Raw genomic sequence first — 144179 nt, forward strand, 5'->3', positions numbered from 1 at the left:
ATGAATTAATTTTTAATTTTTGTTATTTTTTACATTCTATAACTAGTTTCAATATTTCTATCTGGTTTTAGGCTACTTTTGTTGTTTTCAACATTTACATTTTTTTGAAATCATTGTAATACAAGTTTGAGAGATGCTTCATATTACCTGTGTTGAAAGAGGGAGTCTTGGCCCGGCATGGCCAAGCGTGTTAAGTCGTTTGACTCCTAATTCGCGGGTTCGAATCTCCGTTGCACCAAACATGCTCGCTCTCCCAGTCGTGGGGGCGTTATAATGTTACGGTCAATCCCACTATTCGTTGGTAAAAGAGTAGCCCAAGAGTTGGCGGTGGGTGGTGATGACTAGCTGCCTTCCCTCTAGTCTTACACTGCTAAATTAGAGACGGATAACGCACATAGCCCTCGTGTAGCTTTGCGCGAAATAAAAAAAAAAAAAAAGGAGTTATAAAAGTTAAAGTAACGAATCAATGTTTAACATTTCTTATTTTTAACTGTGTGTAACGATTTATGTTTTGATTATTGTGTGTAATTGTTGGTGATTTTTAGCTAGTTTTGATCATTATTAATCATTTTTACATTTTTGAGCTCATTTACCTCCAAGAGAAGTGGAACCCCATTATACTACTCTAGAAAGCAGCTCTTTCACCTCCAAGAGAAGTGGAACCCCATTATACTACTCTAGAAAGCAGCTCTTTCACCTCCAAGAAAAGTGGAACCCCATTATACTTCTCTAGAAAGCAGCTCTTTCACCTCTAAGAGAAGTGGAACCCCATTATACTACTCTAGAAAGCAGCTCTTTCACCTCCAAGAAAAGTGGAACCCCATTATACTACTCTAGAAAGCAGCTCTTTCACCTCCAAGAAAAGTGGAACCCCATTATACTACTCTAGAAAGCAGCTCTTTCACCTCCAAGAGAAGTGGAACCCCATTATACTACTCTAGAAAGCAGCTCTTTCACCTTCAAGAAAAGTGGAACCCCATTATACTACTCTAGAAAGCAGCTCTTTCACCTCCAAGAGAAGTGGAACCCCATTATACTACTCTAGAAAGCAGCTCTTTCACCTTCAAGAAAAGTGGAACCCCATTATACTACTCTAGAAAGCAGCTCTTTTACCTCCAAGAAAAGTGGAACCCCATTATACTTCTCTAGAAAGCAGCTCTTTCACCTCCAAGAAAAGTGGAACCCCATTATACTTCTCTAGAAAGCAGCTCTTTCACCTCTAAGAGAAGTGGAACCCTATTATACTACTCTAGAAAGCAGCTCTTTCACCTCCAAGAAAAGTGGAACCCCATTATACTACTCTAGAAAGCAGCTCTTTCACCTCCAAGAAAAGTGGAACCCCATTATACTACTCTAGAAAGCAGCTCTTTCACCTCCAAGAAAAGTGGAACCCCATTATACTACTCTAGAAAGCAGCTCTTTCACCTCCAAGAGAAGTGGAACCCCATTATACTACTCTAGAAAACAGCTCTTTCACCTCCAAGAAAAGTGGAACCCCATTATACTTCTCTAGAAAGCAGCTCTTTCACCTCTAAGAGAAGTGGAACCCCATTATACTACTCTAGAAAGCAGCTCTTTCACCTCCAAGAAAAGTGGAACCCCATTATACTACTCTAGAAAGCAGCTCTTTCACCTCTAAGAGAAGTGGAACCCCATTATACTACTCTAGAAAGCAGCTCTTTCACCTCCAAGAAAGTGGAACCCCATTATACTTCTCTAGAAAGCAGCTCTTTCACCTCTAAGAGAAGTGGAACCCCATTATACTACTCTAGAAAGCAGCTCTTTCACCTCCAAGAAAAGTGGAACCCCATTATACTTCTCTAGAAAGCAGCTCTTTCACCTCTAAGAGAAGTGGAACCCCATTATACTACTCTAGAAAGCAGCTCTTTCACCTCCAAGAGAAGTGGAACCCCATTATACTACTCTAGAAAGCGTTATCAGTAATAAAATTACATTAAATTATTCTAAGTAATACTTACTTGATCATGAAGAAATACATAAAACTATAGATTTAATAATAATTAAAAACAGGAAATATATTTTTCAAGTTAACAAGAAAACATTAATTTCAAAAGATGCATTTTCCATATAAATTGTCTGTCTTTGAATTAAAAATAATTAAAACTCGCTGACTAGTCGCACTGGGCTGTATAAACTGGAATTAAAGATCTCGATAATAGTTCTTCATACATGGAAAGTAAGTGGTCTTCAAGTTGCCTAACATTATGCAATCTTTTAAGAAAAAGTCAACATCGTTTCCTAGTAAAAACCACTAATAAAAATGCAATATACTTGCAACTTCTCACATGACGAAGTATGAGTTTACTCATACATTTGCTACAGAAAATTCATTGCCCCAGACAGCTTTGAATGTTTAATGTTATAGCCTGTATGGAACAACTGAGCACACCTACATTAAATATATTATCTATTCTTTTAGATTTCTAACAATTCCCTTAACAACCATCGAGAACAGTTATATTATATACTCCAAATTTATTTCATCGTTACTAAAAATCGTAAAAGGGTGGGTTAAGAACAAGAAACTGGTTTCCTGAATTCTTTACTGAAACAGTGACCAGTGCTTCTAACATTGAAAGTTTGTTCACAACATCAACTTGCATTAAACAACTTTAAAATACTCCATATATTTAAATAATTAAAATAATATCCGACATAAAGATAAACATAAAGCTGTGTTAATGTAGCTAAAACAGAATTATATTAAAATTATTCACCCTTGAATATTTGTTTACATTTTATTACCATTTGAGCTTGCAATCATGAAAGTTTGAAACGAGACTTTGTATTTAGAGCCTAACCAGTTTACTCCAAACTGAGAAAGATAAAAAAGATTATATTATATAAGTTATATCTGAAAAAAAGGAATATTGTCAATTGCATAAGAATTCAACCCCTTTACTATGGCAATCCTGACTCAACTCTAGAACAAAAGGTTAGTTTGAAAGGTCACAAAATTAGTGTAAATGTCTATCTTTGTGTGTAAACAAAGTGATTTAACTTGACTTTAAAATAAACGCATATGTTTAAATTACAAAACATATAGTAAGTGATACGACAAACAAGCCATGAAGACCAAGGTGTAGGTTATAAGAAAAGTTCAAACTAGTTACTGCTCTAAGTCTTTTTAGGATAGATCGCTTTCAGCCTTGTACAATTGTAATTGTAAGGTGTAATTGTTGTCCATTTTTCCTGGCAGAATTGCTCCATTTCTGATAAGTTTGTTTAGGTCTTGCTATAAATTTTCCTTTGGATTCAAGTCAGAAATTTGAATAGACCACTCCAGGACATTTACTTTTTTCTTTTGACACCACTCCTATGTGCCTTTGGCCTTGCGCTTCGGATCATTATTGTGATAAAATGTGAATTTTGGACTCAATTTTAGGTTCTTGGCTGACTCAAGTAGGTTTTTCTCTAGTATTTGCTTGTACTTTGGACTATTCATCTTTTCTCACTTCTGACAAGCTTTCCAGTTCCTGCTTACGAGAAGTATCATCATAACACAACGCTACCACCACCATCCTTGACAGCCTGGATGGTGTTGACTCGGTAGTGTGCTGTATCCATCTTGCACAGACACAACACTTTAAATAAAGACAAAAAGCTAAAATTTTGTTAAGTCTGAACTAAAAACAACCACCTGTCACACGTCTGCAGTATTATTTACATGTTTTGTCATACATTCTATACGAGATTTAATATGATTATTTTTCAGTAATTGCTTCTTTTTTGTAACTAGTGCATCCAGGCGAGCTTTGTATATGAAGTAGAATATTCTTGATGTATGAACAGTGACTTCCATCTCAGATATGAAACTTTGCTGCACATCTTTTAAAGACATAGGTGGTCTTACAGTGTCATCTCTACCCAGCTTCCTTCCTGTCGGTTGCTTACTTTAGAAAAACTAGAGAAAATTAACCTGAGATCTTGGTCGTGGTAAAATATATCAAACGAAATGTTTTTATATCCAAAACTTTAATTAGATCTCAAATCAATCAAGAGATGACGGACCTATGAGCTGAACGTTTGTACTTAAAAAACTCGTAGTCACTATTTGAGCTGCTATGCTGTAGATAAAAATACATCTAAATGTTTTCACTTATCCGAAGCAAACAGAAAAGATAAAAGTACTATGACCTGTTGTGTTAAAGCATTAGTATAATACATATGTGTATAAGTGTAGTTTAAACATAGAATGAATGTAAAGGCACACTAAATTAGTAAAAATATGTCAGTTATTAGTCACACTTTGTGGTCGCTAAAATTCGATTTTTTATTGTTATGATTGTGTTTATTGTTCATTTATTATTTCCTTCTATCGTTTAGTTTATCAATGAGTTTTAGTTATATTAAAACACTAACTTACTTTTCAGCTAATCATATGTATTTTGAATAAATATGTGACTGCTAAAGTTGGCATCGGCTTTCCTAGCACTGACGTACAGATACTATTAATGTTGTAAAATATTATGTAAATTTATTATCACATTCGGGGTACTCTGGTGATCTATACAGTAAATAAATACCCTTCCAGAAGTTTCACTAAGAAAGTGAGTTACGAAATAGTCAGCGAATATTTATCTTTATTGAAAGGCATTTTATATTACTGTACTTTTTGGAATTAAGTTATACTTCATAGTTCTTCCATTACTTTCATAATGGATTCTGGATTCTACTTCCATTACTTGAAATAACTTTGATATTTATGAAATATTGCTCATTTACATTGGTGTGAAGCCTTGGCCAAGAACGTGTTTCTTAATTGTGTTCTGGAAAGTGTTTAACTTATTTCTAAATGTTCTAATAGTTGAATAAATTGCTTTTTTGTTATTGAAGACTGATTGTGGGAGAATCACGTTACTCAATAGAGAGCATGTTGTTGAGAATAATAGATACAAAATGTGTACCATATGGTGCAGCTATCTTAAGGAGATGAGTGATATTATAGTTCAATACCAGAAGGTATGCTATAGGCAGACGGTGTTAATAAGGCTCTAGAGGTGGATGGCGTTACTAATTGAGTGGTCTTAAAAAAGATACTATGGGCAGACATTGTAACTAAGGCTCTATAAATTGTTAGTCTTACTAGACATATGTGTGTGTTTTACAATAGCAACCAATGTTTCTATAAGCAATACGTAGAAGCTGCTACTATAGTTATATAGGCAGATGTTGAAAGTAATTTTCTATGGGTGAATTACACGTGTTTTACAAAGGCGGACAGTGTTACTATACTTCCATACTCATTTCTAAGCTGAAGCCTGAAAATAATGTTATTACTTCTGCTAGTGCTACGTTATGATCTATTTATTGTATAAATCATTGCTTCATTCAGAGCTTGCCTTATATGGTTTGCATGTGTTTGTTTTTACTTTTCATAATTTTGTAATACTGTATGTAATACTTATGCATGTATTTAAATATCAAGTGCAAATACTAGTCTCTTTAAAAGGATTACTTTTTATCATTTTATATTTTAAAAAAGTTTCTTTGTTTCTTTGTCTTGTTATATGTTGTTGTCCATTCTTGGCAGAATTGCTCCGTTTCTGATAAGTTCGTTTACGTCTTGCCATAGACATCTAAACCCGATTCTCAGATGTATAAATTCATAGGCATACAGCTGTGGTACGTTTTGTACAAATTACTGTATCTATCTTGTACACGATGTACAAGGTCCTCAAATTTTTAGTTGTTATGAAGATCAGGTAATTGTGTGCTTAGTTTGTAAAACTACCACATACTTACTTTACTGCTTAAACTAAGTTCGAAAGAAGCATTGTTACAACATGTCTTCTACTAAGCTGTGAAGACAATGAATGGCACGCAGTAATAAAGAAGAATTTAAGCTATTCATGAAGTCTCATACTAGCTGTAAGACGTTTACGAAATTTTATTATCTCTCTTGCAGAATATATCATCATCATAGAATTAACAGTAAAATGGTTGCATTCGAAGAGAAAGCAGTCATCACCAAAATGCCAAGATTCCAATGTTTGGATTTCTTATGGATCAGCATGACTCGCTCTACTAGATCAACCAGCGAGTAATTACGAGATAGAGATCTGGACTTGATTGAAGCTATTCTAAAACTACAAATAAAAAACAAAAATTCCCTATGTAAGTATATGATTTTTGTAAAAGCATTGGACGACCCCTAAAGGCTCTCAGAAATTTATAAGAACAATTACTTTGCCCACGAAAACGTTTATGTGAAAGCTATTATGAGGTTATTCTTAATCCGAAAAAAAAAACCCTTCAAACTCAATTTATTTAAGGGTGTGTGTTTTCTTGTACCAAAGCCACATTGGGTTATCTGCTGAGCCCACCGAGTAAGAAAAGTAAATGTTCCCTATAAAGATAGGCCCCTCTCTCTCTTCATCTTACTAATTGTTTAATTGACGTGAAACTTTTTATTTTTATTACTGAATATTTTATTATTAATATTCTCACTTTTTTTTCCTTAACACAAAGATGTCGTTATGGTGATTCAAATACAACAAAAATATTACATATTATTAGTGATATTACATACAAACTAAATTCGGTTTTTGTTTGTTTGTAATGAACACAAATTTATCAAGTAGTTTTGTGAAAAGTTAAAATTTTAGTTAACTAATACAATATTAGTAGTATCTTGGAAGAATAGATAAACATCATATATGATTTAAATTCATACTGTCGCTATATTCAATGAATAAGAGCACTTCAACCATTTACAAGAAATTCCTACATTCAATAAATCAAAACACTTCAACTATTTATTGACGAGGCATGGACTGATGGTTAAGGTGTTCGTCTCTCGCAAATTTAAGAATCGTCAGTTTGAATCCCTGTCATACCTAACACGTTCGCCCTTTCAACCGTAAGGGCGTTAACGGTCAATTACTACTACTGGTGGGTAAAAGAATAGCCCAAGAGTTAGCCATGGATAGTGTTTACTAACTGCTATCTCTCTAACCCATCACTACTAAATTAGGGACAGTTATCTCAGACAGCTCTCTTGTAGGTTTGCGCGAATTCCAAAATAAAACAACGAAGTTGCTAAATCCAATGGATTGGAGCACTTAAACTGTTTATTTAAATATGTCTTGGATAAATATCTATTTATAAATGTTATTTTCTATCAGATAATGGCATCAGGTCTAAGATCAACTATTTCTTTAACAGAGGAAGGACAAAAAATTTAATACGTAAACAAAATGTTATAAGACAATCATAAAATGATTCGTTCTTGTTTGTATAATAAAATCGTTTTTATGAGTTTGAAATCGAATGCTTACTATCTTCCGAAAGTAAAATATATATGATGTTTATTGTACTTTTAACAAACAGATATTTTAAAAGATAGAAACATCTGGGACTGAGTGCACCCATATTATTGTTAATTTGTTCTGACATTTCAGAATTCATCTATTTCTCTTGAAATACCGTGGCAACAAGTTTCAGATTTCTAACTTTTTTTAAATTCTGCAATGGAAGTTACCAACTTATATAATTTATTAGTTTTTAATTCACCAAAAATTAAACACAAAATCATTGTTATTAGTTGTCTATGCATTAAAGTTACAGTTTAATGTCTTTGCTGCTGAAAAGTTCAACACTTCTTAGGTTCTATAAAAACCACTTAACACTCTGACATAAAAGACCAGAAAAATGCAAATACTTTCAAATTTAGATTATTCAAAATTAAGTGGCACCCATACATTCCTCTGTCTGGCAAATGGATAGTTCCACAGCATCAAATTGAATACCTTAATTATAACAGATTGTATTCCCAGCCAGGGAAACATACGTCTGAACTGATAAAATATTTGTTTTAGATACTGAAGTATCTAAAATGAAGTATGTATTCAGTATTAGTAGATAGCGCAGATAGCTCTCGTGTAGCTTTGCGCGAAATTTAAACAAACAAACACGTTTTCCCAGCATATATAAATCCTTTCCACCAACGCAACAATTGATGTTTACAGGGTACTAGTAATTAAACTCTCCTTTTCCTTGTCGTTTATTTGTTGTTAATCAGTTTCTGTTCCTCTTGAAATAACTTTGTGATTACAGTCGGTTCTTGAGACTACCCCCAAAATCATGTTAAAACAGAACACCAATATGAAATTGTTTAGAACTTTCTTTGTTTTAAATATTTCCATTTTTCGTTTATATTTTTCTTTCTTATGATAAGTTTGTCCATTTTCTCTGTTCAGCAAACGATTACGTGATCTATGCACTTAATATATTGGAGATTCAACAGTTGCTCTTATTTCATTAGATTATATTTTATGAAGGGAAGAATCAAAATGAATAATTCTACAAGAAAACTGATTATTACTGCAAGTTATTTTAATTGTCTTTTTTTTTTTTACACGATAATGGCAAATTTCCAATAGAATTAGTTCAATTACAAATAAAACGTTAGGCTTAAACTGAATTTTCTCAAACAAATTATAAATTTCGTCTTAATAACTCATTGTTCAAAACAAATTTCTCCTAGAAATTGATTTGCGAAAGTAACTTATGGAACTTTGAATTCACTTAAATCTTTACTTATAGCTAACAAATGTTAGATACTGAATCCTTTTTATGAAGATACTACGTAATTTAGACAAACTTTACAGTTTTCACCAAAGTGAGAATGTTTTTGATAACTTTGTTTTGTTATTATTAGTAACTATTTAACAGTATTAAATTATTACTTTGAATATATATAAGGGTAATATGGCTGACTGTTACACTTATTCTAAATATGGTCACTTTTACATGGGAAGCGTCCCTTACATATATTTTTGTTATCACCATCTTATAACAATAACACTTTTAGTGTTATATGAAGCATATACAAAATGTTGCACTTAAAACTTGCTTAAACAGTAACCATGTCAAACAGCTGACAATCCAAACATTTGGATTACAAATTTCATATTCTATCCCCCACCTCACATCCAAAAATATATATAATATACATGCACACAACATGTTAAATATTAACACATTTCAACAGTAACTTCGTCAGATGGTAGATCATCCGGGTATTTGAGTTACCAATTTCATACTCCCACTCCCACGTTGAAAAATGTATATAGTGTAAACACACAACATGTTAAATATTTAAAACATTTCAATAGTAACCATGTCAATTTGTAGACCATCCAGGTACTTGAGGCATCTTGGACGATTCTTAATGTTCCTGCAATGAATTACGAACATTTTACTCATTGTACCATTTTATTAAAAAATAATAATAATAAATTAAAAATACGATGCTGTGTGTAACTCTTTTCCAGTTGTAGTCAATCTTGATAAATGGGCTTAATTAATGTGCTAATAAACTGGAAAAGGGAAGTTGAAATGCCATATAATTCCTCAGTAACTTTAGTATGCTTGTGCAAGTCGTAAGTAACAGAGATCACAGCTATGATTCAAGAACTATTCATACTTAAATTCTTTGATTAAAACTCTTAATAAGTAAACACATTCTCACGATTATACATTATTTAATTAAAGTGACACAAATCAGTTTAAACAATGCATAACAAATTAACATTGCACAATGAAAGAAAATTTTTCGTAGACCGCGAGACGTATACATAATAGCTGAAAAGAATGTTGATTTTTGAAACCAAGTGGATACATTTATGCAAGCTTATTCTGTTAACAATAAACCTGGGTGAAAACTACCAGGAGCAGTTTAACTTGCAATGAACATAGGCCCGGCATGGCCAGGTGGGTTAAGGCGTTCGAGTCGTAATCTGAAGGTCGAGGGTTCGAATCCCGGTCCAACTAAACATGCTCGCTCTTTTAGTCGTGGGGGCGTTATAATGTGACGATTAATACTAATATTCATTTGTAAAGGGGTAGCTCAAGAGTTGGCGGTGGGTGGTGATGACTAGCTGCCTTCCCTCTAGTCCTACACTGCTAAATTAGGAACGGGTATCGCAGATAGCTCTCATGTATCTTTGCGCGAAATTCAGTAAACAATCGACCTGAAGAATGGAACTTATGGCGTCCATCACTTCTTAGTCCCAATTGAAATTCACAAAAATCATGCCGATTTTTTTAGTTTAAAATCTGGTAGTAAAGAAACCATTATTAGAAAGTCAGTGAAATGTCTTACTTGAAGTTCTTTTCCTTTAGTATCGAAAGGTAGATAGAATATGAAGACTGTCAACAGAAAGGCTGCAAGTGCATATATACATCCTGCCAACCTGGGTTGGATTTCTGCTAGCATCTATAGTGTAATAACAGAAAACATTACAAGTATATATCATTCATATACATATACATATATTCTGCTACTGCCTTCCCACATTTTATTCTCTTCATCCTGTTAAAATTAGTCACATGGTGTAACTCTTACACATGTATTAACAGTTTCGTAGAATACGACAGTTTCGTTGGTCAGATTTAAGTTTTTTGTATTTAGTCAGTAATATGCTACAAACCCATGTTCAGCAGCACACAAATTCATAAAATTCGTGAATATGTGTACTTCAATAAGCAATGAGTCTTACGTGGGATAATATAATGTTTCTACTATATATACATATAGTAATAATTAATGGCCTTTGTTTCGGCAAGTTTTACGTTTCTGATCGGATACCAGTTAGCAAACAATGAGTCTGACTTGAATTGACATCACCTTCTTCACGTGGATACGCCGTGAAACAACAATCATTGTAGAGCGATTATCACGTTTCTTAAAGTGTATTCATTTATAATAACAGTCTTTTTTTAAGCGAAACTCACATCTACTACTATGTATACATCACATTGTTTTACACTGGTACATTATGAACAATGATCTTCAGTTGGTTTACTGTCACGCTTCTTAGTATGTATGTGTCGTAAAAATTATCCTAAATTCGGTTAGTGGCACTTTTTTATATAAAGTATATGTCTGTGAGCTTGTGTAACGTTTGCTACAAGTTATACATCTGTAAAAATTATCCTTAGCTGAATTATTGTTACGTTTGTTATGATGAATAAGCCTGTGGGTTGTGTCACGTTCGCTATAATGTTACTTCTGAAAACAATGATCCTTACTTGGACTAGTGTTGCGTTTGTTATAATGTGTGGGTCTGTGGGCTTGTGTCACATTTGCTGTAATGTATACATTTGAAAATAATTATCCTCACTTGAGCTAGTGATGTATGTGCTACAATGTATATATTTGTGGGTTTGTGTCGTATTTATTATAATGTGTACGTCTATAAACAATGACACTTACTCGGGCTGTTTCACGCTTCTCATAATACGTAAGTCTGTAAACAACTATCTTCACTTAGGCTAGTGTTCCTTACCTGGGCTACAAATGGTGTGAGAATGGCTCCAAAACGACCAAAACTTGAGTAGAAACCAAATGCTAATGCTCGATGGGTTGTCGGATAGGCCTACAAGTATAAAATACAGAAAGTTGTTTATTACTTAAGTCCATTCCAATGTACTGTAAATGTGTTTAGTGCAATATTCTGTAAAAGCAGACTACAACCGACCTTTTAACAGATGAAGTTACCTGAAAAGACATCAAGTTCAGAACTGAAACAAATTAGAAAAAATCAAAAGCCTGAAGAGTTTAAAGAGAAAAATATTTCATGCAAAGTGAATGATTCACACACTGTATTCCTACACCAACAATGACACACGTCAACATACATTTATATATAAAAAGAGAAATATTATCAGAACCAGTGAAATGTAATAATGCAGCATGAGACATCATACCTCTATTGTGTACAGTACAAGAATCTGGAAGCATCCTGCAATGGCTCCTCTGTCTACAAACAACACGAGAAGCAGAACAGCTGTACTGTAGTGGGGAAAATATTTTGTTGGAAACATTAAACAAAATTCTGTACTTTAGTTAATGTCCCTCATTTATATGAACAATTATTTTCGCTGTTATAAATATAATATATGATAATAAAAAATTTGTTACTGCTTACCATCCGTCACTTGTATCGGAGCTTTGATTATTCTATAACAATAATAACTGACTTGACAAATTAATGTGTATATTACAGAGGGAACTACAGTATGAAATATTTTTGAGATAAATCTGTTTTAGCAATATAAGACACATTAGCACACTTAAATATCATAATTTTGGGATATATTTAACAAAATTTACAAAACGTTGTATAAAATGTTGTAATATGCGAAGTTATAAATTCCATAATCATAAAACAATAGCTTTTAATAGTTTGATAAATATAGCTATAGAAGAAAAATGTTCACAGTGTTGCAGTTCAAATTTCTAGACAATTCTAGTTAGCAATGGAAAATACATAAGGCAATGACTTTAGCTCAGTGACATATAAATCATTAGAGACACTGAAAGTTAACATATCGACACAAAACAATAAGATAGTGATAATTAACCTACTGAACGTGACGCCATAAAGTAATAATGCTTAATTTCTGACTAATAACGCTGGCCCAGCATGGCCAGGTGGTTAAGGGTCGCGGGATCGAATTCTCGTGACACCAAACATGCTCATTGTAATGTGACGGTCAATCCCACTATTCGTTGGTAAATTAGTAGCCCAAGAGTTGGCGGTAGGTGGTGATGAGTACCTGCATTCCCTCTAGTCTTATACTGCTAAATCAGGGACCGTTATCGCTGATAGCCCTCGTGTATTTTTGCTCGAAATTCAAAACAAACCAAACTGTAAGATAACAACGTTTAATTTCATGATGCATTTAACACTTTAAGTCGTGTAAGTGTTAGAAAAATGATACATATGAATTTGTTACCAGGGTCTGGGTGATGCAATCCCCATTCTGACCACCAACAGTGACTTACAGAACTTCAACACTTACAACATCGTTTTCCACAGTTCTGCTTCTATGCGCAAAGCAGGGTGCGGGTATGATCAGTGGTTAGCGTGCTTGAACTATGAAACATAAGGTTTATGATTTCCGTCTCACTACCGCAAAAATCCATTCCACGATAAAGGTGACAGTTACATCTTTCTATCAGATAAGAGAACCTCAGAGTTAGCGATGGGAGATATTGGACAGCTGCATTCGTTGTAGTTTGTGAGCTTATAATTATACATACAGTTATGAATCAATGGCCCTTATGTAGTTTCTAAAACAAACAATTTAGCCTAAGCAGATCTTGAACTACGTAACTTTACATAGAAACATCTAGAATACTATAATACTTAGTATTCAGGCTCTCTTATATCCACTAGAAAAGTCAAAAGTTCCGCAAAATCGCAGGATACGAGCATAACAGAAAATAATTAACATAAGGATACTTTGAAACACAAAATAATTTACTGAGAAGGCAGTTCTATGTTATTAAAACTGGCTTGGTTTATTCTATAAGGCTATCATTTGGCTGTTAGGGTTAAAGTCTATAGAGTCAAAAACAGTATTAGAAGAAGATAGGAAGATCGAGAGCAATGTGCAACAAGAAACAAAATAATATAATTTATACATCTTGACAAAACAAAATATCAGAGAAATATTCCATAAACCCCAACCTTCAACCAATACTCTACAAGCAATATTAAAAAAAAAACAACTAGTTTTATAGATTTGTTTTTTCGTGTGTTTTTTTCATAAATTATCCTTCAAGAAGTCGTTGCTGTTGTTTGTTATTAAGTACAGACCTACACAAAGGGCTATCTGTGCTCTGTCTACCACGGGTATCGAAACCAGGTTTCTAGCGATATAAGTCAGGAGATAAGGCGCTGTGCCACTGGAGGGTAGGGACTTCAAGAAGTCAATCCAGGAAGATATATATGCTAGCACGACACTTTTGAACAAGGGTTGCAGTAAAAAAAATATATAAAAAATATTATCATGTGAAAAGTTAGGTCAATGAGAATGTCATAAATACAGGAACTGCATATAAATTTTAAAATATTAGTTAAATATACCTGAACTAGTTGTGGAAGAGTGAAATTAACAGCTGTTGAAGCTGTCACAGTAGTTACTGCCAGTCGAGTACATTTGTTTAAATATTAAGATTCTACACATTTCTAGGGCTATATAAAAAACACTGCAGATAGGTTAAGAGATTCCAAATGATAATAGGCTAGAAAATCGTTAGTATTATAAAATACTGCAGACGACACAAAAGAAAAAAAACTGCTGTTAAAAGAACTGATATTTTGTAGAAGGAATCGTCGAAATTAAAATGAACAAGATGTTCTTGCCAGTGATCCAGGCTCATGTACCGAAATTCTTAAAATAATAATACGTGAATTACCAAACAGAAGAAAATGCAAAGTTCGTATTTTAAATTTTCATAAGATAGAAAATATATCTTTTAATTGGCTTTTAGCGTAATTATTTTGTAAAATTAAAAAGTTGTTAACAGGCGATGATTAATTTATCTAGTAAAAAATTAAAAACGCAATGGACTGCTTTTACTGCACACTGATAACAAAATCCAGAATATTCCTTTCTTAAAGAATGATTTTTATCACTGGAAGAAGTTAATCTTCCAATTAAAAGAGTATGAATTTTTAGGGTTTTGTGCTAAATCAGGCAAAAATGAAATAACTTCAAAATTATTTAAAAAGATGCAGTACGAATGATAAAAAAACAGAGTAGTAATACAAACAGAAAATAGTCCTGAAGAAATTATTTTGAATGCGTTTCCCAACAATCCAATACCTGGATGAACACAACTTTGCTTATCGGGAGATCAGTGAATCATTATATTGTCAAATAATATGTCTTTAGAGAAGTTAAACTATAAGCTAGATCCGATCTATACTGCTTTCAAATGACATATACTTCACATAAGACACATTGTGTCCTGAAGATTGTTTTGACCGCACGACACAGTATCGTGTGTCTTGATAGAGTTTAAACCACTACCGATCCTGTCGTATAGTGACTGCTCTGATGAGACCAGGTATTGGAACTGGATACATCAGATACGTTCACTCACAAATTATAAGAATTTGGTCCTTGGCGAAAGGACCAGTTTAAGAAGTACAGTTTACAAGTAGTAATGAAATATCTGAAGGTTTATTTTATAATAAGTGCTGCTGCCACAACTTCAACCAATGCGTGTATGTATGTACATCGTTTCTTCTTACAATACGGTATTGTTGAATTGATGTTGCAATAAACAGCCTGGTATGAAGATTGAGAAGTGCAAAATGCAATGAACAAAATATTTGAAACAGCTGGTGACCTAAAGACGAAGAACTAGACAGTTTCACTGGTAAGTTATGTATTGAATTATGTTTAATTATTTTATCAAAATACTTTAATAAGACTCCTAAATACAAATAAATTCCGTCATAAAATAATACTGTCAGAGTGAATGTACATTGTCCATAATATCAGCTAAAGAACTACAGGAGATATATTTCGAAACTTTCTTTCAAACCAACCATTTGCATAAAATGACCAAGACATTTTTTATAGTAGGAACAGTTAACTAAATAACGAATCCGTAGGAATCTCGTAGAATTGGAAATTTCTTACTTGTCACTAAGAATACTAACATATCAAGATGAAGCTAACCAGTCTCACAGAAGATAGTTTATAATATTAAACATGATGGAAAATTATCTACTTTAATAAATTATATTAATGAAAAACTTATTAAAGTTCAGAATAAACCAAAAGCGATTTGCTTGGTTTTGGGATATTTTTATATACAAAATTAAGTATGAAGAGTATTCAGAAATAAGTGAACGCTTTGCGTCTTATAAAGTCGTGTTTGATTTTGTTTTTTCGAATTAAGTACAAATGTACACAATGGCCTATCTGTACTCTGCCTACCATGGGTAGCGAAACCCGGTTTTTAGCGTTGTAAGTCCGTAGACATACCGCTGAGCCACTGTAGTCCGTGTATTTTAATAAGCATAAACAACACAGTGGGTTATCTGTATTGTTCCTACCATGAGCAACAAAACCCGACCTTTTGCGGAATAAGCCCTCAACCTGACTACTCAACCACAGGGAAGGGTATCATAAAAAACATGAAAATCAGATATTTGATTTAAGTTTTATTTGTAAAAGTATAAGTTTATTTTACATTATTATTGAGTTAATATTGCACAATGGCATGGATTAATAATTTTTTTATTATTTCCAACTAGTGCAATACAGTTTCTTGATTGAAAGTACTTCATTTTACTTGGGAGCGGACCTCAGATTTCAAGATTGCACAAACTTAGCAAAGTTAGCTCTGGTTCTAACTGTTGTTCCGTCAAATCTAATGTAATAATACGCATAAAGTAATAATATAATACACTCCGTTTTATACTCTTTATTAAAATATTAATATAATAATTATAATATTATAATAATATAATACACTCCGTTTTATACTCTTTATTAAAATATTAATATAATAATTATAATATTATAATAATATAATACACTCCGTTTTATACTCTTTATTAAAATATTAATATAATAATTATAATATTATAATAATATAATACACTCCTTTTTGTACACTTTGTTAAAATAATAATATAATAATTATAATATTATAATAATATAACACACTTCGTTTTATACACATTGTTAAAATAATAATATAATATATATAATATTACAATACACTCCGTTTTATATACTTTGTTAAAATTAAACATGAAAATATTTAATGTTAAGCTTTAATGTTTAAAATGATGATTGCTTACGGTAAGTTATCTATTAACAGGAACAAAGTACATGCAACGTAGACCAAGAGCAACATGCACATTAGCCTCCTTCGTGAAAACCTCTCGACTAGAAAATAACTTGCAAATATACCTAAAAGAAAGATAATTTAATGCTGAATTATCATTAGTATGAGCTATCGTTTTAAAATTTATGTTCGTTTATTTTCGTAAAGTAGGTATAAAAATCATATTTTTACTTATATTTAGAAATCTTGAACCCAGTTTATTTTTGTTTTACTGTAATATCTTACATTAAGGTGTGAGATTTATAGCATATTGTAAATCTGTACATCCAAGTTTGTTTGTTTTTAAATACCTGTTGCTTATTACACGAGATTTGTATCAAGAATGTTACCCGGCAATTCTGCTGCAGTAGTCCAGAGTATTTCAAGGTACTCAGAGATCGAATATGGTCTACACTCTATGTATTTGTTTGAAATGACATCGTCGCCAGAGCGATTTTGTCTTTCTTCTCCTGTAAATAATCAATGAACAACGTATTATATGCGAGGATAATCTTCTAAACCAGAAAAGTTAAAAGTGATCATCTTCAATAGCACAATAGAGATGCAACCTTAATGTATAAAAATGGAAGAAAATAACAGCGCAATTCTAATGTTGTACAACTACAAGGAAAGAATACATCGCCAGTCACACAGAATAAAAAAAATACAACAACACACTAAAGATGTAACGTAACAGTACTGAAGGACTTTAATCTAATAATCAGAAAGTGATTGCAAACAAGAAAACATTTTGTATGCGATAAGACAGATACATTAAGTACTAACTGCTTTTACATTGCTACAATTTGTTAAGCACACCAATAGTAGGTATAATGATTATCGAAGGTGCTTAGTTTTGCCTTACTATTTGTTATAGGGACGTAGGTTTATTTGCCTCCACAGACTTTGAGTACAATCGCAACCACAAAGAAGTACAGTTTGCAAAGATGTTTTTCTTATGAAACCCCGAAATTACAGTTGGATCCTATGTGATGTAATAGTTCACTTTCTGAGTCTTGACGCGCAGACAAGTATTCATTGAAAATTTAAAGTGACTGTTACGGTCGCATCATACAGTGATATAGACACTACACCAACACATTGCATTCACTGATATTACACTCCGATACCACAACTCAAAAGAAAGTTTGGATATCAGAGAACAGCATGAGGGGGACATAAGAATATGCCAGCAAGAAGAGGTTCCTTTGAGAGAAAACACATACATATTGCCTCAGAGTATTAGAAAGATAATAACTGTCAGATTTTTTCTCATGTTATTTGAGATACAGAGTGTTCTATATGCTAACAAAACCTCTCCCAGATTTGTTATTTTATCTTAATGAGGCCGTAAAGGCTTATCTGCTTTGTTTGTTATTCTGTGTGTTAGCACAAAACTTTATTGTAGACTATCTATGCTTTCCTTTCCAACCCAACCTCCCAAATGGAATCCTGAATTGTAAGTCGTAAAACGAACCTCTGTATCATCTGTGTTACCGAAATATAAACTTTTATTCATTATAGTTTTTCTTACTTTCGTAACCCCACTCCTCCCGGTTATCTATTCATTTGTGAATACGCTGTCTTTTAAACGTTTCTTACCATTGAATGATAATCCATCGTGCGTGATTATTTCTGGAGTTAGAATTGTTATACCGTAGTACGTGAACATCAAAGAGATCCTGCGACAAAAAAAATAATTAGGTGTTAGTAAACTCGCAAAAGCCAGGGATGATAATAAACTTTATGGAGGATTTGTAAGATAAAATAGTACTATAAGAATGTTCTAGAAATTTTGCAAGAAGTGAAAATGTCATGAAGTCCTCAAAGAAACTTTACAAGAAGTAAAATCAGTAGATGAAAACCATAAAGACTTTAAAATGAGCAAAAACTGTTTAGTTTAAAGAACTTGGAAAATAATTACAGTTACAACAGAAAGTGTTCGTACCCCTGCGTCCCGAGTAATTATTTGCTCATAACTTAAAAAGTATCACGATTAAGCTAATAGACGTATGGTGTAGTACTAATATTATTCTAACATATATATACTTAAATTCTGATGTAATAGGAGGAGCAGAAAGTGTTTGTACAGTTCAGAACGTGTGAAAAAACTGATATTCCCCTAAAAATGTTCTTTAGTTTGGCAAATAAACAACATTATACCATTCCAAAACTAGACAATGGGTTCATAATTTTTGGAATTTAGCCAGCAAAAAATGTACTTCCGGCAATTTAGCGCCGTCTCCGTCATTATCTGCTTGGTCATCATGGCGAACAGGAAACAACTGTCCAGTGATTTAAAAAACCGAATTATTGTAAAATACAAGTCTCGTGTGTCTCTTTCCGGTATTGCTACACAACTTAATGTGCCGAAATCTACTGTTAAAAGCATAATTGCCAGGTTTAAGCTTACAGGATCAACTGCTAACTTTCCTCGTTCCGGGCGCCCCACCAAAATTCCAGAGAGAACCAAGAGGAAGGTTCTCAGGGGAAGTTAGTAGGAACCCTCGTTTAACACGTAATGACATACAGAAACTGGCGTTAAAGTAAGCACCTCTACAGTTACAAACATGTTGAGCTCTTCTGGGTTCAAAGCTTGCCGTCCTCGTAGAACTCTATATTTAGAACCACGAGTGAGGTATGCAAGAAAGCATGTAAATAAACCCTTTCCCTATTGGAAGAGTATTCTTTGGTCAGATGAGACTAATATTGAACTTTTCGCCACAAAGATGTTCGCTATATTTTCCGTAAGAAGGGAGAACGAAATCTTCCATATAACACCGTCCCTACAGTTAAACACGGAGGTGGCTCGATCATGCTATGGGGTTCCTTCAGCTCTTTGGTGCAGGTAGCCTTCACCGCGTCAACGGAATCATGAAAAAAAACAAGAGTACGTTGATATATTAGGCACTTATATCAAGAATGATGCTCCGAACTTGCGGCTTGGGCGTCGTTGGATCTTCCAGCACAACAATGACCCTAAGCACACATGGAAGTATGTGCAATCCTGGTTGTAGAGGAACCTTATAAGCGTTCTGGAGTGGCCATCGCAGTCATCCGATCTCAACCCAATTGAAAACGTTTGGCGTGAGTTGAAGACCAGGGTGCATCAGCGTCATCCGAAAATCTTGCAAGAGTTGGAGGCCTTCTGTAAAGAAGAATGGAAAAAAATACCAGTCGAGTACTGTCAAACGATCATGGGGGGCTATGAGGAGAGATTGCGCCAAGTAATTCACCTGAAAGGCAACACAACTGACCATTAAAGTAGACGCAGGAACACTTTCTGCCCCTCCTATGTTTGGTTATTTGTTTATAAACAGTTTATTTGTCGTTCAATTTACATCAAAATTTATGTAGATATGTGTTAGTATAATATTTATAATATACTCTACTATCATTATCCTAATCATGATACTTTTTAGGTTATGAGGAAAAACTACTCGGGACGCAGGGGTACGAACACTTTCTGTCGTAACTGTGTATGTTAGAAATAGAGTAAAATATTAAGAGAATATCGTAGAGAACCCTCAGAAGAAATAGCATCAAGTGAGCACTATACAGATTCCAGAAAAGATAAAGTGTCAAGTGAGCATTATACAGATTTCAGAAAAGATAAAAGTGTCAAGTGAGTATTATACAGTTTCCAGAAAAGATAAAAGTATCAAGTGAGCATTATATAGGTACCAGAAAAGATAAAGTGTCAAGTGAGCATTATATAGATTTCAGAAAAGATAAAAGTGTCAAGTGAGTATTATACAGTTTCCAGAAAAGATAAAAGTATCAAGTGAGCATTATATAGGTTCCAGAAAAGATAAAGTGTCAAGTGAGCATTATATAGATTTCAGAAAAGATAAAAGTGTCAAGTGAGTATTATACAGTTTCCAGAAAAGATAAAAGTATCAAGTGAGCATTATACAGTTTCCAGAAAAGATAAAGTGTCAAGTGAGCATTATATAGATTTCACAAGAAGTATAAATGATTTATATAAAATGAAAGCACTATGTTAACATGATAAGTTCCTTCAAATGGAGAAAGTATTAGGTGAACGACACAGAAATCCTACAACAGAGAAATCTTTGTTAGAAGAATATCATGACAATTATAAGAAAAAGAGAAAGGCGTAGGGCGTAACACTTTTCATTAAAAAGCTTCAAAGTCGTGTTCAGTGGTGAATAAATGACTTATGTGCAGAGTTGTGATCTGGCAAATTACAATGAATACATACATTAGATGTATAACATGATTTGTGTGTCGTATTGTGATGTGATATTTCATATCAATATTTAATTACAACGAGTAAAAATTAAAAGTAGCAACCATGACACTGAAAATTGAAGTAGATAATTTGTTAAATCCCAGTGTCCTTTAATATAACATAAAGTGTAGATTTTTAAAGTGTTAATGTCATCATGATTCAATTTAAAATTATAATTATTGTAGTCTAACTTATAACTGGAAGTTAATTTTTTCAAAGAAATAAAAATTCAACTGTGATAAAAGTGAGGTAGATCGCTTTCTTTTTTACATTCCTACTAATTTACTGATTTATATGATTTTAACTAAACACTAGACTGTAAGTTGCATTAAAATTTGTAATTTTTAATTTATTGTACTACATATATAATTAACTTTTCAGATAAATTTTGGTTTCATTGTTTAGTCCAGCAGACGAGTTCTGATAATAAACAAATGGTTTCCAGAGCAGTAATTTTAACAAAAATTTCAGGATCAAAAGAATATATCTAAATGGTATTTTTACACACATGCGCTTTGAAATACGAATTGAATAAACTAGCCAGTATGTATAAAAGAAGCAATTTCAGTTTACGTGATATTTAATTACAAATGTTGGGGTAAGTGACAGTCAGTTCTTTAGATGAAATTCAGGATCCGGCATGGCCAGGTGGGTTAAAGAGTTCGACTAGTAATCTGAGGGTCGCGGATCGAATCCCGGTTGCACTAAACATGCTCGCCTTAGCCGTGGGAGTGTTATAATGTGACAGTAAAAGAGTAGCCTAAGAGTTAGCGGTGGGTGGTGATGACTAGCTACCTTCCCTCTAGTCTTACACTGCTAAATTAGAGACGGCTAGTGCAGTTAGCCCTCGAGTAGCTTTGTGCGAAATTAAAAAAAAAAAAGATGAAATTTTTCTTTATTTATTCATTTATTTATTTTTGGTTCCCAGGACTAGATCTACGAAATCTGGATAAGATGACTTGTAACTTAATTAAAGGATACAATAAGTACTATGATTTGCTTTATGAACCAACCTAGGCAACCATAAAACAATGCCATTTATTTTCAGTATCATTTGAATTTTTGAGGATTTCTCATTGAAAAAAAAAGCTGATTTCAATATAAAATATGCTGAAGACATAATTTGAGGATCGTTATATCCCTAAGTTACAGCATGATTATTGTTAGCATTTTTAATAGATTTTAATAATAAAATGATGTGAAATGTGTATCTATTTCAACGTACCATGCGTAACATAAAATTACAAAAAGTGATTTATTTTGATTCACTAGATTTGTTATGGAACCATGCTGTATGCCAGAAGGGGGTAATACTAGATTTCCATCAGGCAAAGGTTTGCCGTTTTCTTCTGCCATTTTGGTTAAGCTGATTTCTGCTTCTTTCTTCTTTCCAGAGACGAGAAGATAACGAGCACTTTTCGGGTACCACTAGATGAAAATAAATAATTAGAAATTATAAACTAAATTTTAAGATTTTAGATAGGGGAAGATGCTTAACACATTATGTCGCTTATTGAAATAGTTATTCAGATTTTAATTGTATATACTTAACGTAGTACAATAATAAAGAGCCAGTGATTATGGATTCATAATATAATTTTCAGCTTTTGCATGTTAGAATTTATACCTATTTCATATATATTCTTATTCAAAGCACTAATTATTACACTATTTTGATTTTAATTGGCCATGGAGTTTATTTTGGCTAACGATGGACATTTTCGAATATACAGTGGTACCTCGGTTCTCGAACTTAATCCGTTCCAGAAGGCTGTTCGAAAACCGAATCAATTTTTCCCATAAGAAATACTGTAAATTAAATTAATCCGTTACAGACCTCCAACAATTACGCATTATGAGGAATATTAAGTAAAAATATTGCTTATTTATACCTGTATAATAACACTTACGTGCATAAAGTCAACCACAAAAACTATAAACACAATAAAAAACAATAAACGAACATTTAACTGCACTTTACCTGTGCTGAGGAGAGCTGATGGCGTAAGTGAAAGGTGGTGAGGAACGTGGAGAGTAGGATGGTTATTATTGTTTAGAAGGGGAGTCACCTTCCATAAAAACGTCAGGTAACTCTCTTTCTAAGGTTCTTTCTCTTTTCTGTCTCCTTGCACCGCTACAACCTGCTTGAGACTCACTGGACCTATTCCTCACTAAAAAAATGTGTAATGAGGTTTGTTTCTGCCTGCATTTTAAAATGTTTATGACATAAGACATGACATTGTCATTGAAAAGGTTTATGCTGCGGTTTGCAACAGCTTTGTCAGGGTGAAATTTTTTCCACTAAACTTTGTAATTCTCCCCATTTTCCACACATTTCCTTGATTAGTGAACTTAGAACATCCTCCCTTCCCTCCTCCTCATCTGAAGACACTTCCTCAGCTCCTTCTGTTGCTGCTTCTTCTGATGGATTTGGAGTTCTTCCGTGGTGAGCTCAGTGTTATGGTCTTCCACCAACTCCTCCACATCATCACCACTCACAATCAAGCCCATACACTTGCTTAGTGAGATAATATCCTCGACAACAGGCTCAGCCTCAAAGTCTTCAAAGTCTCTATCTGCTGCTAAGTCTGGCCACAATTTTTTCCAGGCTGAATTCATGGTCTTCAAAGACACTTCCCTCCAGGCTTTGTCTATGATCCTCAAGTAGTGGAGGATATTAAAGTCATTTTTCCAGAACTCTCTGAGTGTTAACTCTGTGCCAGAGGTCACTTGAAAGCAACTTTGAAACAGTGATTTGGTGTAGAGTTTCTTAAAGTTCGATATGACCTGCTGGTCCATAGGCTGAATGAGAGGAGTCGTGTTAGGGGGCAAGAGCTTCACTGTAATGACACTGTACTCCTCCACCAATCCGTCCTCCAAGCCTTTTTGTCCATCACAAAAAGGGCCTTGAGTGGCAACTGTTTTTACATGAGGCAATTCTTTACACTTGGGACAAACACTTCATGGACCCACTCCATAAAAAATTGCCTGGTTGCAAATGCTTTACTATTAGCCCTCCACATGACATTTATTTTACTTTTTAGGACACTATTTTTCTTAAAAACCCTCGGGTTCTCAGAATGGTACACAAGCAAAGGCTTAAGTTTTAAGTCCCCACTTGCATTACTACATAACAATAGAGTTAGCCTGTCCTTCATTGGCTTCTGTCCTAGCAGTGACTTCTCCTCCTTGGTTATGTAGCTCCTTTTTGGCATTTTCTTCCAAAACAGGCCTGTCTCATCACAGTTGAACACTTGTTGGAGAATACAACCCTCAGCTTCTACATAGTCCTTAAATTCCCTAACAAATTTATCAGCAGCGTCTTTGTTAGAACTGGCACCCTCCCCATGTTTCACCACACTATGTATGCCACTTCTCTTCCTAAATTTTTCAAACCACCCCCTACTAGCCTTAAAGGCATCACTTGTATCAGCACTCGTTCCAGGGGTGTTTTTCAGAAGGTCAACATGGGACTGCTTTCCTTTCTCACAAATGATGGTCTCAGAAATGCTATCACCAGCTAACTGTTTTTCGTTTGCCCAAATCAACAACAGTTTTTCTACCTCTTCCATTGTTTGTGATCTTTGTTTCATAAGCACTGTCACTCCTTTTGCAACATCAATTCCTTCAATGACCTCTTTATTTTTCAGTATGGTGCCAGACTGTAGACTTCACCATACCAAACTGTGTAACAAGGTCAGACACGCGAACACCACTCTCATACTTCGCTATGAGATCTTTTTTCACCTCTATTGTGGCTCTAACAACTTTTCTTTTTGGTTTGCTGCTTTCATTATCATTCTTTGACCCCATGGTGGCTTATTTAATCAGAATATTTAGAAAAAAAAGAAAAACGAGAACGTTTACAGCAGATTTTAACGGGGGTCTGGACTGTGCGATAGGTGTGGGTAAAATGTTTTGGGCAAGCTTGACGTGGGCTATAGAAATGGTCGAAGGATTGTACGGGTCATCAGTCGGGCTATTTCGGGGGTTCGGGCCACGACAGCTTAGTTCGGGAACCGAGTTTATGTTCGACAACCGAGACGTTTTTGTTTCAAACAATATGTTCGAAAACCGAATTGTTCGAGAAGGGAGTCGTTCGAGAACCAAGGTACCACTGTATAATATAACGAGTTTTTGAGGTTTTTCTTGTATCCAAGATCTCTGTGGCTGTGGCTTTTGAAATTTCAAGTTTTGTACCAATTCTTTGTTAGAGGCCAATTCCGAGTTTCGTTATATGTTTCTTAGCAGTTTAATGTAAATAATACATGAAGTCTTTGTTAACGTATATAAAACGTAATATCCGTAAGTTATCAATCAAACTTGAGAAAAAACACGCTTTTGTTTGGAAACAGTAAATATCGTTAGTTCAAAATCATGACTGTGTAGGTGGAATTCAGCTAAAGTTCAACACATCAGTTTGACGTAAGAAAATATTTGTCCATAAGTTGTAAGTGCAGTACTACAAATATATGGACCTCAATGGCATAGCGGAATGTCTTCGGACGTACAATGCTAGAATTTGAGTTTTGATGCCCGTAGTAAGCAGAGCACGGATAGCTTATTGTGTAGCGTTGTGCTTCACTTCAAACAAACACACAAGTAGATGTTTCATATAACACTACAAGATAATGCTACATGCATTATCTGCTATAAGGAGTTGAGGATAAGTTGAGCGAAAAGGTCTCTACAGGCTTAGTTCATCAGTATTTACGTTCAGTTGACTGTAACTCATAAAGGCTGTTAAATCCCTGGGTTTACAAACCTTTTCACAAAAGGATTACTTTGTCCTTTCATAATCCATTTGTGAACTCAGGGTTCGGTAATCTTTACATAAGCAGCCTAAGCCATATATATATATATATATATCCAGTAATAAAAAACTACCCTACATTTCAATCGTTTTAGCATTTATTTCAAGTTTGTTAACTTTTGATTCTAAGCTTTGTTTTACAGAGTGAAAAAATAGTTTACGGTCTCTGTCAAGTTATACACTATTACAAATAAAAACGTTATACAAAATAAAACAAAGAATAGGTTTGACAGTTAAAGTTGGTCTTCCAGAAATGAACACAATACTGAAAAAAAATATACACTGTATTTTTTAAGAATTTCTCGGTAAGTTACACAAACATATATATATATATAATTTATTTAATTTTCAACTAACAGACCAGAGAAAAGACTGTTATTAACCAGAATCCATCGCAAGCTTCCTGACTATTATAATGTGATCGAATAGCGAAACTTCGCCTTCTCTCTGTATAATGTATACACAATCCCAAAAAGATTGGTTTTACAGCAGTAGATCACAAACCATGAATCTAACGCTTCACTCTCTGAGTACATCAAATTAGACTATTATCGGTCAATTATATCACACATTTATTTGTTTCTAGTGCCTTTGATAAACTGTTAAAGAAAGGACATTTTATCTTTATCACTTTCCTACCATTAAACAATAATGCGTAAATTGTATAGAGATAAGACCGGTACTTGTTAATCCCGTATTTATCTCATTGAAAAATTGTGAATATGATGAAAGTATGTTCTCGTTATCAAGGCCTTTATAAAATATTTAGTCTTAATGCGTGTCTGCGGATCAAGTCCCTTGTACAATTTCTTATTTTATTTGTTGCCAGTAAAAATTCAGAGATTCTATTATAAGTAACTAGAAGTATATAATTTTCGACATTTGACCTTTCAACTTTGGACTTTCAAAATAATCCTTACTTAAAAACTAAGTTGACTCACTCTTTATATCACACCTTTCTATCTATTTCAATGTCGTAAAAAATGGAAATGTCCTTTTATTTTGAAATCGTTATTTACCTATCTAATTCAAGATGGAGGACAATGACAATGATAACGTCATTGTAACACATCCACAGCAACTTTTGATTGGAAGTTGTCTTCAGCAAACGATAGCACATATTATTTATTTTTAAATAGAGGTAGAATCTTAAACTTTATTTTCTGCTGTTTTTAACGTGTCTCCTGAAACCATTTGGCATTTTGCATTTGTCTATAACTTTCGAACCAATAAAGTTAAAATTTGCAAATATTCAAAAATGATTTGAAACTAATTAATGAATATTGTAGCAAAATAATGAATTTGGATCTATCTTATATTAAAACCATAACAACACACAAAGTGGTGAAGCCTTGTAAAATATAGATAACGTCTGCACCATTAAGTTATACAGGATATAATAATATATTTACCTTATAGAAAAACAGAAACAGTGCAATAGGAACGACAATGATCAGAAGAACACTTCTCCAGGAGTTTATTGTTGTCATAATGGCCATTGTTATCACTATTACAAGAAGCGAACCAATACCCCAGAAAACCTAGAAGACGTAAGTTTGGTAAAACAACTCATTTTCTACATATATATATATATATATATATATATACAGGCAACTTAAAATATTTTCTTGTCTTAACTACCTAAACGTTTAGATTCAAGTTATTAAAATCACATTCAGGGTATACAAACTAATCCATGTAGTTATTTTCTTGTTCCAATCATACATGTTGTGTAGCTAAAATTAGTTAAATAAGCTACAAACAAATTGAAGTGATTACAGAACTAAATGAATTATCTTCTTAAGAAGAGACATCTATTTTTCATTTTTTGAACTATTTGTATGCTTTACTTCAGTTGCAAACATCATTATCCACTGCGATAATGGAGAAAAGTTAATTGTTGCGTACAACCGTGGACCGGCATAGCCAGGTGGGTTAAGACGTTCGAATCGTAATCTGAGAGTCGCGGGTTTGAATCCCCGTCGCATCAAACTTGCTCGCCTTTTCAGCCGTGGGGGCGTTATAATGTCACAATCAATCCCACTATTCGTTGGTAAAAGAGTAGCCCAAGAGTTGGCGGTTGGTGATGATGACTAGTTGCCTTCCCTCTAGTCTTACACTGTTAAATTAGGGGCGGCTAGCGCAGATAGCCTTCGTGTAGCTTTGCGTGAAATTTCAAAAAAACAAACAAACATATAACCGTAATGACTTATTAAAAGCACCTTCATCTTTAAACATCCTAATAAGTAACTCCTAATAGAGAAATAAAGAATAACACTGAGCGGAGGACGTAAAATTTTAAAATAGTAATTTATATGATGTTTTGATGTCTTTTACATACTTCACGTTAATACAGGAATTTGCAGGATATTCAGCATTTGTGCTACATATCTATTGTTGTGAATTATAAAGAAGATACGCTATTTGAAACACTATACTTAGAGTTGGGAACTCATTTATAATAAATAACTTTTTCTAATTGTTGTTGTTGCCGTTGTACTTTTATCCGTCATTAAACTTCGCTTCCAGTATAAGGAGTCCATTGTGAGTGTTTTATTGATTTGTTCCTTTAATTTTTGAAAAACGGCTTCAAATTTATCAAGCAGGATCTTGAATTCCATTGTGTATAAAAAGAAAAGTCGAAAAACTTGTGAGGGGCGCCAAAAGTAGGGAGAAAAGTGTCTGGCACTCTCGATCTAGTTAAAAACTGGTGTGAATATACAACAACAACTTAAGTATTTGTGGAATTCAAATACTAAGAACATACATATTTAAAGGTTTTCAACAAATACATTTTATTTTTTAATGTATATACCCTACAATATGGAGAAAGCAGTAGATCGAAAATGTTACAAAAAAATCACGTGATCACTAGTGAACCATAATACCAAAAAGGAAAGACAGGCTGAAGGCCATCGCAGGAATTAGCCCGGGACAAATTCGTGTCTTGACTTAGAGGCAAAAAAATATACAGCTACGGACGTGGTGGACTGAAATACAATTCCAACTGATTCGATAAAGTTCCTGACAAAATCAAAGTCATCAAAAAACGCTTAACAAAATAGCAAGGAAAATAACGGAGTAAATTAACCTTAGTAATGAGACACGGATTACGTGGTTTGTTGCTATACACTCTAAGTTAATTGTTTGAGATGATTTCACCAAAGATATTAAATAACGGATAGAAACAAGTTATTTAAGGATCAATAACAATGTGAATTTTGTTTCCAATCTGATGGATAGTTTACTTGTTGATGGAAGATCCCATTTGTACAAGTCGAGTTGGTTTGGTTTTCTTTAATTTAGCGCAAAGCTACACGAGGGCTGTCTGCGCTAGCCGTCCCTAATTTAGCTATGTAAGACTAGAGGGAAGGCAACTAGTCATCAACATCCACCTTAAACTCTTGGGAAACTCTTTTACCAATAAATAGTGGAATTGACCGTCGCATTATAACGCTCCCTTGGCTGAAAGGGCGAGCATGTATCATTTAACGGGGATTCGAACCCGTGACCCTCAGATGACGAGTCAAGCGCCCTAACCATCTGGTCATGCCGGTCCCTAATCGAGTTAAAAGAATTGCTTTTAATAGAGATCGGCTGAAAGTCTTGGATAATCGGTCAAACACTAAAACCAGCTTATATAATTCACTGTTTCCTCCTTTATACCTACACAAATTAATAACCTAACATTCAACTGCAACGCCCCCTACAATACCGTACCCGTTTATACTCTCGTCCCTAAGACATGTGTCCATCAACTGTCACATTCAAACTCTCTCTTTCTTAACCTAAAGATGACCTAGGAAGGACGAAACGTTGTTTTCTCCTTATCAATAAAAGTATTAATACCCATACCAGCCGCTCTGAGATACATTTTTATTTCAAGCGGGTTTTCGTCATCAAGAAGGAAAACAAAGTATGTTTCAATGCAAAAGATATAAGGAAATTGACATGACCTGATTTAAGAGAAGTACGGTACTACTACTGTATGAAATGTGTGTGGAAAAGATATTTTTTGTCGCGTTTAAAAACAGGTTCCACAGAAAAGTTTGTTTCTCGAAGCTGAAAAGGTACAAACATTTGGAGAAATAGCGAGATTTGATAGGTTCTTTGTAAAATAAGGTTATTGCAGTTATACATTGTTTCATCTAAAGCATGACAATAATCTAACATAGATAAAACTCAAGTCACAATATATTGCATCAAAGGTTTATTTTCTGTGAATCTCCTATCACATAGCGAGCCAAAAGTGGCATAGATATGAAATATACTTGGGTATACGATGGATCAACTATGATCAATGGGCGAATGTTCAGGTAGGTAGCTTCAAACTACACTATTGGTAATTTATTATATTATTAACATCGTCGTATTGCACAGTGGCAATATTCCTCAATTGTTTAATAGCAGTCGTAACTAAAAACACTTAATTAATCTAGAGTATGCATATTATAGAATCAACGTATATCCAATACCTACGCTACTGCATGCCTGCCTTTTGTTTGCAGATGGTACGCTCAGGAGTACTATGCTGATGTTGTATTCGTTTGTATACAAAATGCTTCCATCATACCAGGAATCATCATTGTCTCTTCTATGTCAAATCATAAACATTAGCTTTAATAAAGAAACGGTAACTTTGATAATGCTTATAGTGGAATCCTTAACATGGGTGTTAACATGTTTTGTTCATACCTGGTATGGGTCATTTCAAGCTCATGTCATAACAAACAAATAAAGGAACAGTTTTATTGCTGTAGATTCATTCAGTTGCTAAGCAGATCGCATAACATGAGGTTTGTTTTAAATGAATGTCATATGCTAAGTAATGCTTTGTCTCCATAACGAAATATAATGACGCAAGTAGCGCTTTATATCACAATATCCTATGATATTGTATGGAAATAATTATGTACACGCACAAGTGACACACAAATAGAAGGTACGAACAAAGATAGTAAAAACTACATGGTGAATTTATTAAATTTTAAAAACGAAAGAAAAGTTAGTAAAATGCATAGTTTTCTACATGGGATCCCATTTTATCAGTGCAGGATTGTAAACTATTGTTTCAAATATCCTGCGTTACCAGCCACGATTAAGCCAAGTTGTGTGACCTCCTTTCCACCTTCTCTGTTTTATATAAACTTATATAGCCTCGTGAATGTTCATATCGAGACTTTGTGCAGGTTGTGAGAGTTTGTTCCGTTGAGCTCTTTAATATCAATACATTATTTCACACATTTAATATTGAGATGATTTCCTGACTGATCACTCATGTTTTTAATGTAATTGAGTCTCTACGTTCTTGTCAGCACTCAAAGGTACACCAATTTAGTTTAACTATTCAACATCATAGATTGAGCTACAACTCCAAACATTTACTGATCTCCTACATTCTTTACTCCAGATGTTGTGTATTGATAACAACACTGTTCTCCTCTGCTTATTATACTGTTTGTCGTTCGATAACTAGTTTTCTCGGTTACTTCTCAGCAGTAGTTTTGAGCAGCTACTCGTTGAACGACTTCACTTATTTTAAATTAGTATTACTGTTCTTGAGGTAACACTCCTGTTATCAAGACCTCTACACGAGCATAATAAAGTACACATTCTGAGAGACTTATTACTTTTTAAGTGGTTTAGGTTTTCCATCTCAACCACTTATATTGTTAAGGATGCCAGTTTCAGCTACCGTTTAGAGTCTTGCATACAGCATCTAACAAAATATGGAGCTTTACTGTACTATTTTATATGGGAAATCCTTAACCAGCTAAATCTTGGATTTCTACATGTTTGTCCTGGAGCGTTTCCGTCTTTGAAATCACAGCTGTACTTATATTACAATACCACTACTAATTCATATAATATGCTGCAGAAGGTTACATTGAATAATTGAATGATATTACCCACAATTTGATCGATCAGTCATCGAATGTATTGACAGCTTATTGCTTTACATTAACACTTGTGATAGCAGTTGCCTTCTGCTTTCGTTCTCTGTTCGTAGAAATGCTTCAAAACTGGAAATATTAAGAGTCATGTGGTATATAAAATAATGATGGTCATTAAATCTTTAAGAATTGAACAAGTACATGAGTAATTAATTATGCATTTGTTTAATGAAAGCCAGAGAACATATTCTGTTCAAACCTGTTATATTTTTAAACATGTGAAAACTATATAAAAAGCAAAAACAAGTGTTATCCGTATTGTTGATATTAAAACAATACAATAGATATATTATACTGTATATCACAAAGACCAAAAATGACAATTAATTATTGACTTACAGCAAGTGACATCGCAGCTTGTCCTCGCTTAGTAGTAGGAAGATATTCCATGTAGAGAACCATTCTAAAAAAAAAACAAAATTTACTATAGCGTGAAACACTCGAGCTCGAATGTTACTTTTCAAAACTATATAAGTACGTGCACGTTTTCAAAAGTTGTACTTGTTTTATAGCAAATTCACTTATCCCAATGCAAGAAAAACTCGGTAGTACTTTTTCTCCAATAAATACTAACAAGAAACAAATAAATTAACCCAAAATTTCATCATACTAGCTGGGTTATATGTTTCCTGTTTATTGAAGCTACAATGTTATGTTCGTTGATATTTAAGAGTGTGTGTATTTTTTCTTATAGTAAGCCACATCGGACTCTCTGCTGACCCCACCGAGGGAAATCGAGCCCCTGATGTTATTGTTGTAAGTCCATAGACTTACCGTTGTACTACCGGAGAGCTGATGATCTAACTGATTTTTAGCGTTATAAGTCCTAAAACTTTCCGCTAAACCAACGAAGGAGGGGTTTCAAATAAGGCCCGGCATGGCCAGGTGGGTTAAGGCGTTCGATTCGTAATCTGAGGGTCGCGGGTTCAAATTCCCGTCGCACCAAACATGCTCGCCCTTTCAGCCGTGGGGGCGTTATAAAGTTACGGTCAATCCCACTATTCGTTGGTAAAAGAGTAGCCCAAGAGTTGGTGGTGGGTGTTGATGAAATCTGCCTTCTCTCTAGTCTTACACTGCTATATTAAGCACGGCTAGCCCAGACAACCCTTGGGTAGCTTTGCGTAAAATTAAAAAAAAAAAAGATTTACAAGGAAACGAAAATCAGCTCAAAACGGTCTGTTTACGTTTGTTTCTTGTGTAATCGGTGTTGTCATTACCCCCTTGAAATTAGTTTTTATAAATATCTGATGTTCTTTTAATCAAAAAGCTTAAGTACATGGTGAAACAGGAATTTCCCTCCAATAATAGGTGAACGTTAGATGACTGTAAGATCTAGAACACTCAGTGCTTTGTATGTTATATAATGATGTCTTAAGGGAGTCAACCCCTAAATTATCTATTAATTGAAGCAAAATACATATAATATTAAATTATATCACTAACATTCGTAAAATATTACTTCAAAAGTAATTTAGGGAGATGTTGTGGACACATGTTTTCTTTAGAAAGGCTGCTTTTCCACTGGTAACATTTTATGCGCGCTTGGTAGTGGTTGTGTCTTGGTCTATGCATCTCTTTGCTCATTGCTATGCATTATATAAAGAATTTAGGCATACAGAAACTATAAACGTTCGCTATATTCTCATACAAATCTCCATGACAATCTCCAGCTGCAGTTTATTATTGCACATCTGGAATTAATGCAAACAAGCAGTCAATAGCTACAGTAAATAATTATGAACCATATTAGTTAACTATTACTATGTTTATTATCATTACAATTTATAAAATTATCTATCATATGAAGTGGTCCTATAGTTGAGTATAAAAACAGGCAATAAGCAAAATAAATAAAAAAACTGGAAATTTAAAACCTGCAAATAAGGATCATAGAAAAGTAAGTAAACAAGAATTCAAATGCAGTGTAATTCTTGGTATACAGTATCTCCAGTCTTGTTTCCTTTCGGTTTTTACGATCCCTATTTGTAGATTTTTCTTAAGTTACTAAATTTTTATTCAACTTATTATCCTTACAGAATGAAGTACAACTTGCCCTCTAATACCATTTCTCCGTTGTGATATTAAAAAAAAAAAAGTTAAAATATTTGTATATTTTATAAGATACCTTGATATTTATATTATTCATGTAAGTATGAGTTTATTTATAATCTCTGAAAGTTGATTAGTTTGTATAAAATAACTGTTTGCTAGTTTGTGTATCGTCAGTAGTAAATCATCCATGTTAACCTGTTTCATTATTTGTGTTAACTTGGTGGAATGCCACAATTCAAACATCTAATTTCTTCTTAATAAATAAGGAGTAATGGGCCCGGCATGGCCAAGCGTGTTAAGGCGTTCGACTCGTAATCCGAGGGTCGCGGGTTCGAATCCCGGTCGCACAAAACATGCTCGGCCTTTCAGCCGTGGGTGCGTTATAATGTGACAGTCAATCCTACTATTCGTTGGTAAAAGAGTTGGCGGTGGGTGGTGATGACTAGCTGCCTTCCCTCTACTCTTACACTGCTAAATTAGGATCGGCTAGCGCAGATAGCCCTCGTGTATCTTTGCGCGAAAATTCAAAACAAACTATGATATAGTTTCAGTTATCTGCGTGTAATAATATGTTTTCACATAATTTCAATGAACTAATCACTGATTTATACATGTTACTAAGTGCTTGCATCTTCTTATAAATATACAAGATTACATCTTATGTTCTTGCATTTCATAAATTTTAAATGAAATAACTGAAATGTCACTAGTTTGCATTTACATTAATTAGGAATATAACCACATGTGAATAAAGGTTAACCTCGTAAAGTTTTTAACCATGTTTTCTCATTTTCTTATCATGTTATCCAAAATATTTCCTTTTCCTGTTGCCTGGAGACAGTCCGAGCACAATCTTTATGATATATTGCCTTTTGGGCCAGTTTCTATTTATAATACTAAAACAAATTATGAAAATTAAATTAATAAAGCTTAACCATGAATAAAATATTAATGCATATTTTTACATTTTGTAGGATAATAAGCTGAACTCGATTAAACATGCTCGCCCTCCCAGCCGTGGGGGCGTATAATGTGACAGTCAATCCTACTATTCGTTGGTAAAAGAGAAGCCCAAGAGTTGGCGGTGGGTGGTGATGACTAGCTGCCTTCCCTCTAGTCTTACACTGCTAAATTAGGGACGGCTAGCATAGATAGCCCTCGAGTAGCTTTGTGCGAAATTCCAAAAAACAAAAAACATTTAATTAGGTTCTTTACCATTAGCATTACGTCAGGACTAGATATATAGAAGGGTAAAAGAAATAATATCCGATTTTTCAGTGTATAATTATATAAACAGTAATAATTAGATCTGCTTATATTTCTGAATTTTGGAATATACTAAAAAAAAAAAGATCATCCTTCTTATAATATAGGCGTTTGGATATGATGGTGTCGCATACAAATTTCTTACTCTTGCAAACTGCCATTACGAATGGTTGTAAGAAAGTTTCTACAATATCATCCAACAGAGAGCAGCACATTTAGTTCTGTTTTACAAACGCAAAAGAGTGACACATCCTATCAAAGCTGTTTGGTGTAAAGTGAATGTTTGAAAGTATGAAGTTGCCGGTGAATATAATCTTAACTTAATATACAATCTGAAGATTTCGAATAAATTTTTACACACATAATACAATTGTTTCACATTAACATTTTAAGATAGTAAAGAAAAATACTGTTGATAATATGTATATTAGTATATTATATACATATAAAATACAGTTTTTATATGTATAAATTTCGGAGTGAAGCCTTTACAATAAGAGGTCATGCAGGATAAGTCGCCCAAAAATTCATTCAAGAAAAACTATTTAATAAAATAATTTGTAGTGTTCTTTACATGTTCATATGAAAGTAAAATAATTCGATATTACAATGTGTAAAAAAAAAAGATAAGAATAGTTGATCCAAATCTTATACTCACGCGCTCTGTAACCCGTGCACGAAGAGCCCAAGAAATCCACGGAAGACGAACATCCACTTGATAGATGGTGAAACTGAGCTCAAAGTTCCAAAGACAATGAGCATACAAGAGCAACTTATAATGATCTAGAAAACAAGTTATGCCATATTAAACAACTCATAATAAAGCGTGACATCGCTAATCATTGGCTTCACTCCGTAACTTATAACGAGCTAGAATATTATACCTCACTTAATGTTTTAGAATACAGTATATCATCGCTAATAAATATATTATCTCCATCTAGTAGGCTGTTATTTATTGTCTCAGTGAAAATATTTTAAAATATGAAATATGTAAATGAAGCAAAGTAGAAACTTACTACAAAGTAAATACATTTTATGAATAAGATTAAGTCCAATTGTTTGTTTTGTTTCTTTTTGACACTTTGAATAAATTAAAACAAGGATTCGATTTACGAAAAACAAAACTGAGTATAATTTTGAAGTTTATTGTACTTAAGATGGTAAAACAAATGTGGTTCATATATTTCATAATGGTTATTAATGTATGATATTATAATAATGATTAAATTATAAGGTTCTAAAATCATGAAGGCGTTTTAATTACCGAAACATATGTATGAAAACAATAATTAAGATTAATACGATTGTCTAATCACAATGTTAATCACGCTTCGCCAGCAAATGGTTTTTACTCCATAACAATACTGATAGCAGAGTTTCATGAATATTATAAATTTCCACACAATTTATAACGAAACATTTATTTTAATATGCCGTATTATCAAACAAAATCCCATAATAGCTTTTACACCTACTCGTTATACATAGGCACTGTGTGGCTCAACTAAGACTTCTAATTTAAACTGTTATTATTAAATGGTGATACGTACCTTCTTACGTCCATAGACATCTTCAAGTTTTCCAATTATCAAGGATCCAATAGCTATTGCAATAAATACAACCTATGAAAAATCAATAACAATAGTGTTAACATTTGAAAATTGTACTCCTGAAAAAATACATTTTTAATAATATTTCTAAAATGTACTTTCTTCACTCATAATTCAACTTCTGTATATAGCTTACAATGAATCCGCTATTACGGTAATGTATCGTATTCACTTACTACAATTTATGACAAGTTGCATATAATATCTAACATCTTTTCTCTTTCTATAACATTTGTACGACTGGATGGTGCAGATATTGCTCGTGCATTTATGACACCCTCTTTATATAATTTCTCTATGGCCATGTGGGTGCTGTTAGAACACTTTTCTGATATTTTCTTTTTAAAGCTTATCTCGTAACAGGTGCTGATGTTATAAGATATCTATAGAATTAGTATTAATATTTTCCTATAAGTTATTATTGAACTAGCGCTAATACTAAAAGACTTTTCTGATATTATTTATATTATATTCCTATAGCTCTTTTAATACAAAGTGAGACCGCTAAAACATATTTCTAGGTTTTAGTTAGATTTCTCATAAAAACCTGCTGTTGTTTCTTAGATCTTCTCATTCCAATAAGCTTCTTCTCATACTTTCTGCAGTGAACTAGAACTGTTAGGAACCTGTTTGTGGATTTATTGTTAGAATAACATTAGAAGATTTTTCTGGTACTATTACTACTTTTCTTACAGTATTTGTAAGATCAGCTGGTGTTCTTAAAACGCTTATGTCACTTTATTGTTAACTATACTTTCTGTAAAAACAGGTGCTGATGTTATTAGAAGATATTTGTAGTATTATTTTTTATTCTCTTCGTGCAGTTTGTGTAACACAGAAGTTTTACTTCAAGAACCGTTTCGCATTATTCTTATACGCTACTTAAAGTTATTGGTGGTGATGTAATTGGCTATATCTAGCATTTTTCTTCTAGTATTATTTTTTCTGTTATTAGTTTCTATAGTAACAGGTGTTGTTATCACACAATGTTTCCAGCATTATTCTTTTACTCTTCATAAAGTTGTTGGAGGTGCAAATGATTATTTCGAGGATGCTTCTAGTATTATTATTTTGTCTCTTCCTATAGTTTCTGCAGGTTTGGTTTGTTTCGAATTTAACTTAAAAGCTACGCGAGGGCTATCTGCGATACCGTCCCTAATTTAGTAGTGAAAGTCTAGAAAAATGGTGGCTAATCATCACCAACTCTTGGGCCGCTCTTTTATCAGGAAGTATTGAGATTGATTGTCACTTATAACGCCCCCATGGAAGGGTGAGCATGTCTGATGAGATGGGGATTGGAACTCGCGGGACTTATATGGCAAGTTGAGGGCCTTAACCACCTGGCCATGCCTGGCCGCTTCTTGAGGAGTGTATTGTTCTGTTGGAACATATTTCTTGCATTATTTTGATCAATTTCCTTTAGTTTCTATATGACCTTGTGGGGGTGTTAGAGGATTTTCTTCCTTATTCTGTTCTTTTTTTATAGCTTCTGGAGGACCAGATGCTGCTGTTATACGATAATTTTGAAAATATTTTATTTCATTTTTATATTTTTATTACACATTATTGTTATTTATATTTATATTTTCCGTAACAACGGGTTCTGACGCAAGTGGATTTCTCCTGGTATTATATAGGTGTTTTTTTCTTTTTCTCTCTGTACAACAAAATGTATAAATATACTATATACATGGCACTATTGTAACACTTCACTTGTTATACATGGCACTATTTTAACACTTCACTTGTTGTTATTTTATCACCAGATGGTCTTGCCAGAGAGTTTTTCTGGCATCATTGTTACTTTCTTAATATAGTGCTTTAACAATACTGTTATTCTCTTTCTATAGCTACTTTAGAAATGTTTGATGTTGTTATAAGTTATCCCTAATGTTGTTTTATTTCTATAATGTAGTAGTTTTTAAGTTTTTTTTTGTCCTTGGACCACTTTGAATGTGCAAAAGACTCCTTTGAATCACCTACTGATCTAACCCACCGGTTCTGGTTTCTCCCTTATGGCTACAATTGTGGTGATACGCGTCAGTTACATTTTAGTCCAATCCACGGACCACACTTTGAGAACCACAGCTACAGATGGTGATGTTAGAAGAAATTTCTAGAAACATTATGGTATTTTCCCTGTAGTTTCTGTAGCAACAGGCGTTGATTTTAGACAATTTCTTTGGCGTTATTGCTATTATTTTCATATAGGTTATACAGAACAAATGGTGTTCTTACAGATTATATACGATATACTTGCCAGCATCTTTGTAAAGTTTCTGTGATACTAGATAATGTTCTTAAAAAAATTATAGCATCACTGTGTATTCTTTGATAGTTTATTAGGATTATGTGACAATTTTGTAAGGTTTTTGGTATTATTTTTTCTCTTTAATCATGATGATAGAAAAACACGTAGGTTCGAGCAGTTTTGATAGAAATGAATATAAACCCTATAACCCGAGCGCTTTCGAAAGGTGAAGCTTTCTTCTTCGGGGACAAACTGTTTCTTTAGAAATAGATGGTAAATTTGTAAGATTATGTAGTGACGCTAGAATAAATTTCTAATTATATAGAAATACTTTCCTGATAGTTCTATATAACTGTTTGGTGTTGTTATATGATTTACTTCTGTCCTTATTGTTCTTGTTTTCCTATAGTTAGTCTTAGAAAATTTCTCTGGTATTGACTTATTTTCTTCCTATAGTTTCTGCAGCATCAGGCGTCATGGTATTTTCTTTTTCTAATTACTGTATTACAGTGCAGAAATTTAAAAGAAAAAATGTCTGATATTATTCTTTTCTCATTTTACACTTTCTAGAAGATGACATAATAATATTATAATATATTTGTAACCGTAGTGATATTATTTTCCTATAATTGTTAAATATTAATCAGTTCGTACATTATCGGTATGCACAGGTAGTCATGTTAGAGTATTTCCCAGTCATTATTGTAATTCTCTTCCTGTAATTTTTGTAAAACCACGCTGTGAAGTTATAGGAAATTTTTGAAGTTGATATAAAACACTTCCTGTAGTTTCTGTGTATCGGGTGGTCATTTCAAATCAATTTTCTGGCATTTTTGCTGTTCTCTTTCTATAGCTTCCGTATGACCAGGCATGATGTTAAAGGATTTTTCTGTTATTGATATTATAATCATCATCTTCCTAATATTCCTATAGAACTAAGATTTGAATCAGTGATGGTCAAGGATTTCTTTTGAAACGATTGTTATTTTCTGGCTGCAGTTAATTTGGATAGCTGATAACAGTACATGATATTTAAGGCATTGATCTCATTCTTTGCTTGCATTTTCTCTAGAATATGATGGTAGTATTCAACTTTTGCAGACATAACTATTATTTGTCTTCCTATAATTGATGCATTACCGAGTGCTAATGAATGGCTTATTTATATTTTCTGCTTATAGTTTCTTCAGGGCGATTTGGTAATTTTGAGGAGTTTTCTTGCATATTGTAACTCTTTTCCTATAATTTTTATGTGACCAAATGTTATTTTATAGAATTTGCCTAGCATTATTGATTTTCTCTTATAGTTTCTGTTTGCACAAGTTGTGCTCTTAGGAAATACATCGGAATTGGCCTAGTATGGCTAGGTGGGTTAAGGCGTTCGACTCGTAATCAGAGTGTCGCAGGTTCAAATCGCGGTCGCACCTTTCAGGCATGGAATTGTTATAATGTGACGGTCAATCCCACTATTCGTTGGAAAAAATAGTAGCCCAAGAGTTGGCGGTGAGTGTTGATGACTAGCTGCCATCCCTCTAGTCAAACATGTCTAAATTTTATTGTTTCTGTGAGTTTTGTTTTTTTGTTTTGGAATTTCGCACAAAGCTACTCGAGGGCTATCTGTGCTAGCCGTCCCTAATTTAGCAGTGCAAGACTAGAGGGAAGGCAGCTAGTCATCACCACCCACCGCCAACTCTTGAGCTACTCTTTTACCAACGAATAGTGGGATTGACCGTCACATTATACACCCCCACGGCTGGGAGGGCGAGCATGTTTAGCGCGACGCAGGCGCGAACCCGCGACCCTCGGATTACGAGTCGCACGCCTTACGCGCTTGGCCATGCCGGGCCACATTTCTGTGAGACAAGGTGGTTTTCTTAGATATTTTTCTAGCATGATGATATTAGAGGGTTCCAAATTATTGTTATTTTGTTCCTATAATTTCCCAAGAGCCGGGTGGCAGTGTTAGAGGATGTTTACTGACATTATTGTTATTTTGTTCCTATAATTTCCGAAGAGCCAGGTGGTAGTGTTAGAGGATGTTTACTGACATTATTGTTATTTTGTTATAATTTCCTAGGTGGTAGTGTTAGAGGATGTTTACTGACATTATTTTTATTTTGTTCCTATAATTTCCGAAGAGTCAGGTGGTAGTGTTATAGGATGTTTACTGACATTATTGTTATTTTGTTTCTATAATTTCCGAAGAGCCAGGTGGTATTGTTATAGGATGTTTACTCACATTATTGTTATTTTGTTTCTATAATTTCCGAAGAGCCAGGTGGCAGTGTTAGAGGATGTTTACTGACATTATTGTTATTTTGTTCCTATAATTTCCAAAGAGTCAGGTGGTAGTGTTATAGGATGTTTACTGACATTATTGTTATTTTCTTTCCATAACTTATTTCGGCCTGATGGTATCTTTAGAGGACTTCTTTTTAATTGTTTTCATTTTTTCCTATAATTCCTTTACAATGGAGTAGTGCTGATAGAACATATTTCTGGCTTTATTATGTTCTCTTATAATTTATGTATTGCTAGAGAGTGATTTAAGTGCATATTTCTAATATTTTTGTTTTCACTTCTTACAATTTCTAGAAAGCCAGTTGTCGCTGTTAAAAGATATCTCTATTAATATTTTTATTTTCTTCCTATAGTTTGTGTAACACCAGGTGTCACGTAGGAGGATTTTTCTGACATGACTTATATTATATTTCTATTCTTTTTGTACTATCAAGCGGTTCTGTTAGAGGATATGTTTGATTAAAGTCTCTTTCCGTAGTTTCTGAAAAAGTTGGTGATAATAGAAAATTTTCTTGGTATTAGTGTTAATCTATTTCTTTAGTATCTGTAGGTCGAGGTGGTGGTATTAGAGAATTCTTCACTCATTATCATCTTCCAGTAATTTCTATAAGACTAGGTGTGGTATTAAAGGATTCTTCACTCATTATTTTATCATCTTCCAATAATTTCTCTAAGACCAGGTGGTGGTATTAAAAGATATTTTCGCAGTTTTTTTCGTAGTTCACATGAGATGATAAATTCGTTATCTTTTAATCCCAAAGCAAATGCTCTATCAGTCGAGTCATACCATTAATTTTTATTAAAGCAACTTTTATCACTTTAACTTTATCACTACGGGAGAGGTGGGATCCACCCAACTTGTAACGACCAAAGTATCCATAGTAGTAATTATACTATGATTTTAGATAACGAATGCGTATCTTTAGAAAATTTTGTAGAATATTAGTAAACATCACGAGGCGCGAAATATCAATTTTTAAGTTAATTGTCATTATTTTTTTAATTATAGATTTTTCATGAAATTTTTTTCAGAGAATTTTGACTATTCAACATACAAAGTTGAATTTCGCGCAAAGCTATACGAGGGTTATCTGCGCTAGTCGTCCCTTATTTAGCAGTGTAAAACTAGATAGAAGGCAGCGAGTCATCACCACCCGCCGCTAATATACAAAGTAATTTTGATTTTAAGGTGAAGATACTTTTATGCATCAGAACATTTTCAAATTTCAAATACATAATATTTAAAACCGCCAGATAATTATCAAGTGATTATCACTAACCAGTTCTTACGCTACTCTGTTTACCCACAAATAGTGGAATTGATCATAACATTATAATGCCTCTCGGATGAAAAGGCGAGGAGGTTTGGTGGGACGGAGATTCGAACCCACGACCCTTCGATTTGGAGCCAAGCACTCTAACTACATGGCCAGGAATCGATAGTTACAAATATTTTTAATTTTTGCTTTTAAATCGAAAAATAACCAGTGTATAATACTAAAACGTAAGTTATAATCTACAATTTGATACCAAACGTTTTCACATAGATTCATTCAGTCCAATAAAATTTTGAACATATTTTTACAAACACAATGACATGGTCTTTGACCCATGACTAAAGGAAGAGCCTTAGAGAGCTTTGAAACTCTAAGTAAGTCTCTATCAGTTGAGACATATCATTAGTTTTTAGTAAGGCAACTTTAGTCACTTTAAGAATGACATTGTTAAAACGTTACTGTTCGTTCCTCCGATTACTTATACGAATATTCTAGGGAAATTGTTATAACTGAGGAGCTCAAGAACCTTAATATTTTCCATGTACTCTATCATCTTTATACGAAAAATATAAAATGAAACTTGTTTCCAAAATTGTCTTTGAAGAACGATTAGAACATTAAAAATGTTATTTTAATACCAAACTTCATTAATTAGTTTCCAAGGGTAGGTTTTTAATGTATTCATGATAAACTCTATAGAAATATCCTAATCTTAACACTGATTTTTTTGCTTTGTTGCAATACACGCCTATGAGATAAAGTCTCAAAAATTAATTTACAATTCTATGCTAACCTGCATTTTTTTTCTAATATTCTTTGATCACGCTTGATCACATTAACCCTCTGATATTACTAGTATGCAAATCTATAACTGTTATTATAATTATATGGTACTCTATTTCATATTATATATGACATTCGACCAGATGCTCGATCAGCTAAAATATTTAAACTATTTTATCAGTGATGTCGAGAAAACCCACTTGTAGAGAAATATATATGCAAAAACGGCTCGTTTGGGTTGAGAAAATATTTTTAATAGAAGAGCGAACAACGTTTCGACCTTCTTCGGTCATCGTCAGGTTCACAAAGAAAGAGGTGACCGGAGTCACCTCTTGCAAAATTTAGTATTTTGCAAGTCAAATAAACACAACATAACCATAGAAAACACTCAAATACTAAATAAAGAAACAAACATAACAAACGCAAAATTAAAGAAGCCTTACTTATACAACAACTTAAACCCAAAATAAACCAATATAAAGGAACACCTTTATACCTATATTAATATAATAAAATAAATAAAATTATATATTCAAACATTTAACACCGCCCTCTACATTCCGACACTCAGTTACACAACCTCTTCCAAACATGTGGTCAGCTATCGGTCAGTTACCTCTTTCTTTGTGAACCTGACGATGACCAAAGAAGGTCGAAACGTTGTTCTCTCTTCTATGTAAAATATTTTCTCAACCCAAACGAGCCGTTTTTGCATATATATTAAACTATTTTATGTTTTTGTTCCCCACGTGACCAGCTAGCTAACGACTCGTGATGCTTAAATTTCTCGAATAATTTTATTTTAATATTTCCCAGTCTTCTTTATCGGTTTAATAGAAATAAATACTCATAAAACACATGACAAATAATCTTGGTTTGGTGAAGTAATCTAACTGAACACAAACCAAGGTTTCTCAATAGTGACATATACATAACCGGAATCGATGTATTATGTTTTTTCTGTAAAGTAACTGTACTTTTGGCGGTTACCTTCCATAAAAACGTCAGGAAACTCTCCTTCAGGGGTTCTTTCTCTTTTCTGTCTTTTTGCACCGCTACAACCTGCTTGAGACTCACTGGACCTATTTCTCACAAAAACTTGTCTTATAAGGCTTGTTTCTGCCTGGCACCCTCCCCATGTCTCACCACACTGTGTATGCCACTTCTCTTCCTAAATTTTTCAAACTACCCCCTACTTGCCTTAAAGGCATCACTTGTATCAGCACTCGTTCCAGAGGTGTTTTTCAGGAGATCAGCATGCAACTGCTTTCCTTTCTTACAAATGATGGTCTCAGAAATGCTATCACCAGCTAACTGTTTTTCGTTTACCCAAATTAACAACAGTTTTTCTACCTCTTCCATTGTTTGTGATCTTTGTTTCGTAAGCACTGTCACTTTTTTGCAACATCAATTCCTTTTATGACCTCTTTATTTTTCAGTATGGTGCCAGACTGTAGACTTCGCCATACCAAACTGAGTAGCAAAGTCAGACACGCGAACTCCACTCTCATACTTCGCTATGAGATCTTTTTTCACCTCTATTGTGGCTCTAACAACTTTTCTTTTTGGTTTGCTGCTTTCATTATCATTTTTTGACCGCATGGTGGCTTATTTAATCCGAATATTTAGAAAAACAAAAAGAAAAACGGGAACGTTTACAGCAGATTTTAGTGGGGATGTGGACTGAGCGACAGGTGTGGATAAAATGTTTTGGGCAAGCTTGACGTGGTCTAAGAATGGTCGAATGGTCGTTCGGGTCATCAGTCGGGCTATTTCGAGGGTTCGGGCCACACCAGCTTAGTTCGGGAACCGAGTTTATGTTCGACAACAGAGACATTTTGTTTCAAACAATATGTTCGAAAACTGAATTGTTCGAGAAGGGAGTCGTTCGAGAACCGAGGTACCACTGTATTTAATATCTAACTAAACAATGTGTGTATGTATGTTTTTTATAGCAAAGCCACGTCAGGCTATATTCTACGTCCACCGAAGAGAATCGAACCAAACAAGGATTGAGATTTCTCTGGAATATTTATTTTTCTTCACAGGGTACTTTTACTGCCGTTTTACTAAATACAAGTGGTATTCTTCTTCTTGTAAAAATAATCATTAAATTATTAGATCGTAAAATAAAGTGACAAATGTAGACACCTTCTAAATAATTAGGCGATTATTTGAAATTACAGAACCAATTCAGAATATTTCTGCATTTATACATAAAATACTGAACATTGAAAGTACTTTTTTATTGGGCTTGTGTAAAGTTAAAAACATATTTTCCGAGTGACTGAATTGTTAGTATATAGTTAAGGTAGATCTTTACTATTTCAATATATAATTAAATCGAAAAAAAAAAAGAGAAATAAATAAATTACAGTTTCCTCTTGAGGAAGAATTACTCACCGATGAAAGTAGTGCCACCTGGAAGGAAGTGATCAACCACTCACAGGCTAAGAGCCTTCCTAACAAGGACAAAATCATTACCTCGCATGCTTCTGCCATCTATAATAAAAAACAAACATATTAATAATTTCGTGTTTGTTTTCTTATATAGTTTGTAGACAGGCTTAGCTATAAATAATGACGATGAGTCGTAAATGAGAAAATTCATGAAGACTAGTTTATGATAGAAAGTTTATATAACCTAAATGTCATAGAAGGAGGAGCAGAAGTAACCGATAACTCGGAAAACTCTCAATGAATATTAAAAACATATAACATTTTTAATCAGTTACCATCTGAAGAACAAAGGTTCTTCTTCCATAAACACTAGGGGTTTTGATATATGCTACACATTTAAGTAAATGTGTAGTTATCTTTTGGTGATATGACCTGATATGTTATTTAAATAACCCCGACAAATTTTATTTTTAGGATTTATTTTAGAATTATAAAAAGAATATGAAGTTGCCTTATCACAATATGTATATATATATATATATAAACAACTGCTAAGTTAGAGGAAATTTGTTTGTTGAATTTCGTGCAAAGGTACGTGAAAGCTATTTGCGTTTGTCGTCCCTAATTGTGAAATTAAATCAACTAGTTAATAACACCCACTGCCAATTCTTGCGCCACTCTTTTACCAACTAATAGTAAGATTGACTAGCACTTTATAATGCCCACATTATTCGAACCTAAACATCGTGAGTCGAGTGCTCCTAGCCATTAGGCCATGGCAGTTCTTATAAGGAAATGAATGTATTGTAATTATAACTATATGTTTATTATTTATAAATATTTTTATTTTATAGCTTGGTACTATATCTTAAATATCTTGCTTTGGGATTCAGAAGTGGTATAATCATTAAAAGAATATAACAATATCTAGGATTTACGTAAAGGTTAATCAGGAAAACAGCCAGTTAACATTTAACTATCTTAACTAAAAACGATTGTTAAAAATATTGTGTTACAATTCATTATATTTTTTCTTTCTAAATATGGAGAATTATATCATTGTTTTACGATTATTCTGCTCATATCAAATGGCTTTTTTTGTGATTTTGCTAAATGTGATATAATTTTGTTTTTCTTTGAAGTGAAACACAAAGCTACACATTGGGTTACCTATACTTTACCCACCGCGAGTATCGAAACCCCGTATTAAATGCTATAAGTCCTCAAACTTGCTATTGCGTTCCAAGCAGGTATTTTGGGTTTAAGCCACCGACTTTGACAAGAATTATTATAACGAAATATTCAAAGTTTCTGAAAAAATTAAACTTAGTGTTATCTGGCATGTTCTATGGTTATGTATAAATCAACTCTGATACATTCGACCCTGTCAAACAGTGTGACCCCACGATAGTACAGTGGAAAGTCTTTAGATTTCTAACATAAAAATAAGCGGTTGGATTCCCTTCTCTGGATTCAGAAGATAGCTTGATGTGGCTTTCTATAAGAAAACACACAAACTTTGTGTGTTAAAAAAGTGTAAAACTATGACCGTTCTAATCAGACATACACTTTAAATATATAGTAAAAATAAATCAATATATTTTTTGCGGTTGTAACAAATATTATCATTTCAAGGTCATCATATAGTTTCTAGACCAAATTCTATTTCAAATCACGATTTTTTTTGACAAGACTAAGTTTCATCAGACATTATTAGAAGCATATATCAAGACTAAGGCATTACTAATAATATACGTCAGGACTAAGTTTCACCAGACATTATTAGTACCATATGTCAAGACTAAATTTCACCAGACATTATTTGTAGTACATGTAAAGACTAAGTTTAACCAAGCATTATAAGTAGTATATGCCAAGACTACGTTTCACCAGGCATTATTAGTAGTATATGTCAAGACTAAGTTTCATTAGACATGATTAGTAGTATATGTCAAGACAAAGTTTCACCAGGCATTATTAGTAGTATATGCCAAAACTAAGTTTCACCAGGCATTATTAGTAGTATATGCCAATGTTAATTTTCAACAGACATTATTAATAATATACGTCAAGACTAAGTTTCTCAAGGCGTTTAAAGTAGTATATGCCAAAACATAGTTTCACAAGACATTATCAATAGTGTATGCCAAGCTTAAGTTTCACAACACATTATTGTGATTAAGTTTCACAAGACATTATCAATAGCATATGTTAAGACTAAGTGTCAACAGGCATTATTAGTAGTATATGTCAAGACTAAGTTTCACGAGACATTATGAATAACAAATGTCAAGATTAGGTTTCACCAGGCATTATTAGTAGTATATGCCAATGTTAATTTTCAACAGACATTATTAATAATATACGTCAAGACTAAGTTTCTCAAGGCGTTTAAAGTAGTATATGCCAAAACATAGTTTCACAAGACATTATCAATAGTGTATGTGAAGACAAAGTTTCACCAGGCATTATTAGTAGTATATGTCAAGACTAAATTTCACCAGACATTATTAATAGCATATGACATGATTACGTTTCACCACATATATTTGTAGTATATGCCAAGACTATGTTTCATCAGATATCATTACTAGTATATGTTAAGACAAACTTTATTCAGGCATTATTAGTAGTATATGCCAAGACTATGATTCACCAGACATTATTAATAGTATATGTTAAGACTCATTTTCACCAGGCTTTATTAGTAGTATATTTAAAGACTAAGTTTCACAATACATCATCAGTTGAAAATGGCAAAAGTAAATTTCACAGGACATTATTTGTAGTATATGCCAATACAAAGTTTCATTAGACATCATTAGCAGTATATGCGAAAATAAGTTTCACCAGACATTACTAATAATATACGTCAGGACTAAGTTTCACCAGACATTATTTGTAGTATATGTAGAAACTAAGTTTCATAAGACATCATTTGTAGTGTATGCCAAGAGTAAGTTTCACCGCACATTATTAATAGTATACGTCAAAACTCAGCTTCACCAAACATTATTTGTAGTTCATGCCGAGACTAAGTTTCACCAAACATTATTTGTAGTATATATCAAGACTAAGTTTCAGTAGACATTATTAGTAGTATTTGCCAAGACTAACACTTACCATGCATTATTAGTAGTATATGTCAAGACCAAGTTTCACCAGATATTATTAGTAGTATATGTCACGTCTAAGTTTCATTAGACATCATTAGTAGTATACGTCAAGACTAAGTTCACCAGGCATTAATAGTAGCATATGCCAAGATAAAGTTTCACCAGACATTCTTAATAGCATATGTTGAGACTATGTTTCACCAGACATTATTAGTAATATACGTCAAGACTAAGTTTCACCACGCATTATTAGTAGTATATGCCTAGACTAAGTTTCACCAGGCATTATTAGTAGTATACGAAAATATTAAGTTTTACCAGACATTATTAATAATATACGTCAAGACTATGTTTCACCAACAATTATTAGTAGTATATGCCAAAATTTAGTTTTGCAAAACATTACCAATAGTATATGTCATAACTAAGCTTCAGAAGGCGTTATTAGTAGTGTATACCAAGAAAAAGTTTCACCAGGCATTATTAGTAGAATATGCCAAGATTAAGTTTCACAACACATTATTAATAGTATATGTGAAGACTAAGTTTCACCAGGCAGTATATGTAGAATATGCCAATATTAAATATTACCAGACATTATTAGTAGTATATGTCGACAGTAAATTTCACCAGACATTATTAATAATATACGTCAAGACTAAGTTTCGTCAAACATTATTAGTAGTATATGCCAAGACTAACTTTCACAAATCATTATTTGTAGTGTATGCCAATATTAAGTTTCACCAGACATTATTAATAATATACCTCAAGACTAAGTTTCCCAAAGCGTTTAAAAGAGTATATGCCAAAACTAAGTTTCACAAATCATTATTAGTAATATATGTGAAGACTAAGTTTCAATAAGCATTATTAGTAGTATTTCCCAACACTAACTTTCACCAGGCATTATTAGTAGTATATGCCAAGACTAAGATTCACCAGACATGTTTAAAAGTATATGTCAAGAATAAGTTTCACCAGACATAATTAATAATATACGTCAAGACTAAGTTTCACCAGACATAATTAACAATATACGTCAAGACTAAGTTTCACCAGACATAATTAACAATATATGTCAAGATAAGTTTCAACACGCATTTTAATAGCATATGTCAAGATAAAGTTTCACCTGACATTATTTGTAGTATATGCCAAAATTAAGGTTCAATAGACATCATTAGTAGTATATGTCAAGAGTAAGTTTCACCAGACATTATTAACAGTATATATGAAGACTACGTTTCACCTGGCGTTATTTGTAGTATATGTCAAGACTAAGTTTTACTAAGCATTATTTATAGTATTTCCAAAGACCAAGCATTATTAGTAGTGTTATAGGAGATTAAGTTTCACAAGACATTATCAATAGCATATGTTAAGACTAAGTGTCAACAGGCATTATTAGTAGTATATGTCAAGACTAAGTTTCACGAGACATTATGAATAACAAATGTCAAGATTAGGTTTCACCTGGCATTATTAGTAGTATATTCCAAGACTAAGATTCACTAGACATTATTAATAGTATATGTCAAGATTAATTTTCATCAGCCATTATTAGTAATATATGTCAAGACTAAGTTTCACCAGATATTACTAGTAGCATATGCCAAAACTAACTTTCACCAAACATTATTTGCAGCACATGCGAAGAATTAGTTTCACAACACATTATTAATAGTTTATGTGAATACTAAGTTTCACCAGTCAATATTAATAGTATATGTGAAGACAAAGTTTCACAAGGCAATATTAGTAGTATATGTCAAGACTAAGTTTCACGAGGCATTATGAATAACATATGTCAAGATTAAGTTTAATCATCCATTATTTGTAATATATGACAAGACTAAGTTTCATTAGACGTCATTAGTAGTAAGTGCCAAGAGTAAGTTTTACCAGACATTATTTGTAGTATATTATATGTCATTATATGTCAAGACAGTTTCATCAGGCATTATTAGTAGTATTCGCCAAGATTAGGTTTCACCAGGCATTATAAGTAGTGTATGCCAATATTAAGTTTCACCAAACATTATTAATAGTATATGTCGACAGTGAGTATCACCAGACATTATCAATAATATACGTCAAGACTAAGTTTCACCGAACATTATTAGTAGTATATGCCAAGAGTAAGTTTCATAATCATTATTAGTGGCATATAACAAGACTAACTTTCACAAATTATTATTAGTAGTATATGCCAAGATTAAGTTTCACCAGACATAATTAATGGTATATGTTTAGACTAAGTTTCACCAAACGTTATTAATAATATACATCACGACTAAGTTTCACCAAGTATTATTTGCAGTATATGCCAAGACTAAGTTTCACTAGGCATTTTTAATAGTATATGTCAAGACTTAGTTTCACCAGGCATTATTAGTAGTATATACCATGACTAACTATCACCAGTCATTATTAGTAGTTTATGCCAAAACTAAGTTTCATTAGACGTCATTAGTAGTATATGTCAAGAATAAGTTTCAACATACATTATTAATATTATATATCAAGATTAAGTTTCACCAGGCATTATTATTAGTATATGTAGGAACTAAGTTTCACCGGGCATTATTAGTAGTATATGCCAAGTCTAAGTTTCACCAGATATTATTAATAATAGACGTCAAGACTATGTTTGACCAGGCATTATTAGTGGTATATACAAATATTAAGTTTCACCAGACATTATTAATAATATACGTCAAGACTAAGTTTCACAAAACATTATTAGTAGTATTCGCCAAGATGAGGTTTCACCAGGCATTATAAGTAATATATGCCAATATTAAGTTTCACCAAATATTATTAATAGTACATGTCCACAGTAAGTATCACCAGACATTATTAATAATATACGTCAAGACTAAGTTTCACCGAACATTATTAGTAGTATACGCCAAGACTAAGTTTCATAAATCATTATTAGTAGCATATACCAAGACTAAGTTTTACAAATCATTATTAGTAGCATATGCCAAGATTAAGTTTCACCAGACATTATTTGTAGTATATGCCATGACTATCTTTCATTAGACATCATTCGTAGTATATGCAAAGAGTAACTTTCCCCGGACAATATTAACAGTATATGTCAAAACTAAGTTTCATCAGCCATTATTTGTAGTTCATGCCAAGACTAAGTTTCACCAGACATAATTAATAGTTTATGTCAAGACTAAGTTTCACTTGGCATTATTAGTACTATTTGCCAAAACTAATTTTCACCATGCATTCCTAGTAGTATATGTGAAGACTAACTTTCACCACGTATTATTAGTATTATATGCCAAGTGTAAGTTTCACCAGAGATTATTAATAGCATATATCAGGATTAAGTTTCACCAGACATTATTTGTAGTATATGCCAAGGCTAAGTTTCACCAGGCATTATTAGTAGTATGTGCCAATATTATGTTTCATCAGACATTATTAATAATATACGTCAAGACTAAGTTTCACAAAACATTATTAGTAGTATATGCCAAGGCTAAGTTTCACCAGGCATTATTAGTAGTATGTGCCAATATTATGTTTCATCAGACATTATTAATAATATACGTCAAGACTAAGTTTCACTAGGCATTATTAGTAGTATATGCCAATATTAAGTTTCATCAGACATTATTAATAATATACGTCAAGACTAAGTTTAACCAGGCGTTATTAGTATTATATGCCGAGACTAAGTTTCACCAGACATTATTAATAATATATGTCAAGGCTAAGTTTGATTAGACATGATTAGTAGTATATGCCATGTCTATTTTTCATTAGACTTCATTAGTAGCGTGTGTCAAAACAACGTTTCAATAGACATTATTAGTAGTATATGCCAAGACTAAGTGTCATTAGACGTCATTAGTAGGATATGCCAAGAGATAGTTTCAAAAGACTTTGTTAATAGTATATGTGAAGTCTAAATTTCACCAGGCATTATTTGTAGTATATGCCAAGACTAAGTTTAACCAGGCATTATTATTAGTAGTTAATGCCGAGACTAAGTTTCACTAGTTATTATTAGTAGTATATGCCAAGAACACGTTTCACAAGACATTATTAATAGTATATGTCAAGACTAAGTTTGACCGGGCATTATTAGTAGTATATGAAAAGACTAAGTTGTACCAGGCGTTATTTGGAGTATATGCCGAGACTAAGTTTCACCAGACATTATTAATAGTATATGTTAACACTAAGTTTCACCAGGCATTATTAGTAGTATATGCCAAGTCTAAGTTTCACCAGGCATTATAAGTAATATATGCCAATATTAAGTTTCACCAAATATTATTAATAGTACATGTCCACAGTAAGTATCACCAGACATTATTAATAATATACGTCAAGACTAAGTTTCACCGAACATTATTAGTAGTATACGCCAAGACTAAGTTTCATAAATCATTATTAGTAGCATATACCAAGACTAAGTTTTACAAATCATTATTAGTAGCATATGCCAAGATTAAGTTTCACCAGACATTATTTGTAGTATATGCCATGACTATCTTTCATTAGACATCATTCGTAGTATATGCAAAGAGTAACTTTCCCCGGACAATATTAACAGTATATGTCAAAACTAAGTTTCATCAGCCATTATTTGTAGTTCATGCCAAGACTAAGTTTCACCAGACATAATTAATAGTTTATGTCAAGACTAAGTTTCACTTGGCATTATTAGTACTATTTGCCAAAACTAATTTTCACCATGCATTCCTAGTAGTATATGTGAAGACTAACTTTCACCACGTATTATTAGTATTATATGCCAAGTGTAAGTTTCACAAGACATTATTAAAAGTATATGTTAGGACCAACTTTCACCATTCGTTATTTATAGTAAATGTGAAGACTAAGTTTGACCAGGCATTATAAGTAGTATATGTTGTGTTTGTTTGATTGGCAGTGTTGAAAACGTGTGAAGGTGTTTTTCTTTGTGTTATTTAAATCTGGTTTCTATTTATCTGCTTGTTTCTCCAATATAGAAGTCATGGCAGTTGTTCCATTCTTTTTTATAAATAATGTTGGTGTGGTGTTTGTCACTGTTTTTACATAGTATACATTTGGTGTTTATAAGAATAAAATAAAAGATGTCTAGAGAAAAATTTGTGACATGCAGCACATTAGGGAAAACTCAGAAGTCTTTAAAATATGTCCTTATAGAATAAAAAACTCATTTCAGTAGTCTTATTGCATAGAAATCCACAGATGCTGCATAAGGTGGCTTGACCAGTGTGTTCTTTGAGGTATACTGTCGTTGAGCAAATATGTCATGGAAAAAAAATTGTATCACTTTCTCCATATTTAGATTTTTCTTGGTCGTCTTGAGGTTGTTTCAGTAACCTACCTTAATGCTTGTGCATTTTCACCTGTTACAAGACACCAGACATTACTCATCATGGATGGCGATATAACTTATTGAATGTTTGTATCTAGATAACTCTTGGTTCCTGAAGTTCAACTATATTGCTGTTTGTCAATTCAGATAAGTACAAGGAAAATTCATATCTTAAAAATTCAAACCCCAGTCTGAACACATCCTATGATCCGAACATCCAAATATTTTGCATCAGAAACGGGTGTTACATTCCCGTCACAAAAGCGATTAATTTTTAAAGGTATCATACTGGCTATAAAAATATAAAAATCCAAATTATGTTCAAATATATTTCTGATGCATTTTGCTCTCTCACAACTTTATATCAACTGTGGTTGTCACATGACTTGCGTACTTCCATTAGTATACTCAACCCATTAAATATCTAAATAACAGTTAAAATCTTATAAATTTTTACACGGTCATAACGATAACTAATCATATAAAGATAAAGTAATTGTTGACGGAATTCTAAACTATGATTAAATTGTTTAGATTAAGTTTTAGTTAACAGACCTGTGTTTGAAATTAAAAAAAAAATTCTCTAAACATATTCAAACCAGAAAATCAGTGCTTCCAGATCAAAATTTTGTATGCAAAGAAACTTAAACGTGGATCTACTTTCACAAATCGAAATTTTGTTTCCAAATAAGCTCAACCGTATGATTTCAGCTAATTAAAACCTGTCAAGATTTTGCTAATAAATTAATTGAACATAAAAATATTGAATGGAACGTATATGATAATGTTAAATATTTTAATAAGAAGCAATAAAATATACATGAACATCCACTGAATTTTGTCAAACAAGTAACTTTTATAAATATATAAAAATGTAACATTCGAAAATGATAATGTCATGTCACATTGTTATTAGTATATATTTATTATTCTTACAAAATATTGTATAAAACTGACGAGTTAATCATATGAATACCAGGTATAGCTAGGTGATTAAGGCGCTTGACTCCTAAGCCGAGGGTGACGGGTTCGAATCCTCGTCGCACCAAACACGCTCGCCATTTCAACCCTGGGGGGTGTTATAATGTGTCAGTTAATCCTACTATTCGAAAAAGTAGCCCACCAGTCTAATGCTAATTTTTAACTAAGATATTAAATATATACTCAGTGGCTATTTTATTAGGTATTCCTGCTCTTTAACGCAAACAGCCAAACAGCGAATCATGTGGCTACAACTCAATATATAGTGTATGAAGACATGGTCAAGAGGTTCAGTCCTTGTTCGGCCAAACATTAGATTGGGTAAGATGCGTAATCTAAGCGACTTTCACCGTGGAATGATTGCTGATGCCAGATATGGTGGTTCCAGCATCTCAGAAACTTCTAACCTACTGTGATTTTCCCGCACTACTACAGTCTCGAGAATTGACAGTGAATGGTGCAAGGAACAAAAAAAAAATCCAATGAGCTGCAGTTTTGTGTGCGAAAACACCTTGTTGATGAGAGAGGTCAGACGAGAATGGCCAGACTCGTTCAAGCTGACAGGAAGGCCGCAAATACTCAAACAACCACTCTTTATTACAGTGGTGTGCAGAAGGGCATCTCTGAAAGCACAACGCATCGAACCTTGAATCGGATGGGCTACAGAAGCAGAAGTCCACGCCAAGTTCCACTCCTGTCAGATAAGAACATGAACATGAGACTAGAGTGAGCATAGAATAAAAAAAACTGGACAATTTAAGAGTGTAAAAACGTCACTTGGTCTGGCGAATCTCGATTTCTGCTGCGACATGCACATGGAAAGGTCAAAATTTGGCGTAAACAGCATTAATCCATGGACCTATCCTGCCTTGTGTCAACGGCACATGCTGATGGTAATAGTGTAATGGTATGATGAATGTTTTCTTGGGACACACTAGGCCCCTTAGTACCAACTGAGCTTCATTTGAATGCAACAGCTTACCTGATCATTGTTGCAGACTATGTGCATCCTTTTATGAACACAGCCTACCCGTTTTTCAATGGCTATTTTCAGCAAAATAATGCGACATGTAACAAAGCATGTATCATCCCAAGCTGGTTCCACGAACATGACAGTGACTTCAGTGTACTCCAGTGGCTTGCACAGTCCCCAGATCGCAATATAATAGGATGAGGTGGAACAAGAGAATTGCAGCATGAATGTGTAGCCGACAAATCTACAGAAACTGTGTGATGCTATCGAGTCAGCATAGACCAAAATCCCTAAGAAATGTTTCCAGCACCTTGTTGAATCCATTACGCGAAGAATTCAGGCTGTTATGAAGGCATAATGGGGTTCTACACGGTACAAGATAGGTGTACCTAATAACTTGGCCACTGAGCTTAAAAACATTGTCAAAGAAGTATATAATTTCAAAAATGATGACAGTACATCATATTCGCATGAATTGGATGTAAACCTTGCATACTTAAAAGAGATATTGCTATTTTTTACAGCAATTTGCTGTTTATCCTTCATGCCCATGATAATTAGCAAGTTGAAACTTAAACTAGGTGTTGTGAATAAAACGTTTAGAACTGTTTAAATGATTCGGTGTTACTCTATATGTTTATAAACAGTTTATTTGCAATTCCTTTAAAATCAAAAAGTGCAATACGACATTGTTAAGCAAGGTTATAATTATTCTTCCTATAAGCAACCTAGTTTTTGTTCGATAAATTTACATATTTTACTTTATAAATAATTCACCAAATAATATTTCATTCTTTTTGCTTTACGTTTCAGCTTATTTAGAAGAGAAATAATAATTGTTTCAGATACTATTTAAGATGAAACTCACCCAGGCAAGGCTTGATACAAATGTAAGCTTCCATTGAAACTTTCCAAATCCTACTGCATTTACAGCTTCTTCAATGGTATAAGATCCTGTAACAACAAACATAAAATGTAAGTTACTTTAAAAACTTCTTCAACTCTCTAATTTTTTGGTTCGTTCGAATTTTTGAACTTTTAATTTATATAGGTCATTAATTTCTGCCGAATATATTTTCGTGCTACCAGCATTCCAAAATACCTTTTATAGCTTCTCAAACTGTCCCTAACTAGATTCTTGCGTCTTTAACCTTTTTCGTTCATCCCGTTTGTTCGTTTTTCAGTATAAAAACCTGAATGTTTGGTTAAATTGTCTCCAGAACAGCTACAAGTTATAAAGCTATGACTCTTGATCAGACTACCTACCAATTGTACCAGATAAAATCAACTCATCGTCACATGCTTTCTATCCAGCCGAACAATATTATTGTAAATCGTTAACTTATCATGTAAGTTCACTAATCTGTAACATAGACAATTTAGTCGGTAGTATTAACTATTTTATTTGAAATATTTACTTTCTCGTGATTTTTTAGGCATGTATGAGAGACTGGCAAAACGGCTCTGAGGTTCTATTGTTCTCGTTGTTGTTTACGAAGTACAAACTTTTTGCTAATAGCTCCACAATCTTTTGACCAATTTGAGATCTAATTTTAGTCTTCGACTCAAGAGATCAAACTCTTTCGACTGGTGTACTTGACTATCCCAAAGGTCTCATAGATTAATTTACTCTAATTCTACCTAAAGAGAATTTTGATCTGAGGGTAGGCTGGTAGAAATCATGCTGCATAATAAAATCAAATTTGATATACTCTCGCTCCACGCTTGATTTTAGTGGCGCACAAAAATATAGCAAGGGAAACAAAGGACTCATCGACTAATTTATTCTGAACCTGCTCCAACGAATTTCAAGTACCGCAGGTGATGAGGATTCCCTCTTGTTATTATCTGGTTAGTTACATATCTGTTATATACCTAGTGATATAAGTCACGTGGTCTCTAATATCAACCACCATGCCCCCCAGTGACTCAACGTTATGTCTGCGGACCCACAACGCTAATAAAACTTGGTTTCTATACCCGTGGTGGGCAGAGCACAGATAGCCCATTCTGTAGCTTTGTGCTTAATTCAAAACAACAACATCAACCACCTAGTATGTAATATTATATTAAACACCTAATTTGTAATATCAACTACCTGGTGTGTGATATCTAATCTGTGATATTAATCACCTAATCTGTAATGTATGTAACATGATCTATAAATATCTCAGTTGCTAAAAATGGAATACATTGTTTAACTAATATTAATGAAAACAATGAGTCTAACATATTTTTCAGCTGATGTGATGTAAATTCTCTAGTACTTCTGTTTCTTTCTTTCAGCACAATCACGTGCTAATGAGTATTTCAGTTTGAGCTCATTTTAAAGAAATTATGTAAGACTAAGATCAACAGAATCATTAGAAAGAGTCTAAGATGACAGAAAGTTCCATATAATCCAGAGAGGGCGAGTGAGAAAATAAGATATTTCAAAAATAAAATAAAAAATATATATGTGCACAACAGAGGAGAGGGACATGGAATAATGTCCCATCTGTAATAATAAAGATGGGAACGTTTATCTTGACTGAAGAATAGAGGTCGCTGGACGTTGTCTATTGTCTTCACCCGCCTCTTAGAGCAATCGGTTCTCCATAGTTTCTTCAGTGAAATAGTTTATCTTTGTGTTATATTCCTTAAAACTGCAACGTTTAATTTACTTCATGGAACTGTTGATATGTAATATGTCAACCAGACTAGCTGGAGCTGAGCTGTTTCTGTATTGCAGGTACATACTCCAACTACACCCAGTGGTTTAGCTTTCATAAGATTACTGTTTTCTTTCAGTATCATTTTATGCAAGTCACTTTACCTCTTTGCTAACTAAAATTTTGTACTTCATATACTGATAAACAACAATCTCTCCACATACCTTTGTAGATACTATGATATATAGTGCAGAAGACCATATTCTATCAATACATTTGGAGAACAATTACTCAACTGTCATTTGTTATCATAACATATTTTAGACGTTCAACCCACTCACTTAGGTCAGGGTTAACAAACTCAGCAAAAATGCAGTTGAAGTTCTGTACCACCCATTCAGAGAAATCACTGGGTTAAATGTGATATAGTGAATTGGACAAGTCTCATTACTCAACACAAATATATAAAAATATATATGTATATTTTTTTAGGTATCCTGAAGTGCTATATCTATTATTTAGCCAATACGTCAGCAATAGGCCACGCTAATTTGTCAACCAATAGTTAAGCTTCAACCAAATTGATGAAGTAATGAGTAACAAATAGTAAATATTAATTACCCTTTTCACTTTTAGGCAGAGAGGTAGATATATCCAAAACGATTCTCTTAAGATGGACGCTATCCGCTTTCTGTCTGAGTTTCCCTGGAATAGTCAGCTTTCCTTTGCTCAGTACACTGAGTGAAGTGTCTACTAAATATATGTTAGTGAATTTGGCTAGACAAGTTGCTTGCATACATTATTTTGTTGAACTCGTCAGCAATATCTAGTCCTTACACAATGCAAATTCTGAATACTTTTCTGCCTTAGAGCTCTTAGAACTGCCAGCTTCATTATAAGTAGCTTAAACTATCTTAGTGGTCCATAACATTAGCACAATATGTCATCCTAAAGGCGTGGTTGGATTTTGTGACCCTCAGTACTGTGATTTCCATTTTGTAATGGGCATCTGGGCACATGCTACCTTGCTCCATGGCAAGTAGTGTCCAATCTGACTAAGAGTCTTTCAGTTGCTCATCTCTCTACCTGAAAAATGATCATGACTGGTCGTTGCCTGTGATGATTACCCAAAAATATAATTGACACTTCTTCTATGGTGACATAACTGTCACTGCAGCATAATGTCCAAGACTTAAACACTTGATGGATGGATTTTGCCTCGTAGATTAGTGCAATAATATATTTGAATTTCCATGCTATAACATAGTTTTCAAATGTATAATCATACATTTTGTATTCTTAAATTTGTTAGCCTTTTCGGTGATACAAGGTCCACTTAAATGGTAAACTCTCGTCCGCACTAGTAAAGGTAGCAGTGTTTGATAAAATTATAGTTGTTAGCAATTCTATTTTGTCATACAATATTGATGTTCAGTAAAAATTAACATATAGCTAACACATGTGATCAAGTGATTCACAACATATTGGACCTATGAGAAAATTGAACAAATTTTATTATCACTAATATCTACATCCAGAATTATGGTGAAATAGTGATATGGATAGGTTCCATTATATTGACCAAGGGTCATATCAAAATCTGGAATGTATCTTAATATTCTTCCTTTCATAAAAAGGAGTGCAGAAACCCTGATTAATGCAGACAGTAGTGCTATTATCTTGGAGACATTTACTACGATCTACCAATAATATAATAAGAAACCAAGAAAGCTGTAACTTTCTAGTTTATTGAAAAGTAGCACATTTACCACTGTGGCACTTGCAGAATCAATTGACTCTACACCTTTAGAGATTATGCAACCAAAAGATTGCATTTTTGTGCACACCAGCTTACACTTTTCAGATTTAAATCTCGAGTCTGTATCTTTGATTCACTGAAATATTATTTTCAGATCATAAGAAGCAGCCTGGAACTTGTGATCAAAGAAACGGATGCCATCCACATCAACGAGTATCTCTCCCTTTGTAGCCATTTTGTACAAGTTCCACAAATAACTGAAAGGTTATAGAGGTATTACACAGACGAAACAAACATGATGTGGCGTTTGCAGAGACATTCTCGAGTGCTGAAAGCACTCCAGTAGTATATTGTCGGAGTAAGCACCTTTCAATGTGTCCAAACATTCCTGTGTGTATAGTAATAAGTATCAATGTTCATCAACATCTTCACACACGTAAAGTTCACCAACATCTTCACACATGTAAAGTTTACCAACATCTTCACACATGTAAAGTTCACACAGAAACTTTGCGGCTCATTTGTCTTCTAGACAATTAATATTAGATACATTAATATTACATACATTATTCAAAAATTGAATTTAAATTCATGTCATTAAAGGGAAACCTGTTTAGTGGTTATGTCGTAACAAGTGCGTGTCTATTATTTTTACTTATCTACTCGTAGCAAATGCAGTTATAAATACAGTATTAATTAAATTATAAGCATTGTGAATAAAATATAATACAAATTATAATTAACACAAGAACTTTTAGCTTATGAGGGTTAGTAATATTCATTACTCAGTATCTTATTTTATCAGATTTAACTTTAATAACCAATTTTACTATCTTAATAAACCTTTATATTTTTAAAGTTATTCAAAAATGTATTTTACTAATACCTTAAAAGTTGGTTATATTGTTCTCATTTTTATCACTAAAGGCAAATTATCATATATTTTTGTTGCTAGGCAACAAAAATGCTTATTCACAATCTCCTTTTCACACATTGGAATCCTGTACCTTAGTATCAATACTTTACTTGTTTATGCTTAGGTACACGGCCCGACATGGTCAGGTGGGTTAGGGCTTTCGACTCGTAATCTAAGAGTCGCGGGTTCAAATCTCTATCGCACTAAACATGCTTGCTCTTCCAGCCGTGAGGGCGTTATAATGTGACGGTCAATCCTACTATTCAAAAAGAGTAGCCCAAGAGTTGGCGGTGGGTGGTGATGACTAGCTGCCTTCCTTCTTGTCTTACACTGCTAAATTATGGACGGCCCTTGAGTAGTTTTGTGCAAAATTCAAAAACAAAACGCCTCCCAATGGCTCAACGGTATGTCTGCAGACTTACAACGCTAAAAACCGGGTTTCGATACCCGTGGTGGGCACAGCACAGATAGCCCATTGTGTAGCTCTGTGCTTAATTCAAAACAACAACAAAAAACAAAACAGTAACAAATATCTTTAGTAGAGTTCAATAAGTTCGTCTACATTAAAATTTCGTAATAAATTATTGATTAATAAATGAGAGATAAATAACTATTAATATCTGGACAATTAGCGATATTGTAAATAATACATTTAAATACAAATAAATATTAATATTTTTGCCAAGCGTTAAACGTGTTATTTCCAGCTTAATTTTATCAATTTCTAAACCTAACTATTTTATAACATTCCCTCTTTAGGTTTAAGAACAGTTACACTCATTATTGCTTATACTTTCTTTATTATGAACATAGGCCCGGCATGACCGAGCGCATTAAGGCATGCGCTCGTAATCTGAGGGTCGCGGGTTCGCATCCGAGTCGCGCTAAACATGCTTGCCCCCCCAGCCGTGGGGGCGTTATTATGTGACGGTCAATCCCACTTTTCGTTGGTAAAAGAGTAGCCCAAGAGTTGGCGGTGGGGGGTGATGACTAGCTGCCTTCCCTCTAGTCTTACACTGCAAAATTAGGGACGACTAGCACAAATAACCCTCGAGTAGCTTTGTGCGAAAATTCAAAACAAACAAACAATTATGAACATAAAAATTAAAATCATTTTAATTTATAGTTATTATACTTTCATTCTAAAATATAGGTTATTTGTTTTAATAATATTGATAGCAAATTGTTTTAAAAAATAAATTTAATACTACATCTAAATCATCTACATAAGTAGTCAAGTTATCTTGGGATCCTTGCCGTTGAGTTTTCAATGCGGCCGTCTGGATTACTCATTCCTCTACAAAACCGAATCTATGGTGAAATCTATTAACAGTCACCGAATCATAACTTAAAGTACTCTGGAGCATCCAGCCCTGCTATCTAAAAACAGGATCGAGCATAAATCCACTATCTATTCCTGAGCCTGTCTATTTTAAGCAACAACTGATTTAAAACATTTGACGGAAATTCCCAGTGTCGTCCTTTGTTATTTTACTGATATGTTTGCCTGCTTTATTTCACCATAATTTTTCTACTTCCAGTCGACCTAGTATAAAAGTAAGCAAAAAGTCCATATTTCTCACACATGTATTCAAATAATTAACTAATTCAATTCCTAATTGGAAAGTTTGTTTGTTTTGTTTTTGAATTTCGCACAAAGCTACTCGAGGGCTATCTGTGCTAGCTGACTCTAATTTAACAGTGTAAGACTAGAGGGAAGGCAGCTAGTCATCACCACCAACCGCCAACTCTTGGGCTACTCTTTTACCAACTAATAGTAGGATTGACCGGAACATTATAACGCCCCCACGGCTGAAAGGTTTGGTGCGACCGGGATTCGAACCCGTGACCCTCAGATTACGAGTCGAACGCCTTAACCCACCTGGCCATGCCATGCCCCTAATTGGAAAGACCATAAACAAATGGATATCTTACGTTTTATTTTATATAGAAAAGAATAGACTATAATCTGGCGGCCACTATCATAAAACATTCTCTCTCTCTCTCTCTTTCAAGACTGATTTATATAAGCCGCTGAAACATATGATATAAACTAATTTGTTTTTAGGTTTTGTTTGTTTGGAAATTTCGCACAAAGCTACGCGAGGGCTATCTGTGCCAGCCGTCCCTAATTTAGCAGTGTAAGACTAGAGGGAAGGCAGCTAGTCATCACCACCCACCGCCAACTCTTGGGCTACTCTTTACCAACGAATAGTGGGATTGACCTCACATTATACACCCCCCACGGCTGGGAGGGCGAGCATGTTTAGCGCGACGCGGGCGCGAACCCGCGACCCTCGGATTACGAGATATTAACCCTAAATATTATGATCTAGTTATAGTTGTCAATTGGATTTTCTGCGCCTCATATTTTAAGCAAATGAAATACTACAATTAACATTGCTTAATGGGAAATTTTTCTACAACTTTTATTTCCACTAATATCAAATATCTGCTATGAAAAATCAGCTACTTCGCAACTGTGTTTTGAAACAAAACTATCCACCTCTGTGACTAATTGTTTTTTGTTGTTGTTTTTTTTTACTTTCGCACAAAGCGACACGAGGGCTATCTTCGCTAGCCGTCCCTAATTTTGCAGTGTAAGATTAGAGGGAAGGCAGCTAGTCATCACCACCCACCGCCAACTCTTGGGCTACTCTTTTACCAACGAATAGTGGGATTGACCCTCACATTATAACGCCCACACGGCTGAAAGAGCGAGCATGTTTGGCGCGACGGGGATGAGAACCCGCGACCCTCAGATTACGAGTCGCATGCCTTAACACGCTTGGCCATGCCGGGCCCATACTTGGTTTGCAATATTAATCGTATTTTGTGTGCATCTATATGTGTGTGAAATTAATTCAGGTCCCTGCTCTGTGTAGTGAAATCCAATGTCTGAAAGGGACCTTAGAAACAGAGTTATAGTATCCCCATTCAAAACAGAACTAAAACGTTTATATTTCAGGTTTCATTTGAGATCAGATATCACCTTATATCTACAATGTTAAGAAAATTACGTATATTTTATTAACAGCATATTTTGAATAATATGAAGGAGCATGACTAAATGGTAAATACCTCGCATATATGAGAACTTGTTAGTAGCTGTTACGGGCTACTTTTCACACATAGCCCATGTAACTTAATAACAACACACAGTGTCTAAATAGCTTAAAAGATTTGGCTACAGTACCTATTTTCCAACAGGCCTTTTACAGAACCAGATATCATAATTTTGCATTTTTGTCTTAAATTTGAATTTAATATTTTTAGTTAATCTACCTGAACTGATTTTAAGATCCCATAAGTTGGACAGTTTCTATAAAAACAAAACATACCCGTTTCTTTTTCAACTTAGTTTTCATCGACGTTGTTCTATTTCCGAGTTCTTGTTAATTTAAACATATCTATGAGGTTTCTGTCAAGTGTTATCTTTCATATGGCTACATATACTGCAAGGCAAACCAAGCCTTCAAAACAATAACTGTACTTACCTTTTGTGGGATGTGATAAGCAGCTGGATATTACAACTTCTGTGAAAACTCATGGTGCCATTTGGAAATAAAACATATGGTTATAACTCAGTGGCATTTCAGCCACTCAGACATGAGTAGTTTTTCCGTTGAATGGATATATTGAGACTATCGGCTGTTGGTAGGAGGTACTCATTCTTAGTCATTGTGTGATAGAGCAGTCTGTATGCAAGCACATTAATGTCCTCACTGATATTTGGGTCTTACATTTAGCACATCATTGTGAAACAAGCAGTTTGTACTTGTTGTGTCACTTGCATTACCATCAAAACCCATGAAGGATGAGAAGTTTGATGCCATATTTTAACATTTTAACTTTCCCAGAAGATGTACTTATGGAGTCACAATAGTCTATGCAGTAGCCCACAAATACTCTGATCAATCTTCTGTGCACTTTTATGTAGGAGAATGTATCTAGCTTTATTTTTCATGTTAATCCTGAACCAGAGAGCTACATTTACACTCATTACATAATATGTATAATATACAGAGAATGTCACACCTGTGCCTAGTGATGAGATCACAATGATGCTTGAGTTATGCACTGTATGCCGCACATAGCAAGATCTATGCAGCATCTTCTTCTTAGATACTAAATAAATGGTTGAAACACATAATCCCATTTCACTATTCTACCATCACTAAAATCATCAGTCAACACCAAAATTTCGCCTTATTCAAAAGTAACAAACCAAGTTCACACAGGAATGATGTCAATTCTCGGAGTTACTCATGACGTACATGACGTAATAACGTTTGTAGAACACTGAACAATTTATTTTGAGATGTTTTAAAAACCAATCTATGTACCGTTCATATACATAATTTAAATTCTACAGTAAACAACAAAACTGTTTTAACTTTAAGACATGTACACATATTTGTATCTTAGATACTGTATTTCATTTGTTATTAGTGGGGTCAAAGAACCAAAATTTCAAGATACTAGCTCCCAGACTAATTGTATGAACTGTCTGGTGTCTAATATACACTGTCTTGTCAGAGATATTAATGAAATACTATTTGATATAAATCATCTGGTAATTATTATCTACTATTTTATGTTGACATTAAGCAGTGAATTTGTGATAATAAATGTATGATCTGTAACATAAGCTAGTATTTGATTAAAATAATATTATAATTTTGCTTTGCCATGTAAGTTATTTTGTCTAAGGTATTTACTATCTTGTTTGAAATAATAATGATAACAATCAGCCTAATAATTCAGTCCATATGCACAAAAAAATTGAAACAGAATGTTGAATAAAATTAGTTATCCTACCTTGGTGATGTTCTACTCTATTTTCACCGTAAGAGTAGCTCGCAGTTTCATAAGATGCTAGTAATTCCGTTTCTTTGTTCTCAAGTAAGCCTAGGTTATCGTTAACCGAGTTTGAAAACTCACGATTCATACTAACGATAACGTAGTTACAAGTAAAGCGTATTTTTGAAAAGAGAGAAAACTGTACTTTTGGATGAAAGTACTAGATCACCTTAACAGATGGTCCTCTTGGGTGATTCAAACGATTGTTCACAGATGTTATTCCAGCTGACTTGAAGTACGTAAAAAGAATTGTACCTAATAATCTAAGCTCAAAACTAAAAGCGTACCAGTTTGTGCTTATTGAGAAAAATATGGAGAAAACTTTCCATTAACATTCCGTTCAAATAATTTTCTTGCTATTTTAATGATTAAAGTTTAGATGATTATCTAAACTGTAACTGGATTTTCTTTTTCTTATCGTGAGTGGTACATCTTATTTACAGCAAAGGTAAGTAAAACTCCTTGAAAGATAAGGATATACCATAAACATCTCAGAGATAAATAAATAATATAAAGATACCTCCCCGCATGTTTAAAAAATATAAAGACACCTGCCCGCATGTTTAAATAGACTGATGATAGATATCAACAATACCTAAGTGAAAATTCAAACCACTTTCTCCTCTATTGCATAATTATTTGTTTTACTTGAACTTATTGTATTTTCAATAGCACATTTTATATCATGGGTAAACGAGAACATTCCCTTGTGGATCACCAGCAAGTTTACAGACTCCTTATGCTGAGCTCTTGGGTTTGATTTAATGCCGTGGACAAAGTATAGACAGTTCGTTGTGTAGATTTGCTCAAAAACAACAAAAATTGCAACAAACAAGAAGCTTATTAAAGGTGTAAGAAACATTAAATAATCGTGCGAGTATTCTTGAACGAGAGAATAGTTATTATAATAAAAGTGTAAGACCAAGACTCTTCAAAAAGAAAGAGAAATACCATGCTACTGAATAGGATAATTTTTTTTATCGTATTACACGTTTGTTGTCTCTTGCACCCCGCTAGTACAGCGGTATGTCTCCAGATTTACAACGCTACAATCAGCGGTTCGATTCCCCTCGGTGGGCTGAGCAGATATCCCTTTGTGGCTTTGCTATACGAAAAACACACACACAAACACACACTTGTTGTCTCAAAGTTCACTAACCTACCATCGCTGGAGTCACCAGTCAATACCAAGATCTGCTAGAAGAATTACTGTAAGTGTGGGTTGCATCAGTGGTGTTGAAGATCTGTACTAATTTACTACACCCTGACAAATGTAAGGAGATTTTTATCCATCCTGTTGTTAATTTCATAAACAAGACCTGCTAGGCACGTACTCATTTTCTAGGAGGCCCGGCATGGCCTAGCGCGTTAAGGCGTGCGCTTCGTAATCTGAGGGTCGCGGGTTCACGCCCGAGTCGTGCCAAACATGCTCGCCCTCCCAGCCGTGGGGTCGTTATAATGTGACGGTCAGTCCCACTATTCGTTGGTAAAAGAGTAGCCCAAGAGTTGGCGGTGGGTGGTGATGACTAGCTGCCCTCCCTCTAGTCTTACACTGCTAAAGTAGGGACGGCTAGCACAGATAGCCCTCGAGTAGCTTTGTGCGAAATTCAAAAACAAAACAAACATTTTCTAGCAAGACAATTATCCCAACCGTACAGCAAGCATAGTGAAATGAAAGAAGAGACCGATAAGGACACTGACGACTCTGACTTGGCATGCAAAAAATATTTTTAATAATATTATTAATCCTGTAGGAGGTTCTATGAAAACTGGGTATGTTAAACAACCACCAAACAGTTTGGTTGGATTGTGTAACTATTAAAGGAGATTTGTTAGAACATTCTAGAACCATACCTTAATAAATTTGTACAACATTGTAAAAACAAAAGGCTTTACTTTATTTAAAATAAATACAAAATAATAGTTTGTGTTGTTTATTTATGGCAAAGCTAATGAGGCTATGTGCCAATGTCCATAATTTTGAACTACAACCATGAAGAGGCAAACCAACTGAAAACATCTATTAACAACATTTGGTCTAATTTTTACCAAAAATAGTGGAAATAGCCTTCATGTTGTAACATACATGTTTTTTATTAGTTATGTTATACTGAAATACACTTATTGTAAAGAAAAGAAGACATAGAGGTTTAATCTCTTTTTTTCATTTGTCACTTTACCTACAGCAGACTTACTTCATTGAAATCACAGTCCGTCAGTGCTGCTTGAAAGAGTTAATCACATGGATGAAGTGAAGTTCAAATAATGGTAAAATGTTAACACTTTGGTTGGTCTCGATATAGTGTTTTATTCACCACTAGTAACATGAAATACTTTAGGTGTTTGGACAACATGTGGCATTCTGTCACACTTAATTACTTATTATTTTTTCGGACTTTAACTGGTTATTCACTTCGTTGTTAATGCATTTTATTCCTCAAAACGTGAATTTCAGTGATGAAAATGTGGCGTAGTAATCTTTACATGTTATTTAATTGCTACGTCAAACTACTTTCATTGAAATCAGAACTCATCAGTATTGCTTAAAAGGATAAATAATTGTTTTTTACGTTATTTCATTCTCCTCCCAGTACGGGAATTGACTCCTCACTCTCTTCTGCCAGAAGAACTATTTACAGTAGTGGAGGCGTCGATGTTAGGTTAATAAAAGATATTCAGTCAGTATGGGATAGACGAGACGAAAGAAACGAGCGGAAGAAGTAGAAGTGGACAGTAATGATAATATAACAGATCAAATATGCAAAACGTAACAAATGTTGGTGGAAATTATAAGTACAATGTATAGATATCAGGTTGCAGAAGTGACATATCTGACACGCTATTAAACGCAGTTAGAAAATTACGAAAAATACAGAATGAGGTTTTGAAACTAGATGCTAGCAATGAGAATATCCGAAGTAATATCAGGGTCAGAAGAGTGACAATCAGTTGTCTGAGATATTGTTTCATTTGAAGCTTAGCAGTTTCAGTTTTGGTTTGTGTTTTAATAAACGCTCCTGAAGAAGCTGTAGAACGAAACCTTTAATGTCTAATTAAATAAATAAAAACACATTTTGGTGTTATGATGTCGTATGTTTCAAGTATTAATATATCTTCTATACATTAATGTGCACCACAGAAATTAAATAATTAGGCGTTATTGTTAAATCTGACTGGCTTTTTTACCACTCAATCCTGTAATTTTTATTGAATCACCTGAAGATATATACTCCTGAGATAAAGCACCGACTTGTCTTTAATAAGAACCTCTTAACCATTTTCTTATTCTAATTTTTACGCGTGGCTCAAAACCAAGTAACTCTGACACCTCTGTTGTGTCTTACTACAACTTTAAAATTGCTTTTAAATCTCTTTTGCAGATTTTGTACTCCCTGCTCAGTTTTATGCAATTTCAGTTGCTGTGGATTATATGAAGACTACGCACTACAATAACTGTATTTCAACTCACTAAGCTCTCTGAAAGCCTTGAAATTACTTAAACTGATTTTCACCAGTTACCCTTGAATTTGTAGGAAAGACTTGTGCGTTTCTCACTGTTATTAATCTCTGTTCAGTTTTATAGTTTCCTATACATGTTGGAATCTGAGGAAATGAACGCGATTACATCATGTCCCAATCAATATCTTTATATATAAAAAACAACAACAGGTATTTCATTCTATATAATTCCTAACATGATATTAGTTTCTGTGCTATCATTATTGACAACTTATTTGTTGTTGATACTGCAGTAATCATTAAAGTCTTTATATTGTCTAAAATTTATATTTCATATATTACACATTGATTAATTTCTCTAGTCTGCTTAATGATTCAAGTGTACACCAGTTATCTTAAAAAAATACAAAGCCCTTAAAAAACGAGTTGTTTGTTTTCCTTGTTAACTGTTAGTTTGATTAGAATTTAGTACAAAAACTACTAATGAATTACCTGTGCTCTTCCCACCACGGCTATCGCAACACAGTTTCTAGCGGTGTGAATTGGCAGACATGCAACTGTGCCATTGGGGGCAATCTTGTTAACCTAAACTATTCAGTCTTTAGATGTTTCCCATTCAAAATATATTTATATCCATAAATGAATTTTACTTATAATCTAGATATTATTACCTGGTTCACAGAGCCCCCCGTGGCGCAGTGGTGTGGCTGCTGACTCAAATTGCAAAAAACCGAGTTTTGACACTCATGGTGGACAGAGTACAGAAAGCCCATTGTGTGGGTTTGTGCTTAATTTAAAATACATAAATACATGGGTCATATAATCTAAAAGTAATACAATATGTACAAATGTGAAATAGGAGCTTGTATTCTGTTTATCGTATAACTTTATTTCACTCTTTCTTCTTCTTTCACGCAGAAGTTATTAAATTGTATATGAACATCTTGCTCCAACAAAACAGTGTCAGGAATATTATGCTTTCAAAAATGAAAAGGTTAATATAGAACAAATCCATTCACACATGTAAACGTTTTAGGTTTTCTATTATAGACACGAAAAAGCAGAAATAGCAACACTCGTCATTTTAATATTTTGTCATAGCACTTAATAGGATATTACAACCTACGTTTTTCTGTATATCACTGATTTTGAATTGTGAAATACCAGATTACATTAGTGGGCTATGCCTACATTATTTTCTTTTCCGATATATCCCGCAAATATTAACATGTTATATGCATTTTATTCGTATAATAAACGACCACAATAAATTTCAAAAAATATATTCATAAACATTCATATAGTAAAAAATTACCATTTGCGTGTGGGGGAAGGGGGCTGGGTATAACGTGAAAATACCAATAACTTTAATTTTGGACAACATTTGGAATTTGAGATTTCTTAAAGGCAGTACACAAAACTGTATGATATTAGAATATTCATTAACTATAAGACCAAGTTTCTGTTACTCGAGAAAGAAGTTACTCTGCTTTATTTTGGTAGTCTTAATACCCATACTAGCCGTTCTGAGGTACATATAAACCACCCCTGTAAAGAGTAAAGGTCGTTTTTCCAACTTTATCAAAATGTGTAAAATTCCTCTGATATGCACTGCGAATTTCTGGTGGTATGTCGATTACTTTAAGCTTTGTTACATGACTGTTACTCTTTACTTACAAGAATCATAAGAGTTAATTATTACAACTATGTACACAGGAGCCTCTATTCCAAGAAAACTTGATGTTGTGTTATCTGTCCTTCAACCAATGAGAAAAGCTAAAACTTTGAAATATAGGAGCTTCTTGTTAGGCAGTATGAATCATGTGATCAAACGCTAAGAAACAACCAATCATTCATCAGAGAATTATGCTGACGTCAAACCTTTGGAACTGGAAATCGAGTGCCACGATAGTATTTGTTATGGTCGCTTGTTTTTTTATACAGACTTTTTAGAAGAAAATGGCACCTACAATTGGAGTAAATTTACGAGTTACTGGCCATTGTAATCAGGGTGGGAGAAAGTATATGGAAGATGCATTTGTTGTGGCATATCAACAAACCGAGGATGAAAAAGACCTCGAGTATGGTTATTTCGGAATCTTCGATGGACACGGAGGGCGCGAAGCAGCTCTTTTTGCTAAAGAACATCTTATGAATAATATTGTAAATCAGAAGAACTTTTGGTCAGATAACGATGAATTAGTGTTGAAATCAATCAAAGACGGGTTTCTCACCACACATTTTGATATGTGGAAAGAAGTTGGTAAGTACTTATGAAAGTAGTTTCCTAAGCCTACTCATTGTTTCAACTTTTTAAACGTAGGTAATACAGTAGTACCTTCTAGTCGTTGCTTTGGGAACGACGAGATATTCCTTTTTGAAACTCCCATCACGCAATGCGTGTCCTATTTTGATTTTGTGTGAGTGGGTATGTGTGTGTATATATATATATTAAACGTTTTTTGAACATTGTATTAAGTTTTCTTTTATTGCAGTTAATATTTCAAACATTAAAAGCCTTTATGGTATAAAACATTATCATTTAAATATTTACTTTGAGTATTTTGTTTTTTATTACTGTAATTTATTAAGTATGTGACAACTTTTATTCAGTTCATGTCTATCTACCAATTTCCAAGACAAGTTATACAATAGATAATCCCTGTGAAAAGGCGCTTAAGTTTTAAAATTTGTGATACCCAACTCAACATAATAACACTAATAAACATTACTAGATTTAATATCACTTGAAGAATTTAGGATACTTGTAAACAAATATTTAAATATGAGTGATTTTGTGTTTTCATCTTGTATTAATAAAAGGTACTTTGAATGTTGAGGGGTAATAGTAAGTTATTATGGCAATATTCAACAGTTTCAGGAAATAACTTTATTGACTTTCTTTGTTTTTTGTTATTGCATAAGTCTTCATTTGAGTTTTTTGTCCAAGTTCTAAGCTGTAAATATAATAAATCAAGCTTTGGGCAGTAAAGATACTGGGTCTCTTTAATGTGAAATTTTGAGCTTTGAATTGTAATTTCAGCATTATTGAGACTGCTGTTTGAAAGAGCCCTGGAGGGTTTAAACTTGACAGTCATTCAAGTATCAGTTGGGAGCTGAGTGCTTCTACCTTTAACTTAAAGAAAATCGGAAATGGATTCCTTATCTTGTATCATCAAAGACTTGGCAAAAATTTATATATGTATGTAAAAAAATTTATAAGAGTAATGATATCAAAATAAATAAGACGGTATGGTTGTTTGGAAGTACTGTATTAGTTTTAATCTCATTACAAATGTGGTGCTGTTCAACCAGAAAAAAAATTCAAATATCATAATCATATCCAGTTATAAAAAGAAAACAGTTAAACTGTGAGAATAGACAAATATTTGCACTAGTTTTTACAAAATTTAGAATGTTACTGAGGATTTAAATATTCAAAATTTGTTAATGTTTGTTTTGAATTTTTTGCAAAGCAAAATGAAGGCCATCTGCACAAGCCAATTCCTAAATTAGCAGTGAAAGATTACTAGTCATCACCTCCCACTGTCAACTTTTGGGCTGCTCTTTTACCAATGAATAATGTGATTGACTATCACATTATAATCCTTCCATTGCTTAAAGGGTGAGCATGTTTGGTGGGATGGATATTTGAATCTGCAAACCTCATATTGTCAGTTAAATATCTTAACCACTTGGCCATTCTGGGCCTATTTGTTAGTGATTTAAATAATCTTCCTTTAAGAAGTATTTCTGGAACCAGTAAGGTTAGTAACAGTAAATTAAAAATTATTATTATTAATAAGCTAAATGGCTATAAGATGTTCATTTTTATGTAATTCCATTATAGCTCTAATGCATGATTTCATAAGTAAGTTAATCTATACATGAAAATGAAATACAACTCTTATTGTTGAATATAATACAATATTTCTTCTATTGCTTTTAAATGCTGTACTGTATCTAGTAATAAAGAAACTTTGATATGTTTAATGAATCATCAGTGATACAAGTTTTTCTTACTATGGTGCATATTGAAAAGTTCAACAAAAATTAACTGTTTACATTAAAACTTGCAGTTTCAGAATAAACCTATGGTTTCCATTTAGTGTGTTACAATATCCAGAGGTCTTAGAATTGTGCTTATATAAAGAAAGAATATTTTATTCCAGTTCTTTTTTTCTCTGTTCAACCACTTTCACACAACAGAAAGCCTTCAGTATTGTTTCCTATGGGAAATGTCACCACAATGGTTTTAAAGGCTAACATCTAAGAGTTTCACACTTTTATTTCTGGGCAAGAAAGAAAAATTTGAGGTTTGTTTGTTTGTTTGTTTTGAATTTTGCACAAAGCTACTTCAGGGCTATCTGCACTAGCTGTCTCTAATTTAGTAGTGTAAGACTAGAGGGAAAGCAGCTAGTCATCATCACCCACTGTCAACTCTTGGGCAACTCTTTTACCAATGAATAATGGGATTGACCATTACATTATAACACTTCCACAGCTGAAAGGACGACCATGTTTGGTGCGATGGGGATTCAAACCCCATCGCCCTCAGATTACAAGTAAAAATTTGAGGTAATGATGTTAGAATGTAACTACATGGTATCTTTATAGGTCTTGAAACCCATATGGTACTACCATGTGTGGAGCAGATCTAGAAAAAATTATAAACATAAACTTGTAGGGAAAGTGTTGCAATTCTCTAATTTTGTATAGTTAATTGTTTCATTATTAACTATTTAACTGCAGATCCCTAGTACAGCTTATTTCTTTGTGGTGAGGATCCCTCACATGAATTATAGTAACATAATTAATTGCTGATTGAGTGACTCTGAGTCATTTAGATAGGTTTGTGTAAGGTTTGAATTTATGCTATAAACATATGCGCTACCATTTGCCAAAAATCAGTATACTGGTGAAAATAAAAAAGATACTTAAATTCAACTGATACAGTTTGATAATATTCAATTTTTATCTACAGTGATTAAATTAATTAGTAGTACAAGAATATAAACTCAGATGAAAATTAGGTAAAATGTGATGTTTAAACATTACTATTATAGATTGCAGTGGGAAAAAATGTATAAATATTACAGTTGTATTTCATATATTCAGTAATAAGACAAAAATTCACAACCTTTGTGGATATGGTGATGTGGCAGTGGCTAATATATATATATTGATCTATTATATTTAATCAAGTTCATTATAAAATATGATAATAAAGACAACAGAATGTTGCCCAGTTTTAAACACCTTATATTAAGGGGGGGGGGTAAATAATGAATGTAATTAGGTGATACTTGGCACTTCATTGTTGGTTTGATCTTATTATTATGATGTTTATCCATATAAATATCATCTGATGCAATATTACCAATTTCCAGACATTTTATACCATGATGTTAAATAACCATGGTGTAAGTAAATTACAGAAATAATGATATGGTCAATTTACTTCAGGATGCAAAATGGTATGGCTTCTGAATATGGTTGAATCAATATTTTTAATTTGCATATATATATTACATTTTGCAAATAAAACTTTTTTTTTTTTTGCTAAGTAAAAGGTCAAAGTTATTTGGAAGAATATACAAATAATCTAATATACATTGCTACTTTATTATATGAATTTAGTGTAGAAGCTTTATGTATTAGTGTACATTTTCTTTTATTCATAAGTTATTAAAATACAGTTTATTTGCCCTTTTAATATAATATGACAATTTTAACTGCATAAGTATTGCATAAGTAGCACTGCCTATGTAATAATAATTTGCTACATCCTCAATAGGTTGTTAGAACTTAGCAGTATTATATTGTTTTTTTTTTATAACAATATCTATACAATGAGTAAGTCATGCATTCTGGAAATGTCTGGAAATATATGTTTCAATTTCCTGTTTTTCTGCTTATTTATTACATATTCAACAAAATGGTGTCAACCTAATAAAATGAATAAATAAAAATCATAATTCTAGTGTAAATGGTGTTATTGTTACCCCTAGCAGTTGGGTTTCTTACAGCAGTTGTTCCTTTAACCCTTTCACAATGGCCTCTGTATAATATACAGGAGCTTTTCTAAACATTTACATGTTAAGTATATGCACTATAACTTTTGAATCAGCATGTGCATCTTCACAAAATTTGGAAGACTTTTGGTGAAGATTACAAGTATTTTGTACACAAAAAATCAGATTTTTGTAATGAAATATTTTTACTAACAGTTTGTTTGTAAAAATAGTTTTTCATTACCAGTATGAATGCAGAATGATGTCATGATTAAAAGAAAACTATTCTTCATCCCCAAAATTTCAAGTATTATTTGTGTAATAATATTACACAATTGAAAATTTTGAAGTATTAATGTAGGATCATTTTGAATTGCACTTTTCCATAATTTGCTTAATTTTTCAGCTTTCTATTTTCTCCAGATTGAAACTTTCTTTGAGAAAACATTTCTTATCATACCTTTTAAGCCACACAGAAAACCTTCAACTTTTTTATCTATCATTTCCTGGAGATTATAGTTTCTTTCAGTGAATGTTTTCAGTTCCACTAACACTTAATATTTGTTGGCATTGATCATAACTTTTTGTCATGCATTCAATTCATTTTGCATCCATTTATCAAAAGTTTTATTTAATATCTCATAAGAATCCACAAAAATTTTTTTATGTTCCACCTTTGTACTTACATCCTTAGCTAATTTCTTCTTTGTCTTTTGGAGGCATTGTTTCCAAGAGTCTGTTTTCAAATTTGATCTAGCTTTCAAATATTGTTAAGAATAAACCAACAGATATTATAGATATACTTAAAATATCAAAACAGTTCACCTATGGATACAAATAGAATATTAGGGAAGAATTTTATAAAAGAAAAATGTCTAATATTCCAGTGGTTTCTGTTCAATCACATTTGGGTTAATTTTTTGTCTGTTAACATTATTACACTGTGTGTTTGTACTGTTACATAGAGCTGATAGAAATGTCATGCATAAAAACTTGTTTACATTGTTTTTGAGGGATGCATATTAATCATCCCTACAATTTTTTCCTTTTTGAAACTTTTTGGTCTAGTTGTATTAAAATTATCTCCTTTATACTTGTATAATTTGTTTAACTGTTGTTTTAGATAATATTCAAAGACAACAAAGGACTGTCCCATTCAGTCAATTAAATTGTAAAATAAGAAGAACAAAACCAGTGTCAGCCCTTATAATTAAAACATTTATCAAGCCTTTACAACTTGTATCCACCACATCTGCAGAAAACTCACCTAGATAGAAAAGTGAAATGGTACTACTATAGCATGTGGTGTGCAAAGACATTTACACTAGAGTATGTATTTAAGAGATACTATCATTATCATGGTTTTAACTTTTATTTATTTGCAATTAGCACACTTATTATAAATAATGCTTTGAAACTAATAAGGAACAACATACCATTACATAACATTTTGGGGGTAAATATAATCAGAATAGCAATCAGCACAATTATAAGCTAAATTTAAAAATCTCTTTGGAAACACACAACTTATTTAATTATTTTATTTGCTGAACAAAACCTGGATGAATATAAATCATTAAACAAGAAATTGTTTTAGTGAATCATTAAAACAGTGATAAGGATGGTATCTGTGTAGACTGCATGCTATAATAGCACCAATGAAACTGCCTTGAGAAAATAAATATTAAAAAAAACATCTAGTTGAAGTTTATAAGAGTTTATGTTACACTGGTAGAATAAAGTCTTTTCTGTGTATTCTGCAGACAATGAACGAGAGAACTTAAGTTTAAGATTTTGAAAAGACAAGCTTAGTACCACTTGTATATCTAACAAGGTGATTATTAACCCTTTTACTATGGGTCATGGGTCAGAATCCATGTCATTGTGTGTATTGACTTGCATTCAAAATTTTATTGAATTTATGTCAATAAGTTTGGAATCAAATTGTAAGTTATAATTCAAATTTCAATATTGTTATATTTATGTATAAATTTTTTAAGTTGAAAGTAAATATTAAAAGAACACATCTAAATTTAGATTTTGGTGAATCACTTGGTATGTTGAAAGCAGCACTGCTTAAAATTTTTTGTGATGTCAAAATACTAAGTCTGTAGTTTTGTACAATTAGAAACTCAAATTATTAATATTATGAAGCTAGAATATAAAATAAGAACTTTATTTTTTTTATTTTGCTGAGATATGGCTTTAGTACTGAATCAAACACAGGGGCTCCAGTTACCTCTTTCACATTTGAAAACTTTCTCTTATATACACTTACTTCAGTATATGACATGTGAATAATCAACAGCTTATAATGTCTCCAGAGTGATTTTTTTCAGCCATTTTAATCTAAGACTACCACCCTCTTTTAATCTATGATTTCAAGAAGGTATGTTGTGTCTTTAGTCTGCTCGAGGTTTCATATTTCTTTACATCTTAATCATCTTAGTTACTAAGGTTAATAAATTATAGCAGAATTTTAGGGTATCAGTATAGTTATTTATGATTTTTTGATTATTCAACTATATATATAACACCTAAAAAATTTTGTTTGATATCCACCACATGTGAAATTTTAAAAGGACTAACAACTGAATACAAAGGTCATAGTGGGAAGAGATAATTATTTGCTTTGCTTCTTGATTTATTGTTCTATATTTTAAGAAAAATAAGTTTAATGATTCATTTCTAAATAGTAATAATCTATATACATGTATATACTGTATAATAATTGAAATGTGACCATATGCTACAAAATACTAGTCCCCTAAAACACAGCTAAGACAGGAAAGCTAAAGGTCAGTTTTATGTTACTTAATACACGAGTGCACATGCATGGTAGCAATGCAAGTAATGCAATGTTAGCTAGGTATGACTAGATGAACAAAATGCTAAAAAAATAATAAATATATAAAGCATTATGAGACTTAAGGTACTTAGACTAATCATTTGTGATTTTGTGTTATGATATGTAGTCATTCTAGCACAGAAAAAAAATTATATTTCCTGAGTTTATGATGGTTGCAAGGTTAGTCAATTGACAGACCCTACATTGGATATATAAAATAACAGAATATAAAGTCTTACTGTAAACAAGTGTTTGAAATGTATTTAGAAGGTTTAAGAGACTACACAAATAATAAAGATTTTTGACACAAAGAATAGACTTTTTAATCATAACATGAAATCACACAGACTAGTAATAAAACAAACTGTTTTTCAAAAACAAATCTTTAGTAAAAACATTTTATTTAAAAATCTTTTTTTTTTTTTTTGTATACACAATTCTTGTAATTTTTATTAAAAGTCTACCAGATTTTGTGAAAATACATGTGCAACATCAAATGTTCTAGTGCAAAGAGTTAACGTGCCAATGTGTTGACAAATTCTTGTATGGTATACCAAGCCCATAGCAAAAGGGTTAACTTAATAAAAACAAAATATTAAAACCATTAAAAGTTTGCTATAATGTTTTTAATATTTTGTTTTTATAAATAGTATCATAACATTCAATTATCTGAACTAAATTGTACTGTTTAAAGAAGTTTGAAGAGAAATTTAATTTAAAAAAATTCCAAAATATATATGAGACTGAGTACCCTCTAAGGAAAAATGTTTCATCATTTAAAAAAAATTCCTTGCACTTTAATACTGGTTCTGCCATTTATGATTTATATCTAAACCTTTTTTCTAGTTTGTTTTCTTTATACAAAGTATTTTGGCATGTTAAAACACAATTGTAAAACTTTTAACTGCTCCTTATCAAAGGTGTTGATTTTGGTAGCATGTTAATTCTAACTGCTGTAGTTCACACTCAACAAATCACAGGATGATAAGCAAACCAGATGAGGAGATTTTATTGTCTATATTTGGCAGTATCAATACGTGTGATAGTTATTATAGTAACTGTCATTTTATGTAGAAGTTGTATTGTAGTGGTCAATAATACTTATCTATATTAAGAATTATATTTTCTTCTGGAAAAAAATTACATGGGATATATGTGACTTATTTTCTGATAGATTATATTATGCTATGTCATGTATTTATGTGCATTAATCATTATATTGAAAATTTAGTTCAAAATAAATATATTTATAGGAATGATTTTGATCTGCAAATGTTAGAATTATGATCCATCATGTGGCAAGTGCATGACCTTTATGTGAATTAGACTTAGCACTTTGAACACAAGAAGTTTGTGGTTTTTATGTTCTTCTGTTTTAAGTTCAATAATTTAGTGTAATTTTACATTTATCTCATAATGAAAAATATAATTCAGTATTTATAATGATAACCTTGTGTGATTTGTGCATACTACTAGTACCACTTAAGAATTTTGTTTTCCTTTTTTCTTATTGTCTTTACACTGAAGTTAAGATGCATTCTTTTGTTGTTTTTATTTGATAATTTAAAAGAAAATATAATTGATTCATGAACAGTTTATTATGATATTTTGCAAGGAGTTCAAAACTCAGTATACAAGTGACAACAACAAAGCTCATATGCTAGTTGTAAAACAGACTAAACACATTCATCTCATTAATAGAGGGGAAGCTGTGATATTTTTATATTTGGGGTGTCAATACACTGAAGATCTTAACTTTCAAATTCCAGTATAAATTGTGTCTATAATAAGAGAAATTATGACCTGGACCAATCTTTTAAATGCTCTAAGGTGATTTTCTTTTTAATTTATGGTGTCTTTTATTTGGTATTTTCTTGTAATAGGATGTGTGATGTAACTGAAGTCAGGCTGTGTTATTCAAACTACCTGTACAATAAGCTATTACATACATTCACTATTAGTGACAATAAAAGTTTTGTCCCTATAGTGGAACAGAATATAAGAACATGTATTGAAATCAATTTGTTTTGAAAGTTTAAAGAAATGATATTCAGGTACTGAAAAGTTTTCTTACTATCATACCTACAGTAGTGTTCAAATGTGCTTGCTCTGAACTAAACAGGAGCTACCACCAATAGGCATGGTATTTTGTGATAAATGTATCATGTTTACACTGCTAACCTCACAGTTTTTCAACACAATAAACAGAAGGACAGCTGCAATGAAACAAACTTGAAATAAACACATTTACACAACTAAATTAAAATGTTTTCTACATACCTATGTAAACCTGAAGTCCTATTTAAAAATTAACAAAAATACTTGTTTATTGTTTAGTTTTACATCAGAATATTATTATTAGTCTTGTGTATGATGTGAAACTATAAGGAAAGTACGTGATTATTAAAAATTAAAGATAAACATAACCTGCATTTTATGGATGGTAAAACATTTTTAGAGATTTTAAAATGTACTAAAATTTAAAAATCTAGAGCAGATATAAATTTTGTAATCATACCTTTATATAAGTACCATTTTCTAATGTAATTTTCCAAGATATTAAATAAGATAATGTAAAAAACTAGTTAAATAAAAAGTAATAGGTTTTATGTTTGTAAAGCTACTTGTATTTATGAAATTTCTTGTAAAATTTCAAACAATTTTATCCACCAGTTTTATTGTTAGATCAAAATATAGCAAGACTTGCATTGGCTATGCAGAAAGGTGAACCCCTGAATAATAAAAGTTGAGTTTAAAATGTTTACTTTTCTTCAGGTGCAAGTGTGCAATGACTGCCTTGAAGGACCAAATGGTCCATACATTTCCAGATCTGGATGATTAGAGGTATTTCCTCATTGATTAACTTATTAGTACAGTGTTTTTCAACTCATTGCATGTGTTCCCCTGTACAAGCAATGAAAAAACAGCAACCTAAGTACATATAGAGAGCAGTTCAAAATTAGTGCTAGGTAGCCTAAGCAGTTTTGACATAACAAGGGTGGTACAAATAAGTTTAGTGGCAGGAAAAATTAGCCATGCCGCCTGAAGCTGGAGTATAAAAAAAAAAAAAAAAGCCTAGTAACACTGAAATCAAGTAATAGCACCTGCAGAGCTAGCCCATTATGTATCATTTTGCTTAACAACAAACATAATAACAATATTTTGATTAGTTGATTATTTTTATGCCAATTTATTTAATCATAATTCTAATTAATAGATTTACGTGAATTTCATCAACTTTAATCTCTGCTCATGAGTTGTTGAGTACTAAAGTAGCCTGGCTTTATTGTTGTATGTATTTTGTATTATTGGTCAACATTGCAAATTAAAGATAATAAACTAGAATTTCATGTTAGTTATATAAAATTTATTTTCATAAGATAAATGGCCAAGAACATTTTCTGGGCTGCCGAGTACTTCAGGAACAACTGCAAGTGTAGCCTTCATCAGACATGGAAAAATGTACATTGGCCATGTAGGTGATTCTAAAATTGTTCTGGGATGCCAAAACAAAGGTATGTTTCTTAAATGGTTTCACAGAGAAAAAGGTTAACCACAAGATAAATTCTTATTGTTTATGATAAGCCTAGCAATTTTGAGTTTATTAAATTGAAATTTTAGGTCACAAAACTTGTGCTTTATTCTAAACAAGATAAAAACTTTTGTTAGTAAATTTATGGTTTACTTTAAAAGCCTAAGCATTTGATGAATTTCTTGAAATATTCTGTTGAAATAAATGTTATTCATGAAGTTTTTTAATTTAATTTTGTATGTATTTAGTATTCTTTTCACATGGTAAAAAGTTTATCATTGTATGCTTATTGTTGATTGTTTAGACTCAAACTCTTGGGTTGCTCAGCCTCTTACAAAAGATCACAAGCCAGAATCCCCTTCAGAAAGGGAGCGTATCCACAGCGTGGGAGGTTCTGTGATGAATAAAGCAGGTGTAGACAGGGTCGTATGGAAGAGACCTCGTATTGGTCACAAGGGACCAGTTCGACGAAGCACGCATTTTGATCGTATTCCTTTCCTGGCTGTTGCCAGGTCACTTGGTGCATACAGTATTTGGATATGGTTTTACTTTTTGTTGTTAAACGTTGTATGCTAATTGTGGCTATGTTTTAATGTATTGATATGTATGGATCAAATATTGAACAAGATTGAAAGGTTATGATTATGCACAAGATTTACATTGTAAAGCATGTGTCCTGTAGGATTTAGATAACCATGTATAGTACATATAAGCTTGTCTTATCCTGTGCATTTCTAAAGGCAAGTCCACAAGTTGATGCTTGTGTCTTTAACCTGTAACATCTGAAAACATTTCTGGTTTATGTTAAGACTGCTGCTTTAGCTAAGGTGTTTTTTTTTAAAACTATGTGTGGTGAAAGTTATAAAATTCTTTGCTAATAAGTGGAAAAGAAACAACATAAATGTTTTAACTTGTAATATTGTATTATTACTGAGATGGGAAGTTGATTGTTTTGTAGTTATTTCATATTGAGACTTGTTAGATTTCCTTATTATAATTGTATAAGAAAAATAATTTTTATATTTCAGGTGATTTATGGAGCTACAATTACTTCCAAGGGAAATTTGTGGTAAGTCCAGAACCAGATGTAGCCATGGTTACTCTGGATCCAAAGCGAGACCGTTGTATAGTTCTAGCATCAGATGGGTTATGGAATATGATGACTCCTCAGGATGCTGTGAGAATTATTCAAGAAGCTGAACATGAAAATGAGGAGCTTATTCTGGAAGCAGGGCAGACATTTTTAATGGTTAGTGTAATGGCAAAATGTGTTTATAAATCATTACTACAGAATTATTTTTTGAGTGGTTGGCTTGTAATATCATTCTTTTAATCTTTTAGTAGGTATTATTAGCCTCGGAAATTGTTAGCAGAGCAGATTGATTTTGTATCAAAGAAATGACTTGTTTCTGTAGTGACAGTTTGGGTGTAGATTGGCTTTATTTAAAGTTTTTATTCATTTACTGTGTTTCTTTTATCTACTCCAAGTCAAAATGTTTTTTTTTCCATCATTGTTTATGATAGCTATATCTTGTCCATAATTGTTGTCAAAAAAATTTTTACCATAATTGTTTACAGGATGGAACTAAGCTTATTAAAGATATGATTAGTCAAAAATGAAACTATATACAACTGTAGTGTCAGTTTTAACACTTGTGCAAATTAATTGAAACAAATGGTCATTTTACAATATTTTCAGCATGGCGGCTGGTGTAGGCTCGCTGGACCTGCTGATTTTTTTAATAGTCATTGTTTCACACAGACAGCATCATTAGCTGTGTTTTGCAGTACTGTCTATCTATTTTTGGGATATATGACGAAATTTTGAGGAATATCACGTCATTTGAAATTGCAGCAAAGGAGACTAGTCGAAAAACAACTTCTTACCAACTCAATGAAGAAAAAATGGTATCAGTGGGGTCTGAAATACAAGAACTGGACGCAAGAACAATGGAGGAAGGTGTTATTCAGTGACGAGACTCATTTCTTCATACAGGGTCAAAGAAGTCTGCATGTTTGCAGATCTCCAGGTGAGAAACTTCAAGAATCTCACATCAATCAGTTCATAAAATGTCCCTTGAAGAAGATGTTTTGGAGCTCTTTCAGCTACTATGGCATCGGAGGCTTACATATCGTAGAAAGTATGATGCGAGGACCATAGTACATCAAAGTTTTGCAGAGAAGAGTTGGATCTGACATTTTTCAGCAAGATCTGGCTCCGTGCCACACATGGAAACTTGTGAAGAATTTTATGACTACAACGTGAAGAAAAGTGCTGGACTGGCCTGGAAACTCTATAGACTTAAATCCTATTGAAAATCTTTGGGCAATTTGTGAAGAAAGACTTTGGGGAAAAGACTGTACTACGAAAGATAAGCTAATTGAGGCCATAATTGAGGTGTGGTACCATGATCCAAAAATTAGTAAAGATTGCAATCAACTCGTGGTCTCGATGCCAAAGTGGATTAATGATCTTCTGAAAAATAAAGGCGGTCATATCATGTATTAATTTGTGAGTAATTTTTGGATTTTCACAAATAAAATGCAAAAAATTGAAAAAATCGTAATTTTCCATCTTGTTTCAATTAATTTGCACAAGGGTGTACAGCATGAACAGATGTCATTGTCATCTGTTTGACTAAGAAAGGACAATTATGTAACAAGAGTACTATAACTTTGTATGTACCTCACAAAAACTGATAAGATGCTGTTAAAGTTGATAAGTATCTTGTAAACAAAGAATAACAAGGTGATTTTTGTTTTAAGTATTAAAATATTTTTCTTTGCTTAATGGTTTTCATATTACATCTGCATAACCTCTAAAATCTTCTAATTTTGAATATCAAATGTTTTGCTTTGTTTTTTTTTCTTTAAAGGCAAATGTTTGTTTTATCATTTTCTCTACCATGTTACCAGCTCTAGCTATTATCCTCAAGCAGTGACGTGATTAATCCTCATCACAGGTTTAGTTAAATGGACCGATCACTTGAAATCACTTTTAATATATTGTATATATCCTCACAAAATTTGGCAGACTTTCAGTAAACATTATAAGCCTTTCACATACAAAAATATCAAATTATTTAAGAGTGCTGAGACATAATTCAGTAACAGCACCAAAAATGTATGCATTAGCCAAGACAGACTTTCAGTAGTACTGCCATATGCTGAGATTATGAGTCATAGTGGCATAGCTGGTTTATGTTTCTTTAGTAAACTGTATAATTCGGAGATGCAGCTATTGGAAGTTTTAAGTGCATCCAGTAGCTTTTTAGAAAGGTTACTTATCTTGGTAGATTCCCAGATAATCTCTTTAGCTTTTATCTCATTTTTTGGTAAGGTCACTATTAAGTATTTGAAATTTACTCTTGTCTTTAAGTTGATTAAATAGTTTTTGTTCTTTGATGTGGAAATCTGCAAGCTTTTTAAGGGATAATTGTTCTTGAGGTTTTAAGTTGGGCATGGCTTCATGATACCTATTTATTTGTAAAACATTACTGATCATTCTCTTCACATCTGTGAGTTTCATTTCATTATCTTTGTAACTGTGGGGAGGTTGTGCCTGGCAGTAGCAAAAGTGTTTAGGGAGACATTTGGAAGCTGCACAATTTATTGAACCTTATTTGAACAAATGTCAGACATTGAATTACTCTCTGAATCAGTGTTACAAGTTTCATAGTTAGTTATAGTAAAAATTGAGTTTGTGATATTTTGCTAGGTTTAAGCCATTTTTATATTTTCATAAAAATGATTCCATTGAATAAAATAATTTTTTTTAAAGAGAAGGCCACACTTGTAAACACACTTGGTTTAAAAGTTTAGTTGTTACTCTGAAACCATGTCCTTTAACTAGCAGGATAGGTTCAAACAGGAAGTTGAAATAGGGAGGCTATTTTGTACTGTTGTCATGTTTTCTTGATTGTTATTAGCATGTTTAACAAAAATATGATTTGGTTGTTTTTTTCTTCATATTTTCTTGAGTCTTGAATAATCTTTTTTTTCCTTCACATGTGATATCTGATTCAATGTTCATCAAACAAATGCAGAAACTAGGAGACTTTTCTTAGGAGATACTACAAACTATAGATGTTTGTTTTCTTTTCATGTAGCGTTATTCTTAAGTCATTGATAATGAAAGAGAGAAATCTAACCAAACTTTTCTGTGATTTCTGATTCTTATTTAAAAGAAATGGTAAATTGAAATGGTTGAAAATACATTTGAGGAGCAACATTTAATTGGGAAGTTATTTTGAGTTGATATTATGAGTGTGAGTTTGTTAGCAACACTGCACAGTATATAATGTGATAAACATTTGATAACTCATTATTTAATTTCTGTAGTGCATAGTTGTGTATAGAAAACATGTTAATACTAGAAATAAATAACTTATAACAGCAAAATTGTGTTATTTAATTAGACACTCAACATTTTGCTTTACAGTTTCTTCAGGATCCTTCACTAAAACACAAACTGAAAGTATAAAGTGTCAAATGTTTCAAAAAATAAATTATGTTTGAATCTATACTGTGCATTTGTACAGTGTGCTGTTAGCATATTAAGTAATAAAACTTGTTGAAATAATTAACTGCTGCCTGGTCATTCTATAACTTTAATTAGCTATAAATATTCCCTGATCATAGATTTTAATTTCTTGGATATAGCATCCTAAATTACAGGTATTATAAAAATAACATTTTTTGTTACCTTTGTTAAGTGGTTTTGATTTCTTTCTACTTGTCTGTTTGTGTTTTCTCATGTTAGAAGTGGAATTCTGATTTTTGCACGTTATAGTCCTTTAAGATTTGTTCAGTGTTACAAAAAATTCCTCAGAAGTGATATTTTAGTTTGGAGCATGTATTGTTTTTCATTTTTCACAACAGTTATGATTGATTTTCTTTAATTCTCCTATAATTGTAACTATCTTGGAAGAATTGCACTTCCAGAATGAGAACACACATAAAGTAATAAAACTACTAATTTTTTTTTACAAACATAACAAAAATAAATGTTATTTTTCAAAGCATTTACTTGATGATGCTGCCTCTATCAAAATAAAAACTATAATCAGGAAATTTGAACTATTGGTTAAAGTAATAGTACTGACCCCAAAAATCTAACTTTCAAAATCTCTGTACACCACTTTATAATGTAATAAAGCCAACTAGTTTTAAAAAACTACTTTACAGTCTAAAGATAAGTATCTTGCCTCCAGTGTTGTGTACCAACTTGAATGTAACATTTGTCATGCATAACTAAGAGAAACCAGAAGAATCCTAAACACAAGCATAGAACATATTGGCATTCTTTATAAACAACAGCATGAAAGAAGCGCAGTTGCAGATCATTCTGAAACTGTTGGCAAGTAACACCTGACTTAACTACCATTCTCTATAATAAGCTTTACTATTTATTATGTCAAAAGCACAATGCACAAATTCACATTATACATTTGAATGGGATTTATTATTTAATCCATTTAAAGCTTTGTACTTTCAGTTTTCATTTGTGTTTTAGTGAATGCTCCTGAAGAAGCTGTAATGTGAAACTTTGAGTGTCTAGTTAAATAACAACAAATATTTTGGTCTAATAAGGTTAGTTATTATAGTGTTGATATCTTTTATACACCAATATGCATTACAGAAATTGAATAACTTTTCATCATCTAAAAATCTCAAATTTACTTATGTACTCTCTAAAACATCTCTAAATATATTTCAACATTTGTTTACATCAAAACTTTGTATTTTATTTGTTATTTTCTCTATCTCAACTATGTGCAGGGTTGGTCAGTTAGATCGACCTCATCACCACCAAAAATCTAATTATCCTATTTTATCTGTATGAACAACTTCAAGTTACATTCAAATTACATTCTTTTATCCTAAGTAACTTTAGGCTCATAACAGTATACATCTATTTATACTTAAAATTTTATTGTTTTATGGTTGTTTGAACTCTGCCAAACTACTGTTCATACCATTATTAGTTGTAAATCACTTGGGGAAGGTAGAATTCTTGTTATGCTATCAAATTACATTATCTACAAGCTGCTCATGTGTGTGCCTTGTGAAACATTTTTAAATATTATTACAATTATTATTTAAATTACTTAATCTAACTTCATATAACCTAAAGAAATTTGTATATTTACATTTTAGTTACTTTTATAATAATAAATTAAAAATACACATGAAAAACAAAAAGTAAGATATTTACTTGGACATTTTGGTTTTTTACTGTCGACTGTCAATAACACTTTTAACCCTACTTTCATTATATGATTGGTAGTAGTACACTAAAATAATTTTTATTAGAATAAATAATTCACCAAAGTACATAAAATAATAAAATGCAAAAAGCAGAAAACATCTCATAATGATGACAATTTGTCTGGCATTATAACTTCACAGCAAGAGCAGTTACAGATTCATCCAAGCAAGTATTTATGTTTCCTGTGGGAACAAAGCTTAAAGTAACACTAAATTTATGGGAGCATAACCAAGTAACCACTTGTTGGTACAAATATAAATAAAAATATATGCTCTTTTTCAAACTTGGAGGTTTCAAATTTCATTTGCATAGATCCTACAGCCTCAAATAAATATCAGAAATTGATTTTAAGTTGTCGTTGTTTTTCACTTTCTCCACAGTTATACTAACTGTAGCTATTATCATCAACTTTTTCTCTACAGCCTAATAGTACATTACAATCAAAAGTTTAAAATTGAAACTTGGGAAAAATGTACATACCCTTTAATATTTGGTGAAATCACCTTAAAACATCTTTCTCTCTCTTTTTTAAAGGCCTTTATATTTTTTAATATAATTTATTGTAATAATTTGTTATCCTTTCCTGTCCTTTAATGCTATTATTTATCACAATACACATCAATGAGTATCCTTGGCTGATATCACTGTATAATGGACATAGGAACATCAGAACATGGTGGAGTTCACGAATTACACCATCTATGTAAAACATTACTAAACCTTTCAAATGTGCATCTTAAAACATAAATAACATGATTAAATAAAATATAAAATTAAAACCTAAATACAATGCAACTGTATCTAACTAACATATTTCTGGGTGAGAAACAGTGCTAAAATGGCCAGGATAAAATAGCAACAATGCTAAGAGTGTCTTTACTAGTTCTCTGTCATTCTTTGCACTAATGTTAAAGTATTAGTTACCGGAAGGTACTTCAAAAAGTGCTCTTTCCATTGGTTATAAATATCTAGGTTGGCTAAGTATAGCTGGTTGAGAACTTACAACTCAATGATTCAGAAAAATTTATTTCTTTTTCTCTGAATGTGTCCTTTGAAACTTGAAACAAAAATATGTAAACAGGACACTTAAACTGGATTCTTTCAAAAACTATTCAAACTACAATAACAAAAATTCAATATTTGGGATCTTGCTGATCACAAGAGAATAAAACAGAAATATAATAGTTTTTCTTTAAGGCTTCATTTGAAGTAAAGGAATTAAAACTTGGATAATATAAAATTTCCAGCTATAATTTTAGTGTTGATTTTATTGACAAACATTGGTCATAAATTAGTTTTATTAAATCTTAAATGCAGCTAAGTAAAGTCTTGTGATGTGCAGAAAAGGGTTAGCATAAGAAAGGAATGAAAAAGAGAAACTGACAATTCTTTGTTCAGAAAACAACAAATGTGTCATTTGATAAAGGTAAACTTTGACTTTATATTCATTTTAAATTAAATGTAAAAGAGAACTATTAACAAATCCAGAAAGAGAGGATGTTACAGATGGGTGTGGCAAGAGAGATCTGACATTTCTGTTTCATGGGTCTGTTACCATACAAGATTGAATGCTATAAAGATTGTGGTTCATCAAAGTGATGATGACACTGTATTGAGTAACTGACATTAAATTTCATACTTATTGAAGGGGAAGGGTTGTGAATAAATTACAGAAGAGGGGATGTAACTAATAGAAATTTAAGGTTTTTTTCTATCAAGTGACATATATATATAATGTTGTCTGAACAGATAATTGTTGATTTCACAAGGAGTACAAGCTTTGTTCCCACAGAAAGGCTAATGACTATCTTAGATGCATTTGTAGCAGCTCATATTGCACAGTTAGAAAGCCAGGAAGACATTGAGAATTGGAGAAAATTGTTTACTTTTTGCATTTTATTAGTCTGTATTCTTTGATGCATTATTTAGTGAAGTAAAAATGATTTAGTGCATAATTACCATTAGTATAAAGAAAGAAGGATCAAGTTTTATTGACAGTCAATAGCAAGAAAAAAGAATGGGTAATTACATTGTTTCTTTTACAAACTTAAAGCTTCTTAGGACATGTAGTTTCTTGTTTCAATTTGAAGTCATTTTAGAAAGGAAAAAAAAAAAGTTTTTTTGTAGTTATTCAGTCAAATTGACCAATCCTGTATAGAGACAGTGTAAATAAAATAAGAGATAAAAGGTTTTACTGAAAACAACCATTTGAAATGTGTTTAGGGGGTTTTAGAAATTACAGAAAGGAATTTTGAGGTGAAAAGTATTTTTAATTTTAACAAAAATCAATTTGCACAGGGACTATTCAAAACAAGTACTTGATATAATCATAGACAAATCTTTATTTTAGTTACTAAATATACTTGACTAAAAATATGATATTTTGTATGTGAAAGACTTGTAATGTTAACTGAAAGAGAGCCAAATTATGTGAAGATGTAATACACTACATTAAACAAGTACAAACTCATTTGAATTGACCAAGCCCTTGTAGAATGAGGTATATTTAAAAAATGTGTAAACTTTTTAGTTATCATTTTAAAGCATAACTAATGCATAATTTACCGAAATGTAAGACCAAAATGCAATTTAATCCTACCAAGATAGGGTGTTTCTATGGTCATGGGTCAAGTTTGGTATCAAACTGTATATCATAATTCACATTTTATTATCATATACATCAGTTAATTTCTTAAATTAAAAATAAGTATTTAAAATGAAAAAATTCCTAAATATCAGTTGTTGTTTTTTTTATTTTTCATTGTATATTGAATGCAGCATTAGATTAGATGTTTAAGAGGTCCAAATACAGAAACCTGTAGTTTCCTACAAATCAGGAACTCAAATTACTGATACTGATAAACTAGAATATAAAATAATAACCTCCTATCATTTCTATTTGCTAAGGTATTGCTAGATTTAGTAAACCAAACACTGGCCCTGCTCACCTTTTTCTGTTTTAGGAAATGCTTACATACACCTACTTCTGTTTGTGGTGTTAACAACCAATCAAAAGCTCAAAATGTTACCCAAGTGGTTCTCTGGGCCTTTGCATGGGAAACACTTTCTTTTCATAGTAGATTCCAAGAGAATAAGGTAAGACATTATTGAGCTTGACAACGACAAAAAAAAAAAAGTCTTTTTGACCCAAATGTAGCTTACTGCTAAGCCTGATAAGTTACAGTGTGTTGTTCTGTGGCATTTGTATAGTTATTTATTGTGATGTTCTTTTGTTATTTCAAATGCATGTATAAAACACTCAGAGATTTTGTTTTAAATTCTCCATGTGGGAAATTTCATAATGCTTAGAAAATTATGGCAAGCTGCAAACCAGTTCAATGTTCGTAACTAAAGGAGATAATTGTTTTTTATATAATTTTTTAGTTGCTGTTTAATATTTTAAGAAAAGTAAAAAATAACGAAGTTAAGAACTTCTTTGTGAATAGTAATAATCTGTATGCATATATAATGTATTACAACTGAAATATGACTATTTTACAAAATCCTGGTCGAGTAGAACACAACCAAGACATCAATTTGAAACTGCCAGTTTTATATAATTGGAAACAATGATATGAGTACACATGTGGCATGTCATTCAACTTTTGTAACATCAGTGAGATACTGTTGAAAGGTTGATAAAATAAAAAAAAATTATGAGAATGGGCTTATCATTTGTAGTAACTCTAGAATGAAAAAACAGTTTGATTTATATCTATTTCCAATATTTTTATAGTGGTTAGGAGGTCAGTAGAATTGCTCAAATCCATACAAAGATATATTAGTGAAAATAACTGATAAAATGGTTGAATGGAAGAAGGCAGAGGGATGTTATTAACAGATAGAGCTCAGTTAAATTGAAATAATATCAGAAGTGGAGTACCTCAAGGCTCCATCCCAGTACCTTTCCTCTTTTTAATGTTTGTTACTGATATAGATGGAGCAGTGGTCAATAAATTACTTAAATTTGCTGATGATGTTATGTTATTGAGTATTGATGACAATGAATATGCTATTGTTACTATACAAGACAGACTCTGTATAATTGGTGATAATTTATAATTCATCCTAATTTGAATTGTAAAAATAATTTGATGGAAATAACTTTAACTGTGATACAAAAAAAAAATCTTGGTGGTGGTTTAGGTGATCTGTCTCTTAACCTTTTCATTACAAGCATACCTTTAGATTCCTTGCTGCACAAGAAACTAAATTACTTTCAAAATTTAAACAGCTTTACTATCAATGTATGTCAAGGAAATTAATGTTGTAACACAAAGCTTTATTTTATCTGTGTTTTAATTTCTGTATATCAGAAAAATCCTTTGAAAAAAACCTAATTTTGGTTTTAATGTCACATGACCCAGAGTTATGACAAATCTAATTTTTTGCAGCTTCTTTACTGAATGGAATAAACCACAGCCTGCACATTTATGTTTAGACAGACAATAAATACACTTACCTACCCTAATGACACTACAAACACAGATCTGAGAATGTATAAACTTCATAAAAGTTGTTTTTGTTTTAATGATGGATTTTTTTATAATTTTACTATGCAGATTTCAAAAATAATATTCATTTTTCTATCATGTACTGTAAATAAATGACACTTTTTATTATCACTAAGGTGCAGACAAACTGACATAAAGGGAAGAACATTGATGACAAACGAAGTAATCCTCTTTCATTCTGATTTTGTGTGTGTGAAATCTGTCTGTCTCAAAACTACGTGTTGCAGTTTTTGTTTTGTATATTGTATCTGGAGCATCTCATTTCAATGACCAATGGCAGTCAGCCATCATGTTGATGTTTCACTTTCTTTGATACCTTTTTTTCTTTTCTGAAATCTTTCTATTATTTTTTACTGATGCCACATGAAAATAGTCAACATTTGAATGTAAGAAATTAACTTTCAAACTTGTGTTACAACCTAACTCTTTGAAAAACATTGGGCATGTTGTTTGAGTCTTTGTAGTTTCCTAAAAATTTGTGAATAACTTCTTTAAAGGCAGTCAACTTTTCTTTTTACATCAGATTCAGAATCAGTTAAAATTGTATCAAGAGTCTCTGGTGGAGTTGGAACAGGTACATGAGCAACATGTCTTATAGTAGATTTAAAGTTTGGATAAGAAATTTACTTTTTATTTCGAGTGTTGTAGCCTTACATGTCATGAGAGCAAAAGTAACAGTTATCTTCATAATTTCTAGGCTTGCATCAGATCATGGACTCCTTGATGTGAATTCCTGTGTGTAGTGAGGGGACCTCCCAGGGAAGGTTCTGTTCTTTCAGTTTACTTCCTCTGGGATCTAAACATCCACCCACATGCTTGTCGTGGGAGGAGAACATACTGGTGGTTGAGGGGTCCAACACTAACACACCACTTTGGCCTAGAATTCCTGTAGATGGGTGGATGTGGAGTTGCCCCCTAGGGTCAATCAGCTGGTCCACTTGGGCTAGGGTCAACCAAGTACCAGTGTTGGATGTTCTCAACAGGTGATGTGGATATTATATCTGATGTTGGTGTTCAGGTATAGTGCTTGTGAAATCCTAACATTGTTGCAATGTCCTTGTTTGGCATTGCAGTGCATTCCCTGATAGGTCTTCATGGTGGATAGGATCAGTGGGCTCCAAAATATTTTTATTTATTTATTATGGTGAATGACCACATCTTGAAGATTTTGAGCTGCAATCTTCAACATGTATAACACCTGTACCTCATTTCCTTATACTATATTCTCTTTCAGACAAACATTTAGGGTAGATGTCTTTCATTTCCTTTCTGAAGGGACTACAGGGACTTGCTGGCTCTCCAAAGTCAGTTAAGAAGCTTTACTCTGGTGACATTGGTGAAAACATTCACATCTCAACACAGTGAACTCCTCTTGCGTTCAGAGGCGATTGGGGATATACCTATTAAAGTTATGCCTCATGCTACTTTGAATTCATGACAAGGAGTTATTGTTGAGAGGGATATGAAGAAGATTCCTGAGTTGGAGATTCTTGCTGGTTTCTCCACCAAAAACGTTTCTGCAGTGGGGCATATCTCCACTCGCGAAGATGGAATTATGATGTTGATCATTGTCCTCATTCTGACATTTACATCACCACATCCACCTGCCACCATCAAGGCAGATTATCTTAATTGCAAGGTATGGCCATACATTCCAAACCCTCTCAGATGTTTCCAGTGTCAATGGTTCAGTCACTCGAAGACATCATGTTGTGGTTCCTTGATGTGTGCTCGTTGCGGTGCCAAGGACCATGAAGCTTATGAGTGTGAATCAGACCATCATTGTGTCAATTGCAATGGCTCTCACTCATCCTATTTTCATTCTTGCTCGAAATGGTTAGAAGCATTTGAAAATAATTCAAAACATTAGTTATCCTAAGGCTTGAAAGTTGCTGTCCACCACTTCATCTTGGGATGTATGCTTCTGCACTTTGTTCCACTACTACAGTGGGAGTGCAGATGGATCTCTGTGTCTTCAAAAGAATCATTCTCAAACCATATGAAAAGTCTTTTGACCTCCATGGTTATAAAATTTGATGAATCAACTTCAACACCCATCTCTGTCCCTATCATACATTCCTGCAAACCCCAAGATCCACTTTTCTTGGTTCTGAGTATAGGCATTTCCTTGGGTACATCTTCTTCTCTTACCACAAGATGCAAAACGATCATTCATTCACGTCCTCAGTCGCTGGAATCCTCTTCCAACATCAAAGACCTGCCCAATCGACCCAAGGCAGAACTCATGGAGGTCAACAGACCTCCCTCGAATAAAGACAATAAACAAAAAAGGTGTGGCTGTAAACAGAAGGGCTCTTCACCCAATTCGCCTACATATAAATAAAAATGTCCACCTTGATACAATGGAACTGTCGTAGTTTACATTCTAATCTGGATGGCATCAAAGCACTGATTGCTTCCTACCATCCTGTATGTTTTTCCTTACAGGAAACATTTCTGAAACCTGCTGATACAGTCACCTTTTGGCAGTTTTCTTTGTACAGAAATGGCTGACTGTGTGGTGGATTGGTTCATGGAGGGGTGGCACTGTTGGTTGATCAGCATGCTCCAACCCTGTCTTTGCCACTCAGCACACATTTGGAGGCCGTAGCCATCTGTGTTTCCTTGGGTCATACTGTCACTGTTTGTTCTCTCTACCTGTTGCTCTCATTGAACAGTTGCCATCCCCCTTTTTTATACTGGGGGAAATTAATGGGCATAATCCCCTCTGGGGAAGTGCTGATATTGATGGGAGGGGTTGTTCTGTACCTCACCTGCATACCCTGGTGGAAATTGGATCAAGCACACTGGCCCTCTTTCACTGCTCTTACATAACTTGGTTCTGCTATTGTCTGTAAGCCATCAAATAGATGACTGTGTAGCAGCAGTAGCCAACTGCATTATACAGGCAGCTGCTCAGTGTATTCTTAAAACCTTGACACATTTTCCATGATATCCTCTTCTGTGGTGGAATCCTACCTGACACATGGCACAAGAGGTTCAAAAATGGTCCTGGGATACTTTTCATAGGTATCTCACACTCTCGCACCATTGCTTTCCAGCAGGCCCCTGCAGATGCTCGGCAGGTAAGGCATTAAAGCCAGAAGGACTCTTGGATTAAGTTCACAACTGGCATATCTTCTGCCACCAGTTCCAAAGTCATGTGGGACAAGATTCGAAAGGTCAGTGGGCAATATAATTCTGTCCCTTTCTTGATCTTGCTCTCTGATGGCCAGGAAATAGCTGATACTTGGAACATCGCTGATACTCTACGTGAAAGCTTTTGCCAGGTATCTAGCACTTCTGCTTCTTCTTCCACCTTCTTAGCCATCAAAACTCAGACAGAGCAAACATCTCTGTCCTTTCAAGCTGAGTGTCTCTGTGACTTTAATTGTCTCTCTACACTAGTGGAACTCAAACTGGCCCTTCATCAGTCTGGCATTATATCAGCTGGACCTGATGATGTACAGTTTAAAATGCTGTGCCATCTATCTCCTGCTTCTCTTGCTATTTTTCTGATTGTTTTTAACCAGATCTGGCAGGAGGATGTTTTTCCTGATGTCTGGCACCAGACTATTGTCCTACCTTTTCTAAGCTTGGGATTCCAAGATTTCTTCAAACTACCATCCAATTGTTTCTGACGAGCTGTCTTCATAAGACCTTAGAGAGGATGGTTAATGCTCGTCTTGTTTGGTTCCTCAAAAGAAACAACCTCCTGTTGCTCACCCTGTGTGGGTTCTGACAATTGCAAGATGGGACAAGATTTGAAAGGTCAGTGGGCAATATAATTCTGTCTCCATCTTGCTCTCTGATGGCCAGGAAGTAGCTGAGATCCAGTGCATCACAGATACTTTAGGTGAAAGCTTTTGCCAGGTATCTAGCATTTCTGCTTCTTTCTCCACCTTCTTAGCCATCAAGACGTGGACAGAGCAATCACCTTTCTTTCAGGCTGATTGTCTCTATAATTGGCCCTTTACACTGGTGGAACACAAACTGGCCCTTTATTGGTTTGGTAGTCCATAGGCACTCCACCATGGACCACCTGATTTGACTTGAAACGTTAATCAGAGAAACCTTCCTCAAATGACAACATCTTGTGTCAATATGTTTTGACATTGAGAAGGCTTATGATACAAAATTGAGGTATGGCATTTTGCGAGACCTCCATATATATGGGTTATGTGGCCATATGTCCATTTTTATGAAAAAATTTTTTAATGAACAGGCAATTCCAAGTTCTGTGGGTTCAACACTTTCCCATTCTTTTCTGCAGGAACTTGGAGTCCCTCAGGGCTGTGTTTTGAGCATCACATTTTTTAATGTAAAGATTAATGCCATCACTGAACAGCTCCCTCTTACTGTTGCAAATGGGCTCTATGTCGACGACTTTCACATCCAATGTCAGTCATTGAACATGAGGTATATTGAGCAGCAGTTACAGACTTCCCTCAGTTGTTTACTGAAGTGGACCACAGAAAATGGCTTTAACTTCTCTCTCTCTAAAACCATTTGCATGCACTTTTGCCTGATCCTGAACTCTGTATTGGTGAAGTTGTGATGCCTATGGTCCTTGAGACAAAGTTCTTGGAGCTTATCTTTAACTGTATAAATACCACACATCAAGCAGTTATGGGTCAAATGTACAAGAGCACTGAACATCCTCTGTGTCCTCTATTCCACCACTTTGGGAGCGGATCGATGCTCTATGCTAAAGATATATCGTGCTCTTATTTGATCAAAGCTAGGCTATGAATCACTGGTCTATGGCTCTGCCAAGACCTTGGCCTTAAAAATGCTGGACCCCATTCATCATCAAGGACTTCAGCTCTGCACTAGGGCTTTCTACACTTCCCCAGTTTAGAGCTTATACACAGAGTCTCATGAACCTTCTTTGTACCTCTGCCGTTTGCAACTGTCTTTACTATATGCTTTGAAACTTTGTTCCTTACCAAAGCATCCCATTTGGGGTTGTGTTTTCCTTCCTTGAAGGGCCATACTTTTTCAGAACAGACGATCTCTCATTGCTACTTTTGGCCTTTGTATTCAGGTGCAGTTGGATGAATTGGGTCTGTCCTTGGATAACATTGCAGTATCCACTGGTCAGCCCATCCCACCATGGCTTATTACATTCCCCATATGTTACCTATCTTTAAGTCATCTGAGAAAAGCAGACACTCTCGATTAGAAATACTGTCTGTTATTTACTGAACATTTTCAAACCATCCTTCCATTCGTATTTATACAGATGGTTTAAAATCAGGTAACTGTATGTGCTCTGCCATGGTTTGTTGTGGTTCAGTGGTTGCATGCAGAATCCCCTCAACAGCTTCTGTGTTCACTGCTGAACTGTATGCCATTTCTCTGGATCACTTAGAAGCTAAGCAGTACTCAAAATGCACTATTTATACTGACTCTCTTAGTTCCCTACTTGCCCTGGAATCGCTTCACGTTAGTTCACACCCTGTTCTTCTTGATATTCAAAACTGACTGGCCTATTTCTCTTTAACATGCACTTCTGTCCAGATTTTCTGGACGTGGGTCACGTTGGTATTCGTGGGAACAAACTTGCCGACACTGCAGCTAAATCTGTCTGCTCTGGTACTATCTCTACTGTGCCTGTTCCATACATAGACTATGGTCTTGTATTCAAGGCTTGGCTCTGTGCTAGTTGGCAATCAGTTTTGAGTGATTAGCGTGCAAAAAAGCTTTTCCAAATAAAAGCCTCTGTTGAATTTTGGCCGCCTTCCTTCCGTTAGGATTGGAAAGAGAAAGTTTATATAATTAAAAACGGCTGATATGGGTAGAGAAGACACTAATAGAGGAGAGAACAACATTTTGATGACCGAAGGAGGTCAAAACGTTGTTCTCTCCTTATCAGTAACAGTGTTAATACCCATAACAACTGTTCTGAGATACATGCTTGTTGTCTTGCTTTCTTGTTGTAGCACTTTGGTTGTTTCTTACCAAAATATGTCATAGTTAAATATATATTTAAATTATATTTATTTTTTACTTTATTTTGCATTATTTGTGTTTTAAATTTTATATTTAAAATGGGTTAATTAGATTTATAAAATAATTGAAGTTTCCCATCACCCCTTATTTGTTATGATACAAGTAGATAAAGTATTTTGCCTCATGCTAAAATATCTCTTCCTGTCATACTTGCAGTAACTTATTAATGTATCTTAGCATAGGTAATCAATGATGAAGAACAGGAAAGGAAATAACTCTTTAGAAATTAAATAAGTAAAAAGATAATGACATTAAATTCCAATATGATCTTGCCTTCTAAGCATTATTGAAACGTTTTCATGTTCAGATTCCTAATTTGTATATCCCATTAATTTTCTGTCTCTTTTGAACATGTGCATATCATGTAACTAATCTCTGCAAATAATATTATGCCACCTATACTTACACAGCTATCTCTCTCTACTATTCTTACTCAATCCTTTCTCACTTAGCACAGTCTCATTTCGACAATTATTACATGTGTGCTTATTTACCTTCACAGTTGTGTTTTCTACAGTTTTCATTTACTGTTTTTACATTCAGTTGTTTTAACAATATTTTTGTTAATTTGTTTCTGGCTCAGCATGGCCAGGTAGTTAAGGCACTTGACTTGTAAACCGAAGGTTGTGGGTTCAAATCCCAGTCACACCAAATATGCTTACCCTTTCAGCTGTGGGGCTGTTATAATGTGACAGTCAATTCTACTATTTATTGGTAAGAGTAGCCCATGAGTTGGTAGTGGGTGGTAATGATTAGCTGCCTTCCAGCTAGTCTTACACTGTTAAATTAGGGACAGCTAATGCAGATAGCCCTTGTATAGCTTTGTGCAAAATTCAAAAACAAACAAACAAACATTTGTTTCTTGTTACCAAATTAATAAGATCATTGTATTAATTCACTGTATATGCTACACTAATTCCTGTTACAATTGACAGTGCTACTGGTAAGGCTTGCCATGAATTGAACATATGGGTGCTAGCTTGTGGGAAGCTAAATTCACATTAAGCCTGTAACTTCTTTCCAACCTGAGAGCGTTGCTGAGGAAAAATACAATCAAGAATAATAAAATTTACTTTTTTTCTATCACCTTCTTATTTTGGTTTGTCTGACTGTATAACTCTTTAGGATATTTCACATTCCGCACCCTTTTTTTTACAGCTGGTTACACAGGTCAACTGTTGACACATTTCAGTTGTTTTTTTTATATGTTTGACACAAAGGTGATTACATTAGTTTTCTTTTTCCAATTCCTGTTGCTTTATTTTTACATTGTTCACTTTGGTGGAGAGATTTGTTCTTCTTTCTTCCTGTTACTTCTAAATTTCCCAGTGGATTGGTGGTAAGTTTTTGAACATGTACAATTTCCATCTGTTTGTGATATCTGTGGTAGGCATGACTCGGACGCCCTTTGTGTGGTCTTGTCCTCCTTTATACATCAGAATTAAGTATTTCATAACACTGGTGCTCATACTTTGGTAAGTGAGATATTTGCGTGTCCTTTGTTGTCGGAGTTAATTTTTTAAGTATGCAAATGTGCTTGTATGGATACCACCTAGCTTGCAAAAAAATTGGTAAAATGTTTATGTACTTACCACTATTCAGTAGTTTTTTTGAGTATCAAATATCCAAAAGCAATCCTCCAGACAGAGGCCTACTTTGCACTCAGGACACCATGTTGTTACACATTTTCTCCTTTGTTCTTGTTGTTTCTTATTCATGCTCATGGATTATACATTGTCCTTTTCTTCCTTGTTCCTATTGGAGGTACTTGTGCTGGGAAATGTCTTTCCATAAAATTTACGGCAGGTAATCTATTTGTATTTTTGGTTGATTGTCATTTGTGCCGTTTCACAAGTAGTGTACCATGTTTTTCAAACAGTTGGGTAATTATTTTCCTGCTGAAGATTTTTAGAGCTAGTGCATTATTTTCTGTTTTTACCAGATGCAAATTATATGAATTTAGCATCACAATATCAGTCATATGAAAGAAAAGTTTTTTTGTGCCATTTTACAGATTTTCTTGCACATTTCACTGTAGTTACTTGCATGTCTGCTTTGTTAATCAAAAACATTTTATGAGTATGGTCTAATACAACATCAGGTTTCTTTACTGGTTATTTAATTTTATGGCTGATTTTGTCATTGTTTTCCATATTTCCTCTATGAAAAGTAGTTTGTCATGCTATGCAACAGTTTTTCTCAAAACTTGGGAAATGTTTTGTTTTTCTCCCTGTTCCATGAGATCAAGTTTTTTTTATGTGAATAACACGATAATTTAGAACTTATTCAAGTTATCTGTATAAAGAATGTGGCCCTTGTTTTCATGTGGTCCTTTAGGTTTGTTTACAACAGCCCCAGGGAATCCACATGGGTCATTTTTAGACACTTCAGTGTTTGACTCGGTATTATTATTATATCCAACACAATTCCAGTCTCACAATTACATAAAATGAATAATTTTATGCCAAATCTAAATCTTATTGATATATACTGTTTGAAGGGTAGTATAATTTTGAACAGCAATAAAGACTCTTCTATAACAAGTTTTTCCACAGCCTATCATTTTGATCCAATTGTTTATTATCTGCAAAGTGAATGAACTGCATTAACTGGATAAACCTTCACATTTTTTAACTATCTTGGAATATTTTGACCAGTACTTTTTTATGGAGTGTTTCTTTACATAAAGCATCAACTGTACTAGTGCTAAAAGTGTATATAATTCATCATCTGTAACACTGCACCATTGCTTTCCATGCCATATTCAATATTCCATGTAAAATATTTTATTTGTTTCATCAACAGTTGTTGCCATAAGTTCATTGTCAAAAATGTGATAAAACATCTATATTTTTCATCACATTCTTTGACCCCAAAAACTGTTCATAATTCCAGAATTTGTATTGACAGAGTTGTAATTATTAGGCAAAAATGTTATCACCATTTGCCCAAAACAGGTGTTCTGCACTGATATTGCTATAAGATTACTTATATCACAACTGTCACTGTTACTTGAGCTTTCACTGTCTACATTTTCACTTTCATGATTGCTGTCACTGTTAGATAACAATTCTTATCACAAAACTCGTCTAGCAAAAAATTCTTACGTGAAGGGCTTGAAATAGGCCTTTTTCTTTTATTTCTAATGCCAAATTTCAATGCTACACCTTCTATGATTAATGACTAAAATTACTCTAAAGCACGTGGCATATGAGATAATCATCAGTTAATCATAGTTTCAAGGTGTTACTGCATCTTGATTTCTGTGCTTTTGGATCCTGGATCTCTGTTTTGCTGGACCCATATCCAGCAATTGTTCCAGGTGCCCTTAATCATTGTGGATTGTTAACATTAACCCAACAAGATTCTTTACATAGAGCACTTTCTCAGTCTATCAGTAGTTGTGTTCTCAACTGCAGAAACCAAACTTTCTTTCTTTTGGTCTCCTGTTCTACATATCCCAGCTTTGGGAATGAACATATTCATTCAAGATTGAAGGGGTCATCATATCTACACTTACATTCCTATTTGACTCCTCTCCAGAGTTCTATCCATAATCCACACCACTCCAACTTTTACTTGTACAACCTCCAGTTCACTTATCTCTATCTTGGTCAACCTCAGCCAGGCATTGTTTTTCCAGACATCACCCACTATCTTCATAAATGAGTTTTGTCACATCCTTTGCCTCAGCCCAGGGATTGACTCAACATGTTGTATCTTTCATTTCCCAGTTCATCAGACCCATGTCAATTTACCAAAGGCTGATCTTCTTTCCACCTCTGGTCTATTCAAAATGTTTTCCATCCTTCCCACTGTTCTATTTCTCATCTTTGCCAATATTTCACCTGGTTGTTTGAAAAAGGTATGTCTAGCCACTAATCTGTCTTGTTGAACACCTCCCATATCTCCAAGTTGTGTAAGGTTTTGTTTTCCTCTGTCACTTGCCTCCTGTTCTTCTCCTTTTGAGTCATGCATCCTCTACATTCTATTGATTTGTTTGATTGGTATCTCAATGTGGTCTTTTATTCCCTTTCCTATCCTTGCTTTGAAACTTTGTCTTCTATGTACCGTCTCTCCTTCAAGACCTACTTCTTTTTCCTCTTTGATTAATGATATCGTCAATCAGATATTTATGCAGTTAATGTTACTTGCATTTTCTGCCATTCCTATTGTGTTGTCTTTTATCCTTATCAGTCCATCTTCCACAAGGCCTATGCTTCCCTTAAAGTTGGTTTGATGTCACACCCATTTCGTAATCTTCTATCTCCTACCTGCACTCCCATTTCAATCCTGGTTGGCTTCTTTGTCTTGTTTACTCCTTGTGATATTATATGGCATGTACTACCTCCTTATGGTGTACATTCCCTTTGTTTGTTTGTTTTTAACATATTACCTGATATCATTCTGTTTCCCATGATTTATTCCCTGTCATGCTAACTGGTTGGGTTCATCAACTCATTAAACTGGTGTATTTGGACCTAGATGTGGAAAGTTGCTGTCTTCACAATGTTTTTTTTCATCAAATTTGTCACATCACCAGGTCTTCGGCTGCCTTCCTTTTTTGTCCTTTGGAGGAGATTGTTTGAGCTGGAATGTGGAATACCCCCAATAACTTCATCAGGTTGCACATTCTGGCTGTACCTATTTTAGGTGAATGTCATCTCCCTCCTGTAGAAATTCTACACATATCTGTTTACCTTTGACTGAAGTAAGTCTATCACTTCTTTTCATTTACATTTTTATCAATCTGTTTTTAACACTGTTAATGAGATTTCATTCTGGCAGGTATTGTCTGGTCAGATATGCTTTGCCTCAGATTTCTGGTATTTACTGGATGTACTGTAATGTTCACCATACATATGGTGTGTCTTACAAGACCATTAATGGCACACATCTGGTTTCATTCAGCAGTGGTCTGTCACTCATGGATTTTATGAGTAAAGCATAAGGAAATTTCTGCCTATCCCTGGCAATCCTTTGATTGAAAAATTGGGATCAGACTGATTTTCAAGCTGTGTAGGTACAAAAACCCATTGCACTTTCTCTGGTATAATGTTTCTCCAGGGGTGGTGGACCATGGTAGTTTCCTTCAGAGTGAATTTAAAAGTTTAATTTACCATACATACTTATGATCATACACTTGGTGAAAAGAAGGAAAGCTGGCTTTCCTCCTTCATTTCCCTTGGATGTTTTCCAGTGTTGGACAGCTGTCAGTTGGAGAAGGTCCAGCATATGCTGGATCCTCCTTGTAATACTGGGTTAGGATAACACCATCATGTTCCTACAGGTATTCAGTAAAGGCCCTCTTCTTGTTAATTATGGTTACAGGAAGTTCTTTCCCTGCACCAGTTGTTGAGTTTGTAGTAACTTTGTCTGCTTCATAATATCAGCAACAGCATGTACATAGACTGTTCCTGCAGTTCAGGAAATGTTTCATGTCTTCTTAATCCTGAATGTTCTGGATGCAGGATTTCTTTCCTGCATTTAATATATTTGGTGATTTATGATTTCTACTTGTAATAACAGTTACAGATACCACCCTGTTATGGTTAATTTGAGCCATCATCATGCCCCTGTAATGCTGGGTTCATTTTGTGATACTTCTTAATCTTATGGTGAATTTGGAAAATTCTCTAGTTTTGGCTGAGTGCTAACTTCTTTGTAATTCTGGTTACTTAATTACAGTTAAGATTGATCAGTACATATAATGTGGTCCACATTGCCTAGCCAATATGTTTAAGTTAAATGATGTTTGTTTTTATCTGTTTTGATTCTCAACCTCCAAATGCCAAGGATGAATTGGGGAACCTCATCCATCCAGTTGAGGTTGTGTTTGTATATAGCTAACTTGGTTTATATTTTGCAATGGATTGCACCTCTCAGAACAAATTACACCTGTGCAAATCCTTTGTTCCGTGTATATCAGATTCATTTCAAACTTTCAGGACAAAGATCATACCTGTTCCAAAAGTAGTGCAGTAGTACCTCACTAGTGTGCTTCTTGTGCTGATCACACCTGTTCATTCAGGGTGGCCACTTTCCAATTGGTTTCATTGTCCTGGCCTAAACTGGCCCCTACACTTTTGCAGTGTGGGATTCTAACTTTCTATGAGAAGTAAGATTGTATCAGAAGTTAGCATTTTTCTTGCACTGAAAATGTGTTTTTGATGGATACTTTTTTCTTCTCACACCTTTTGCCCCCACTACCTGAGTTTTTCTTGTATAATCTGTGAATTCTCAAAAGTATAGAACAGTTACATGAGATGTACATGTTCAAAAATGGCACAGAACTGATGGAGCATATAGACTGATGCACTGAATGATAAACGTTTTTAGCAATGTTTAAAAGGGAGAGAGAAGAATGAGATAGCTTTGTGTTTGTGGAGATAAGTACCTATCAGAAATACATTTAAAGTGTATGAAAAATGTGAAATTTATGTGACTCAAAGAAAATATTTTTAGATCATCCAAGTAAAAGTTAAAAAATATGTTCATGTTTTATTTCCTAATTTTAAACATTTCATTTCACTATATATTGATAACAGTGTTGGTGATATTGTAGAGAAAATGGAAAACAAAATATTAACATTTACCCTAAAATATGTTTAATGTTCATTTAGGAAGTGCAAGGGATTATGCAAATGAAATTTGAAAATTATCAGATGAAGAAAAGTTTCTTTTAATTTAAAATGAAAATCATCTTAGGTTTGAACTGGTTAGAGTGCAAACAAACATGGATAACATCAATAAATAAAGAAAATATTTTTAACAGAAATTCTTAGCTAAGTAATGTCTTTCTCTAGGTTGAAGGTACTTATAATACTTAACAAAATGTTACTAGTTTTTTTGTGAGAGTAGGTAAAGAAAGCTCATAAGTACCATATTTTTTGTTGCACTCACAATCATGGATGTAATTTGCATCTCACCATTCTGAGGGAATTAGAACATCCAAGCAGAGTGCTGTTGCTATTGGTGGGGCATATAGGGCTTTATATTTTATCTACAGAAATACTGAATGCAAGTTTTAATGAGGTTATAATTCCCTGTATAGGTCACTGGTTAGGCCATATTAGGAGTGTTGTGTTCAGTCTTGAGCTCCTTCCCTTATGAAAGACATCTAATTGTTGGAAAACGTTATGAAGGGGTGGTCTACTCTGATGATATTTGGGGTGTAAGGGTTGTCATATCAGAACAGGTTAGACCTCTGAAATTGTTTTCTCCAAAAGAAAAACATAGGTGGTCTTCTTGAGGTTGCTTAAGACTGTTCAAAGAATTGAGAATTGATAGTGTCTGTGCATTTTATATATGTTTAAAGGTAAGAATGGTAGGACTAAGGGGCACAAACAAATTTTTGCAGTGTAGGAGGAAACCTCAACTGAGAGTTATTTATCTAATGGTGTGACTATTCTTTGGAATGGATTGCCTTTTAATGTTGTAGATCTAGAGGAAGAGTTGATAAATATTTCAGTGATAAGAGTCATTTTTCTTTTTTAGGTCTAAATGGACTAACAGATCCTTTGATGTCCTAAAATTTCATTGTGTGTGCACGTTAAATATTTTCATATTTATTATAAAATAGTAAATTGTTTTTCCTATTTTTTTAAAACAGTGTTAAAAATTTTAATTGCCAGTGTATTGTAACTAGTGTATTTGTTACTATTGGTTACGATAACATGAGTACACATGTGTCACATCATTGCAACAACTGTGATGTTAGTCAGACTCAGCAGGAAGGTCAATAAATATATGTAAATAAACTTACTTTATTAAAAGTTATAGTATGAAAACTGTAACATGTATAAAATGGTCATGATTTCCTGTTCATGTTGAAATTTGTGAATGTGTAGCAAGCCTATCCTTGTACTATCCAGATAAATATTCACATCTAATTTGGTATGTTGTGACACACCTAATCTGTAACTCTTATTATAAATTCTATTAATAATGTTAGGAATAAGATTAAATATTCCTTCAGAGGCAACACACTTTAAAAAATGCAACTCCAAAAATCAAACTTCTGTGACAGGTACAGGTAGTTAAACTCCTAAAATGTAGTTTTTTGTACTGAGTTTCTTGAAGTTTGATTCAGTGTTTCCACTGTGAAGATGTCAAAGTGATACCCTGTTAATATGGAAAGGATTAAAAGGGTTTGTTGTTTTAAAATTGAAAAATTGTTGGAGATTTCTGCATAAGAATAATAATATTCATATTAAATAAAATATTTCTACTGCCACAAATTTTTTTTTGGTAAAAAAATTAAGAAAGTTAATGTCTTTGCTTTTTCTTCACTGGTCATATTGAATTTGAAAGTTCATGAAATACCTTCTTGTATGTGTTGTTATAAGTAACATTTAAAAAAGTAATATTTTTTGTCTTAATGAAACCCTTAAATTATATAAAAGATAGTTTTAGCATTTGAAATATAAGAAAATATGCATCTCTTTTAATACCTCTGTCACATACATGCAGCATGTTTATATTGATGTGATTTTCTCTGGTGTTTCAAGACTTCAGACTTTGATTATTGCCTCATACATAGGGTAAACCTGTTAGTAACCCATCTAAACTGCTGGTGGACAGAGCTTTGACCCGATGGTATAGCTTGAAAATGCGTGCTGATAATACAAGTGTAATCACAGTTATGTTGGACCCACCAGGCCCACCTAAGAGTGAAGTGCTGCTTCATCAACACGTGATGCAGAGGTTAAGGCCTCGTGATGAACAAACGGAAATTATTCCAAACAGCACCTGTAAGTTTTTAACAAGATCCAGTTTTTATGTTTGTTGTATTTCAAGATATTTTCAGAGGTCAAAAATTCTTTAAAATATTTTACTTGGAAGCAGATACAAAATTTAACTTTTACCTACTTCACATTTTTATTACCTAGTGCAACTGAGTCAGATTTAATGCTCAGGAAAGTGTAGTTTGTTAACACATAATATATTATTACTTATAGATGTTGATATTATGCTTTGTTTAGATAGATATTTCAGTATGATATAAAAATTAAACTTACAAGTAAAATTTTAAAGTTGAAACATTTCATAAATAACTTAATTATATGGTGTGCATTCAGAACCAAAAACTTTTAAGGTAATTTTATTAGAATAATGTAATGATTTTAACTTTAATAAAAAAATATTCCGTTATTTCAATCAATCAAGTCAAGACTGTGACTTACTTTTTATAAAATGTTTTTATGTAAATGTGATTTCAGAGTTAATGCCACATCAGTTATCACCAAAAAGGTTAATTCTCTTTACACAGTTGTAATGATACTTTTTTAATAAAAATTATGGTTAATACAATTATAAACTTTTCTATTAATATAGTGTTTAAATTATTCTCAAATATTTGTGCTATTGCTCTTCCTAATGGTTACCAAGACCTAGTTATTGATAGTAATTATGTATTCTTTAAATGATGCTATATTGATATTTTCAAAGAGTACCATTATCATGTGTTTGGGTATAATGTATACCATATTATATCAACTGTCTTTAATTTAACTTTGTTCTTTCCACAGGGGTGTTTATTTTTCATTCTTTCTTCTTCTATTTACCTGCAATTTATTTTTTTGAGATGTTAAGTGGAAAACTTGCTCCGAGGATATATAACTTACCAGTCTTGATCTCCATTCACTCTTGTCGTATGTTAAAGAAAAAAATAATAAATTTAAATAATAGCCACACATATCTTGTTCTAACTTGTTTTTCTTACCTATTTTGTTTAATGTTTTTCTTCACCATGTGAAACTAGCAAATAGAGGCTAAGACTGGTAAATGGCATATCCCTACTGCAATGTGATGATATATATGTTATGTATTCTAACTGGAATGTGACTGACTGTATTTTGAAAATATTGGTATAGGACAAAGCCAAGATAAGACACTGTTTTATACTATTGGTAATGATAATATAGTGCACGTATGCCACATCATTACAACAATTGTAATGTTAGTCAGAATTGGTGATATGTTTAATATATGCAGCATTTTAGTTGCAGTTGATAATTAAAATATTTTATCAACTAATTATGTGTGGTTTTAATAAAACTTGTATTATGTCTTCTAGGCCTTGTACTTTGGTAAAACAAATTAGTGTAAACCTGCATATTGTCACCATTAACCTTGCATTAAAGCTTTACACAGAAGTTTTTCCTGGGTGAATTATTCAGTTTTATGACATTTGATATTATAAGTTCTATTTTTGAGGTACATTAAATGGCTTAGTTCAATAGTTATATTGTAACACATTGATATTTGTATTTTTGATTGTATATACAAATTTTTTGTCATTTTAATATTCAACTTATTTCAGCTCCTACAGAAGATGAGGCAGTTGATATAAAGGTCAAGAAATCTTCAGACTCAAGTTCATTAAAAGAGTTTGAAAATTCAGATTCTGCTCAAGAACACAAATTACTATGTCTCCCAAGACCTGTTGTTCTTTCACCCAAGAAGGTTGTTGTTGTGAAGCATACAGAATCCAATGCTTCAGAAAATAATATAAAACCAAATGCTGAGTGGCCATCTCATTCTTTTGGTAGAACAAGCCCTAGTCGTGACTGCTATAAAATTGGTTGTTTTTGTCATTTACTCAGTTCCGTTGCAAAGCATGTTAGCCCTTCAGCAAGTGAAGCTCGTCCTCCTGGCAGCTCTTTAAACAACATATTGAAAATTGGGGATACAAAAAAAAATTGTTCTAGTAAAGAAGAAAGATTCAAGAATCTTCCAGAGTATATGCGTGAGGAATCACATAGGTCTTTACCAGAAAAGCTATCTAACTCTTCTCTTGACATGTTAGAAAACAGCATAACTGTATGTAATCCTCCCTCAGAAAAAAAAATTGACACATGTTCTAACACACACAGAACAGTTAAATTGTTAATGGACACACACCAAAAACCTGTTGAAGAACAAGATAGCCATATAGATAATACACATTGTAGGCCAGTTTTCACACCCATACTCAGTGTGAAAAGGAATATTTCTGCTGAAGAAAGCTCTAGTTTTTTACCTTTGAAACACCTCAGACCAAATACATGGACTGAACAACCTCTGACTAGCTGCAAGATGATTAACAGAAATGTGTACTTACATCCCACAAGAACACGTTTGCGCATTCGCAAAGTAAAGGTATGAAGAGTCAATAACAGGGAAGTTCCCACACCCTCTCTTGTACCTAGTTGCCTTGTATAATACTTCACTTAAACTAAAAGAAATTAAATGGTAAGGTTGTATTACTACATATAGATGAAAATTTCATTTATTATAATCTTTGTGTAAAAACAGTGCATTGAAGATGGTTTATTTTTGAAAAACATGCCAGATTTTTCTTAAATAGAGTTATTGATTGCAGTGAATTATAAATATTTCACTATCACCGTACAAAACAAATTATTTAAAGAATTTTCTTTTGTTGAATTACTTTTGTCACATGCTATTTTGTAAATAGAATGGTTTTAGTCAGAATGTGAAAAAGTGCAAGACTTTGAAAATATTTCATGGATAATTGTGTCCTTGTGATTGATTATTTATTTAAAATATTTATTGATTCAGTTTGAAAATTATTTGACAAAATTTGTCTCAGTCATGTAGACTGGTTTGTAGATTCTTTACTTTTACTGTTCTTACACATCCAGAATGATGTCAGAAAAACACAGGTTCAAGAAATCTTAAAATGATAGAAACCTGAGTCACAAGGTTCTTACCATTTTATATTAAGACAGGTACACATAGACAAACCCAGAGTTCCTCAGGAATTTGTTACTGAAAAACACCATATAAGTTGAAGTAATACAACTCAAAGCAGTAAGTTTATGGAAAATAAGCAGATATGGACCTGGGACCAAGATTTAATAATTTGTTTTTATAATAAAAGATATTTAAACACACAATAATGGAATTATTACACTATGTAACAAAATTTTTACTTGTTCCTGGGCAGAAAGTGTTATTTTCCAGTTGCTTCTGTCTAAAGTAAATGGAAAAGATCTATTTTTTCTTCAAACTTTGCTTTTGTGACCTGGGAGCATATAACAAAAACATAATGGGAGACTATATTTGGGGTCTGATACGTGAAAGTGATTTACAATACAGTCGCAAATCTCGAAAAAACTACTCACTTCTAAACATTTTTGTTCATTTTCATATAACTTTAATATGAATAAACGTAAATCTTGATTCATATGTTGTTTTATTCAGACCTTATGTAAATGAAAATGTGCAAATTTGCCTGTTTTTATGTAGAAAATAGGCCAATTTCTAAATTTCTTTATCCAGGTCACAAAAGCAAAGTTTGAAGGAAATAATGATTATTTTCTGTACTTACAACATAAGTAGTTAAGAAATAACACATACTATCCAGGAACAAAACTTTTATTACATAGTGTAATTTGTAAGACAAATTAGGACAGTCTTTTGTATCTTCAAATTATAGAACAAATTGTTCATCTGATAGTGGATCATCCAGCTTCTGCTTTCGTGAGGTGCTGACAGTCTCTCAAGAGGCAGGCCGGGACTTGAAGGAGGATATAATCCTCTACTGCTTTGTGTTCCTGTCCAGTTTCTTTTGGAGCTCCTTGTAACATGAAAGGAGTTGATTTAAGACCTTAAAGTTGAGAACCTTTTAAGTATATTTCTTAAAAATACAAAATAACTTATGTTAACATTATCAAACCAATATATCTCCAACTAAAATATTATATTCCAGGTTAAGAAAAGATAACTGTCAAACTTAATTTTAACAAAACAAAGACTGCAGAAGATATGTATACTTCAAGGTACCACAGAATAAGTCTGCAAACATGCAGATTAACAAGATAAACTAAAATTACAATGGAATGGAAATGTTTAAGAACATTTTGTAATAATCACCATGTTCAGTAGAAAATGTGCCTTGCATTGAACTTTCATCTAAACCTCGATGGGTATGTACTTATTAAGGGTCTGTTGCTAAATTACATACTGTATTTGAAAATGGTGAGTGATCATCTCTGAGAATTTTGTACTGAATTGCTCATAGATGTTTTTTGGATTTAAACTGTTGATTAGGAGTTATTTATGAAGCAAATACCCCTGGGCCCTAATGTCGCAGCATCACAGGCTTTTTATGCCATTTTTGCAAATCTTCAATTAACTAAAAATAATATTTCTTATTAACATGTGCAGTGTAGATCTTGATGGGAGAAAGTGCTGATAAAACGTTGTTGCACTTGTTAAAATTAGCAGGAGTATAACAAAGTAATTAAGGTAACTAAAATAGGATTCAGAAATATAAGCACAGGAAAATAAATATTAATTTGCCAAATAGTAAAATATTAATATAATAGCTTAATATAATAATAATCAGGGAAATAGGAAAGGAAAAGACTCGCAAAGGGTAGGTTAAGGTAAATGTGTCTAGAGAAATGGTAATTAAAGAGAGAATTGATGGACTGATTATTTAGACTTTCACAAAGGGTAGGTTAAGGTAAATGTGTCTAGAGAATGGGTGATTGAGGAGAGAACTGATGGATTGATTATTTAAAAGTAAATCGTTTTAAACCACAAGGAAAGATAAGACAGTGTTCAATGCTTTTTTTGTTTTGAGTGGTACATTTCTCATGACTGAGATTTAATACATTGACATTTTTTTTCTTCTCTAATTCCATCTTGACATGATGTGCATTGCCTGACAAAGAGCACCTGCTTGAAATGTCACATTAATAAACTAAAATTTTCATATATACTTATCAATTTATTCTTTATTTTCATTTTTAAAATTTAGTTTTGCAGAATAATAGTCATTCAAGACTCCAAATCAACAACTACTCTACCTTGTAAATTGTGAAGCAGTGTATCATGCTAGGTAAAACATTGGATCAGGGTTGCCATATGCTCTTGACAAAAATAGGATTTGCCTGTTCATAAAAATTTAGTCATTCACACAAAAGAAAAAAATGACAAATACATATTTGTGAAAATGACACCCAAAGAGTTCATATTATAGTATAAATATTTATTTTTAAAAGTTAGCTTACCTTAAAAGAGTTCCAAAAACTGGGTAGTACAAATTTCATCAAATAGCTCCACATCATTATCTTATGTATCGGTTCTTGTAACAGTGCTATAGCTGGAAGTACTTGACTGTTGACTGTCCCAGTCCTTACTGTATATTTGGTTTGTGAAGAGTGAAAACATTTTTCTTTAACTTTATAGCTTTATCAAGAAATTTCCTAATTTTACATATCTATTCTCACATGTAAAATTACCTCAAGAGAACTTGGGTTAAGCTGGCTTCCTGCCTTTGCCGTTATATATGAAAAAATCCATTCAACAAAGGCAATATTAAGAGGAATACAGTAGGAGTTCCAGGCAATTGTGTTTAACTCTATAAATTTTTCTCCAATTCTATTTTCAAAAGTCCAAAACTCAACTGAGTTTCATGGAATTTGCTAGCCAGGAAATTTCTCTCACCAATTAGTTTTCATAGAGGTGTATTCATATTGATTAGTCACTTTCATTATATCAAGATTTTCTTTTATAGCTAACTATTCAAGGCAAAAATCATGGCTTAACGTGGCTAAGGTAAACACTAGAATTAAAATATTTCATATATTCCATTTTCATTGTTTTATCAGTTTGGTTGTTTACCTCAAGTAAAAATGTCATGACAGTGTTGTTGCACGACTAGTTTTTCTTATCACTCTTGGTACTTTTCAAGTCATGTTCAAATTTTGTTTTAAGTGTACCATCACTTAATGATGAGAGCAATTTATTTCACAAATGATTGTATGAGTCTCGTATAGGACACCCTTGACAACCCTGCATTGGTCACATTATAGAAAGTGCATATAAGAGAATCGGTGTTACTGGAGTCTAACTGAATTAATGTATATCATGTAGGTTTTGTTTTTTTCACTATTTACAAGTTTGTATTTTCTTATTTTAGTAAAATCACTTTTCTAATGAGTTATAATATATCACTTTGCATTTTAATGTTAATTTCATCCAACAAACTTGTAAAAACATTTGAAGAATTATGTATTATTTCTAAATCTTGGGAGCAATAAAATACTTATTCAGAAGCTTCAGTATTCAAGGTATTTTAGTTTGGCATAAAGAACTTTAATCCTTATTATCCAGATGTAAGACATTTGATCTTCTCTGGATTATTTAATAGTATGAAAATATATATCCTAATGTTTGTGGTCATTTTTCACCTTCAAACAATTTAATTTTCAAATATTAAAAAGTACTTAATGCTCTCATTTTATTTTCTCTTTCATAAACTAAAACGTAAAATAGTTTAAATGAGAAAAGTGTAAAATTATTAACAAACTCGTGCACTATTTGCAGTTCATTCAATGTAACTCAGAATATTTTTCTCAGAAGTTTTCAAAGTATTTCGTTATTTTGATGATGCTAGAAATATTTAAGGAAATACCTGTTACCCTACAACCTAACGTTTATCTAACCCAGTCTTAAAAGTCACATTGCAGCTTTTTTTTTCATATTAGGAGAAATAAAAATATTTATAATGGTTCTTATTACAATATAAAAAGAATGTTTTGCTGCAGTATTTTAAGAAATTTCTTTTATAATATGATTCATCCAATATAAAGTAATTTAGAATAAATTTGCAGTAATGTAATAACTAGTTCTGCATTACATTACTAACAGTTTATCACCAAATTTTCTAAACAGTAGAACCATTGTTCTCAATAAAACTGAAATGCATTTCAGGTGGATTAAGCTATATGAACAGGCTACATTTAGTGGAAGCTCCAATGCTTTTGTATTTACTTTTCGTTTGTCTGTACGTATTCCCATTCAGTTTTGTTTCTGGTTCGTGAGGCATTTTTCCGTGAGTATAGATATATTCCCTTTATTTTTCCATACATGAATGGTTCGATTTTTAAGGGGTTTTATTTTGTTAATATTAGTACATAAAATGACCATAACTGTGCATCTCACACCTTTAATTTATATTTGATGTACATTTTAATTTTGCATCCAAATGCATTCTGTGTTGTTTTGTGAAAGTTGTAGGAATTTTAATGTATTTTGAAAAAGTGATTCTTGCATGATGAATAAGGTAATTATTATTTTTTAAACAAGGCTGTGTTTGGTATATAAATTATGTTGTGAGGGTTCATTTGGGACTTATAATTTTACTGTATTGAGTACATTATTTTATAACATTTGCTTTATATGCTTGTATGATGAAATTAATTTGTTTTCACAAATTTGAATCTATGGAGCATGATATACTTTAACACAATGTTAAATTATTTAATTAATTACTGAACTGTATTTCTGTTAAACAATTTTCTAGTGTAATATTTTTTGTTAGACTCAATCGTGTGTGTTATTTGTTTACAAGAATAAGAGAACGTTGCCGTCTGTAAATAAGATTGGTTTTAAAGTTTAAAGTTCTCTACTGTTTAGAGAATTTGGTCATAAACTGTCAGTAATATAATGCAAAACTTTAGTCAATAATCATAGACTGATGGCAGTCTCTTACTTCTCCTATCACAGTTGGGTGTGTGTAGATTCCATCGCTATTACGATATGACTGAGAAATTCCACTTTGATATACATGAGCACATACTCTTTTCCTTTTTTTAATTTCAAGCCTACTTTCATTATCCTCTGGAATGTCATTCTCAAGTTCTCACTGCAGATTTGAGCATGGGACCAAACACCAAAACATTGTTGAAATAAATCAGTCGACATTCTTATTGCAGCCTCTTTGTTGTAAACTCCATTACTCTCTCAGAATTGCTAGTATCATTACACATACCGAATGATGATGTGGCGGTTGTATAACCATCTCTTGCGCTGAAAACAGTCTTAGAATTGCCTTCATCTTCCAGCTTGATTTGCTAATATCTGGAGTTCTAGAATATTGAACCAATGGGAACCTTCCAATATATGCAGAGAGTAATCTGTTTATGGCAAGAGAAAGGTATCAACACGAGTTACCATGTACACCTATCTAAAATCGGTACAAAACCTTGCTGTACCTTTATTCTTTCTGACAATTACCACTAAAGATAACCAAATTCTGTAAATTATACCATCCTTCAATATCTGGCCAAGCGTGTAAAGGCATTCGATTCGTAGTCCGCGACCCACGGCTGAAAGGGCGTTATAATGTGACGGTCATTCCCATTATTTGTTGGTAAAAGAGTTGGCGGTGGGTCGTGATGACTAGCTGCCATTAGGGATGGCTAGCGCAGAGAGTCCTCTAGTAGCTTTGTGCAAAATTCAAAACAAACCTTCAACATCTACTGTATGTCAAAAATATACATGTTTTAGTGCTCCGAAGAAGTTAGGATGGTGTTTATTTCATCAGATGTTTATCACTTGTATTCTTTGTATCCTTATGATGATAAGTTACTGTTGTTTAAACCAATTAACCTTATTGTCCAATAAGCAATAATATAATTAGATATTAAACCAAAAGATCGCGGAGTTAGTATTTCTTCAATTGGCTCCTATTGTTTGTGAAATTTTTAATTAACAATCTTAGATGTGTACTCGCTGTTGGGTATAGTACCTTTAACCTTGGTTACACTTCAGTTATCTTACAAATGTCCATTCTAATCTGAGGCTGGATAGCCAGTCACTTATAATTGTAAAGTAACATTAAGACTTCATCCCTCCACAGGCAGATATCCGCCCTAACTAATACTAGTATATTTGCATATGTGGACTCTATAATTACATGATACAGTATCAATATACTAGACCTTAACCATAGTAAATCACAGAAATATTTACTATTATTTCCTCTGCAAAACAAACTTCAGCAATCCATTGTTTTTAAACTCAGTCTGGCAAATGCCAGATAACTTTTGTTGCATATCAGATTGCTAGTTTCATAGGCAAAATTGTGATAATACCTACCGTATGTCCATCCTCAAGATTCTAATGCCAGAATTAAGGTTTGGATGACCTAGTTACATTCCCTTGGCACTGTTGAAGATATGCCTTTCCAATTACATCTTTTCTATTTCAGTTTGAAAGGATGAAATCTATTGGTTAGAATGATGGACTCAGAGGGAAGGTCTGATATAAAATGAGGTATACAAGAGTTCTGTCTACTCCTGTATCAATCATGAACTCGATATTTTGTCCTTTATACCTTTAATACAATATATCAAGTTCCACCCAATCCAAAGAGAGTTAGACTGACTACCAAACTTATTGGTACAAGCTGCTTGCCATACTTCTCTAAGTCGATAACCGTACCTGATTTTGGCTTCATTAGTTTTCCAGAACTATAGTGGCAGTTTTTAAGACTTGCTGTTGGTTATCCTTGGCCTGCTGACCCATCAATCGACATTAATAGCCTTGTCTATCTTTGTTATAGCCCAACATACTTCACTCAAAGCACACACTTTGTTTCTTTCTTCTAGCATCAAAATCTTGGGAGGCTCAAGATATCCCTGAACGTTCACTGGAAGCCAGTGTGATTGTATCACAGCACTAGGATATAAGGGTGGCTTGATAGTCCTTTACATGGCGAAGGTGCTTGGTTAGCATGGTATGTCCAAAATATAGCCATGACAGCTGCAACTTGGGGCTTTTTCCTCTCTTACAACTAGTTTGAGTTCATGATCAATAACTGATTGAGACAACACCTTCATCATACAGTGAGTGACATGGACGAATAGTTGATTCCTGGTTCAGGATGGCAGAACAACAAGTTGTGCCTGGAAGCTCATTCATTAACTCTTCATGATCTGTGATCATCCTCGCAAAATATCTTTCTTCATGATTTTCAGTCTTAACTTCTTTGTGCTTGATATCTCACCTGCCGTTGCTTTGGCTAGCAAAGGCTTAATAGCCTTGTACAGACTGCCCCCTTATTGTCTCAGACTCACCAGATGCTATTTCATTTTGATGACTTTCAGCTGCTTATTTTTTGTTTACATTGAAATCAATATTTAGCAGTAGCTCCTAATTCGTCATTTTGTTAACATCAGATATTGGCTGACCTTCCTATATTTGTGTTTAGAAAATTCTACTACTGATTAAAGCCCTATATTTTCTCTGTAAGTTCTCTTTAATATTTTAATAAAAACTCCATTTCTTATTTCGCAGTATGATAACTGCTCAGATTAAAAGACAGAATGGTCTTTTGAAAACAATCACAAATACAAAAACCCTATATGCAGTTATGGCAATGTTGAAAGCAGCTTATATTACTTAGAGTTGAGAATGATAACTTTCTGAATCATTATTTGAAAGAAAATAGCTGTTTTCATGCGAACTCGTATAAAATAAAACAGACGTCAACCACTTTACATATTGTAACATTGTGGGGTTCTGCTTTAATGGGAGGACCTTATATAATGTTTTCAAGGAACAAGACTTCGTATCTGAACGTGAGAACGTTCGGTAAGCAACCTGTTGAACTGCGATCAGTTATGCATCAAACCACCATGAAGTGCAGTAAGTTCTTGTCCAAGTAAGTATGGTCAGAGTTACCAGACTTAACAAGCATGTGTTTAACAGTTTGTATTAACCACTATATTAAACCATCATACTAGGATGCTAAAATAAAATGTGCATCATCATTCTATTACCAACTGACACAACTCAGAGAACAACTGGCTGTTGAAATTAGTTCCCTTTTACTGTGGATCTTTTCAAATGATTTAAACCATAGCTATCCACTGCTCAACCAACACATCAGCCAAAGACTATACCAACAATAAATACAGATAAACCTCAGTTTATTGTGTGAATTAATGAATGGCAATTAGTACACTCTGTGAGTGGACTAGCATTATCGCAAACTATTCTTTGGAGGGAATATCCAATAATTTTCTGGTAGAGTTAACCCTATTTAGGCAAACGTTTTCTGTGCATGGTACACATTGTATGTCAGCACTGAATGTTTAATCTTAAATAAGTTTTTTGTTTTATGTATAGTCTGGAGAATCTCATGCCTCAAAGTCCTAGGCTCATAAGTACAACAAAGATTGGGGCCCACAGATCAGTGGTTGATAATAAATACATGGTAATCTTTTTAAAATTACAACTGCTCATACATGTGTCATAGGTTATAGTCATCCGTGAAATATTTCTCAATCTTGGTTGATCATGGCAAGGGCCACTCATGCTAGATATAGGACTTTCAGTTGCTTTTCTCAGATCTCCTAAAGTATTAATTGTAGCATCCATGCATTAGTGGAATATCCTATTGTCCATGCTGTAATAGAAATGGTTTCAACTTTCATAGGGTGTCCAGATCAGGACTTTCGAATAATGGACAGAATCGCACCATGTAGAAGGACTATTCATCAACATTTCCGTGTGATCCAAGACAATACATAACTAAATAATATTTATGCACTGTTTTAAAAGTCATCAACCATTTAAGCAATACGTTTTATCCAAATAGTAACCTTTATACAATACAAAAGATGTTGATAATGGTTTATAAAGATTAACAGCTGCAATCTGTTCTTTCTATGTCACACAATACACACATTGGTGATCCATGAGCATATAAAATGCATATGGGATTACATATTTTACTCCATTCTACAATTGTTATAACCCTGTTTTAGTTCAAATTTCACTATCTAACAAAAACTAACAATCTTGTTGTGGATGTGACAACTCAGTGGCTTATATTAAAAAACTTCAAGGGTTCAAATGCTTGTTTACATTGTTCACTCCATCTGAAATGCATCTAAACAGCTGATAATGATGTAGCAATCTAGGAGAAGTTGACCAAAAACAGTATGATAAAACAAAAAAAAACTGTATTTGTAATTGCACTTCATTGTGTTCGTAACCAGGATCGACTTGAGTTATGTTAGTTTCCCAGAATTATAGAAACAGTTTTCAGTGCCTAGTCACCTTATTGAGTAGACTCTTCTCAAGTTTGACAATGAGAGTATCCTTATAAATCACGAAAACCATCACCAAGTAGGTTTTATTGTGCAAATGGCACAAACATCCACATAAGCAGCCAGTTTCTTTAGGGCATTTCTCTTCAAAGCTTTTAATTCGGCTGATGAAGTGCAGGACTTCTCAATACGTTGACGTTTTAGTGTAATTTGGTAATCATTGTCTTGCGGTCTCAAAACTGAATCTCGCTCAGTTGCCCAATAGAACCTAGGACCAGACTGTCTAAATTTAGAATTTGACAATGGATAGCCTGCTTTGGAGACCAGCATTTCAAGTACTTTTCAGCAAATTGTCGTTCCTCCTCTCCTGAATCTTAATACCTTTGTTTGTAATCTGTTTTGCCTCGTTTGTAGGGATCAATGATTATCACCACAACTTTTTCCTCACAAATTCTCAACCGTAAATGGAACAAGGTTTCCCTGATGTCTTAGACACAGCTTTTCTATCCACTCTCTGGTTATTTCAGGTCAAACTGAATTGATTTACCACTACAAGACAGAACTGCAAAATAACAGGAATTTCGAAAAGATATTTATGGCAGAGTTGTCATAAATTTCTAAGTAACTGAGATTGTAAGAACTAAGTGGATCTAAGAAAGAGTACAGAAATATAATGAACAGTCTTTCTGGACAATGAACTATTACCTTTGCAGTATCATAAATGACCTCTCATACAATCCTACGGCAGACTATTAATACCAGTAATTAAGTAATAGTAATATTACTTTTGTCACTTGATGAAGTCATACTTATTCAGAGCATTTAATGTTACCCATATGGCTTATCGTTCTAAATCAAATAAAAGGAAGGCCGTAAACCTTGAGGCATCACTTGTTCTCCCAATTGTCTACATATATACACAAGGTGCAACTTTACAACAGTACCTTCAATGCGCAGACAATTTTAAGAAAATAACAAGGAAAAAAAGCAGATATAACAAAAGCAATTAATGATCATCTTGCCAATATACTATGTGAAAACTACGAATACCTAAAATAATTGATTATTTTTGAAAAAAAATTAAGGTTGACAATATATAGAATACTTTTTACCATAAATCAATAATGACATGTGGGAACATGTAAAATTAACTGTTTGCTTTAATAATGTAGACTCAAGGCACCAATTTGACTAATTAATATATATGGCTCTAGTTTCAAACTATTCTACTGGTGAGACCATCATTTTAAAAACGGTAAAAATTTGGCTCATAACAAAAAGTGGATTGGGTAGTGCTCTCTTTACTGTGGAGGCATCGTGCAACAATTTAGCTTCTGTCATATTACTGTGTGACATAACAACATAGAAACAAAACAACAGCTTGGCTCATTATCACTTCACTATTGACATAAATAATGTGCATGTGGATACAAAATAAAAGTTTCACTGGTGATAATTTTACTGTTGGTCATAATTATATGGACCTGGAGCAACAGTAGCAGTGGTAATCACTTTATCGTGTCATAATAATACAGACACAAAGTGACGCTTTGATTGATGTTCACTTGTCTATGTATCATGAAACTATAGACGTAAACTAACTTATCTACACTTTGACTGTGATATCTTTATTGAGAGGAAGGAATACAAAAACCGATGTTTTTTGGTACAACAATAACTGGAATATTTATTATTAATATGTTACCTATAAATGTGCTATAAGCATTGTTTTTTTGAGTTTTTACTCTTAATATAATAGTAATACAATAATATTCCATAATTTAAATTAATATCTTTACTTCCTATAATAACGATTTCCACGAACAGCCTCGCTTCCTTTGGTGATATTTTTAGTGCTCAGTAGAAATAGAGATATAAAGCAACAGTTCCACTAGTTACATATTTTCTATGTACAGTAATGATATACATACAAAGCAACAGTACTACTAATTGTGTAGGTCTGTGAATTTAAACTTCAGAGAAGGCGTTTTGATTTTAATAACGAATTTTTAATAATTCAGCTACGCGAATTTCGAAAACGATATTTTATTTTTTTTATCTTAGACTTATTTCAGAAAAGCACAGAGCATCCACTGTGGATGATCCCTTTGTCAGCTTAACGCTTTGGTAATCAGTCATGCTGATCGGGTTTGAAGCAGCTCTTCAGTTTCTTCATGAGTCAGGAAAAACAAGATACTAGCATCAGGCAATTGTCTTTCTTTTACCATCAGCGTTGCAAGATGAATGTAAACACGGTTTGGTTTGGTTTTTGAAATTTCGCACAAAGCTACTCGAGGGCTATCTGTGCTAGCCGTCCCTAATTTAGCAGTGTAAGACTAGAGGAAAGGCAGCTAGTCATCACCACCCACCGCCAACTCTTGGGCTACTCTTTTACCAACGAATAGTGGGATTGACCGTCACATTATAACGCCCCCACGGCTGGGAGGGCGAGCATGTTTGGCGCGAATCCGCGACCCTCAGACTACGAAGCGCACGCCTTAACGCGCTAGGCCATGCCAGGCCCCTGTAAACACGGCGAATTACATCAATAACCTTTATTGTTAAAGATTTGCAAGATTCGCATAGTGAAACTCTTTTTTTCCATACATGGCAATAAAACTTTAATAACCATTTCTGCAATTAGAACAACAATACTTGAAATTATGACATGACTTCTTCTATACCGAATTTCTTTTGTTCTGCTATTATAATTAAATATTCCAGTAAGATTTTGAAAAGTTTTCACAACATGTTTCGAATCAATTCCCCAAAGAATTGGATTGAGGCCAAACTTTTTACATTGCGATGAGCATGTTTCCGAACGAACTCTTTAAAAGACGTTTTATTTTAGCAAACTTTGCAACGGAATTGCTCTTTTCTGCGCTTCGTTTTGGTATTTTACAACTAGAATGGTCAAAACCTAACGCTGGTAGGTTTAATATGAATGATTGTTGCTCATGAAAAATATTTGATGAAGTAATATATATATTAAGCAGTTTGATGGTTTTATATACAAACACATTGATTCCATACCGCAGCACCTTTTCGAGTAACAGATTAGTATTTGAAATGTTGCTGCATATTTTCGGTAACAATATTGTACAAGTGTTCTTTGATATTCACAGTACAAGAGAACGACTACCACTTGCTAAACATGTGAATCTTTTAAATCCATATCTTCTTTATTTTCACTTACCAGGAAAAGTTTGAAATCATATGATTTTATTGAGAACATCTTGGCATTGGAGTGGAAACAGTGGCCATAAACAACTTAGATGCAGTTCCTGGTACGTACACAGTACCAATGTGGAAAATATTTCCATTCGTAATGAAAACAAATAAATCAACGCTATAATGTAACTCTATAAAATGGCTTAAGTTTTTTTTCATAAAGTGAGTTCTCCTTCCTTACTCCCCACATTCTCTGAACCCAACATTTGGTCATTTTGTTCATATACAATTAGAGCTTTCCCTAGTTTCATAATATTGTATAGGCATTTGGACCACTGTTGTTTTGCTAAAGCTTCAGCCACGTCTTCTAGATAATAAAATCTTTCACATAAGACATAGCTGTCCATAAGAAATTGAATTTTACATAAACTATTTTGTGTTATTTGGAATCTTTATAAGTTTCCTTTACAATTCCATTGAAATGAATCTTCTATTTCTCATAGTCCTTAGATATTTTATTTTTAGTCCTCCTCCGCTAAAACTATTACTATTTCCAGCGAAGACCTGTCGTGTTGGGCCATCCGAATAGTTGTACATTTTGTCATTACTTGTCTTGACTAATACCATAATTTCTGCTATTTTGTTTTGAAGTCTGTACATTTTACAAACAAATATTTGTTGAAAGATTTCACTTCATAAAAGAAAATGTCGTCTGAATTTTCAGACAGATGTTTTTCAGGTTGAGGTTCCTTTAACGCTTTCTTGTCTTCTAGAAGTATATATTCAGTTGTTATCAAGTCTGTCAGTTCATTCCATTCATGTAGATTAAACTTCCTTCTACATAAACTGCTAGTCAAAATCTTAAGGCCTAAGAACATAAAGAAAACATATACATTTTGCATTGTTAGACTCAATCACTTATTTGAGTAGAACTTCGAAAGATGAAAATAACAAGAGGGAAAATAAAAGTAAAAAACTTTTTTAGCATTTAATAGGAAAATGTGAACACTATTAAATTTGACTAGATACTGGCTGGTCAAAAGTTTAAGACCATTCTGAAACGAAGCGTTAATCAGTAAACACGTAACGTAATTTCGTCATTTGTGTTCAAACGTTAGCGTTGTCACTGACATATCTTGTGTAACATTGGGTAAAAACATGGCAAAGGCAAAAAAGTTGTCAGAGTTTGAACGTGGCTGAATTGTCGAGCTGCAAAAGCAAAGTCTCTCTCAATGTGCCATCACTGATGAGATTGGGCGTAGTAAAACTGATGTTGCAAATTTCTTAAAAGACCCTAACGGATACGGAACGAGAATTTCAAGTGGTAGACCCAAGAAAATGTCGCGGCGTTGAGCAGGAGATTTCGATTGGTTGTTCGGCAAGACACTAGCCAATCGTCGAACCAGTTTGAAGCCCTTACGGATGCAGAATGCAGCTCAAGAACAATAAGACGGCATCTACGAGAGAAAGTTTTTAAAAATCGTAAACGTCTTCAAAGTCTACGCCTCCTTTCACACCACGAAACAGCTCAGTTAAACTTTGCTGAGAAGCACCAAACATGAGACGTAGAAAAGTGGACGAAGGTTTTGTTCTCTGATGACAAAAAATTTAACTTGGATGGTCCAGATGGCTTCCAATGTTACTGGCACGATAAAAATATCCCACCGGAGACATTTTGTACACGACACAGTGGAGGAGGTTCCATCATGATCTAGAGTGCTTTCTTCTTCCATGAAACAACGGAGCTTCAGGTTATACAGGGGCGTCAAACAGCAGCTGGCTACATTAGCATGTTGGAGAGAGCATCCTTATTGGCTGAAGGCACTCGCTTGTGTTGAAATGACTGGATCTTCCAGCAGGACAACGCTGCAATTCACAATGCTCGCAGGACAAAGGACTTTTTCATGGCGAATAACGTGATTCTTTTGGACCATCCAGCGTGTTCACCCGAACTGAACCACATTGAAAATGTTTGGGGGTTGATGGGAAGGGAAGTCTATAGAAATGGACGTCAATTCCAAACAGTGCATGATCTTCGTCAAGCCATCTTCACCACTTGGAATAACATTCAAGTCAGCCTTCTGTAAACGCTTATATCGATCATGCCAAAGCGAATGTTTGAAGTTATTCGCTATGACGGCCGTGCAACTCACTACTGAGACCTCTTGTTGGGCATTCCCTACTCTGTTTAGGACTTCTTTTTGGTATGGTCTTAAACTTTTAACCAGCTAGTATTTAGGCTAATTTCATAGTGTTCACATTTTCCCTATTAAACACTAAAAAGTTTTCTCTTTGTATTTTTCCTTTTTTATTTTCATCTTTCGAAGCTCTACTCAAATAAGTGGTTGAGTCTAATAACGCAAAATGCATAATATTTCTTTATGTTCATTAGCCTTAAGATTTTGGCCAGCAGTGTATCTGCCTTCTGATTATCAGGTACAGGAGAGTTACAATCTTTTTTAACTAGAAGTACCTATTTGATAAGTTGTTGACCCCATGCAGAGGCGGTAAGTGCTCTGTTATCAGTAAACAGTAGAAGAAAAATACAATAGGTACAGCGAGAATGGCTCCCACATTTTTTGGTTGATACAACGATTACGATTCAAATAAGTCTACGATGTAATCTTAATTGTAAAGTTTGTTAGGATTAGGAAAATCTAAAATAATTAGGCCTCTGTGGTTTTCTTCCTTATATGAGCTCTTAACGGGTGTTATTACTTATTCTTATTTGTATTGTTTATAATGATTTGCTCAATTCATTGTCAATTAATAAAGTTAACATTGGTCTCGAAACGTTCATATCTCCAGGTGATACTAATGAACAGAATGTGTTTCACATAAGTAGTTGATAGCAAATCATTAAAGTTACTGTAATGTTGAACGGTATGAATTGTACTGGACAAAACAATTAATGGTGAAGAACAATATATTTTTATTTAGAAAGTGATATTATTGAAATATATGTGTATATTTGTTTCATTTGATACGACATCTAGTGTAAAATGTGTGTGAAGAATAATAAGATTAGAAATTTGTTGAAGCAGAAGACAAAAATAATCTTAAAATACTTGTAAACTTATTTTTAATATTTTTCACAAATTAGGTTTAATATACAATCTTTAAAATACTACAAACAAATCAGAGAACAGTTAAGATACAAGAAACTTAAATTTTCGAAACATAAAAATATATACAACATTTCACTCAATAACATTCAGGTGAAAACAATTTTAAGGCTTTGGCTTACATGCCATAGAAAAAGCTTCGTATGTTGGAGTCGAGAATTCAATCCTGTGTACTTTCATTTTATTTCTTTTTGTTGTTGTTACTCAGTATTTTAGAAGTCTAATAAATTTATTACATACATTTTATCTGAAGTATAAATTTTTGCCCCAGCAATACAATATCATAGTGTTGGTAATTTGATTTTTTTTCTTTCATAAAGAACTAGAAAAATGGAAAATAACGAATTCATTGGCATGCATACCATATTATTGATACTCCGAGACTATATAGTTAAATAGTGTTCTTCTTATAATAATCTGAGGGTCAGGGCTTCAAATCCCCGTCACACTAAACATGATTGCCCTTTCAGCCATTGGAATGTTATAATGTGACGGTCAATTCCACTATTCTTTCATGAAAGAGTAGCCCAAGAGTTGGTGGTGGGTAGTGATAACTAGCTGCATTCCCTCTAGTCTTACAGTGCTAAATTAGGGATAAATAGCAAAGATACACATCGTGCAGCTTTACACGAAAATTCAAAATAAACAAACAAAGAAGCATTGTAAGTCCGTAAACTTGCTGCTGTCCCATCTGAACACAGAAATAAATGAAATGAAAAACGCGAATAGCAGTTTTCCATTTAATATATTACGGGACAAAAATCACATACAAACATTTCAATGTGCATTTTTTTTTAGTTGTGGTCAGGGCCGTTGCTCTCCAAGCTAACGCGTCCGATTAATTTATTTTTAAATTTATGTTGCATTTCACTTCATTATATGTGTCATTAATCACCCCTCTCCAATTAAATAAAGGTGGAGCTGGGACTGACTGTAATGGTGGATAGTATCGAAAACGGTCCGGCATGGCCTAGCGCGTTAAGACGTGCGCTTCGTAATCTGAGGGTCGCGGGTTCACGCCCGAGTCGCGCCAAACATGCTCGCCATCCCAGCCGTGGGGGCGTTATAATTTTACGGTCAATCCCACTATTCTTTGGTAAAAGAGTAGCCCAAGAGTTGGCGATGGGTGATGATGACTAGCTGCTTTCCCTCTAGTCTTACACTGCTAAATTAGGGACGGCTACCACAGATAGCCCTAGAGTAGCTTTGTGCGAAATTCCAAACAAACAAAGTATCGAAAACAACTTCTGAATACAAATTTTCATACAATATTGTCTTCTGGAAATTCTAATACATTTTTTATATTGGAGACATTTGTAAAATAGCATATACTTGGCTATACCTGATGCTTGAATAAACACAGAAGCTACTGAAAAATTTATAGTTCGGTTATCAAAACGTTTGTACGGTATTTTGAAAATGTTTCCGCCTATGCTAATTTTTCTACTAATTATTTATTTAAACTTGGTTTTGTTTTACTTTTGAAAGATATTATAGGATTCCTTATAAGACTAAATATAATTTGACTAGAGCAGTGTCTTTTGTTTTATGTTGCTTGATATTATAACTTATGTTAATGTATTGTAACTACATATCTATGTCCACTACGTTTCTCCTCTGTGGCACAGCAGTATGTCTACAGACTTACAAAGCTAGAAACTGGGTTTCTATACCCGTGGTGTGCAGAGTACAAATAGCCCATTGTGTTTGTGCTTGACTTCAAAAAACAAAACAAATTATTCTTCTTTATACTATTGCCATTTTTTGATTGATTTAGGAAAATATGTCAAAAGGTAAGGAAAAAAGTTATTTTAAATTTGTTTATTTTGTTATTAAACATAAAACAACAGAATGGACTATATGTGCTGTTCCCACCACGTGCATCGAATCCCAGTTTATAACAGTGAAAACTCTCAGATTTATCTCTGATCCACTAGGAATCAACAATAAATTTTTAAAATTATTTTCTTCATGCCAGTTAATTAATAAATAAAAATTGGGAAACTTAAATCCTCCAAAATATGGTTCGCAAAAAACGTAAGAAGACAAAACTACAAATAATGTAGATATTATTTACCCTATTTTAGCTCCATGCTGTTTGATGGAGTCAAAATAAGAACTTGTAGTTTGAGCAAATAGTGTCTACATTATCTATAGTTTTGTTTTCTTACTTCATTTATGGTCTCTATTTGCAGATTTTTAAACTGTCAGTTTTTATTTATATTGTTTGCTGTTTTTTATGCTCGACTACGCTGGAAAGGATTACTTAATGTGATAGATAACTTTATTCATTGAAACGTGATAAAGATAGCTTGTACCTAGCTGGTACGATTTTTAATTCATATATAACATAGGGGTTGACTGCCTGAAAACACGGACTGTACAGTAAACAAATCACTCATCTGTTATTAGTTTGTAATTCCTGTTACACCCTTGTACTTAAGTTTGTTTGTTTTTTAAATGACTTCAAGGAGTAATGAAACATTATTTACACTATAATTATGATGATTTTTAGCTTATTTAAAGTATAGAAGAAACAACCGGACTTTTCAATACCCTTACAATATTTGCAGCACCTTACTTAGTATTCAACAAAAGGTTTGAAGTGCAACATACTAAACTATTTTTATTATCGATTGGCAAGATAATAATAATAATAAAAATTACAAACAGACCATTTTGAGTGGACTTTCTTTTTCTTACAAATCTAACATGCTTGCTTTTTCTTGTACATTTATTTATGTGTACAGCCTTAGCAGCCAATAATAAAGGTTTTAAAAAGTGTTGTTCGAACAGAATATTTACTGTTTAAGGTGATTTTTGCCCAAGTATTCTATTAGGGTTTAGTGCAATTCCTTGTCATTCCTTTTATGAACCACTGTCGTAGTTCAACATGTATACAGCTAAAGAAGGACGCAAACTCTAATGTAATTTCCCCAACATATCTTACCCTAGTCCACAATCAAGATAATTAGTCTTGGCCATTGGTGACAAAAACCTGTGACAGGAACTTAAGTAATATTCTAGTTTGTATGTTTGAATGAATGTCTCAAATTCATAGTATTTGTTTTCAGAAACAGCTTTAAAATTAATCGATTTAGTGGTTTATCAAGTTTATTACTACATGAATATATTATTTAACACTAAATGCTTGGTTTACATTATATAGTCACTTTATGTAACAATAGTCATGGAAAACTAAGAACATTTCCAACCTATAGGATCTTAAGTATTATTCCTTGTTGAAAAATATAGAAGAGTTTGTTTTTTCGTTTTGAATTCGCGCAAAGCTACACTAGAGAGAAGAAAGCTATTAATCACCACCCATCGCCAACTCTTGGGCTACTCTTTTACCAACGGATAGTGGGATTGATCGTCACATTATAACGCCCCCAGGGCTGAACGGGCGAGCATGTTTAGTGTAACGGGGATTCGAACCCTCAGATTACGAGTCGAACGCCTTAACAAACTTGGCTCTGCCGGGCCAATATCGTCGAAAGGTACAATGTAACAAATAATTGCTGACCCTATCTCTAAGACTAGTTAATTATAATACTCAGTGCAAAAGAATTAACAAAACGATTTGGTAAAGTCATTCATGTTTTGTATAAAATACATATGGAATACTTGCAGTAATTAGAAATATTCATGGTATCTTTCTTCACATTTTTATGTGACGCGTTTGTTATTATGAATACAGTAAACAACAATGTAATGGACCGACAAGTAATTCACTTCACAAATAGATTTAACAATGTGTTTTAAATGTGGGTGAGGTTCCTATCAGTAATTCTCGGATTAAAACAACCTGAATGTAGGCATCTGGATTTTCATTATGTAGTTAACACTGGAAAAGATAACATGAAACTAAATGAATAGACTGGTCAACAAATATTGATACCCGTTCCTTAAAACTTTCTTTCTAAGCAGAAACGCGTTGCTATTTATAAAACATATCTTTAAGGAGCAAAATTATCGATTATAACTCTAGCCTAGTGAATTATTAATTCTGCGAGAAGAAACAAACCAAGATATATTTCCCTTAGAACAATATTTCTAGTTTCGCACAATGAATAGTGTTCACATATAATCGTTTGTAACAGTTTAATTAAAATTTGTCTTAAATATTATTTCTGTTCACGAAGAGTTTATACCATTGTCACGTAAATGTTACTGGTAAATTATTGATAACGATTCACATGTGTAGTGTAACAGGCAGCCATGTTATCGGGGCTATGTCTGCCAGACACGTTGTTTCTCTGAGATTGCCATAATCTGGAAATACTGATGTATTGAACCACAACTTTGGTGTAGTCTGGAGGCTAGAAGCGTAAAAATAATTCATTAAATTAGTAATTTTTGTGTGCGTGTTCAGACTTTATGTACTTAAACATAACTTTGAAATAGGTTGTAAAGATTTTGACAAAAGCTGAATAACCTTTACTCGGTATTAAAATTTATGGAATATTAGTGTTAATAATTGGCTTTAGTAATAATTTTGTTTGAGATGCATATCGTGACAAATATTTAGATCGCACATACGCCAGAGACACAGCGGTACAATGGTATGTCTTTGGACTTACACTGCTAGAAACTGGGTTTCGATATCCGTGGTGGACAGAGCACCTATAGCTCTTTGTGTAGCCTTGTGCGTAACTATACACAAACCAATCTGCCTATATACGTATACACGCACAACATTCTTGGCTATTTAGTTTATAGCTTATTAGTATTGTTGGAATCTCAAAACGTTGGTCCACCATCTCATTTATTTATTTTACTTTTGGCTATCACTATATGTGTTAAAAGCTTAGTTTAACTTCTGGTTTGTCGGGTATTTAGATTTAGTCAGCTCTGAACGTCGTAAGCAACATAAAACACAAAAATAGAATAAATGTTATACATATATCATCCCCCATGAAGGTGGGCGAGAAGGGGTTATGAGTCATCACGTCTGTGGACTGTTTATGAGGCTCACAAGTATTTCATTTGAAGAAAGTACTTCGTTATTAATGAAAGCAACGCAACTGTACATCGTCGAAAAATACGAGGGCGGTGACGTAGAATAAATCATTTATTGTTTTATCTTTATCTAAATGAATTGGATACATAGTTTAAAAAGTTCCAAATAACTACTTACAACTACTATTGGTTCAATTAACATAATTGATGTAACTAGTTATAACTAATTTTAGACAGACTGAACAAGTTATTAGCTCTTCTTATAGTGGACATAAGATTTTAAATTTGAATTTACTAATATTGATGTAATACATAAAACTCTCACCAAGACATTTATGAATACACTTTTTGTAGTTGTTTCTCGGTGGTTAAAAGTTTTGATTATTATTTTGTTTTACAAAATGACATACCAAATTTTTTTTGTCTAAAGATGCATAGAAGTTAACGAAAACTTTATTTAATGAAATAAATTATTTGATGGTTCAGAGATTAAAATTTCACATTTCAAATTTTATACCGAATGTTTTTTTATAATCTAAGTTCTATAACATTTGCTTATAATTTCACCTAGTAGGTTTATTAAACTTAATAACTTAAACATGTTTGCATCAGACGTATCGTGCAAATTTACTCAAACTATCAAATGATAGACTAGAGAGAAGGCAGCAATAGTCAACAGCATCCATCACCAACTCTCGAGCAACTTTTGTCTGACCGAACATTGGGTTTGACCGTCACTTTTATAGCGTAAACATGGCCTCGTAGCACAGAGTATGTTTTTATAGCAAGGATCGCCATCATCAGTTTCACAGCTCACGCACATTAACCACTAGCCACTCCCGGATTCACAGCCCACGCACATTAACCACTAGTCACTCCCGGCACAATTAATGTTAGTATTATCGTTTCAGGTCGGATCCATGAACGTCCGCAAGACATATTACAGATGAAGTCAAGATGACAAAATAATATCAAAGTTATAAATAAGAAAGCACAAAACTGATAATCCAGGGAGGAAATGGGTGATTGCCCACTACCCATGTCGACGCCCATGGTAGGATTAGCTACTAATCAATAACTACAGTAAGAGTGTCTTCCTCAACAACCAGTAGCGATTTTTGTTTTAACATAATTCTAAGAAAAAAAACAACACACACACACTTTAAGTCATGTGACGAATATATTGTTGTTACGGTACTTGATATAATTTGTTTTAAAACAATTGTGATTGGTTCTTTTCTTCATGTTGTGCGTCATGTTTTATAAAAAGAACACGATGTGTCTGGATTCCTGGATTCTAGCTTTCTTTGAACATATTTCTATATATTTGTGTATTTCGAAAGAGTCTCCTGACGAGAAACTTATGAGGTGCAGCTTGAGTTTGAATTGAATTTAATATTTCTTTTCACACTCGTTCCTACATTCGTTCATTCGTTGCACTTTTTGCTAGTCCTGTTATTCTTGTTACTGCTGTTGACCTGAAGCTAAGAACCCAAGTATCTGCTTAAGTTTCTGAAAGAAATAAAACATTGAGTGTGGAAACGTTCTCAGTTTTAAGTAAATGTGATTTTAACAAACGTATCTGGTCTGGCCATGTTCGAGTAATAAAGTATCCAGACTCTGAATCTGAATGTCCACGATTACAGAAGTATTTGAAATTTAACTACTTGTAAGGCTATTTACATTTACTATTTGTCACAGAGTTAAATATTAATGATCATTTCAAATTTCAGGTTAGTTAGTCTTATCAAGTATGTAAATAACCATTTACACCTTTAAGTACCAAAAACCGTAATATGATGGTAAACATTTTTCAGAATACCAATAAATACATCGTTACATTGTATAAAAAAAAGTAAAAAAATTAAACTTTAACTTCTATATGCTTTATTTAAGTCAACAATAATATATATCCATGCGATTCAATTGGTGAATCATGACGGAATTTATCCGGTTCGCACACTTATCACACATTTTAAAGACAAAGTTTGTTGTTAAAAATTTTGCAAACAAATTTCAATACTAAAATCCCATTCCATTAAATAATATAAGTTACAAGTTACTGGCCTCCAATAGTACAATTCTCTGAAGTCTGGACCTCCATCCATATCTATACATGTATATATTTTACACATGAAAAAAAACTTACTGATTTTTATTTTTATAGCAGATAATGTAAGGCAACAGAATCTCTCTCATGATAACACGAAGTTCATTTCATAGTTCTCCATCGGACTCTCTAATTTACTGTTTAAAAAAGAAAAGGACTTCTTCCTTCAGAATTTATTAATCTACTTCTAAGCAAATTACTATGTTTAACTAATTGACAAAGAATTGAGGTATAGAACTAACTTATTACCAATCTCATGATTTTAAGTAAATAGCTTACAAAACACCAGTTATTAGAAAATGGTTGAAAACACAAAGATAGATACATTAATTTTAAAGAAAAGATCATGAGATCAAAATGTTGCCAATAAATTACTACAATATTACTGAACACACTGGTCAGGATGTTTATTTGTTGTTAAGCACAAGACCACGCAGCTATCTATGTTCTGCATACCATGAGTATCGAAGCCCAAATTCTAACATCATAAGCTTATAGACTTATCACTGAGCTACTGAGAGGGGGTACAAGTCAGGATTTATATAGATAGGGTATACTGGTCAGTGTGGAGAGACTCACTGACCTTGACATGCTATATAATTTGTTAATTTAGGCTAATCGAGATCATGTATTTTTTAGTAGCTTAAAATTTTGTAAACTTATTTATATCCGTATGTTATACATTTTAGAAGTTACAGTTATTCAGATTAGAAAATTAAAATGATTATCCCTTTTTTGTGACCTTAGTTTGAAGCTCAGATCAACTGAAACTATTCTTGATTTCAAAGACACCGGATGTAATTCAACATTTAATACTTGTAAGGAAACAAGAAAAACAAACGTAACAACAATTCTCGAAATTTGAAAGAATAAAAGCAATGAAAGAGAAGTCAAGTGTCACTTCGAAACGAAGTTAAAGCTAAACTGAAATAATTGAGTAATACAGTTTTGTTGGGTTTTGTTTTTAATTGTCTTAACAATTATCAATCCGTGAGTCATATATGACTCTATTACATGCGAAGCAGTACATTGGGGTTGTTATAGTTTACAGGTAGTTTTATGGATGAATTCACAAATAAGAGATATTAGAACCAACACAGAAAATGTGGATTTTGCATTTTCAGCAATTACTTAATTTGTATAAAGTTACATTAAATCACTGTTTAGGAATGTTGTGACAATGGTAAAGTACAGAAGTTTGCTTAAAGATAAGGGAATATAGACTTTTATATGTTTGCTCTTAAGCACGAATCTTCACACAGGGCTATCTGTGGTTTGCTCATTGCGGGTATCGAAACTCGATTTTTAGCAGTATAAGCCCAAAGACTTAACGCTTAGCCACCAACGGACGAATATGCACTTGAAAAAGGTTGTATGTCACAACAGCAGGCTTGTAAACATCTCATGTACCCCACATTTGGTGTTTTTTTCTTTTTTACGTGTTGAGTTGTAAACTGTCGCAAAGAGCTCAAGAAACGTCTACACAGACAGTGTACATCGCTAACTCAAGTCACCAGCAGAAACATAAGCCAAAGACGTTCTTCCACATCACTTTCTACAAAGAACCCCACCTAAGCCCTCCAAAAATTTATATTTCAATCTTAGAATAATACTTTCAGTTATCATTCTAATATAAACTACGATACGAAACCACTTTTTAAACCACTTGTTTTCTTCATATCATTTTTACATACGGACATATTTAATGAATCGACCATTAGAGATATTAATAATGAGTGTACGTGATTGTAATAGATTATTTCATTTTACAAATAACATATAATATAATGCTTCAATAACAGAATAAATATAACGTTATTCATAAACTAATTATGCGACTACATTCTGAATAAAAGTGGGGGAGAATAAGCAACCCACCGTTGTATTATACAGAGTTCACCTTGGAATTAATCTAAGTTGGCCACAGTTTTGGCATTAATGGACGTTGACGAAAACGTGGTGGATGAAAGATTGTCCCTGTATTGTGTTATACGTATTTACATGCAATTTACATTCTAAGTAAATAGTCAATCACTAAATTCGTGCAAGGAAAGTATTTACTGTCAGAGTCAAGGAAGTGCCTGTTGGAAAGTCTGGAGCCTTAGATAAAATCAGCATTCTCTGGCGCCACAATGCTGTGTCTGACCATCTTTAGAATAGACGCATGGTGTACACAAATATCATGCTTACCTGTTGCTTACGTTCAACAACGTTTATGAATGCACGTTACGTGCATGTTTTATAAAGCATAATATAATATATGCTGTTTGTTTTGCTAGCATAAATAAAAACAAAGAGGTCAACATTCGTTGATGAATGCAAAATGACTCCACCACGCAAACCTTATATACCTAATTCTGACACCAGAAAAATATGAAAAAAAATCGAAAATTGTCTATAATACGGATTGTACTTGCAATAAGGTATTTTTGTACCAAATTGCATTATCATAATTTTCACTAAAATCCCCAAACACGCTTTTCTTCCTGAAAAATTGAAAAAAGACAAAAATTCCAAAAATTGTGTATATTAATGCTTGAGATCTGTAAAAAAACGTATTTTCGTAGTAAATCCCACATAAACTGACCGAAAAACAGTACAATAATTATAAAAACAAAAAAACGCTATAAAATTATGAATTTGGTGGCATCTTATAATTTAAAAAATGGTTAAATCCACCATTTTTGTTTGTCAATATGCGTTGTTTGTAAAAAGGTATCTATTTACCAAATTCTATGAACATTGGTGGAAACAAGGCTATAGAAATGGTACAAACCCTCGTGTAACATTTTTATCCTCCCTAAAATGATCACAAATGGGCATATCTCACATTGTTATATATATATATGCATAACACCTGTAAAAAAGTATCTTTGTAAATTGGCTAAAATACGGTGAAGTAACTATCAAAAGACCTTAAAATTATGTTCTTTGTGTTCTCTGACAAAAGTTTCAAAATGAACAAATCCAAGTTTCTGTGTGTCAAAACATACATTTATGCCAATTTTCTTCTCGATTTCTCTAAATACGATCGCGTAGAAACCTAAAATATACATTTTTGTTTGATCTTTGACCACTGAAATCCTTTAAAATGCTTAAATCAAAAAATAAACAAATAGATAAATATCTGGGTGTATTGAACTAATGTAAAATCCTACCAAGTTTCAAGCCAATTCACCGAGAAATGAAGGAACGGCGTTCGATTGATAAGTGTTTGGAAGAAGAGAGATGATATAATAATAGTATGTCTCTCTGCATAAACACGAGTTTAATAAGAATGAACAAAAACTAAATAAATGTATAAACATTATTGTATAAAATTCTCAGCTATCTTAATATTTTAAACAACAAGAAACCTGAAGACATTTGTTATTTTTCCCTTTTTTTGGTAAATGCTTGAAACTTATCACCGCGGAACTAGAAATTCCAATGGTAAGGAAGAATTTATTATTATTATTAGGATATAATATATAATGAAAGATATGGATTTTTCTGACTCTGCGTTTTCACATTCGGGAGCGAATCTCTGTTGTTATCCGGGAAGATGAGGGGTAACGTTATTTTCTCAGTGAACGATTTTTGATTCATTTTGCTTTTGTCCTGAAAATTTGAAACTTCTAATACAATAAATATTGTTTATTGTAGTGATCACTACGTCTACAAATAAATAAACTGCTAGTAAGAAGGACGCATAATGATCTTTTTAACTTTGTTCGTGTGTGAAGCATAACGTATTGTATATTTAATTAGGCCTCACACTCACCACGAACGAATACATTCTAGAGCATAACATGACATTTTAAGATCACTCAAAAAAAAAAGATTGCTCTACCAACAAAAACAAAAATACTTCTTTTATTATATAAATTGTTATAAAAACTTCAAGTGAAAGTTCTAGTCACATCAGTGGGCTTAAATCTTTATACCTTAAAGCGTTTAAGAAATTAAAGATCCAACAAATTAAAGCTGAACGTGGCAATCGTTGTCAGTGAAATATAAACACTGAAATATGTTTACTTTCATCACTTCACGATTGTGTCTTAAAGCATTAGAAATAAAAATAAAAACGAGACGTTTTCGGTCCGTTAAAATAAAAGTGGTATATTCATAATGTGTCAAGGCTTGCTAAGCTGTTTTATTGTTTATCTATTTTACACCTCCACCACTGCTTTGATATCTTACAAATCACATCCTGATTCTAATTTAAATTTCCAGTGAACAATTTATTTTTATGTAAGTGATACTGGAACTCTTTATCACAAAGAACATTCAGTAAACACCAATAACTGAAACAGACGGTAGCTAGCTTAACTTCTTTCTCAAGATTGGTTCGGTTTGTTTTGAATTTTGTGCAAAGCTACACAAGGGCTATCTGCGCTAGCTGTCCCTAATTTACCACTGTAAGACTAGAGGGAAGGCAGCTACTCATCACCAGCCACCACCAACTCTTAGGGTTACTCTTTTACCAACGAATAATGGGATTGGCCATAACGTCTCCATGGCTGAAAGGGCAAATATGTTTCATATGACAGGGATTCGAATCCGCGACCGTCAGATTACGAGTCGAGTGCCTTAACCACCTGGCCATTCCAGACTTTCTCAAAAGGTCATGCTAGTGTCTAAGGAAAACTTCATTAACCTCTCATCCAGGAATCTAATAAACAGTTAGAGAGCTTCCCAATTTGTTTAGTTACGCAAACAGGTGAGATATGTCATAAATATAAAAACTAAACTTAACTGAAAATTAGAAGGAAAAAAAAATGTTTGGTTCTACGTGTGTCTTTTTCTTATGGTATTATATATATATACACTGCTGGCCAAAATGTGAAGGTCAATTAACATAAAAAATATATGCATTTTGCGTTGTTAGACTCAACCACTTAATTGAGTGGAGCTTCGAAAGATGAAAATAAGAAAAGGGAAAATAAAAAAAAAACCTTTTAGCATTTAATAGGGAAAATGTGAAAACTATGAAAATTAGTTTAAATAATAGCTGGTCAAAAGTTTAAGACCATACCAAAAAAAGTCCTAAACAGGGTAAGAAATGCTCAACAAGAGGTCTCAGTGGTGAGTTGTACGACCGTCATTTCGAATAACTTCAAACATTCACTTTGGCATGGTCGATATAAGCGTTTGTAGAAGGTTGGCTGGAATGTTATTCCAAATGGTGAAGATGGCTTCACGAAGATCATGCACTGTTTGAAATTAACGTTCATTTCTATAGACTTCCCTTTCCATCCACCCCCAAACATATTCAGTGGGGCTCAGTTTGGGTGAACACACTGGATGGACCAAAAGAATCACGTTATTCGCCATGAAAAAGTCCTTTGTCCTGCGAGCATTGTGGATTGCAGCGTTGTCCTGCTGGAAGATCCAGTCATTTCCACACAAGCGAGAGCCTTCAGTCAATAAGGATGCTCTCTCCAACATGCTAATGTAGCCAGCTGCTGTTTGACGCCCCTGTATAACCTGAAGCTCCGTTGTTTCATGGAAGAAGAAAGCACTCTAGATCATGATGGAACCTCCTCCACTGTGTCGTGTACAAAATGTCTCCGGTGGGATATCTTTATCGTGCCAGTAACGTTGGAAGCCACCTGGACCATCCAGGTTAAATTTTTTGTTATCAGAGAACAAAACCTTCGTCCAATTTTCTACGTTCCATGTTTGGTGCTTCTCAGCAAAGTTTAACTCAGCCATTTCGTGGTGTGGAAGGAGGCGTAGCCTTTGAAGACGTTTACGATTTTCAAAGCCTTTCTCTCGTAGATGCCGTCTTATTGTTCTTGAGCTGCATTCTGCGTCTGTAAGGGCTTTAATCTGGTGTCTTGCTGGACAACCCTTCGAATCCTCCTGCTCAATGCAGGTGAAATTTTCTTCAGCAGACCACTTGAAACTCTCGTTCCGTATCCCTCAGGGTCTTTTAAGAAATTTGCAACAGCAGTTTTACTACGCCCAATCTCACCAGCGATGGCAAGTTAAGAGAGGCCTTGCTTTTGCAGCTCGACAATTCAGTCACGTTCAAACTCTGTCAACTTTTTAGCCTTTGCCATGTTTTTACTCAATGTAACACAGGAGATGTCAATGGGTGATGTTGATAACGCAAATGCTTGAATACAAATGACTAAATTACGTTACGTGTTTACCGATTAACGCTTCGTTTCAATATGGTCCTAAACTTTTGACCAGCTAGTATTTAGGCTAATTTCATAGTGTTCACATTTTCCATATTAAATGCTATGAAACAGTGGTGCACAAACGTTTTGAGTCAGGGGCCACAAACAGACTTCTCGTAACCATTGGTGGCCACAAAAAAGTGAAGATTAAATTCGTCCCACAGTTGTTTCACACAAGATGGACATCACATTTAAGAACACACAAATAACGATTACATCAAAGTGTTTGCACATTATTCTAAGAAATGTTATGATACGTCAACTGTCACAAAGTAAGTACGATGGATGGTGCTGCATGTCATCTACGAGCTTAGAAATGTCCGGTTTGATGTTTGATGTTGAAAGACGCAAGACTGCTTCCAGATGATCATTAGTCAGCTGATTCCGAGTGTTGTTTTTGTTCGGTTTCATATGCGAGAAAGTCTGTAAGCAGTAGTACGTGCTGCCAAACATGTTGGTATGAACAAGTGTGATCTCTTTCAGTTAGCAAATGTATCAGGCAACATTTTGTAGAAGTCAAGCAAACTCTTTTCTCGGTAAATAGCACGCAGTGCATCAGATGCATGGAGATCAATAAGTTCGAGCTGATATTCTGCTGACAAGTCATCCACTGACACACTGAACGGATCAGCTAAAAGTTTCATCAACAATCTGTATTGGTCAAAGTCATGAAACCGCGAGTTGAAGGATTGAATCAAGGTATCTAGCTTCTCAACATAAACTTGTGTGTCAATGTCCTGATTTAAGGACATCACATTTAAGAACACACAAATAACGATTACATCAAAGAGTTTGCACATTATTCTAAGAAATGTTATGATACGTCAACTGTCACAAAGTCAGTGCGATGGATGGTGCTGCATGTCATCTACGAGCTTAGAAATGTCCGGCTTGATGTTTGATGTTGAAAGACGCAAGACTGCTTCCAGATGATCATTAGTCAGCTGATTGCGAGTGTTGTTTTTGTTCAGTTTCATATGCGAGAAAGTCTGTAAGCAGTAGTACGTGCTGCCAAACATGTTGGTGTGAACAAGTGTGTTCTCTTTCAGATTAGCAAATGTATCAGGCAACATTTTGTAGAAGTCAAGCAAACTCTTTTCTCGATAAATAGTATGCAGTGCATCAGATGCATGGAGATCAGTAAGTTCGAGCTGATATTCTGATTACAAGTCATCCACTGACACACTGAACGGATCAGCTAAAAGTTTCATCAACCATCTGTATTGTTCAGAGTCATGAAACCGTGAGTTGAAGGATTCAATCAAGGTATCTAGCTTCCCAACATAAACTTGTGTGTCAATGTCCTGATTCTTTTGTAGCTGTGACTGAAAAGTGGGAAATTGCACGAAGTTGCTTGCTGCTGCTTGCTGCTGGAACAACTGCAACTTTGTCCTGAAAGCTGAGAAGTGATTTGCAAGTTGACATACAAGCTGATTTTTGCCTTGCAACTTCAAATTCAGATCATTAAAATGTTGTGTCATGTCGACCAGAAAGGTCAAATCAGCTTGCCATGCTGGATCAGTCATGGAAATCACTTCTGTGTCTTGGTTCTTGCTTCTGAGGAATTCTATCACCTCATCAATCAACTTCTTCTAAGCATCTTCCCTCGACTCAGCCAGTATACTTCACAGTGATACACAAGGTAATCATAGTCTGAATCAATTTCTTCAAGAATACTTCGAAACTGACAGTGATTGAGCCCTCGTGATTTGATGAAATTAATGGTTTTCGTTACTAATGCCATCAGTGCCTGAAAACCAAGTTCTTTACTGTACAGGTTCTGCTGGTGAGTAATACAGTGCAACTTCACCAACTGTCTGTTCTGCTTTCCTCGATACTTCATCAACAGTGCTACTAGCCCGCTACTTTCTCCGATCATAGCAGGTGCTCCATTAGTTGTCACACTTACCAGTTTCATGAAATTCAATAAAACACTACAACACAGTCGTACTGTCTCCTCGAATAGAGTAGACCCAGTTGTCTCACCCTTCATGGAACCCATGCCGATTAGTTCCTCTGTGATATCAAACGATGACGACACACCACAAACAAAAACTAGTAGCTGTGCTGTTGAACTGATGTCGGTCGACTCGTCAGCTGCCAAAGAAAAGTAAACAAAGTTGGCTGCTTTATTTGTAAGCTGCCTTGTCGCATCAGCTGAGAGGTGTGAAATTCTTCGTTGAACTGTCATACGATTCAAAGCCACCGTCTGTAGCTTGCGAACTGCTTCCAGACACAACTTTTCCGATGCAGTAATCATGCATTGCTTGACAAAATCACCATCAGTGAACGGTCGGCCAGATTTTGCTATCATCAACAAAATATCGTAACTGACCTCATATGCTGCACCTAAATCTGCTGACTGCTTTGAGAAAACGTTCTGCTGGTGATTCAGCGACCGTCGCAGAGATTCAATTCGAGCTGTTCGTTCATTACCGACAATGTTGTGGAAATCTTTATGCTTCGACTCATAATGACGCTTTATATTGGATACCTTTGCCACTGCAACTGTCGAATGACAGAGCAGACAAATCACGTTCTTATATTGTTGAACAAAACAGTATTGCGCAGTCCAATCATCATGAAACTGCCGGTTTCCGTCGTCAACTTTTATTTTACAATTAGCTGCTATTTTTGTTACGAAATAATATCAAAATAGGGCTCGTAAGTAAATCTCGAAGAACGATTGGAACGCGTGAGATTTCGTAATTACGGAAATATTACATCATTGTGCCAAGAATTGTTTATTAAAATTTCTTTATTGCTCGACACAAATATAGAACCATCCAATATCTAATCTTATGCATATTCTTCTATAGTGCTTAATCTTCGCGCAGGCGCGAACTCTAAGCGCGCGAACTTTTTATGTTTGACTTTCCCGTTGGACATCGCGGGTCACTCGGCGACTAGTCGCAGGCAGGATTTGGCCCGCGTGCCGGACTTTGTGCATCACTGCTATAAAAGTTTTTATTTTTTTCCCTTTTCTTATTTTTTCATCTTTCGAAGCTCTACTCAAATAAGAGATTTAGTCTAACAACGCAAAATGCATATTTTTTCTTTATGTTCATTGTCCCTACGATTTTGGCCAGCAGTGTATATACTTCACAAAAATAAAAAGTTAATCTCAGAAAAAGCATTTGCACTGCGGAAAATTTAACGTAATAAGTATTCTATCATGATTGTGCCCATTTATTTGCTATAAAGGTATAAACTGATGTGCTACTAATGTATTTAAAAATAATTTAAGTTACAGTGAGTTTACATAATCTAGCTAAATTATAGGTTGTTTATTTCAATCGTGTTTTCTAAAACCGGTAATTTATGACACAGATCATTGAAGCTTGATTTATTTAAGCCATAAGGCTTATGTCACGTTACTAATCGATGTCCAAACACATACATCATCATAATTGGTTTTTGGTTTGGCAATCATATTCCAGACATCTTTTTGTTTGAGGATCGCAGATCAAGATTAGAGTTACTTCTATATATGTATAGCAAATGTCAGCAATTCAGTCATGTTAAGCCTCACCTTTCGAAAGTGAATCAAGTTTCTAAAATAAATTTTATTTCTATCTACACGTTTTTCATCGTTGTTATAATACGAGGTAGATGCCTGGCACACATCAAAATGGACGTACCAAAAAAAATATGTTAATCACAACCATAACAAATACCTACGTTATTTTCATTATTTGGAAGCTTGAATGACCAGTAAGCGCATAATTAATGGAATCATGTGCTTTCTTTTTGTATCCAATTTTTTTCTGTAACATTCAGCTTTGACTAGTGGTAGATTGTTTAAGTTCTTAGTATGTGCTTTAAAATGGGGCCGGCATGGTCAAGCGTGTTTAGGCGTTCGACTCATAATCCGCCCGTCGCGGGTTCGAATCTCGATCGCACCAAACATACTCGCCCTCCCAGTCGTGGGGGCATTATAATATGACGGTCAATCCCGCTATTCGTTGGTAAAAGAGTAGCCCAAGAGTTGGCAGTGGGTGGTAATGACTATCTGCCTTCCTTATACTGCTAGCGCAGATAGCCCTCGAGTAGCTTTGCGCAAAACTCAAAAACAAAAATAACATTGGCTTTAAAATTATTCATATATTTTAACGTTATAACTCAGAAGTTGTCTAGAAGACGCATAACGTTAATATCACGCCAATTCTAGAATATTCGGGAATTTTAATTAATGAGAGTCTTTGCAAAGTATTTAGAATGAGAATCAAACTGTAAATACGGGTGAGCCAATCAATTGGCTAAGTATATGCTCGCAGTAAAACTTCGAAAAGATAGGAAACAGGGTAAATCAGTCACTTTGTTTACTTTTTTTGTATCTGTAAATATTGAGTTACTACGTGCAAAGAAGTCGAAGTTCCCGTTAGTGCAGTGCAGAGATGGAAGTTGTAAACGTGTGTGTTTATATCAAAGCCACATCGATAGCCACCTGCTGTGTCCAACGAGGGGAATCAAACCCCTGATTTTAGCGTCGTAAGTCCGTAGACTTAACGCTGTCTCAAGGGGGAACGGTTGAAAACGTAGGCCAACACCAGAATACAAATATAGCTTAACTAATTTGCTTTCGTTACGTTTGTTTATTTTTTGAATTTCGCGCAAAGCTAAACAAATGCTGTCTGAACTAGCCGACTCTAATTTAGTAGTGTAAGACCAGAGGGAAGGTAGATAGTCATCACCACCCACGGCCAACTCTCGGACTACTCTTTTTACCAAAAAAATAGTGGGGTTGACTGACCCATATAATGCCATACGACTTAGGGAGCGACCACATTTTGATGTATCCAGGATTCGAGCTCCCAACCCTCGGATTACTAGTCGAGCGCCATAATCGCCTGGACATGCCAGACTTCATTACTA

General features: G+C 33.4%; 2 protein-coding genes across 4 annotated transcripts; one reads left to right on the forward strand and one right to left on the reverse strand.

The window, feature by feature from the left end:
* Window positions 1-8321: 8321 nt before the first annotated feature.
* Window positions 8322-66396, reverse strand: LOC143238778 (synaptic vesicle 2-related protein-like). 2 transcript variants are annotated; one of them, XM_076479319.1, is made up of 15 exons: window positions 66211-66396; window positions 56932-57017; window positions 45638-45736; window positions 36563-36634; window positions 35668-35792; window positions 32031-32094; window positions 27150-27278; window positions 22150-22352; window positions 18272-18351; window positions 17020-17139; window positions 16644-16755; window positions 11737-11789; window positions 11316-11405; window positions 10130-10243; window positions 8322-9202 (listed from the first exon to the last, which is right to left on the reverse strand). In XM_076479319.1, the coding sequence occupies exons 1-14, from the start codon at window positions 66338-66340 to the stop codon at window positions 10146-10148; spliced, it is 1461 nt and encodes a 486-aa protein (XP_076335434.1). In that variant the 5' UTR covers window positions 66341-66396; the 3' UTR covers window positions 8322-9202; window positions 10130-10145. The 2 variants fall into 2 exon arrangements, with proteins under 2 accessions (XP_076335434.1, XP_076335433.1); XM_076479318.1 differs by having other exon boundaries at window positions 8326-9202; window positions 11737-11821.
* Window positions 66397-71577: 5181 nt separating this feature from the next.
* LOC143240808 (uncharacterized) lies at window positions 71578-113979 on the forward strand. Of its 2 annotated transcripts, XM_076483908.1 has the most exons (8): window positions 71845-71974; window positions 81349-81417; window positions 81954-82088; window positions 82410-82625; window positions 83134-83354; window positions 107448-107658; window positions 109230-110047; window positions 111351-113979. In XM_076483908.1, the coding sequence occupies exons 2-8, from the start codon at window positions 81408-81410 to the stop codon at window positions 111366-111368; spliced, it is 1629 nt and encodes a 542-aa protein (XP_076340023.1). In that variant the 5' UTR covers window positions 71845-71974; window positions 81349-81407; the 3' UTR covers window positions 111369-113979. The 2 variants fall into 2 exon arrangements, with proteins under 2 accessions (XP_076340022.1, XP_076340023.1); XM_076483907.1 differs by lacking the exon at window positions 81349-81417 and having other exon boundaries at window positions 71578-71974.
* Window positions 113980-144179: the final 30200 nt, after the last annotated feature.

Source organism: Tachypleus tridentatus, chromosome 13 (genome assembly GCF_004210375.1).
Source record: "Tachypleus tridentatus isolate NWPU-2018 chromosome 13, ASM421037v1, whole genome shotgun sequence".
Taxonomy (NCBI): Eukaryota; Metazoa; Arthropoda; class Merostomata; order Xiphosura; family Limulidae; genus Tachypleus; species Tachypleus tridentatus.

Coding starts and splice junctions, on each gene's coding strand:
- LOC143238778 (XM_076479318.1), bottom strand. CDS start 66,340: ATGAATCGTGAGTTTTCAAACTCGGTTAACGATAACCTAGGCTTACTT. Junction 45,737..56,931: donor TTGTATCAAGCCTTGCCTGG/GTGAGTTTCATC, acceptor TTTTTATTATAG/ATGGCAGAAGCATGCGAGGT. Junction 35,793..36,562: donor ATGTCTATGGACGTAAGAAG/GTACGTATCACC, acceptor CTTGTTTTCTAG/ATCATTATAAGTTGCTCTTG.
- LOC143240808 (XM_076483907.1), top strand. CDS start 71,671: ATGGCACCTACAATTGGAGTAAATTTACGAGTTACTGGCCATTGTAAT. Junction 71,975..81,953: donor TGATATGTGGAAAGAAGTTG/GTAAGTACTTAT, acceptor TATTTTCATAAG/ATAAATGGCCAAGAACATTT. Junction 82,089..82,409: donor TCTGGGATGCCAAAACAAAG/GTATGTTTCTTA, acceptor TTGATTGTTTAG/ACTCAAACTCTTGGGTTGCT.